The sequence below is a fragment of the Podarcis liolepis genome, assembly GCF_965112155.1.
Source record: "Podarcis liolepis genome assembly, chromosome: 1".
Lineage (NCBI taxonomy): Eukaryota > Metazoa > Chordata > Lepidosauria > Squamata > Lacertidae > Podarcis > Podarcis liolepis.
In genome coordinates, this window is record NC_139554.1 from 62,712,550 (window position 1) to 62,856,728 (window position 144,179).

At 41.2% G+C, this 144,179-nt stretch overlaps 3 protein-coding genes across 13 annotated transcripts in view; all 3 read right to left on the bottom strand.

Moving 5' to 3' along the window:
* The window catches only part of CCDC34 (coiled-coil domain containing 34), a 17,199-nt gene extending 3,082 nt beyond the window's left edge, over nt 1–14,117 (bottom strand). The window contains exons 1-7 of one of the 11 annotated variants that reach the window (XM_083465294.1): nt 13,975–14,115; nt 13,487–13,719; nt 9,650–9,779; nt 8,983–9,099; nt 4,857–5,015; nt 3,166–3,307; nt 298–388 (exon numbers count right to left, since the gene is read on the bottom strand). In XM_083465294.1, coding sequence (XP_083321420.1) covers nt 298–388; nt 3,166–3,307; nt 4,857–5,015; nt 8,983–9,099; nt 9,650–9,779; nt 13,487–13,701 — 854 coding nt within the window. In that variant the 5' untranslated portion in view covers nt 13,702–13,719; nt 13,975–14,115. The other 10 variants (XM_083465287.1, XM_083465288.1, XM_083465295.1 and 7 more) reach the window with 10 other exon arrangements.
* Nucleotides 14,118–17,937: 3,820 nt separating this feature from the next.
* On the bottom strand, nt 17,938–102,743 carry LGR4 (leucine rich repeat containing G protein-coupled receptor 4). The gene is made up of 18 exons (XM_083463492.1): nt 100,882–102,743; nt 63,036–63,107; nt 45,802–45,873; nt 44,814–44,885; nt 36,866–37,081; nt 35,709–35,780; nt 34,901–34,969; nt 34,342–34,413; nt 34,160–34,231; nt 30,955–31,023; nt 30,117–30,188; nt 29,246–29,311; nt 28,022–28,093; nt 26,541–26,612; nt 24,688–24,813; nt 22,973–23,085; nt 22,383–22,463; nt 17,938–21,287 (listed from the first exon to the last, which is right to left on the bottom strand). Exons 1-18 carry the CDS (start codon nt 101,064–101,066, stop codon nt 20,011–20,013), a joined length of 2,850 nt encoding a protein of 949 aa, XP_083319618.1. The 5' UTR covers nt 101,067–102,743; the 3' UTR covers nt 17,938–20,010.
* Nucleotides 102,744–115,997: 13,254 nt separating this feature from the next.
* On the bottom strand, nt 115,998–130,452 carry LIN7C (lin-7 homolog C, crumbs cell polarity complex component). Its single transcript, XM_083465853.1, has 5 exons — nt 130,230–130,452; nt 124,600–124,718; nt 123,993–124,064; nt 121,688–121,897; nt 115,998–120,090 (listed from the first exon to the last, which is right to left on the bottom strand). Exons 1-5 carry the CDS (start codon nt 130,264–130,266, stop codon nt 119,935–119,937), a joined length of 594 nt encoding a protein of 197 aa, XP_083321979.1. The 5' UTR covers nt 130,267–130,452; the 3' UTR covers nt 115,998–119,934.
* Nucleotides 130,453–144,179: the final 13,727 nt, after the last annotated feature.

The window sequence follows — 144,179 nt, forward strand, 5'->3', positions numbered from 1 at the left end:
ATGCATCACACATAATACATTAAAATGACACTGATTTTGTCCTGCGTGCCTTATTTTAACAAGAAAATCGAAAACATTTGCCTACAATTAAGGATAGCTGTTTACAAAATGTTGTCAGTAATACATCATAAATTACACTATAAGGCCAAGTTAAAATAAAAATAATGAGCCCTGAACTATCTCTGGATTCTGCACAATGACCCAATATAAAGACTGCTTTTGGATTTATGAAAAGGCATAGAAGGTCTATATGTGTGACTGGATTTAGGCCTCTTATTTTTCTTCACTGAAACATACTTTTCTTCCTTGGGAGGAGGCACATGAACTGGTTTCCAAGGGACTGGATTGTAAAAGGCTGGAGCTGGATATGTACTTCCTTCTGGATAGCCTGGAATGTTTAAAGAAGCACAATGTTTCAATCTAAACTATTAGCAATAACATTGTTTCTTAGGGTGCAATCCTACACACTTACCTATGAACAAAACCCATTGAACAAAGAAAGGCTCGCCTCTGAGTCGACAACACTGCGGGGTTAGTCATTCTAAGTTAAGATTCAGGGATCATTCTATGCTTCATGGGAGGGCAGCCGAGGGGCTGGAAGATGCTGTAGATCCACCTCTCTACAGGCAAAGAGGGAGTTGTGCAGGCAGAGCTTTGCTATGTGCAGGAGTGGAAAGCTCGGCTACTGCTTTACTGAAAGTGGTTCGCCAAGCACAGCAGAACCAGACACAGGGAGAGATGTCAGCATTGTATCAGGGAGACCTTGGAGCTGTCTAAAGTTCCATTGTCTCCTGACACCTCCACCCAAAGTGAGAAAGAACGCTATCTGCAGAGTTGGCTTATTTCTTCTTTCATTAGTGTCACTGAAATGCAAAACAGATATAAATAAATAAGCCATATCTCTCCCCCCCCCCCCCCGTGGCTTGCAGAAGTTGCCAGCACTTCGGAAGTAGAGATTTCTCTCTCTGCACAGCATCCCCCATCACCAGCTTATGATTGTTCTGCCCAAGAACTCTGCCACTTTAATGAAATTTTACACACAAGTTTTTGGGGTTTTTAAAATGTACCATCTACCTAAGACTACAAATCCTTCCAGCAGTTATAGTCTGCATAGTTCCTTTCCTACATTCAATGAACCAGGATTTATTTTCACTTTCAGAGCTTATACTTTATATACAATTTTATAGTCTGTAACAAATAAGGGATCAGCTGGCCTATATTGTATCCTATTTAACTTTCTTCACCTGAAAGATCAACTGAGATCTCACGATACCTTACAATGGCCTTTAAGGATGTCTTTAACACATCCCTGGGCAATTTACAGGACAATAAATATACAAATATCCTTCCACTCTGTAGATCTCAGCAGTATAATGAACAGTCTCTCGGATCCTGATATCCCATGAATTTAAGAAAGTTCATGGAAGGGAACTTTGCTGTCATCACTCCCTGGAGGGTAAGGAAAATTTCCTAAACAGAGTGGCATGAGGCACAGGAGGCTGCCAGTGGGAGCAGGGGGGAGTCACACAAAACTGGGTGGAGGCATCACGTGTGAGTAGAGCTTGGTTTGAGCAAGGTGCATTGCCCAATTTTAGGTGACCTCCCTCCCCAAGCGATCTATGTCATGCTCCAACCCTCCAGAGACAATTTCAGGGGCACAGGAAGAGACACAAAACTCCTCTTCTGTCAATTTCCTTCCATTCACCAGTGTGAGAGTACTGAATTTGCTACCCAAAATGCCAATGTTAAAGGTCAGTTTATTTTCATCATTGCTTCATTTTTATCACTGTTTATCAGAGAAGGAGAGTGTGTTGCATGGGCTATACCTAAATTATGGCAGCAGGAATGTGGTGCCTTTGCCATAACAATCCTATTTGTCTGGAAAGAAATGTAAATACATTTCATTGGAGTGGTCAAAACAAAGTCTGGAATATGTTCTCTACTGTGAACAAAACTGGGAAGAATATTTTTAATAAATTACTTAGACAAGTGACAGCAGCTGTCTGCAAGTACTGTAACAATGTCCCAAGACACAGCATGAAAGAAGTATGCACCACTATCTATGATCAAACCAAAGCAAAACAGCAACTGGTTTTGTGTCTGGTGTGCTGTTTAGTGTTCAAAAGGAACAGCAGCCTCTCCCAGCAAATAGTTTAGGTTAACATTTTTATAAGTGCAACACATTTGGCAAATAACTATGAAAGAAATGTCATTTAAATGACAAGTATGCTTATTTTTTTCTAGAAAAAAAATAAGGCCAGAAACAACAAATATGCTTTTCTGGCTGTAACAGGATGTGTTTTATTGAAAATAGGATCAAGGGTGGGTAGGCAGGCTGGAGTCATGCACATGGTGTCAGGCCAACTGATTTCAACAGGGCATAAGCCTGCACAACTTGACTCAGGATATCTACCCAAAGACAACTTCTACACTGCACAAAAATTAGATCTGGGCCGATATGAGAGAGGCCAATTTTCTTCATTGGTAAAACCTTCAATAGGCCTATCATGAACTGAGGTCCAAACTTATGAATCTGTCTCAAAGGTGGTGGCTACATTTGCCTTGAAAGGTTTGACGATAAGGCCCAATGTTTTAGGTGCAGGCAGAAACCATAATCTTTAGCCCCCTTCAGTCATTACTCATGTGAAGAGAAAAAGTGAGTGCAAAGAAACTATGGAACTGCTTTTTGCTCCCGTCAGCACTGCATGGCTTAAACTTCTGCAGCAAGGAGTCTTCTCTAATTGAGGAGGCTGCCATCAACTCTGGAAGATGTTAATCAGTATAAAGGCAGATTAAACATTTAATAAATGTATGAATAGAAGAGCATTCTTGGAAGAATAGGCACTGCAAAGAACAAGAATGTATGTGCCAGTATCTTTTACTGAACTCTACTGACCAAAATGAATGCTTTCAAAAGTAGAAGATTTCCAATGATATAATCTTGAGTTATTTGGGGTGTGGAATGGGACCAAATATACACATTCCTTAATGTGAGGCAACATCTACTGTTTGTGGCCTGTCTGTATCCACATCTATGGCTACGGAGTTCTAGCAGATGAACATTTAAAACAAAATATTCAAAAATAAATAGTAAAAGTATCAGAAAACTGCTCCTGCTACACAAGTTATGAAGACTGTATTAGTCTGTCTAGTACAGATACAAACCAGTATCTTTCCCATCTGCAAAGGCACAGCCAGCTGATGCTTGGCGGGGCTTAGTTTTGGAATTTTGCAGCCATTCTTTGAACATCTGCTCTGATTTTTCTTTTTTCTCCTGTAGTTCAGCTTCCCGTTGTTTTTCCTTCTCCTACAAAAGGAAAAGAGCCAAGAATGCCAAAATGTCTTAATACAACTGTCTTCTTCCAGATGTATTACTTCACCACTGTAACCAATTACTCTGGGTACAATCCAATTATAGTTAAGCACCTGTAAGTCCTACTGATTTGAATTTGAAAGATTTAAACTCATGTTCTAATTCCAACACTGACATAAACAAGATTTTAAAGTCTCTCATTTTGGCTGGTTTATACATTTGGTGCTTCAAAAGTTTCATGTATGTTTTCATGATTTACAAAACAAGGCCACCAATGTACTATCAGGACACAGTGTAGTGAAGCATCCTCTCCCTAATTCAAATGTAATCTCAGCAACGAATTCACCAGGTGAACACTATTATTGAAGTTCTACAATTTGTAATATGGAGATGTTACTGACCTACCTTAAAGAAGAGTTTATTTACAGTAGTTAGAGGACACCCTATAACAAAGTTCTCAGGGAGGCATAAATCGAGAAAGAAATCAATTTAAAATTCAGTAATAAGATACTAGAAGTATAAATACAGCTTAAAGAAATGAGTTGTAGAGTTAAAACACCTTAATGCCAAAAGAGATTAAAAGGCTTGGGAAAATAAAAAAAGATTTTCACCTGGTGCCAAAATGAGAATAAACCAGGTGCCAGGTGAGCCTCTCTGGGTATAACATCCCACATCTAGGGTGCTACCACCAAGTAGGTTCCCTCTCCCATAGCCACCTGCCACACCTCACTCAGTGGGCGCACTTGGAGAAGGATGTTTGAAGATCTCAGGGTCCAGGTAGGTACATGTGGAAAATGGCAGTCCTTCAGCTAGCCTGGTCCCAAGCTGTGAAGGACCTTAAAGGTCAAAACCAACCCCTTGCATTGCGTCCAGATTACTGACATGATACATGGGTGGAAGGCTGTGAACAATCAAAAAACACTATATGAATTTTGTTATTACTATTGTTATGGAGTAACATGTTTCAGTTGCATCATAATATCAGTCCAACAAGATATGTTGTTGGTTTAAAAATACAACTTTCAGAGAATGGTATATCCGTATATCTGCAAAATCTACAAACTGTTTGGCGCCAGTTGAACAAAAACACAATTCTTTTAGAAATCCTGTGATTCTTATGTAGCTGTGAATAACAGTTATACCATGAAGGGGAGCTAGAAAATGAAGTGTGCATTTAATAAACTTCGATAACACTGCAACGTTCACAAGCTTCATTGTACCCCAGTCCCTTTTCTGAAACAAAAATGGATTACTCCTCACATTAGCATACATCTTCATCACCCATTAATCCCTCTGAAAGACATCTCGATTACAATATTGCACATGCAGTATGCTATAAATTTCTCTATGATTCCAAGGCTAACTTAATCAACAAAGCTATACAAATAAATTCATCAAGTAAGCCAAGCTGCAAAGTAGAGGATAAGAAAAATCCTCAAAACGGGAACTCATTCCAGATGAGAACTATGTGTGGGTTACACCTCTAAGTGCAAGCAAAACCAGATCAGCATCTCTTCAAATGAAAAAATGGGATAAAAGTTACCTTCTCTTCCTTCTTCTTCTGACCTTCTTCCATTTTCTTTTTCTTTAGCCATTCCTGATACATCTCTCGCGACTTTTCCTTTGATTGTGCTCTCTCAAGTTCTTTGGCTGCTTTTTCTGCCATCTCTTTGCTGAGCTTAAGTTCCCTTTCCCGTTTTTCCTGTAGATAATAATAGAAAACATTTAAGAGAGAGCAGTAATAACAACTACTACAAAAAGTTGACTAGACTAGAACCCTTTCCCCTCATATCCTTGTTCTCTATTTGCAGATTTTTTTTCTTGTACGCTAAGTATTTATGGGCATCCTGACCTACTGAAGTGGTAAAACCCAGATAAAGGTAATTCACTGGTCCAGATAGGTGCCTTCTGTCATTCTTCTTGCAGCATTCAGCTCAAATGTGAATAGCTCCTGGTATCTGGAAACACTGTACTTTCCCATTGTACTGACACTACTGATTCACATGAATGTTGCACAGGTGGTATGAAAGTCTTGATATGATTATTCAAGTTGGTGGTTTCTTTGCGTGTGTGTTGTTGTTGTTGTTGTTTGTGTTGTTTTTTTACAGTGAAAGAGATATGACCAGTTTGTAGATGGTTATCCAGATGAAGAGATGAGTTACCTGCAGCTAGGACAAGCATGGACAACTACAGATAACTCCATGCAGCAACCTCTGGACACTATAAACAAAAGAACCAGTTAAATAATGGAAAGCTCTAGCTGCCTTTGACAATCTTCAATAAAAGTGTAAGTATTTTTTTTATGCTGTGAGTTTTTATGTTCCCTGTAAATTAATAAACTGGTTTGTGAAATAAGCATTTGCCAATGTACTTGTGCTTCATGAAAGAGACCGCCTAGATTGCTTGGCTTCACCTTTTCTTGGAAAAGCGCCTTATGCCCAGATTAGCCAAGGGGAACCCAGAACACAGGCTGGAACATAAAAGGGTGTGTCAGGCCCTAAATCAAGTTCTTCCCACTGCTCAGGCTTGTTTCAGAGTGATTGGCATGGAGACCCTGGTTCAATTCTGCCTATTTATTTCTATGATTAATATCATATTAAATGTTGTTTAAAGTTTTATTTGTTCCACAATTTATTCATTAAGAGAAAAATACGACTTGCATAGACAGCCCATTACCTCAGTGAGTTTTTGGTCCTGATAAAAAGAACTAGAAAGCTACATATTTGTCATGTCTACACTTCAAAATACATATGTGTTTTCAGTCTGCTTCTCAGAAAAAATGCTTTGATCTTGTCTTCATTAGTGATACGATCTATTTTTAAAATTACTGATGAGTTTATTTACCCTTTAATGCCATTGACAATCACAGAGTTCTGTCAAATTAATTTATTCTAAAAATACCAGTTATCCTTAGGATGAAAGACTTCAGTTCCCACTACTCCACCCAAGAACATTATTAGAGATAATACAAACAAATGAAGCTTGCAGGCATACCCCTTTTCAACTTTATTTCAATCAAAAACTTAAAAGGAATAGGGGGATAATGCAATACCTTTACAATACCTTCTACCCTTTACAAACATTCATTACTGCAAACAGTGGCACTTGCAAACAGCAGCAATGCATACATATACCAGGCTAGTTTGTTATTATTGTATGTATTTTTATATTGTAAACACCCTGTGCTCCTTGAAGGGTGGTATAGAAAGTTAATAAATAAGGAAAGAAAAAAAAGATCAGATTAATAAAACAGTAATGATTCCACTGACTTACACATTACTGTTTTAAAGAATTTCAACACTGCCCTAAGAACGCTTTCATTTATTATCCTGTGCCTACTAGTTTCCTTTATACAAAATGTAAAGAAGAGTAAGTTTGGTGTAGTGGCTGGAGTGTTGGGACTTCAACTGCTAAGTCACAGGTTCAGCCTTGAACCTCCCCAAGATACATTGAGTCAACAGCTGTCAACCTAGCCAATTGATGCACAAGCAATGCTGGAAAGGGATGACACCATGTACACTACTCCGAGTTCTCAGAGAGGTGGTTATATTATAAATGATGAAAGTAGTTTGGGCCAAGATATTCAAGGGTGAGCAGACCGTATTAAGATTCTTCTCTTAAGAAAAACCTTTACAAAACTTACCCCACCCTCTAATGTGATTTGAAGCAATGCATAAACCAAATACCTTTGTCATTATCCCTTTTCTATAATCCTGCTAACCATTTTGCTTGGCATTTATTCAGATGCCATTCTATGTCATGAGGAAATTCTAATTCATTCAACTGTCCTTCCCTGTTTGAACATGCACTGTACACCTCATCTGCTAGTATCAGCTTCTCCAACTTGACAATAATTAAATCAGGGCTTGAAGTGTTTATACTACTATGGTTTAAACAGATGTCACTGTTCTATGATACTAGTAAGTACATGTAAGAACGTATGAAGAGTCTGTGGGAAAAAATATCTAGTGCAGTATCCTGTTCTCACAGTGGCCAACCAGATGCCCATGGGAAGCCCACAAACAGGACCAGAGCACAAGAGCAACCTCCCCTCCTGTGGTTTCCAACAACTGGTATGCCGATCTGCTGGGATCTGCTGTAGCATGGTCCAATCACATGCCCCTAGTGAATCATTGTAAAGGAGTACCACATGCAACCCTGAAGGAGCAGTGGTTACTTGCCACATCACTGTCAACCTCCTCTGTGAGCTGGTGACAGCAGCTTAGGAAGCAATAAAATTGGTGCACCTATTCATAAGGTGCTTCTTTACAAACATTTCTGTACTTGTGCTGCTGTAGGTATTATTACTGATTTATTATTTAAATGTATATCCCACATTTCCACACAATGTTGCCTGAAATGGCTAGCCACCAAGATAAAATACAACATGCAAAGAGTATATTAACCTAAGCTCATCTACTTTCAAACTGAACTAACTTTTTACCCTGTAAGAGTTAACATTTTTCACTTGGTCAGTCTAATTGATTCTAGTCTCAAACTACCACACTTTGATTCAAAGGGCAAGCTTATAATTTATTTAAATAATGTTGTGCCAAAACCTTTTTGTTCTTGCATATGGTGAGGAAGTGGTGGACTGAAAGGACAAACGTTCCTTTAGCTCTGCATATCTGTAGAATAAAGTATGCACTAAAATAAGGTTTGTGACCTGGTGACTATTTACTATTAGCATACATATTCTCAAAACCAGTATGCTTTTCATCTGTTTTGAATATCTACAGTAAGACTACTCTGAATCTCAACCAGACACAATACCAGTCTAATATAACTTTTCATTATTCAAAAGGAGGTATGGAGTAGAACTGACAAACTGGTTTTAAGCAGACTCACCTGATGTGAACCACCTGGATCAATAAGCAGACTGGATTTGGAGTCCACTTTGGAATCAACATTCCTACAGGTTCCACAACAAGATGTGTTTGAGGGTTGCTTCCGAGTCCATTTTCATTTTTTAATGGTAATTCCAGCCACCTGAATAGCATCTGGAACATGAGCATCCTCTCCTGCTGTTGTGCATTGCAAATAGCAAAACTGGGAGTCATCAGAATTTATGACATGCCATCACTCACAGGGAGACTGTATAAATAATGGTTTCCCTACGTGGAATTACCTTTAAAATTGAAAACAGACTCAGAGGTAGCCCCTGGACCACCCTATGAGTAGTTTTGTTTTCCGTATAGAAACAGGATGGAGTAGACTTAAGTCTGCTTCCATGCTGAAAGTGGACAGAATGGAATAGGACTGATGTGCCTACTGATATTAAAAATAGCTAGAAGAATACTAAGGCTACAGTCCTCAACCCAGTCTTGGGAATTAGCGTCATTTAATGGAACTTTCTTTTGAATAGACATTTGTAGGATTGCTCAGATACTCTGCCATTTAATAAACTCATATTAATTACTGCCACTGACATTATAGGTGTCAAGCTTTAAGCACAGACCCCTGGAGACTAAGTATGCGATTCATTCCTGTTGAACTATGAAAAAAATGTGGAAAAAAATATCTGTATTAGCATGAAATCCAACAGTGTTTATGTTAGCTTGGTAATTTATGTTATTCCTAGACCAGGCCAAGTACACATAAAAAGGAAATAACTGGCTATGTGAAAAATGTAAGACATTATTTAAGAAAAATGCTATGAAATTCTTCACCCTTTTCACCTCTTCATTTTTTTTCTGGACCCACTCTTTGTGCTTCTCTTCAGCCAGCTTTTTTTTTATTTCGCGTTCCTGTTTTTCCCTCCTTTTCTCCTTTTCCTGATTCACCTCCTATAATAACAACAACAAAACATTACTACTACTACTACTTTTTTTTTCCCACCCATCTGACTGGTTTGCCTCAGCCACTCTGGGCAGCTTCCAATAAATTAAAATATCAAGCACAGTAAAACATCAAACAGCCCTTCTCCATACAGGGCTGCCTTCAGGTGTCTTTTAAAAGTCAAATAGTTTTTTATTTCCTTGACATCTGATGGGAGGGCATTCCACAGGGGGAACGATGGGGCTGGAGACACTTCTTCATGTATAAAGGGCTGAAGTTGTCTTTAACAGCAGTATCTCTGGTGAGGGACATGTTGTGCTTTTTCTGAGTAGTTTGTCTATCATTGGTCCTCATCCACCCCACCCCGCAATCAGTTCTCAGCTGTTGCTCCTAGAAGCTGTCAGCATATGACAGTGGCAACACCCAGTGAATGGCTTCTGTTAGCAATATATGAAGCAATATAAATCATCCAAATCTGTTTTTCCCAAATAATATGGGAAATGTACATTTTGGTGCCTGGCAATCTGCTGTCAAATGTAAATTATATTAAGTATTCACCTTCATAGCTCGTTCTTGTAGTCGAGCACGTAACTCTTTCTCTTTGGAAAGGAACCACTCTTCCCATGGCGAGAGATTTTCTTCCACAATTGGCCGATTTTTCCTTTTTGTATCTTTAAAATGGTCTGCACTGTGAAGTGACAGGTACAAAATTAGACAGTGTTTTATGGGAATGCCATTTACTAGTTAATGGTATCAAAGATGTCTTATTATGTACATCTTCCTCTTTTGTACAGTATGGTTGGAAGCAATTCCTAAAACTGGCAAACTACTTTTAAAATTCATTGAAGTACAAGGACCAAAGTATAATATTTAAGATACTTTTATAATGTCCTTCAATAAAAATGTCTGAAAGTTTATATGTAAAAACACAAAAACAGTTAACCTACAAAGTATTCCAGCAGTGGAAAAACAGTAGAATTAAAAGGTACCAAGTAAAAAACATCTGAAGGACTATGGTTTTGACTAGAAGATTTAGAAAAATAAAAGGACTTTGGCCTCATGCTGAAACAACAAAGAAGTAGGCACTAGGTGAGCTTCTTTGAGGAGACCATTAGATTATGGACCCACTACAAAGAAGGCCATCTCCTGATAGCCATCACTATGCCTCAGACAGCTGGACACTGACATAATACCATCTACTGAAGATCTTAAAGCACAAGTAAACAGTCCACATGGAGACAATATAATTTTCAATCAGTCTGATCCTGATCCTAAGTTGTGAAGAGCTTCAAAAGTCAAAACCTGTACCAAAAACTGGGCCCAGATATGGACCAGTAAACAATACAACCTGATTAATACTTGCCTACAAGTATCATAACACAAAGTCTCAGTTAAGAATGTAAATACCACATTCCGAACTTGTACTAACTACAGTTTCCAAACCATTATCAAAGGCAGCACCATCTAGAGTGTACAGTTTAACTATTTTAACAACTGTATCAATATTATTCTTAGTTAAAAGCATGTTTATGATGCACAACAGCAAAGCTCTCTAAATGACATACAATAATATTAAAGTACAAAATAAAACCATAAAACCAAAGTAAAATACAGTATGGAAATGCAACTGGTCTCTTGACTTTTATATTAAAGGCCACAATTAGAGGCTGGGGAGGAGCAAAATGGGAAGGTGGGAAGAAAGACACTGATTAATCCTCTCTGCTGTGTTTCTGTTTAAAATCCTCTCCCCAAGGGGAGAAAAGCAGCTGGAGAACAACTTGAGCAGTAAGAAGGGAAATATATTCCTCTGTTGAAACTTGTAATCACAGAGCCTCATTTCACTTATACAAAGAGACTGAAATTGACTTGCATAGTTGTTAAGATGTAGCTTGAACCTAAGAAGCTATTTGACACTGGTAGGTAGTAGCGTAGCGTGGGTTGTCAGCACCCAGGGCAAGGCAAGTAATTTGTGCCCCCTAATCCGTGGATTTTAGCACTTGAGTCTCTTCCGCGCCCCCCCCAGATGTTGCGCCCGGTGCAGCTGGGCCCCCTGCACCCCCCACGCTACGCCACTGCTGGTAGGCACAGTGAGGAAAGCCTATCAAAAGCAGCACAGAAAAATGCATTTCAGGACTGCAACCTGTTCACTAAACCAGATAATTAACCATTAAGGGCTGGGGATAGGGGGGAATCAGATATCATTAAATAATTACATTTATGGTATAATCTCAAATATAAATACTTTCAATTTATGAATATAGTTCTTAAATAACTAAATTCAGTTTTATGTGACAAGCTACACACACATACAATACTCAGGATTATCTGAGCTATAACGTACTAACTGGGGGCTTTGTGACATAGCAAGGTGGGCTATGTCTACATAATGTAGCATTGCTTGGCAAGGTTTCAACATCAAAATGTTACTGAAAGTCACTGGGCTCTTTTTGAAATAGCCAGTGTATTCATATTCCTGTGTTTTCTAAAAGAGTCACAATTTATGAATTTATTTTTCAAATCTAATATATTTAATAATTAGTCAACTAGACAAACTACTCAATGAGGTCTACAAATCAGCAACATATTGTATTACCCATTTAACATACACTGTACACTGAACTAATATTTCAGAAGTATGAGAAAGTATGTTCAAGATCAAAGCTATTCTGTGTCGAAGATCAAAGCTTTGATATAAACATGCCATAGAAAATACAATACTCTCACTAATGCCCGGACAAAGATTCATTTTGACAGACTTTCTAATACCAATATACTAGAAGAGTTAAATAAATATTTACTATTTTAGCTTAGTTTTTAAATAGAAAAAAATGAGGCACTGGTGTCTCATAGCATTTTTAAATTTTAAAAGATCTTAGTCCATCTTTCCCTGAGATTACTTCTGAGCAAATGTGCTTAGGGGTATGGTGTTAATATGTAATGGAACTTAGACCAGGAACACTCAAATATCTTTAGCAATATTTCCTACAGGGTTTTTTGGAGGGAGGATAAGAGAAAGAATTACTAAATATTACTATTTGCAGGTAACATACTAGCTGGGTGTTTTAATCTGGTTTTATCTTATTGTTGATTTTAATCATTCTTTGAATATTTTAAATACTTTTTTTACTGATACTTTTACTGTTTTTGTCAACTCAAGTTTCATTACAATCAAGTGGTAAATAAATGTTGGGAAATAAATTAAAATAAGATGGCAAGTTCACTATTTCTTCATGCCAGCCTTGAATGGAGGTCTTGTTGCTTTCTATTATTTTAATACCCAGGCTTTCTGTGGCTTAATAAGAGCCCAAAGAGGAATACAGTGGTACCTTGGGTTACATACGCTTCAGGTTACATACATTTCAGGTTACAGACTCCACTAACCCATAAATAGTATCTTGGGGTAAGAACTTTCCTTCAGGATGAGAACAGAAATCCAAATCTATTTCTACTCACACATGCTTTCTCACAGCCCACATCTGTTTCAGGCTGCTTTCCTTATATGAATAACAACAAGGGAGGTCTGCACTAACACTAAAAGAACAATTTCAAGCACAACTATCATATACATAATGCATTTTTATGTAGAATGTAGTATGCAAAATCTATGTAAATCCACAGTGATCAGTTTTTTGACCAGTATGCTATAAGCCAAGGCAAAGCACAATATAATACTAGTCTAAAATGAATTAAGGTACACAGAAGGCCCCAGTGCCTTGTCTGATTTTGCCTGTAGTCTATTGACTACCCAGACAGGAAGGTGACACCTGGCTACATCATAGCCAGCTCCACAGATCCTCCAGCTCCTGTTGTGCCACAAATCCCTAGTTGTGCAACCCATGTGTCAAGTCTGCCAACCACAATCCAGGGGAATTATGCATGCGGAACACTTTTCATGTCGGTATGATATACAGTTCGAAAGGTGTTGCTATTCCAGTGGGTTCAAGGCAGATATATTTTTTAAAGGCTTGTATTGCTTTATTGCACAGTACTGTAGTTTTATGTGATATTGCACTGTATTATACTGTAGTATCTCAGTTTCACTGCTGCACAGATTGCATTTGCTGTTTAGTAAACACGCAGGGACGGTCTTCGGTATTAGGTAATAAGTACAGCAGACCCGTGCCTTACTTGGGGGTTATGTTTTGACAATCGTGCATAATGCCAAAATCAATATAGTGAAAACACATTGGGTGCAATAGCAGGTGGGACTGCCAAATTTCCCCTGGGCAGCTGCCCCCTTTATAATTTTTTCCTCAAGCGCCTACAGCTGAAAGTGCACAAGCGAAACGTGTGTAAGTTGCAGGTCTACTGTATGTAAACATACTGAGCAACAAAATAATCCAAGGCCACTTGAGCAGGGCCTAAGAGCTGCAGCACGGGTGGGCGACACGTTACCTATGCTGTTTAATCCTTTGAGGGATGCCTGATCCCCTGCTAGCTGATGTTGCCTCTTCCTCCTGCCTCGCTCGGTGGAAACTTCCGTGGAAACTCGGAGAGATCAGGGAGAAAGAGGAAGACTTGCCGGCCCCCTCGTCGTCGGAGCTAGCAGGGGAGGGTGGGGTGGAATAGGCTGCCCCCCGCCTGCTACTTGGGGGCACGGAGGTGGGCATGGCGCTGACACCGACCTGCTAGGAAGGAACGTGAGAATGAGCGGCGGGCATTTCTCAAAGACCGCCTTCCGCACCTGAGGGAGCTCCGGACTCAACCTCTTTGTTCCCACCTCCTCAGCTCCCCAGGTACCAACTACTAGGCCCTCCATCCCTCCGAGGCCCCCCGGTCTTGGGCCGCACCTCCCTCCCCCAAGGCCGCTCCGCCGCCGCCGCTGCCGCGCTCCCTCCCCAACCGCCCCGAGGACAGCGACGCCGAGAGAGCAGCCGTTCTACCTGAGGCCGCCGCTTTGAAACCCGCAGCGCCTGCTCTGCTCCCAGCGGTCCCCGCGGCCCGGCCCGCTCCGCCAACCACTACGCGCAATGGGCGCCATGGCAACGGCGACGCCGGCAGCCCGCTTGCCCGCCTTGAGGGCCTCTTTCACCGCTCTGTTGTCCTCAGAGAGAGAGGGGAGTCGGGCCCGGCTACTCCTCCCGCGTCTCCTCTTCCCTTTTCGCTTTCCCGAAATTAGTAAAACAAAACGAAACACTAAAACGGCCTCCCTTCCACAGCCCCGCCCCACGTCGCTTGGTTGAATTACCTCAACAATGCCCGCTGCCTCCGTCACTATAGTTTGTTCCTTCAGAAACGCCCCCGCCCTCAGCCACGCGCGGGCCTGGAGTCGGCGAGGGCTCGGCAGAGCCGCTCTTTTTAGTAGGAGGAGGGCTGAGCACTCAGAATATGCGCAACCATAAGGAGCGCGTGTCGGGCTGCCTCTTGTCCCGGTGGACAAGCCACCAGCAGCGCAATAAAATGACTATGCTTATTTACGTAGAAGCTAAACAAGCTATAGCTTAGGGCCCCACTCTCTTGGGGGCCCTCAAAAAAAATTAAAGGAAAAAACCAAACTCTGTACATTTCCAAGATGTAAGATAAAAAATAAATAGAATAAAACCTACATACAGCAACAGTGTTTTGTGTTGTGTAGGCTCCTATTTGTTATCTGCAAATGACTTTAGATACCTATTAGGTCCATAAATTACCATATAGCATATATTGCTGACAAAGGACAGCTGGACATATAAAGGGCCCCATTACCTTCAGTAGCTTAGGGCCTCATCAAACCTAAATCCGGCCTGATTAAGAGAGATGGAAATCTGCATATGCTGAGCCAAGATACCCATCCATAAAAAACAGGGGCATTTATTTTTTTAAAAAACCATTCAGTGGAAAATACTAGTGAGGAATAAAACCGAGTAACGCTGGATTTTTAAATAGATCTTTCTCAAAGCTTGGCCACTGTTTGCACTTACCCAGGGGATGTGGAGGGGTGGGACCCTCAGCACTGGCAGCTATGCTGGGTGGGTTTTACTGCAGTTGGGAAACTTAAATTAAGAAGATCATCTTCCAGGGCAACAGGTGTCACTTTCCAGCTCCACCACCTATTATTGTTTAAATTTGTATGTTGCCTTTTATCCATAAATAAAAACACAGGCTCAGAATTCCTTTCAGCACTATCTCAGGGCATAACTGGTACAATGGATTCTGGAACCGACAATATGATACAGCAAAAAGCCTGGAGTGGCTGTGGAAACCCAGTCAAATGGGTGGTGTAAATAATAATAATAATAAAAAATAAATAATAATAATAATAATAATAATAATAATAATAATAATAATAATAATAATAATAATGGGATGTCCCTATTTTCATCAGAGAAATGTTGGAGGCTATGATGTTGTATAGAAAATTATAGTGAGCATTGAGAAATCAGCAGCCATCATGCAATGCCAGTAGTGCCCACCAATAGCTGTGGGAACAAGTACAACTGCTTCACAATCTCTGCTTATAATAGAAATCAATAGGTATGTTCAGTTCAGGAATAAGTAACTAATGCATGGAGTCCCCAATTTGGGAACCCATCAGTATTTGATTTTATGTTTGCCTAAGCAGAAATCACCCTTAGTCCAGCTTTAATTGTAGCAACAGCAAGAGACTTCCTTAGACAGCATCTGGTTAAGCTAGGTCTTCAGCAGGCAGGGGTATGACTTAACCCACCATCATGCCACCGGCCTAGGCCATCATCCTCTGCAGTAATAATGACGTATACCTATTGGAAGAGAACTCCTTTGAACAAGTCAGTAGCTGAGTAGAAGGCTGCATGGGTAAGTTTTATTACACAGTCCGTGTCACATGTAAAATGAGCTTTAAATGCTAGAGATAAAGCAGGCAAATGGAAAAGGATGCAATTTGGGAACTAGCTATTCTGCCAGTGTTGTGGCCCTCGTCTGACAATTTACTAGGACAAAGGAAGTCATACTGCTAGGCAGCTACTATGCCCTCTCCAAGCATATTCAGACCCCATTCAAGACTACACAAGTGCAGTGATAGAGGGAGGCAGATCTCTTATCTATGGCAGTGTAGTACAAAACTATTACTAAAAAAAACCCCCACCCATGGTGGCACACAGAAGTCAAAGTATATTTCTAGGTGGGCAAGTTGTGTCCCACATGTTAAGTTATCCAAAAGAAAAAGAGCCAGTGTATTTAGAATCAGATTTGTAAGAGGTGAAAGGGGCCACGAGGGTCATCCTAGTCCAACCCCCTGCAACGCAGGAATCTTTGGCCCAACATGGGGTTCAAACCCAAGACCCTGAGACTGAGTCACAGCTCTACCAACTGAGCTATCCCAACATGTTAATGACATGAGTCTAAACATGGGAGAGGCAAGCTTCTTGTTTGCAGGGTGCTTGCCCCCTGCCCCCACCCACGCAACGTGCCCTGCAAATCCTCCCTTCATTTTGTCATATGCACTAGTTTGATCATAAGCATCATATTTTATATTAAAATCTGACAAGTGGATAAACTCTTGTGTTATACACAAATTCCCCATATGATTATCCTATTATTCCACAATGATTTCACTTCATTTACTTATTAAAATGGAGCTCAATTGATTGCAACTTTTGTTTGGAGTGGATTGTGGTTTTAACATTATGCACTGCCTTGTTATGGGAATCATGAAAAGCCTGCTCTTTTAAGCAGTGCAACCTGTAGTGTATCAATATACAAGCAGAAACATTTTAAAGTGCTGTTGAGAAGATTGTTGTTAAGGATTTCATTCACAGAACATCTAGCCACCATTATGCAACAATGTGTTTACAACCCAGGAAAAAAGTTTTTCTACACACATAGGAGAGAATATGACAAGATCCTGGTGAACCATTTTTTAAACATTTAAAGTCCTTGAGGAGTTACTTGTGATCTCAGCTATTTTCAGTGACAACAACTAAAGCCTTCAATATCAGAGTATACAAGATAATTTTGTTTTTAAAATGTTTTGAATATAAAATGTGAGAACGTGAAAATGTCATTTTAACATTTTCTCTGTGTAACAACAGCTACCTAAAGCAATTTTTTCAGTAATGGTTGAGGGAACTCTATTTTGAAACAAGTTTTATGCAGTAGCCTATTAATGTAGGCACATTTATAAAAAGAAACACCTTTGTAAAACAGGGCTATGTATTTTGTGAAATTTAGAGTTTCCTTTGAAATGCAGAATGTCTAATACCTATAAACCAAAATATGCAATTTATCAAATACTGACGAAGAAACAGATTTCTTTTCACACGAACATCACTGGCATAAATAGTTGTATAAAAGTTGTAACTCATGAATTCCACAAAAATACTTTTCAGCAACATATTCAGTGTATATGTGTGTATGTTTAATATAACACCTTTTAAAAGATTCCAACATTCATAACATCCTATTATAAACTAAGAATTTAAACTTAAAATTGATTTGGTAGTTACACAACTGAGCCTCATTTCAGTTGGCAATATCATTTTCAAATGCTACTTTTTGTAGCAGAAACTAATCCTTGCAGATAGAAGAGATTTCAACACACATGTAGAGCTATTGCACAAAACAGGCTTCCCCAGTCACTCTAATAGAGATAGCAGTTCTACATGCACCAAATATATCTGTAGTAATGGCCAGGAAAGCAAACATTACAATTCTATGCATCTTAGCACAGACAGCACTCTGGGTTAGGGTGAATATTTATCACACTGGTTGATTTTGGCATCTGTGGGCAAGTTTTGTTTGTTTCCTAACCAATAGCAACATTACAAAGTTAGCACTACTCATGCACACCATAAATTAAGTATTTCCAGCAGGAATTTTCATTTTAAACCTGTAAGTTGAATTTAAGAGGTATAAAGTATAAACACACAAAACTCTAGGATACTTCTCTCTTGCTTTTTGATTTTCTTTGATTTTACTATGAATGATTTAGGCTTACAAAAATTACAGTATACGAGATTGATAGCATCCCATATTTTGTACAAGCTAAATAATTTCGATATACAAAGCTTCTGGTTTTATTACAACAACAATGTACAACCAATGTTTATTTACAATGCAAAAAAGTATATAAACCACAATTTAAACATTCTGCTACTGGCAGCTGTTATATTTCAGGAGGTAGCCTTAATTAACAAAATGCACTGAAGCCATGTTTCCCATCATGTGTTCTATCAAATAATTTACAATACAAAGAAAAGACTTTTTATGCACATTATGTACAGTTTAATTTTCCTAACTGCAATCTAGTTTTAATCATTTAGTAAAAATTATGCCAGAATTACTGGTATGGCAGTGGAATTGCGATCAACTTAACATTTTCTTCCAAAATATGTAAGATTTAGTTTGATTATGCATTCATACTATGCTGCTCAGACTTCAGTTTAAGGGCATATATCAAGGATCGCTCCTTATAATTATGAAACGATCAGGGTCTCACATCTAAAGATGCAATTATTCAACCTGCCATGCCCTTCCCCCACTTTAATGCAAGATAATCCATTTCCACATAACTGTAAAATAGCATCAAAGCAGAAATTCCTAGCGTTGTGGGACTCCTTACATGCCTTGTTTCGAAGTTTGTGAACATCCCAATCTTTTACTCCAAATAACCTTATTATTATTATTGCAAAGTACTATGTACTATGATTTCACCTCAAACATTTCCCTTCCTGAAGAGCATGTTCATTTCTACCTCTCAGTGGCTGTTCATGTCACACATTTTTTGCTCTCTCGAGACACATGGCACAATCCCAAAACTGAGGTTCTCTCAGGTGATAGTGGTTATCCTGTTGTCTTCTATGTCAAAAATGCTCTGGGTGTGCATTAGGCAACCCCCAATTATGTATGTAGATATTCCGCAACTTTTGATAAGTGCTATATTCACCGTAGAGTTTGTAGGGTCAGAGCAATGGCAAAAGCAACCTCTGAACAGAGTTATGCTCAGGGGATTCTCCTGACAGCATTTGGGGCAAGGGGTGTATGGAAGGGGTGACTTTTGCCAATTCCCTCCATCCCCCCGCAATACATTCCACAGTATTGCCAAGGGTTAGGGGATCCTTCAGAATAGTGTGGAAGCTGGCACTGGGGGCTGCAGGTAGAGGGGAGAAATCTGCAAACTCTGCCGTTACTAGTGGAACACTTGGATAAAAAACTGCCTGTGTATGCAAGCAGCCTTTCTATCTGTGGACAGTGAAGTCTGGATCTAGCCCTTTGAGACCACACAGCACAAATCTGGCAAAACACATGTTGAAGTTTGTCCAGCAAGCAAAAGCCCAAAGTTCTCATTTGCTATCAAGCAGTATCTGATCTGAAAGGCTATTCAACCAAACTGTTCAGATTCTATTAAGAGGGGTTTAAAGTATTTTACTGAAATAAACGTTTTCATTCCAGGCAAAGTTAGCTACAGGTTAAATTATGAAAACATAGCATGCTTTTCCCGTATTTGTCTCACAGTTGCATTTGGGAAGAGTACTCTCTTCTTTTGGCCCTGCAGTAAAATGTCCTGAGATTCAGTCAGAAATGCTATACAAAAGTTAGCAACATTTTTTCCCTTGTTATAATAAAGTCACATTTAAAAATATTTGTGTGTGTGTGTGTTAACTGCTTTCTGTTGTATTGTGCTTAACTAGAAAAGTTGGCAGAATTCACATCACAACAGGAGCAGTAAGTTACAATTGGATAACAACATGGAAAAATAGCCTAAGAATGTAATACATAATTGCTTGGAAAAAAGAGTAAAAAACAATGGGATTATAAATTTTGGTTTTCCAATTATTTACATTAAGAGCAACAGCTCTTATTTAAAATACATTGTTCAAGACATTCACTGCCTACATCCCTTGTTTTTAACTAACATCAGGTGATGGTTATAAAAGTGCTTCCAGGTAAAAGGTCAGAACAGCCATGGTCTTTGAAGCATCACACTTCCTCCTCTTTAATCACATGCTTTGCAGTAAAGTCTTTCAGTCTTTAATCCTTGGGATGTTGTAGGCATAGCGAACCAATGGGAAACCTCTGCTTTGATAAAAACAGGCACGTCCACAGGCCTGTACTTGATCTGAACTGTCAGACACAAAAGAGTCCTCTTCATCAGCGTAATCAGAATGAGCAGACTGGGTACCACAATCTGACCAATAGCCATCTGGCCTTTGGCAAGGCACTACTGTCAGAGCTGGACAACTGTGGGATTTTATTAAGTGTTTACATGGCACAGGCTTTGATATAAGTAGTGATTCACAACATTCACACATGGTAAGGTTGCCCTGCAGATGTGTGTACATGCCACAGTCATAGTAAAAATCCTGCGCCCCACAGCCACCTTGAGTATTGACAGCAACTGTTCCAGTCCCACTTTTCTTGGTGATGTGCCATCTCAGTAATTTCCAATCTTCTTTAAATTTGGGATTGAAGAAGATGTACAAAACTGGATTCAAACAAGCAGGCAATGGGAAAAATATTAGAGTGACAGACTTCATGATTTCAGGGCTAATAGAAATTGCAGTGATGAGCGGAGCAAAGGAGAAAAATGCAACCGGGCAAAAAAAGATGCAGTTGGTGAAGATCAGCCAAGCAACATGTTTAATCATGCTAGCCTGTGAGTTCTCAGAGAGGTCTTCCTTTTCCAAGTTGCAGTAAAGTTTGATATAAATAATAGCCATGAGCAAAAAGGCTAATGAGTTTAGGAGCACTAATGTAACGGTGAACCCTAGGGAAGGAGTTTCTCCAGTGGGAAAGGGCAGGCAGAGAGGTGATGCAGAATACTCTCCCTTATGGAAAAGTGGTAAGCATCCTGCTACAAGTGCACACAGGAAAGCAAAAATAGCTGCAATTCGAAATTGTTTCTGATTATTGCTTTTACCCTTTTTAATTATTTCCTTTGCAGATAAGCTCCGCTCAATGGCTGCTAGCATCAGGAAAAAAATGGCACTTTCTGAAGAGAAGATGGCCAGAAACCCAGCAACTTTACAGCCACTGCCAGTTTCCCACCAGATACCAAATTCAGCAAACCTTCCCCAAGAAACTGCATCCAGGAAAGTTAATATGCCAGTGTAGACCCCCATAAATAAGTTAGAGACAGAAATCAAGCCTATGAATAGTTTAGAGGAAGGCAGTGAAGTACAGGGAGCAAATATAGTTAACATGACAAGCATGTTGAAGAACAAGGCAACCAAAAAAATAAACCAGACTGTAAGACGGATCATCCAGCTTCCTAGTAAGTATTCACAGGGCTTGAAAGCACCTAAAAAAAAGCAAAGAAAAAATCATGGTGAGAAATACCAGATTGTCAGTGCTAACCTATTTCAACACTATTGTAAGATAGGCATTAGTTAGAATCATACAATCATAGATGTGTTGAGTTTGAAGGGACGCCAAGGGTCATGTAGTCCAACCCCCCACAATGCAGAAATCTCAACTAAAGGCCATCCATGACAGATGGCCACCCAACCTCTGCTTAAAAACCTCCAAGGAACAGTCCACTACATATCATGGGAGTCTGTTCCACTGTCAAACAGCTCATACTGCCAAAAAGTCTTATCATGATATTTAGTCGGAATCTATTTTCTTGTAACTTGAATCCATTGGTTTGAGTCCTACTCTCCAGAGCAGGAGAAAACAAGCTAGGCTCCACCCTCCATGTGACAGCCCTTTAGATATTTGAAGATGGTGATATTTGAAGATACGTCTCCTCTTATCCTGCTTAAACATACCCAATTCCCCCAACTTTTCCTCATAAGGCCTGGTTTCCAGACCCCTGATCATCTTGGTTGCTCTCCACTGTACACGTTCCAGCTTATCAATAGCCTCCTTAAATTGTGATGCCCACACCTGGACACAGTACTCTAGGTGTGGTCTGACCAAGGCAGAATATTTCTTCCCTTGATCAGGACACAATACGAATCAGGACACAGATGCCAATAGGTAGAAAACAAAGGGAATCAAGCTGAGTGATGCAGACATGTTTAAGGAATAGTAAGCTTAGAAAAGAGCTTTCAATAATAACCTTTTCCAACACCCTGCAAAAGTGTCATGGTGGATTTGTTATTCCAAATCCCCAATGTTATTTATTGTACTTATAACCCTACCCTTCACCCAAAGGTCCTAGGGTGGGCTACAAAAGTGCCTCAATTTAAACAAGCATGATTGGCGCTAAAATCATAAGATAAAACCACAAAATAATAAATAATAACACAGCAGTACACAACACAAGAGGAGGAAGATCTTTTCTGAATTATTTCACCACAATTAGTAGATTGTTTACCAGACTGGTGAATTCTATCTACCTTTAATGCAAACATTCAGATGATAAATTTAAGGTAGGGAACAGTCCAGTTACCTGTTGTGGGGGTACAGTGAATTATTGTCTGACCAAGTTCCTCATTCTTATCGCTGCTTAAGTAATCTGCTTCCGGTGCACCTTGATTAAAGAGGCAGATGATTAGGCCTAGAGAAATACTAAAATAGGAAACCACTGGGTGGTTCTTAGACTCTTAAAAATACATTCCTGTAATTGACACTTTTGCTTCATATTAAATTAAAATATCTTAAGTCTACTTGAGGGTGGGGAGAAAGCCTGCAAAGTCCTCTTAGATGGTACTCCAAATTCTCATTAAGTTATGTAATGGATGCTTCCCCATAGTTTGAAGCACAGAAGATCATGGCATGATTGAGCAGTTTTGTGTTTGTGCTTTGGTGCTGGGAGTGGAGGGAGGAAGTATCACACTCATACACACCCAAATCGTGGCAGGCAAGATGTGATGATTGGATAAACCATGCTGATCCCCATCAGCCTTGAAGACTGGAGCAGGCTGAAAGCTCCCTGTGAGAATTGTGCAAACCGAAATACTACATATTCCCCTTAGCAACATTAAATCCCACTAAAATTTGAACCATTTTCACACACTGTTACTATATTGGAGGACTCACCTCGCTCATGTGCAACTGAATCTTGGTGACTGGAATCTTCTGTGTTAGCATTTAAATAAGAGTCACAGCCCCAGAAAGCACAGCATTGGTAAGCATATGGAACAGAAAGAGATCTGAAAATACAAGCAGGAATTCTTAATTGACATTTGTTTTTCTTTATAAAACAACATCTCTCAGAGCTGGAGACTGCTTTCCTTTTCAAAATACCTTCTAAGGAAGACAAGCTTCAGATTAAAGCTAATTATAAGATTTCCTGAAGAATACGTTTTATATTAGAGAGAGAGAGATTATGAAAGTTCCAGCTACCCTTCTGTAGAATTCATTTTCTATATGAGCTCTGATCTAAGAAGTTTCTCTGGTTGTAGTCCAACATTATGTTAAAATGTTGTCATCTTAAGGCAAGCAAGATGTTACAAGCAATCGTGCTATTACCTGTGCATGCTGAAATGAACATTCATCAAGCTGCCTGGAGAGCAACACTGTTGCGCAAGTGAATTCCCAGGCAAACACAGCACTAAGCACACGCCTGTCATCCTCACTGTTAATTTTGTTTATATGAAATCCTTCTGGCTTGCCTGTCTGGATTTCCTGCATTGCCCCTGTCTCTCATCCAACTTAAGGATGTGCCAGAAAGAATCATGTATCTAGATGAAGGGTCCTGACATATTTTAAAAAGTTGCTTGCAACTATAAAGTTAATGCCAAATAAAAATGCAAACTAATTAAAATATTTAAAATATTGCCACTATACCACCATAAAAACTATAAAACTGCTATTGATGGGGTGCTGGGGAGATACTAGATCAGCTTAAGAGCATGTGCTTTACTCTCAGAATGCCTGCTAGCATTCAGTAATTTTCAGAAGATGTGGAAAAACCAAGCATGGTAGACTTCTCTGATAAGGGATTTCTAAAATGAGGGTATAACTACCAAGAATTCTGCTCCTCATCTCTACCAACCTAACTTCAGTCAAGGAAGAACTAAGAACAATATCTATTCTGATTATAGAAGCGTGCATGCACACGAAAGCTTATACCCTGAACAAACTTAGTTGGTCTCTAAGGTGCTACTGGACAATTTTTTAATTTATTTATTTATTCTGATTATCTTCATGTATAGTAGGCTGGTACACAGGCTGCTTGCCATAGTACACCAAGCAGAAACAACGGACTTTGAAACTACTTCTTTTATTTGACAAATATAATGTAACCTCACCACATCCAATAATTGTGCTTACATCCAAAAATCTATGGTGTGCAAATGTCAATGTTCAATATTTACAGCCAGCCATTCTTCTAAAATACTAGAACAAAAAGTGTTTTTTTTTAAAAAAACAGAGGGATGAAAAAGGGTGTAAAGGAATAAAGAGCAGCTGAAGAGATTTTTTAAAAAACAGTATTTTTTTCTGTAAAGCAATGATGGGCAATTCGTTTTGATGAAAGTCTGAAGAGGTGGGTAAGCCCAGTGTAGATTTGTTCTATTGTAGCTTGCGGTAGAGCTTCCTATAATGGCAGATTGGACAAAGATCTTTGCTCCAGGTGAGCACTGGATTTAGTCATCATATAGAAGCCATAGTTTTCTATGTGGAAGTTAAATGTATTTGGTTTACCGCACAGCCCTACTAATGAGAAATGCAAGAGCAACTGCCAGCTGGATTGACTTTATTTTGGGGCAGTAAGATAAATCCAGGGTGTATTGACCCAGTTACTGACTTACCTGAGTTTTACAAAGTCCTTTGCCACCAAAGCTTCTTTCAGTTCTGTATTGCCTACAAGTTTAAGCTGGTTTAACCCAGCCAGGCCTCCAGTTGGAAATGAAGTCAATGCATTGAAACTTAAATCTCTAAAAGGATGACAGAAAAACCAAGTGTGAGGGGAAAATAGACCACATAAATTTTAAATACTTGAATATGCAAATCTAAAATTAAAAAGATATCTAGCCATTTTGCTTGCTGGATGAGTGGAACACTCTGCTGCTGGATCTCTAAGCAGTATTGTACAATCAATATTCCCTTCCTCCAAAAATAACCTTAGGGTATCATAAGTGATGATAGCCCATAACAGTCCTGAGAAGCAAGTTCAACTGAGAGATGATGAGAGGAGCAGAGGCAATGTGATATAGTGCTTAAAGTGTTGGACTATGACCTGGGAGACTAGGGTTCAAAATCCTACAGTCTCCTAAGCCTACTCTACCCTTCGTGGGTGTTGTGAAGATAGACAGAGGAGGAGAAAAGTACAGCACCTTGAGGTCCTTGGAGGAAAGGTTGGATATAAATGTTCTAGTAATAAAAAAAATGGAGATCTGCCCAAGGTCACCCAGTAAGCTTCATGTCTGAGCAGGAAATTGAACCTGGGTCTCCTCCTTTGAGATACAATGCTCTTCCCTTTGTTGCACCTTTTTCTAGATTTTCCAAATGTCAACAGAAATGTTAACCCAGCCATCACCATCTTCAGACGAATCTGGAAGCTGGCTTTTAAATATCTATTATCTTCCTATGCAGCTATTTCAAAAGGGAATGGCTGTTACAGGCCAAGCCAAGTTGCCAGCTTAGCAAAGCACAGCTGCCCGATGCAGGTATTCGTCTAGATGCAGTAGTCACTAAACAGAAGACAGAAAGACTAGGAGTAGCAGCATAAGGGGAGGGGCACGACAGAAGTAAATTAAGCATGATGTGGAGGCAGACATTTTTCTCCCTTCTCACCCATTGGGTCACCCAATGAAGAATATCATCCTGAAACTCCCACCAGACAAAACGAAGTATTTCTCATAGCAAATAATTTATGGAATTTGCTGCCAGAAGATGTTGTGATGGCCACCAGCTTCAATTGCTTGAAAAGGCGATTAGACAAATTCATAGAAAGGTCTATCAGTGGCTATTATTCAAGATGGTATGTACAGCTTCTTGTTTCAACAACTTTGTGGCCCTGAAAACCAGCTGATGGGAGAAAGCAGCAACAGGGGAGGGATATTGCCTTCATGCTCGGATTGTCAGCTTCCCAGAGGCATCTGGGAAGCAACATTAGGAAAGAGGGTGCAGGACTAGTTGGACCTTTTAGTCTGATCCAGCAGGGCTCTCCTTCCAGTCTTATGCACGCAACAGTCACAGAAATGCTCTTCATTTCTCCAGGTTGCTAAAAATGTGAATGCATACTAATATTTGTATAAAACTCCACTACAAATCGTATTCGGCTTGGTTGTTCCATATGCAAAGTCAAGATATTGAATGACTTTGGAAGTTCCCTGGAAATGACTCACTCACTGTTTCTGTTTTTGGTTGTTTTTTGTGTATTTTTTTTGCAAATACGGGAGCTGCATACAAAGGGGATCAAGAAGCGAGAGAAGACCAAAATCACTCTATGTTTCACAGGCTGAGTGGCATTCTTTTTACACCAACACACATCAAGCTGTGATGTGAGTAGCTGGTTTTCTTGTATGCTGCAGGAACATGGTACTTTTTGCTCTTTCAGGATGCCAGCTGAATAAGGGTTTAAGGCATTATGGGAAATAGAAGTGGATATTTTCGAGAAGGAGAAATGGTACTTGCACTGTTCTAAAAATGGTCTACTTACAGGTTGGTAATAGCACCCAGCATAGTAAATGCTTCCTTGTCAATTCGGTGGATCAAATTTCTGCTGAGATCACTGCAATTTAAAGAGGTGCTATTGTGTTAGTGATTTATACTGACATGCCTAAATGGCTATTGTTTGCACTTCAGTGATTACTTTGTGTTTCAGGTCATACTAAATTTCTAACAAACATAAATAACTTGCAACTTAACTGTATTTTACAATGTCATAATGACCAATTTTCTTGACACTGTTCTCTTAAGGGCATTTTATTCACTGGAAAACTGAGAAACAAGGCTTGGTGGACCATGGCCTTCCAGTATGGCACTATAAAGGTCTACTTGCTCTCTTTTCTCCAGGTGCCAGCCCCAGCTACCTAAATTTGATTTCAGATGACTCCATGTCATTACCTCTCTTCCCTGAGACAAATCCTTGACCCTGATAAGGAATAACCTTACATTCAGTACTGAAATTCATTTTGCTACGGCCCAGTTTTCCAATCAGTTAAGGTCATATTGAATCCTAATTCTGTCTTCTGAGATATTAGCTCCCCCTCCCAGTTTGGCATGACCTATTGGATTAAGATCTTTCACAGAGGCTCCCCTCCCACTTTCAGGATCTATACTTTATATGAAGATGTGGGAGAGGGCCCTTTGCAACTCTGAGGGCCCTTTGCAATTCATTTTGCTGCCTAATACTGTGATTACCTTATTGTTTTAAGATTAGTATTGCTTGTTTATTGTTTTAGGTTTGTTATTCTGTGTAATGAATGGGGCAGATCCACTCTGCAATACAGCATCTGTTGTTCCCAAACAGTGATCCACTTCTGTGTTCTCTCATCAAAAACTTGCAGTATCTTACCTAAGCAAGCTCTCACCCCAGTGATCTTTGCAAGTCCTACAGCACCCACTTCCTGGCCACTGTCCTGCCATCAATACTGCAGCCTCCTTCTCCCCCCAATTTTCTAGGGTGAATTTAAACCAATACACCCATGCAACAATTAACATAAATTTTATAAAGTTTGTTTTGGTATGTAACTGCCACATACGCAACATGCATTCAAAGTGGCTTACAATATAACGGATGAAATACTAATCTCATTCTAATTTATTTTTAAGGGGAAATAAACTATGGCACTTATGTGAGCTCAGAACTAGAAGTGGATAAAACCCATCTGAAGGCTGCCTCCTGTCTATGGTGACATTTCAGCAAACCATATGGCTTTACTGATTTGTGGATGTGGTTTTAAATTGGAGGAGAAAGGAGTGCATATGTGTGGGAGATGCCTAAATTAAGCATTGGGACAGGAGGGACAAAATAAAATGAAACATTTTGAGGAGTGCTGGATCGGTTGGGCTGAGAGCTATTTTACAAATGATTGCCTTGCTGTGGTTAACTGTACGTTGACTAGCAACATTGAATGCAACTGTTAGTTTCCAACATTTCACTTAAAATAAAAGCATTTGTAAAGAGAATAGACTCACAGGGTACGTAGAGAAGTCAGCCCCTGGAATATATCATCTTTGATTTCTTCAATTTGATTATGCTGCAAAGATCTGAAATATGGAAATTAGTTACACAGAGGAGGATTTTCACCAAAAGGCAGCACCGTCATGACACTGCATTCTATCCTGACAGGAACAACCCCCACTTTTAACTTATTAACATCATATTATTAATGAATGATTAAGTGAAAGACACTGTGGAAGACCAAAAGAAAGGCAGGAGGGGAAGAAAGAAACAGAAGGAGTTCAAGGAAGAGAGCATAAAGCAAGATATGAGGCGAAAGTCTGATTTAGCAACACAGTAATAGCATGAAGTGGACTTGGAGCTTATTGCAAAACCACACTAGTTAGATCTCAACTGGAGTACTGTCTCCTGCTCAGAGCAGCAGACTTGAAGAAGTAGGTAGACAAATTGAATGGGTTCAGAGGAAATCAATGAAGACAGGTAACAAGTTCTGTGAAGCTGGGTTGTGGGTTTTTTTAAGCACCCTCCATAAAGGGCAAAGATTTATTCTCTGCTTCTGCAGAGGGCAGAGCTACATCCAACAGCTTAAGTTTCAAGAGGACAGATTTGGTGGTAAGAGTAGTTTGACAATGGAAACAATTTTACATAGAGGGGTGGTGGGCTCTCTGTTACTGGAGACCTTCAAACAGAGCTTGGACATTTGTTGGGGATCATTGAGCTCTGGATTTTGTGCATCAGGTAGGGCATTTATATTATATGTCCTAAAAGGTTCCCCCCAACTCTTATGATACCACAACATCAGCAAATGTAGCAAGAAGCACAAGATAAAGGGGCCTCAACAGTTGCTTCACACACACACACACACACACACACACACACACACACACACCACCCAGACACAAGTTGAAAATTGAATAAAGGCCAAGGTCTAGAAGCCACTGGGGCAAATAGAGAGCGAGGAGGAAGCAAGAATGACAAAAGAGAAGTAGAAATGCAGCAAAAGGCAATGAAGTAATGAGAGGACTTAACATCTATCACCACTTTGTACACTTCCCACTCTGGTCACAAAACATTAACTTAGGGCAAAAACAAGGAATGCCTGTTTTGAAATACTGTCCTCTTGCTATCAGTTGTAGACAAACTATAGAGTTTCATTTCTGGTGGCACAGATTCAGGCGCGGGGGTGGGGGTGGGGGCGGGGAGGGAATCAGATTAGACTGGCAGTGCTCTATACTCACATTTCTTCCAGGGAACTGCAACCTTTAAAACTTGGAAGTTGTTTTATGTTGTTATAAGATAAATCCCTTGTAAAGGAAACAAAAGGAAAAGGTTACTTTTATCATTTTGTATGAAGGTATACTGCTTCTAATTCAGGGTCACAAATATATGGTCAATCTTCCTCTCCCAACATTCTTATAACAATCTATTTCCCCACTAGCTGTTTTCCAAAGAAAGTGGACTGCCTTCTCTGAAGTTTTTCGAACAACTTCAGCTTAAAAGATAGTATAGATGTGGGATGTGATCAGGAAGTTTACAAAAGCAATTGAAACTAAAGTCTCAAATTCATAAGGTCTGCAGTCACCACTAGTCAACTCTCCAGGAGCTGTGTATCAGTAGTGGGTTTAGCCACTCCACACTCTTGCATTCACACACACCATATACACATGCACAGGCCACCTATCCTGAGCTGATGTCTGCAGATCAGCAGTGAAGGATTATTGTTCCCTCCTTTTTTAACAGAGGCTCAAACTGATGAGCAGGAGGGGGGCATTTGCATCCCTAAGAGGATGCAGCAGCACACAGACCAGGGAGTTAGCAAGTCTCTACAAGAGCCTGCCCATTCATGCGGTCCCAGTAAGCTCCAGTTTGGCTTAGAGTGATGTGAAAACAAGGCAACCGAAACAAATGACTCATAGCAGGGATGTCTGATCTGCGTGGTTTTAAACTGACATGCTCAATTCTGACTTTTTGGGTTATTATGCTCCATTTCCCTCAAATAAAATCTGTAGCACATGCTGCTCTTTATAAGGGATGTGCTAACAAACATTGATATAAATTGTATATTCTACTTTTGTGGTTTTATAGTAGGACCAAGAGGTTTCTACTTACAAAGTCCGAAGCAGTTTTTGTTCTTGGCATAGATCAATGGGAATGCTGCTTATTTTGGTGCCTGTAAAAGTCCTGTTTAATAAAACAGAAGCATGTGAATGAACTTTGATTCATAATAATTGCCAGAATTATTAAAATGAAGACGCAACTATCCTAGAACGTTAGGACTCAATCACTTATTTCTGAACATAGTAAAGGACATTTTTTTAAATACATGTGCCTTTGACTAATGCCCTAGCAGTGTTGATTCAACAAAACTGAAACAGATTAAAAATAGGGCAATAGTTAAAGAAACAGTGATAGCATTTTTTCATTTGCTCTTTCAGAAAAGTATTTTAAAAACAACGATGTTAGGCTTAACCATGTGCATATCCTACATCATTAGGAAGAATTACATATGCTTTGCTTTCTCTCCAACTAACTGGATACCCTAAGCTTAGATAAAGTTTAGACTTCTTCAGGTTTCCAAGCTTCATCCAATGAGGAGAGTGAGAATGAACTCACTGGCCCCGTCCACCTCCATCATGTTCCTGGCTTCATGTGATTTTCATGTGCTGGGAAAGGAACTTCTGCAGCAGGGAACCTTTTCTGTACAGGAAAGCTCCCCACATGAGGGGAGGAAGCAAATGGATTAATTCCCACTCTCCCTTGCACATAATGCTAACTGCATGGGAGGTAGTATGCCTGAAATGGGCTCATGTGACATAAACATATGAATAAGGATGTCCAATCTCCAAAACTCAGCAATAAAACTAATTTTAAATGTTCTCCTTAAAAGAGAATCTAACCATTAGAATTAGTTATTGTTCCTTAATAGAGTTTGATAGAAGATACTTACAGGCTTTCCAGATTGGTGGTTCCTGTTAAGTTAGGAAACCACTGTACCATGCTGGCGCCACGAATGACCCTGAAGAAGAAGAAGAAATACAATGACACACACTGTTGCTTTAGTGGATAGAAGGAACACAAGAAGAGCCCTGCTGGGTCAGGCCAAAGGCCCATCAAGTCCAGTATCTGGTTCTCAAAGTGGCCTTCCAGATGCTGCTGGGAAGCCTGAAATTAGGTCTTGAGTACAATAGTACATACTCTCCTCATTTGTGATTCCCACCAACTGGTATTCAGAGGCCTACTGAGGCACAGCATTGGAGGTCATACATAGCCAATGATATGTGCTATGTGAATAGAGGTTTTCATTAAAGGTTCATACCAATCTAATCTCATTTCCACTTACATTTATCCGTGCTAGATTTAATGACATTTGCATCACATCTCAATGTACAAATCTCTAAGCACAGCTTAGAAATGTTTGAAATATTAAATGGTTTACAAAGGCTTTTATTTTTTTTTTGGGGGGGGGGAACAACCCACACAAAATATTGAAAAATGTGTTTGTCATCTACTCAGAATTATGTTCAAAATCTGAACTCTTGCCAATGGACTGCTCTGTCGCTGATACTATGATTGGTTGCCAAGACAGCTTCCTAGCTCACAGTCAAGACACTGACGTACATGTTAAATTCACATGTGTGGATTTGTGAGAGAGCAGAAAGAGAAAGTGGTAAGTAAGTAATGCAGAGGGGGGGGATGAATGCTATGTGTAAACATTCTATGTCTGCAGCCACCAGCAGTGTGCAGACCCCAAGGATTCCTCCCACCCCTGTCAAGGGAAAGTGGGCCTCTGTGACAAAAGGTTCCCCACCTCTACTCTGCCTTTTCCTCTGGTGTAGGCCCTACTACATCCTTTCTGAGAATTTAATACCGGAATGAGGAAGATGAGCTTTTCTTTTATTCAAAAATATTTAGCAAACACAAGAAACCTACAAACAGAGCACAGCACTTCTAAAGAATGACCACATTTGCGCCATGGTCACTGCCAAGTAATACAACCAAGACACATTAGGTCTCAGATTAAGTGAAGCTGTGAGACTCATCTAAGCCAAATCCCATTTTTACTCTAAATTGGAAGTCACCCTGAGGTGGCAGTACAAAAAGCACACTGTGATTGAAATGCATTTCTCAGTTTAGCAAAGACTTGCAAGGGTTTGTTTGATCAAATCTCCAAGGCTTATGTTTTCAAAGGGTGTGTGCACCAAGATGAGCTTATGGAAACATACCAAAATATATGACCGATTTACAACCGTGGGGTTTTGCAAGGGAAAGAACAATAAGGAAAAGCGAAGAGGAGAAAACAGACTGCTCACAAGCAAGCACAGGAAAACAACAATGAAGGCATCACCCTCAATTAATCATCAGGATAACCAATGGCCAATAAAATCCAGTTCACAGAAGAGACAGAATAGTGTAGCAGCAATGGAGTTGTGGATGTAAGAGTCAAGTACAGTTAAACCAAGTCACGCAGAAGAACGGCATAATGTAACATACAGGAACAGCAGTTGCACAATATTTCCCCCCCAGTTACTACAGATTGATTGCATGGATTAAGGAAAGGGATCCAATACTTCAATTCCACTTGCAAAAAAGGATTTTGATCCAGCAAGTGCCTCTGCTAATGGAACAAGGGAAGAGAGGACTTTCTCAGATTCCCCTTCCTTCCTGCTTCCATGCTGTTCTAGGGATCCCCCAGGAACAATTTTTCAGGGAAGTGGGGCACAGAGGCTGCAGCAAGGAGGGAGGAATCACCTCCTCTTCTCTTACATTAGCAGAGGTGGCTGCCGGATCAAAAGCCACTACTTAAATGGAATGGCAGCATCGGCTTCCACCATTAGTCATGAACATAAACAGTGTCTGAAAGGGTTCTGGTGTACAGAATACATAATGAGTTGACATTACTCTATAACAGGCACAGGCAACCTAAGGCCTGTGGGCTGGATCCAGCCCAATCACCTTCTCAATCTGGCCCGCGGACGGTCCCGGAATCAACATGTTTTTACATGAGTAGAATGTGTCCTTTTATTTAAAATGCATCTCTGGGTTATTTGTGGGGCCTGCCTGGTATTTTTACATAAGTAGAATGCGTGCTTTTATTTAAAATGCATCTCTGGGTTATTTGTGAGGCATAGGAATTCGTTCATATTTTTTTCTTCAAAATATAGTCCAGCCCACCACCTGGTCTGAGGGACGGTGGACTGGCCCATGGCTAAAAAAGGTTGCTGACCCCTGCTCTATAAGGTCTTAGCACTAGGTCTGCAGCTGCTGGAGATTGTTAAATACTGCCTGCCTACAGCATTTGGTATCAACCATTTAAAGCAATAATTTAGCAGGGAAATCAATGGCTTTTGTATAAAATATATACATTAGGGTGCTGTCAAACAATTTATGTGATTAAGTATTTGCCAAACTTCTATTAAGCCATGCACTATAGCAGTTAAACTACAGAACTTATAGATCTTTTAGATCATACATGTTTCTCCAATGTTTCATACATCATACATCATACATGTTTCTTCATGCTGCAAACATACTCTCCCTGTATCTTAGCTGATGGTGCTTTCCCCAGTGGTCTTTACTGCACAACTTTAGTCTTGCAACTCCATTGCTAATTCATCATCATTCTTGTGTAACAGATATTATCAGCACTGTTGATGTTAATTATAAATTTGGGAGTGCTCTTGTTGTTGTTTTCTGGTTTTGCACTGTAAGCAAAACCATTACCAGCTTTCCCGTAATAGCCTCCCTAAGACTACTAAACAAACCAACAAAACTGGAACATACTATAATGATTTAAAGTGTGCTTATTTTAGTCTTGCTCCAGGCTTTTTCTCTTCCAAGAGATAACATAGTTACAGGAACACGCCAAGAGCAGAAAAAGAGTTGATGGGGCTGCCCACTATGAACCCCCTCCCCCAGTCAGTTGAGGGGAAAGGCACCTATATTTTTTGTGGGGTGTGTGTGTTTCTGTTTGTTCTTTGTTGTTATGTTATATAATTTGTGTTTTTATGTTGTAAACCGCCTTGTGGCCTTTGGATGAAGGGCAGTATATAAGTCTAATAATAATAATAATAATACAATTAAAAGATTTTTATAGTTACTTTTTAATGGAGCTGACAAAGGATACAATCATACTATAGCGCAAGGGTACTTACAGGGAATGCAAATCTGACAAGTTTTGAAAAGCTGAGTTCCCAACAAAGGATAATGGGTTATCAAACAGATGTCTAGAGTGAAAACATTTAAGAAGACAAATTGTCAGTTCATATAATCACTTCTTGATCCGTTAAACAAAAAAAGGTAATCACTGGTTTTTTAAAAAACAAAAAAAACTTACATAGTACGAAGAAGTGGGTTTCCTACAAAGGCATTGTCAGGGATCACGGAAATGTAATTACTGTGAAATCCCCTAAAAACAAAAATTAGGGAAAGAACGATAACACTTTAATGGTCAGAGTCTTATGAAGAGTGGCAAAGTGTGACTGCAATCACAGGAATTGAGGTGGCTGTTACAGGCTATCCATGTGAAGATGCTAATTCACATGAAGGACAACTTCCATGCAAGCTTGGTGGCACCCTGTGGACTCCCACCACATGGAAACTCTCATTAGACCAAACACTGGCCAAGATGCTGCAAGCCAGGATTAGGCTTACATCTAACTGCAAAGAAAACTGCATGCACATTGTTTCATTCTATCTTCATGAGTAAGAAGACAAGAGGCTTTCATTAAAACATGTAGCTTTCAGGGAAAGTACCTGGAAGATCCCCAAACAAGCTGTTCCCCGTTTTAGATTGCCAGAAAGTGAGAGAGACAACATCTTTAAACCTGGAGTTTTGCTTTGTGTTTTTATGTTAGAAAAAACAAAATACGTAAGGAAGCCACAATAATACTCACAGCTCTTTTAGGCTTGGAAGTGCTTTTACTGCTTCAGGGAACTCTGCCATGTTGTTATAATTCAAGTCTCTGAAAAGAACAGCATCTTTAATATATGAAGTGCTTGATATTAATCTATTTCCTCAAAGTAAAACAAAAATAAACCAGTTTTTTGGCACAATTTTTTTCAAGCAGAACTAGAGAAATCACAGAGCTTCTTCATAATCAGACATTTATAAAAACATAACTGTCAATTTGAAAGCAATCTAAAACAGACACATTGTATTTTATAAATTACTTAATGTAACACAAATAGAAATCATCAAAATTGCAGCTGCTCTATAAAGAATTACAATTTTAACTGGAACATAACTGAAATTAATAAGATTTTGGAACACAGGAAAAAAAATTAGGAAGCCATCAAATCTAGCACATGGGAGCTACTTTAATTAAAATGTATAATCTGGTATTTGATCAATTTGTACTAAGAATTGTATTAATTGGATATGAATTGGCATTGTTATAATGGGGCTATTATTGGAATAATATTGGAAAACTTTTTTTTTTTAAAGATAATTTCCCCCAGGTCTGCTGCCAAAAGTTCTGCCCACACTGGAAACCTTGGGAAATAAAGGCAAGTTGTGATGTGACCAGCTCAGGGTTGTGCAACAAAGCATTAAGCATATTTGTATATGTAAGTAAATACAACTAATAACCATAACATCATAATTATAAAGCCTTAACAAATCTTAATCTCAATATTCAATGCCATCAAGTCTTTTGTACTGTGCTTTATTCAATCACAGAGCCCCAAAGGGAGGATACTTACAAGGTTTCTAGGTTGTTTAATCCATCAAAACAATGATGTCCCAGTGTTTTTATTTTATTGTTATGGAGATGCCTGGAAAAAAAGCAGAAGGGGTAATCTATTAACCACAGGAATCACTATGTATGAGCTAAGGTTCCAGAAATAGCTTTACTTGATAGCAAAAAATGTGTTGCACTCACAAGGAACATCCAGGCTGATAGGTTGCTAATACACAAACCCCCTTTTGTTGTTGAGCAAGGTAGCAGAACTGGCAAGCTAATGATTTTGAACCCCACCCTGCATTCCCCATCTTAAGAATGCAGTTCCTAGGTGATAGAGGTTACCTTCAGATTCTGAAATTGACAATAGAAGAGTTCTGTTTTTTTGCGCACACCTTACTCTTACCAGGGGACTGTATAGAAAGTGACCAGATTTTGTCTTTTCTCCTTGAATAGCAGGGGTGCTATCTCCCACACCCATCCCACTTAAATCATCTGAGTTTTGTAGTGGGACCCATGGAAGCCAAGCAGATTGTAACACATGAACAAGATCCTGCACAACCCAAGCAAACATCACAGTTCTACAAGAATTCATTCACGTCTGCTTCTTGCTACCCATCACTGAAACGGATTGATCATGTGAACCATAAACAGCCAATGAGATTCCTTTTCCTTGTCTTTTGCATTGGCGCTTGAACCAAAGGGCTTCTGAGAATTCGCTCTCTCAAAAACGCTAAATAAATAAAGCTTGACAGAGAGCCCAATAGCAAACTCATGTGGAATTTTGGTTGTCCTTTTGGATGCACAACCCAGTGCAAACATGCTTCAAAAAGGCACACACCCAAGAGCTGGGAAATGTGCACAATGCATTTCTGTACCATATATGTGCCAAATTGTCAGTGTTGATCACTAAGGAAGGGATGGGGAGACCAACATTTAAAGACAATGTCCCCTCATACTGAATAAAAGAAAAGGGAGTTGTACTATCAAAGTCAGTTCAAGCAACAAGATCCTATGTACAGCACATGTGTATACTACCACTGCTATAGATGAGCACAATGATACATGCTAATGTTTTCCAGCAGCCATTTTTCTACTATATGAATGGCAATAAAGTACTTAATACAGCACAACAAAATCTGTAGGTATTCAGCAAAATAACAAGCTGCAAATACTTACAGGACAACGAGGCTTGAGAGATTTGTAAAAGCAAAATCAGGGATGCTGGTTATTTTGTTGAGAGCCAAGGTTAAGGCCTGCAGGGATGGAAGATTGCTGAGAGGAACAACAGGGACTTCAGTCAAACTGTTATCATCCAGCCACAGGTGTCGCAGTTGAACGAGGCCCTCAAAACTGTCTTCTGGGACAGCAGTAATGTGGTTAGCATCTAAGCGCCTGAAGATAAAAGAATATGAATATTTAACACCTTGCAAAATATATAGAGTATACACATCAACGTATTTTAAAAGTTTTAAGGGGGGAGCATGAAAGTTGTGGGAGCATCAGCTAAAACTGAATATAGATCATCATGAGCCAAATGAGCATGCAAATCAGCACAACCCAGAAAAAAAGGGAATAAGTTATGCACACTGTGCATGTTATCTATCAGCTGACGCCTTTGCTCAGTAGAAACAGCTGAACAGCATACACCTAGAATTTACAAATGGGTAGTTGCACGACTATTCACTGATTCACTGGGCACTACGTTTAAGTCTATGCAGCAGCAAGGCCACCTTCAGTAATAATTTCACTTCTTCCTCACTGTAAACAGAAGCTGATCTGAGCTCTGTGTCTCCAGTCTCTCAACATAATTTGAAAACAGATTCCGTTACTAATGAATAGAAGAACAAGGTAGCTCTAGGTTCAAGAACATGAGGTAGTCGTTATAGTGTCTTCACATAAATTTTAAAGTGATTTTCTATATTAGAACTTTGTCATATAATACTCTGCTAATAACAACTTGAACTGGTAGCAGAAAATAATTTCAGCGAGAAAGCTCTATCTTTGCATTGTATAGGTTTCATTATGCTAATTTATATTTATTGTTACAGAAGTACCATAAAAATATCTTTACTATACATCTTTTATGCAGTTTTAGTCCTTGTGGCAGGTACAAGTCATCTTGGTGAGAAAGACCATCTCATAATTCCAGAAATTATGGAAACACACAATAAAGTAAAAAGAGAGCTAAGAAATTCACAACACCGAGGAAAGGCTATAGCTCAGTGATAAAGCATGTCCTTTGCAAGCAAAAGATGCCAGGTTCATTCACTAGCATCTCTAGGTAGGGATGGATAAGACTTCTATGTGAAACCCTGTTGAGTTTGTCAGCAAAATTACTGCTCATCTGTGTGGATAATATAGAGCTAGATGGACCAAGGGCTTAACTGAGTATAAGGCAGCTCTCCATGGCTAAATTGTAGGCACTCAATCCTTTAGCAAAGTACCATTTCCAGGATTGTTCATGGAAGCCATGATAGTAAGCTGTTGTGAAACCAGTATTAGTCTAGTAGCATGGATGAGGTCTGTAATGACTGCTTCTCAAGGATCAAGGACTTTATTCCCAAAACAGGTCAATTTTAGCAACGACACATGAATTCTTCATTTTGAAGGCAGTAGCCATTGTGAGCAAAAAAAAAAAAAAAGAGTATGTTATTATGGAATGGTTCCTTAAAGCCCAATGCATTGTGCTACACAAGAGCTGCTTCCCTTATGTACTTAGCAAGAGCTAATATGGATGAGCTTATATTACAGCTGACTGAAAAGCATCTTAGCATTTATTCTATTTTTGAGGAAGGAGTGGATGGTGCTTCACTTCTTCTCTCTCATTCCTTCTTTCCAGTGTCAGCAGGCAAAAGTCCACACTGACTTTAGGAGAATTCTATTTTTAAATTTTCTCAGCACACAAGAGACGCATAATGCCAAAGAACAACAAAAAAATCTTACAAAACTAATGTATTTAGCATGCTTCTTTGCTGAAGTAGTTTAGGACATCTCCAGAGCTAGTAGTACAGGTTCTATATTTTGATTAAATCTGCTCTGATAAACTGAAGAAAAATAAAGATGTGAAGGAGAAAGAAAAACAAAAACCACCGCAGCTCACATTAAGGATGCAGTAATCATTACATCCATCTTAAATTAAACACGCAAGTTGTTAAGAGTCACCCAGATATCCAAATAAGTATTCATATAGTATTATAGAATCAGAGAATTATAGCTGGAACGAATCCCGAAGGTCATCTAGCACAGCCCCCTGAAATGCAGGAATCTCAACTAAAGCATCTATGACAGATGGCCATCCACCTTAAAAAAATGGCATCTATGACAGATGGCCATCCACCTTAAAAAAAAACCAATGGAGAGCCACCACCTCCCAAGAGAGTCTGTTCCACAGTTGAACAGCTCTTACTGTCAGAAGGTTCTTTCTCATGTTTTGAGTCCTACCCTCCAGAGAAGGGGGGGGGGAGTTTGCTCCATCTTCCAGTGACAGCCCTTTAGATATCTGAATATGGTTATCATATCTCCTCTCAATCTCTTCTTTTCCAGGTTAAACATGCCCAATTCCCTCAACCCTTCCTCATAAGGCTTGGTTTCCAGACCCTTTATAGGAAATGTGTTCCAATGTAGCAATGACAGTGAGTTCCTCATGTCATTACATAATAGATGGTGGGTGTTTATCCTTCCAGGCTCAAAGTATCTTAGCAACCATAATGGCTTGCTAAATCCACTTCTGCTGTCCTGTTGTAAATCTCAATACTATAGGGATATAGTTTAAAAGTACATGCACACCTGCAAATATGAAGGATTTTGCAAGTACAAAACTGATACAGGCAATAGCCCTCAAACAGTGCAACACTGGGCACACCTACATCATATACTTAAATGTTTCAGGAAGGGGCTTGCATAGACCTTCTAAGACGAAGGGTGGGGGACACAATTCGTTTTAGCAACAACATTGTCTTTGGGACTACAAAACATCTTGCAGCTGACATCATTGTGCTGTTAACTGATGGGTGGGGCCACCCACCTGACAAATTTGGACAGCAAGGGAGATCCTGATAAGGACTGAGCCCATCAAACCAAAAAGGGTTCCTCGTCCCTGTATATAGTGTTACCAAGCAAGTAATATTTCCTCATTGCTGTTGCAGCAGTTTTACAAATGTCTTCTTTAGTTATCCATTAAGGAGGAAACAGATTCCTCTTCTTTTCATAAGTGCTCCAGGCTCCAGCTTTCCCATTTGGACATTTGCTTATAAGAAATCTATTTTAAATTCTGGTCTATAAATTCATGCTTGCTGGGCACACACTCATATGAATTACTATTATTTTTACTTATCAGGTCTCAGTTCATGCTTTAGTTCAAACACATAAAATGGTCAGTGGAGCAAGAACAAAGTAAGCATCATATATTTCTTATAGAAGACAGAACATTAAAATTATTCCTGAATGTACTGAGAACATAAGAAGAATCCTGCTGGATCAGACCAAAGGCTACCTAGTCCAGCATTCTGTTCTCATGTTGGCCAACCACATGCCTATGGGAATCTTGTAGGCAAGACCTGAGGGTATCTGTGCTCTCCTCCACTTGTGATTCCCAACAGCTGTTATTCAGAGGCAAAGTGACTCAGACAATGGAGTTAGAACATAGTTATCATTGCTAGTAACCACCGATACTAAGATTTAGGAGCTTGCGGTAGTAGTCTGCTCCTCCCGCCCCAGAGCATGTGCAAGCAAGGAGAAAGCAGGGAATGACACATCAGGAAAGTTCACTGAAGGTTACAACAGCAAGATGTTTTTCTGAAGCAGGAAAGGAAGCAATAAAAGTAAAGGTAAAGGTACCCCTGCCCGTACGGGCCAGTCTTGACAGACTCTGGGGTTGTGCGCTCATCTCACTCTAGAGGCCGGGAGCCAGCGCTGTCCGCAGACACTTCCGGGTCACGTGGCCAGCATGACGAAGCTGCTCTGACGAGCCAGAGCCGCACACGGAAACGCCGTTTACCTTCCCGCTAGTAAGCGGTCCCTATTTATCTACTTGCACCCGGGGGTGCTTTCGAACTGCTAGGTTGGCAGGCGCTGGGACCGAACGACGGGAGCGCACCCCACCACGGGGATTCGAACCGCCGACCATGTGATCGGCAAGTCCTAGGTGCTGAGGTTTAACCCACAGCGCCACCCGCGTCCAAGGAAGCAATAGGAATATACTAATTTATGAGTGGCTTGTGGACTTGAGTATCCAAACTGGCATATAGGCATATAACAACAACAAATAATAGTATACTTAAATATTCAAGTATTATTGCTCAAAACCAAGTAGCAGCAAATATAAAGCAGCAGATAAAAATCAAGAGCTACTAAAACAACACAACAACTGAATGAGATTATGACGCACGCATAACACGTCACTTCACAATTTCCATTTGTGCAACACTACAGCCTGCCAGTTCTGTCTCAAAGGAATTAGGAGGATGTTGTAAATGATGTTATAGAGTACAATGGAGGGGAATGAGTACATTTAGATCACGTATGTGTTCTCGATTCTCAGTAGATTGTTCTGTTCACTCTTGCAGCCTGCGATTTAATCTCTCATTACTCTCTTCATTTGCTTTGCTGCTGTGGTACAGTATTTACATGGCTCAGGAAATCTAATAGCATTATTCCAGCAGTGAAACAGGAGATATTGACACAAGCCGTCATCTCAGTGTGTACATTTGAGATAAAACCGCTTCAGGACAACAGACGTCTGGAGTGAACTTTGTTCTTTTAAAGTGCTACTTCAAAAACCACAAGGAAATCACTCCAATGACTGCAAAGTAGTTATTAGATTTAAGAGGGGAGCACTGATAAGGCTGGATACAACAGAAATTGCATCATGGCAAGGACAACAAATCCACTCTTGAGTTAACAAGCACTTTCCCAGCCGTATTGCTTGTAGGTATGGCATGCCAGCTGTATTACTTGTAGGTATAGCAGACCTTGCCATAGCTCACTACAGCCTATTTAATAAATGCAAGCACTCCCACAGCTGGCAGTCGAGCAGTGACTTTATGAAGCAAACACATCAATTCTGTGGCCTTCTTGGAGTTACCAACTGTGTCACAAGAGACCAAGTGCATGTGTGCAAACACAGATTACACACGTTTAGTTTTACACTTTTAAAAGGGGCCACAAAACCTTTCTTGGCATTTGGGTGATGTATTAATCTTTTATTCACTTGTCACTGAAATTGGCAAGGCCAATATACCTAAAATATTGTCTCACCCCTTAGATACTCAATAGATCACTGCGCTCTGCATGAGAGGGCTTCCTGCAGATACCATTTTATCAGGGGGTCTATTCTGTATGATATAGGAAGCAGGCTGTTATTATGTCCCCTACCCTTCAGAACTCTCTCCCATTATAGATCTGAAAGAAGGAGATAGGAACAAGGAAAGAGGCAGTTCCGGTTTAAGTGGAAGAAGGTTGTTAATGGTTTTATATCCACTGGGATATACCCAGCGTTTTATATGCTGAACATACCTTGGCATGATAGACCAGTACAGCTATTGTGACAAAAGCTTAAATAGGATAGAAATGTTAACTGTCTTTTTCAGACAACCTGAACCTCAGTACATCAAGGGCTACCAAAATACAGTACATACACAAACCATAGTCATGAAATTCTGAGGTGGTGAAATACGTTTTGTCACGAAGAAAAAATCCCCCTAAAGCTTCCTTCCTATAAAGTTGGGAATACTGCCAGACAACCAGCTAAGTAACGTTTAAACTTGAAGATTTTGGACTGAGATGACAGCTACGTAAATCTTTTTCAAAGGAAAGGAGGGAGGGAGAACAGAGTGAAACCAGCAATTTTCTAGTGTTTTACATGTAAAAGAGTTATCTGCTTTAACATTGCACACCTCAAATACCTTCAAAACATTTCTATCTGGAACAAATCCTTACCCAAAAGGTCAGCTTCTAATAATGCTATAGTACTACTATATGCATCAAACCATTTAAAGTTCTTTTTAGGCAAGTCCTCCAGGGACATGGGTGGCACTGTGGGTTAAACCACAGAGCCTAGGACTTGCCAATCAGAAGGTCGGCGGTTCGAATCCCCACGACAGGGTGAGCTCCCGTTGCTTGGTCCCTGCTCCTGCCAACCTAGCAGTTTGAAAGCATGTCAAAGTGCAAGTAGATAAATAGGTACCTCTCCAGCAGGAAGGTAAACGGCATTTCAGTGCGCTGCTCTGATTCATCAGAAGTGGCTTAGGCATGCTGGCCACATGACCCGGAAGCTGTACGCCGGCTCCCTTGGCCAATAAAGCAAGATGAGTGCCGCAACCCCAGAGTCGGCCACAACTGGACCTAATGGTCAGGGGTCCCTTTAACTTTACCTTTACCTTTATAGGCTCCACAACTGACAGTATTTGAACACCCTCCAAGCACACAGTATACAGTAATCAAGTTGATGAGACATCTGTTGCCAAAATGAATCTCCTCTAGCCATCATTCATGCCTTTGTAAACTTGAGGCTAGACATTCTATGAGAAGCTCCCCTTGATGGCTGTTCAGTAGCTGCAGATAACAAGCCACCCTAACTGCAGACAGAGCAGAGCTACCAGGAGCACATTGACATGACTGCTCTATTGTTTGGACAGGCTGGTCCGTCATGGCAAAGCATGTTCAGCATACTTCCAATGGATATAAACAGCCTCCTTCCACCTTGACATAAACTTCCTCTTTCCTTGTTCCTTTTTCTTTCAGATCTACTGTATAGCAAGAGCCTTTGGTGTTTACCAGCTGTGCACCAAGATACAATTGCAATAGTATACAATAAGGTATTCTCAGTTTTTGCTTGAAAATGTTGAACACCCTTGTCTTGAAGGCAACTTCTTCCAATAACATATTCTGCTGTGTGGATGTTAACTAGTTGGTTTTAGGACAATTTCAATGCATTCTATAGTCAGAAATCAAAGACAAAAGTATGTTAGCCACAACAAATTGCATAAAATACTAAAGAACATATACACAGAAACTTGCCTTTGCAGCTGAAGCATAATTCTGTCAATAAAGAAAGCCCTAAACTATGGTAGCCATTCTGTTGGTGGCGGATGACTGGAGACATTTACAACGTTGAATACAAATGAATTCCTTTTGCAGAACAACTTGCAGACCTGAAAGCATTTCTGAACTTCCTTAGACCATTCTGAATCAGCAAATGTGCTAGAGGGCTTGAATTATAGGTCAAAAGGATTAACATGAATTATTTTTCTCTCTCAAGCCAAATCCATGCATTTTCAATGACATTTTTTGGTGTTTTTGTCCTGTGCTTCAATAATGACCCAGTAGGATCACAAAGGAATTGCACTTGAGAAAATTCCCCTTCCAAAGACTCAGAACTGGGCTGAGACTGAAGTACTATGGAAAAAATGTTTAATATCTTCACACCAGATCAAGGGTGGGGCCTATATCAGCCAGATGCAGGGAAATTTGTTTTATTGGTTTTTAAATCTGAATTTTAAAGTGTTGTAAACCGCCCTGGGATCTGATGGTCCAGGGCAGTAGTCGTAGTCGTAGTAGTAGTAGTACTGATAATAATTTGAACTTGGTCAGTCTCCTGACAGTCTGCATTCCAATGATGGGTGAAGCAAAAACTACACACATCACTGTCACAAACACATGCACCAGACACGCAGGCACACAACACTCTCTCCCTCACACAAACACAGTCACACACTCATATATCCATACACTCTCACACACCAGGAGTACACAAACACAACATTTTCAGCCGTTCTCCCCTCCAGGGCTGTAGTAGTTGTAAAGATATATTTGCCTGCTCATTAGAGAGAGAAAACCCCAATTGATTATGATCATGTATCCCCACATGAGCAAAAAGCACCTGTAACAATTCCATTTAAAAACCCCTTTCACTCACTGTGAAGTTTTTCTGATTGTTTTAGAAAGTTTTGCATTTGCAAACAGCATGAGCAATACCCTTCCAAATGCATTTAGAATAATTAAGAGTTATTCATGTACAGAGCTGTATGAGCTGCTTCCAGCTTCCAGAATGCAAGGTATGTTCAGAGAGAGATGAAAATAGGAAAGAAAACAGATGCAGGAGCAGAGAATTCTCAAGGAAACTTACAAGGACTGTAGTCCGCTGAGTCCCCTGATGGCCTCATTGGGAACCGTTTTCAACTGATTGTTCTGCAGAGTGCTGTAAAAAGAAAAGGTGGGGGGGGGGTAAGAACATGAACAGGATAAACAGATTGGACAAGTCTCTCAACTGACATTCACAAATTCAGTACAGTTTGTTCCAAATGTACTACTTGTCTATGTTCCCTCGCCTCATGCTGGAATTCTGAACGAAATGACAGTTCAATATAGCCTGAGCCCTGTGCCTAGTGAGGGGAAAAAATCCATATTCTCTTGAGATCATACAAGGGAGATAGACGAGAGAGACGAGGTCCAGTAAGCCACCTAAAAATGACTTCAGAAACACATCCTTTAGCCTACTGATTAGTGTTTCTTCACCTCAAAACATCTATGCCTGGAGTATAATCACAAGCTCTGAGACATGCAAACAGGATGTCACATGTTAAATTCTGAGGCTTCATTCATGGTGAACAACTGAGACAAAACCTATGGAGGCTGACCTATGCAAAAAGGACTTGGTGTATGAAGTCCCTACACAATTGTAGTGATGTTCAGCTTACCATTACAGTCGTGGTGGTGGGACTTGAAATTTTGGTTAAAAGGAAAAGATAGCAACTTCATTGCAAGCTGCTTTACCCAAACAACTTCATACAGGGCAGCTCCCACGTAGTTCTAATTCAAGCTAACACCATAGTGCTCTATGCATGTCTGCATGGCCCTCACACCCCCAATTAAATGAAGCAATAAACATTTAAACAAAGTTGCAACCAGCCACCCACAGTTTAATCCTCCACTGGAAATGTTTAAAAAGTGACAAGGCAATAGAACTTTTCCTGTTACTGCCTCTGCACTGTCCAAAAAACAATAATATCCTAGAACAAAATACACAATTCCGCTCATTCCGTCAGTGAATATGCTGACTGGACAAGAAAGAAGTAAAGAATTACCCCATGAAGCTCTGAAATTTGATTACTTACAGAACTTTGAGCTCCTTCAACCCAGACAAGGCCTTCGGATGAATAAAAGCGAGGTCATTGCCAGCCAGCCGTCTGGAAAAGATTGCAGTAATAATAATAGGCTACAAAAATACAGCATATTTCTAAGTGTCTAATGCATTAAATCATCAGGACATCAAAACATTCATCAAGCAACCGGCGTGCTCTGCATTCGATTGTACCACATTTCCATTCACTAGCACTCACTCAACTCGTGTGTTTTTAAGTAACCATCATGTGTGGAGTTCTCAGAGTCTGTTTTTATAAGTAACATTTAAACTACAAGTGTCAAGCCACAACTACCACATTATGAATTGTAGCCTACTACCACATTTCTATTCCACTCTAGATAGCGCAGCCTTCAATTATTGGGGCCAAGGATCCACTCTTAAAAGGGTTTTGAGCAGTAGGATAAAGGTGTCCAGCCAAGTTACTCATGTCAATTCTGCGTGGAGGTGGGAAATTTTGTGCCAAACAGGTGCTGCCTCTTAAAAAAAATAATGAAGGCGACTCTGCAAAAGTTAGATGTGTCAGTCTAATTCTAACAGAAAATTTCAAATCCCTTACTGCAATCTGTTTGTCTTTTTTCTGCATGTTTAGAAGCAACTGCTCTCTCCATACACAGCTCTCTGTTTATTTGAAGATTATGGGTTTTTTAAATCCCCGTTCTATAGACCAGCAATTCTAAACTTCGTAAATATCTACTATAGATCTAGATACTGTTTTAACCATTAAACAAACCAAAGTTCCTCAAGTCTGGACCTCACAATGAACTGTTGTTAGTTGAAAACCCAAAGTGGATCTCCTCCTGACAGGCATAACCAAGGAGGAGCCAAAGGTTCAGTGCAACTAGTATGTGAAAACCTTGGTTTTCCATTCTCTCTGAAAAGAGCTATTGTACATGTATGTATGTGTATTTATGCACAAGAAGACAAAAGGACTCTCCACCACACCCAAGTAACCATCACAGAAACAGCTTTGAGATGGAGTTATCCCATTTATCTTTCATGTGTTCTCTTCAAACATTTATTTAGTAGTAAGTCTGTTGTTATATGGTCCAATTCCTGTCAACTGCTGATGCTTGTAACACTAGATGTTTTATTTAGGAAAGCGATAAGAAAATGCCAAACACCTGGTTATTCCTGGCTGCCAACACGAACAACAGATTATTTTCGGCCAAATTGGTTGCTTCCTTGTTTGCTTTAATGCATCGGCTAAGATCTGAAGATGCTAGTGCAGATTAAATAATGCCACCGAGAAAAATACAATAGGGATGTTTGTACAAAATAAGTCTTATTGCACTTAGAAATTGAAAACGGTTTTTGTATATTATGTTCCATACCGGTTCCTTTTTTGTCTTTGTACGATGCCTATTGCATTTTTAGGCTGCTTTAACCTATAAACAGTGTGTAGAAAATTGTAGGTGCTTTTAAACTGGTAAACCATCACAATCAATGCAAGTTAACTTAGTGATGACTAACTTGTCCCATTTATTTCAATTTGATTAATGCAGAGAGGGCTGGATGAATGTATACAGAAACAAGCCTACCGCACCAAGCTAACATTTATTTTCATCACTTTATCCACCTTTTCCTCTGGTCCCCCTGACTACTGATATGCGGCCCCTGGAAACTGGCAGAGAAAAATGCAACCCTGAAGCTGAGATAGATTCCTCACCCTTGCCATTTAATTAATAAATCTGGTTAAACCATAAAGGTTGTTTTTCAATACATTTGCTTTAACTTTTCTTTTTAGTTGTTCTTATTATACTGCATACATTGCCTTGATACATGTGGGTGCAACCAACAGGGCAGAGCATACACTGAGCTAGTGATAGCGGCAGTCATTGCTAAATCTCTAGATCAGAGCTTTCCAAACTGCGTCTCACGACATGTTAGTGTGTGAGTTGCAGTGTGTAGGTGTGTTGTGTGAATGCTCCCCTGCATTCCTCCTGGGACTGGAAAGAGGTTAGTTTAACCTCCGGTTTGCCAGTAAAACTGAATTAAAGTAAAGGTAAAGGTAAAGGTACCCCTGCCAAAACTGAATTCCTGTGTCGTGAAATGATGCGTGTCTAAAAAGTGTGTCACCAACAGGAAAAATTTGGAAAGCTCTGTTCTAGATGTTTAGTCTTCTGGATATCTGAGAAGTGGATGCTGGAGTCTATGAATTTGAAGTGTATATTTTTCCAGTCAGAGGGGTACTTGCTTTATTTATGAATTTGGAATACAAAGTTTGTGATACTTTAGAATACTGACTTTTAGCCTAGATATGTGTTTTCTTGCAGAAAAGTTGTAACAAGCATGAAAACACAGATGGTGCACATGTCAATCAGGATGGAACAGGCTCACACATCATAAACCCTGTGAATGGTTCCAATCCACTGGATTTCTGGGGAGAAAAGGCCTGTCAACTATGCGGATGGGGGTGTTTCTCCTTCTTTCCTTTGATCGGGGATAACCAATGTGGTGTCCTCCTGGTGTTGTTGGACTACAACTCCCAGCATCCCTGGCGACTGCCCATGTTTGCTGGAACGGCTGTGAGTTACAGTTCTAAAGATCTCAGAAGGCTGCTCCACAGTAATTTGGAGCAGAGCTTTTTATGTGGCGGTCCCTGTACTGTGGGAAAGCATTCCTGTCAAGATATGACAGGTGCCCACATCCTGCATTTTCTGGAAACAATTTAAGGCATTTTTGTCCCAACAAGCTTTGTGAGCTGGATAAATAGGTATCTGCTATACGCGTCTATTTTGTATTGTTTTAAAGTTTATCTGTGTTGTCTTTAACTATTTTAAAAGTTGCTTTTATTTTATTTTGTACATCGCCTTGAGATGGGTGTGGAAAGCAATTAAAAACAATTCCAAGTACCGTATTTTTTGCTCTATAAGACTCACTTTTTCCCTCCTAAAAAGTAAAGGGAAATGTGTGTGCGTCTTATGGAGCGAATGCAGGCTGCGCCGCTATCCCAGAAGCCAGAACAGCAAGAGGGATTGCTGCTTTCACTGCGCAGCGATCCCCCTTGCTGTTCTGGCTTCCAAGATTCAGAATATTTTTTTTCTTGTTTTCCTCCTCCAAAAACTAGGTGCGTCTTGTGGTCTGGTGCGTCTTATAGAGCGAAAAATACGGTAGTTCCTTTACACTGGAACCTTGGGTTACAAACACTTTGGGTTACAGACTCCGCTAACCTGGAAGTAGTACCTCGGGTTAAGAACTTTGCTTCAGGATGATAACAGAAATCACATAGTGGTGGCACAGCAGCAGCGGGAGGCCCCATTAGCTAAAGTGGTACCTCAGGTTAAAAACAGTTTCAGGTTAAGAATGGACCTGCGGAACGAATTAAGTTTGTAACCAGAGGTACCACTATATTCGTCTTTTACCATGCACCATAGCTGGGTCCACACTTGAGATGAACAGACTACATGAAGCATATGCAAAAGTCAAGCAAGTATATGTTTGTAATACAATACTGTAACTTGTTTGTAATACAATACTGTACTATTACGAGGAAAGATGTGAAATGATGCTTGGGTAGTTATTTACTTTATGATATAACAGTTACTTTGAAGATAAGGCTGCTTACTTGCTCTAATTCTTTTTCCTAATCTAAACCAACAGGCATTTGCTCTTTTCCTTCTCCTTAACTCACAGGCTGCACAGACAACTTCACCTTAAGTCTTCATTTTGTCAGGATTCTCTTCACCCCAATTAATTTACATGCTTCATCTAGGTTCTATTTGAAGTTTTGTTTCTGATCAGGGACTCATTACTTTTGTGAAGACAACCACCACCAACTGACAATCCGGATTCAGCTGTCTTGGAAAACTGCAGGTAAACTTGGTTGTCTTTGCACCTTCCTGTTGAACAGCTGCCTGGTGCCAGAATACTCTCTCAGATCTCAGAAGCACACTTGCTACCTTTTCAGCCCCCAGCTGCAGACTCTTCTGAGCAGGGGCAGCCCATCTAGTTTCGCCACCGAAGGTGAAACAGCAGTGGCGGTGGGCAGATGCCCATGGAGGTGCTCCTTGGATTCTGCTGCCTATGGTGGCTGCCTCAGTCTGCCTCATGAATGGGCCGGCCCTGCTCATGTGCCTTGACAACACTGACCACACTGTTCAGAGTGCTGTGACTGCCGTATTATTCCATTCCCTCAGAACCATCTAATCTTAAGGAATTTCAGCATCTCACTGGACTCTATTGGAAGGCCAATGAGTTTAAATAGGAAGTCCCAATAAGGGACCTATGACAAATTGCTCTTTTTGGATTCTACTGATCCATACAAAACCTGAATTCTACTGAAAATGTCATAATGGTGGAAGTTGTACAGTTACCTCTTTAATAAATGTGTCAGCCTAGCTGCTTCCTGGAAGATGGCCAACTGAAGAACCCCCTATACACTGTAAATCACAGGCTTAGGTTAGAAGTAAACTGCCTGCCACACACACCAAACACTTTAAATAAAACATTTTCACATTTGAAATTCTCTCAGTGTTACAGTTTCCCTACAGAGGCACGCTGCCTCTGATACTAAAGCCATCATGGCTAGAAATCATCATCAGAAAGGTTATGGTTATTTTGCACATTCTGTGGCACAAATTCGACATTTCAGGGAATTTTAAAGGCTTTCTGCCCTCAGGTCCCACTTGAAAGGACAGAAAGTTACTGAGGCCCAGTATTCACAAAAGGGTGGTGTAAGGATGGAGCCAGACACAAAATGGAAAGCAATTAATGTCATCGTTTTAACCCCTCCTTAAAAAATGGCTGAATTCTACACCACAATTATTTCCTTGTGGTAAGGAGTGCCATAGTTCCTTAAGTTAAGTACAGACTTTGGCTCTCTGAGTGAGACTCAGCCTCCCCATTTTAGGCAGAATTTGCCACGTCCAGAGAGTCTAAGCAGAAGTAGAGAAGACTTTTTATTTCATATTCCCCTCTCCATGCTTCTTAGTTCTCACCTGTCATCTCTTATCTCCTACTGTATTTATTTGCACAGTGCCTAGATAAACACAAGAGGCAGTAATAGTCACCAACTTGGATGGCTTTAAAAGAGGACTAGACAAATGGAGATAGAGGCCCTGCTCCAACACCTTTGTAGCTTAGCTTAGTAGCACCAAGGTCCTGTCCTATTCCTCGTTCCCTCTGCTGCCGCCATCCACTCATGTGTTACCGAGGGCAATGGGCACAGGACTCCCACTGCCTTACACTGGTCTCCTTGGAAGTAGGGAAACAGCCAGCTAAATTCAAAGTCTCCTGCTTAGCAACTTCAACCCATCTCCTCTCCTTCCTCTCCCAGGCATCTCAACAACTAAGATGCTCTAGCAGTCTAAGCCACATGGGAGGACAACTAGCCCATGAGTGTGTTCAGAAAACAGTACAGCCCAGAGATTCAATTCAGCAGTGTATTCAAAAGAAATATATGTAATAAGGAAGAGGGGTAGAAATAGCAAGCTTCATTTGTTTCAGTATTATGACACGAGAGGGGAGGAAAGCAAACATATTTTTATCCACTTCCTCCACACCATGCCTGATTTTATAAACCTCTATCAAGCTCCCTTACGCGTTATTTTACAAAAAGGTCACTACATTTTATTCATTATGCTGACTGAATGAAAGAGTTGTCATACAAAGAAGCAATTTTAGCCTGCCTTCAAATAGCTGGCAGAATATGTAAACTGAATCCCTTACCTGCTCAGGTCTTTATTAACTGCTATAATGCTAGAACAGCAGACATCCTCTAAGCAAAGAAGTGCAGCCTGATCCTATACTTGTGTACTTGGGAATTAAATATCCCTGTGCTTAGCAGGGATTACTCCCAGGTGAGTGTGTATAGCATTATAACCTTATATTCTCTGCTGATTGGTTAGAATTCATATGAATAAAGCCCTCTTACTTTTCCCCATATGATTTTTATTTTATTTTTGTAATTTGGTGTGCATGATATTTTATTGGACATTCACTTCTGCATGTCTTAGGCATTCAACACTCAAACTAAGCACACCTGCCTTGTCTGGCTGATGATATCTATTAAGATATTAGTGTGTTGAATTACACTAATCATCACTGTAAAATTACATTACCACTATTTCCAGCATTTTAGAAAGAACTCAATGATCAAGCCCCCCCCCCCCATCTTAAAAATGTTCGTAATTCAACACACAAATAAACCTATTTGCCATCATTTTCTGGAAAATTAATTGGCACAAGTTGTTTTAATATTTGAATATGGAAACCACAACACATGAATCAAAACTGTCGCACACCACCATAACGAAGTAGATTTTGGCTAAAGTGTTGATATAGAATACTAACTGCATAAAATCAGAGTTTAAATGTATTTTTATTTAACAAAAGTTATTTTTATTATATTAATATATTATTAAAATGTATTCCTAAGGGGCTACAGACATTATTGCCAGAATAAAAAAGAACAAAGAATGCCAAATTCTGCACTCCAAATAGCATTGGGGGAGGAGGTAAATACCAGTATGGTTTTCTTAATTTGCATAATTATACAGAAGTAGGAGCAACTATATAGTTGAAGCAGCACTCTTTTCAGTCTTTAATTTGGGTTTTTCAAAACAGTAGTCTTCCATGCGACATAGCAAGCTAATTCTGAAACTGGGAGAACCTTCCAAAAGCAGCTTGTGATATAGCATGGTAGGCTGCTGTCTAAGTGAGAAAAAAGTAAAACATTCTACTATGCATTCCCTTGGACACACCTCAAATAATTCATTGGATACTATCTATAAATACCAAGGAATAACTATGTAATATGAATCACCAGAAGAAGATAGTTCTGCATCAACTAAACCAAGGAAAGACTACCTAAACACACACGAGAGAGAGAGAGAGAGAGAGAGAACATGAACGACAGGAGTGATTATAAAAAATGTGATTTCTTTCTCCTCTTACTTGCCCAAAAAGTTTCAATGTGAACATGAAGACCAGAGACAACTACTGGTAGCAGCACAAAACTGATTTCCCCTGCTAAGGGAAAGACAACTTTTTCCTGAAGCAGATCAACCAACATATTCACACCAAGCAGAAGACACATTTCATATTACACAATGTTACAAAGCATAACTTTGGTTGCACCATGTATATTCTCATCACTGTTGACTACCTAAACTCTTGCTAGGGTTGAGGACAGCAAGTAGAGTTTCATTTTATTCCTTACTTGTACTCCTTCATGTATTTATTCTTACTCTGTTGATTTCCTCCTGGGCCTCTACCAAAGATATTGACAGGTGTGCTCCAGACCTATGTGCCTCTCTCTAGTGAGTCAGTCAACAGCCTTAACCCAAGCTTGCAAGAACCTGTGTGACATCAGAAGGTCCAATACAACCTCAATATGTCTTATGGCTAGACATTTCTGATAAGACAGGGCTTGGAAATCTGGAGTATACAGTTGATTCTACCTAAGGAAACAGAATATGAACTGAGGCCCACAGCACTCCAACACATCACACCCCTTGCCTGATGAAAACTACCAAGTAAAGCCAAAGTTCAGAAGGAAGGGTAACCTTCACATTAACAAGCCTCTTTTTTATAAGTAGGGTTGTTTCAACTGTGGGAAGCATTTATACCTTCTACCTCCATTTCCAGTCAAAAGAGAAAAGAGCAGTTAGAATGACATCCACAAGACAAGCCAAACTTCCAAGCTCAGAAATACAACATGACTTCTTTTTTTTGTATGCTAGTCTATTTGCTTGTTTCTTCTGATCAGTTAGACACACACACAAGTGTCCTATTTACTCAACTGATTTGCAGTGCAGAACAATTCAAAACTGCTTCGTTCACAGCAGAAAATGAAAATGCCACACACAGGTGATATGTCTTTAGAGTCACACAAAGGGCTCCGTGCTTCATTTCCTTCTATTTCAACAGATTACCAACCTCCTGGGAGTCCATTTCTCTGCACCGGATAACATGGTGACCTCTTACTAGAACATATGGATGAAATGGCCCTCCTCCATAGCTATTATAAGCGCCCATGAGCTCTGCAGCTGTACAAATATCATGCCTGAAGTTCAAGGAAAGTTTGAAAACCACATTTACTACAGCTGACATTTAAGTGGATTGACTGTACATTTTTCCCATAGAGAAACAATTAATATTTTCTACCCGAAAGTAGAATGGCTGACCAATCTCCTCAAAGATTAAATGAAAGATTAAAGGGATAGTCTTGGCACTTTATTGACTTAGGCTATTTATAGGCCTATAGCAAAAGGTGCTCTGGGTGGCTTGCTTGACAACCATATTAGTGAAGCTCCAGCAGCAGAAGCAGAACCACTTCGTGACTTTTCTGACAGTTAGCAAAGCTCAAGTTCAGGGCAAATCTGCTCAACTATGTGAAACAAGCAGAAGACACATGCGAACTGAAAAAAGTATAATTGTGAATGGCTCAACACAACCCAAATATTATGACAACATGCTAAGAAGTGTTGAAATTGAGGCAAACCTAGATTGTTGAGCTAAAACCTACATAACTTGAACTATTCATAAGCCCATATGCTCTGAAAGGTCCACTGGAAAAATGAATTTATGTTCACTGCAACACATAAAAAGTGGTTATGAAATCAGTCTTAAGCAAGTTAACTAAAAACCTTAATGCTGATAGCGGAGACAAAGAGTGGAATTCAACATCCCATGGTGAACATCACATTAACACAAGCACTGTAGCTTCCAGATGGAACACTCCCTCTCTTCTCCCCTGCACAGTTCTGGAGGTTCTCCTGTGTTCCCCAAGACAATGTCAGGGGGTGCAAGGTAGGGGTACAGCCAAGGGGTGCAGCTGCCCCCTAAATCAATTTTAAAAGCACAAATCTGAGGTTCTGTCCCTCTCCTAACAAAAATCCTGAGCAAGTTCCATTGTACAAGCACAAGTCCTCAGGCACAAGTCCTCAGGGTGTGCATTGATTGGGACTGCCACTCAGCCAGGATTCAGCAGCTGGAAACAGTGTCTGGGCAGAAATCACTAGAATGCCCAGGAAAATCCAGATGTATGGCAACCCATGTCTGAAGTGTAGATTTTGGTGAATTTTCTTAAAAATAGCTCAAAAACTTCCTTTTTCTTTTCTTTTCTTTTTTGAGATTTTGCAAAAAAGAAAGCGCACAACAACTTCGGGCCAAACTGAAAAAAGCTCAGTAACTTCCAAAACACAGTAGCATAAAAATAAAGCAAGAAACAAGGCAAACACAATACTGTTCAACATCAACACATAATAACTTAAAAAACAACAACCAACTAATGAGAAGAGAGTACTAAATACCAGCCTAGTGTCAGCTGGCATAACCCCTCTGGGAAGGCACATTCCACCCATGACGCATCAACACAATTCTAGGGAGTAGCTTCTCATACAGTTTCAACCACAAAGGGGTTGGAGAGTCATTTTTTAAAAAGAGATAGGCATAAAGAGGTCTGGTTCAGACATAACTCTAAACCAAAGCTCGGTATTATGGAAACAACAATCACAGGTAGCAAGTAGGTACACACACCCCTACTGGTTTTTGTGAGCTGCTCTGTGCTTTTAGCTAAATGAATTTAGGACCAAGGGACACAGGTTTCCTGTTAATTTATTCCACAAATCTGTATTATTTTTTCAAATAAAACATCCAATAAAAAAAAATTAAGGGGGAAGATAGGACATGAAGACTTAAATCACATTGGAACCTAATATAGCCAATATTTGAGTGTTGTTAATGGAACACGGTGCTTTGGATGTGATGCTGTCATTTACTGTGCTAGCCTGTGAGTTACACAGAACTCAAAATCTTGGCAGCATAAATTATTTTATATGAAAAAGAAGGAATCTTGGAGCAAGACTGCATCACAGAAGCTGACTTGCCAGTTACACCACCACCCTACCTTTTGTATTTATTTATTTTAAAAATTTCCTCACCTCTTACACAGTTTGTATAGCATCTTACCTAAATAAGTAGTTCTGGAGAACTCAAAAGCTTGCAACACTTATGTGGCATAATAAAGGTACTGTCCAACTGGATTTCAGGGTGTTTTCCAATGGGCCAACAAAGCTACATTTGTTTTTAAAATACCTATTTTTAGTGAAACACAGCAACCTGTGCAGAAATATAAATTCCTTTGTAAGGAAGGCTGGTAAATTGGAGGCAAACACTCAAGAGAATTTTATTTTTTGTATCACATGCAGGGCTGTTGCATATTCATATTAAGGTACGTAGGTGCCACTGTGGTCTAAACCACTGAGCCTCTTGGGCTTGCTGATTGGAAGGTTGTCAGTTCAAATCAGTGCGGTGGTGCTGACCTCCTGCTGCTCTGTCCCAGCTTCTGCCAATCTAGCAGTTTGAAAGCATACCAGTGCAAGTAGATAAATAGGTACAGCTGCGGCAGGAAGGTAAATGGCATTTCTGTACGCTCTGGCACTTGTCACGGTCCTCCGTGCACTAGTAGTGGTTTAGTCATGCTGACCACATGACCCAGAAAGCTGTCTGTGGACAAACGCTGGCTCCCTCAGCCTGAAAAGTGAGATGAGCGCCACATACCACAGTCATCTTTGACTGGACTATACCATTCAGGGGTCCTTTACTTTTACCTTATATTCATATTATGTTTGTTTAAAGAGCACACCTCATTAAATGACCTGGCAAAGCCCTTGGTGATCAGCTGTTCTTTATAGACTGATCAATTCCATTTCAGTCATTTGTAAATTACCGTATTTTTCGCTCTATAACATGCACCTGACCATAACACGCACGTAGTTTTTAGAGGAGGAAAACAAGAAAAAAAAATTCTAAACGAAACAGTGGATGTATGATTTTTGTGGGTCATGCTGTGGCCACAGACATGTGATCTGACAGTGAGTTTGGAGTAGCACAATGCAAAAATCCTGAGGATCCATGTGGATCCATGCTTTGTAAGCACGTTTTTGCACCACTGCGGCCCCAGGCAATAGTGGGTGCGTGATTTTTTTGGTGCAAGATGTAGCCATGGACATGCTATGTGATCTGATGGTGAGTTTGGGGTGACCCAGTGCAAAAATCCTGAGGATCCATGTGGATCCATGCTTTGTAACCACGTTTTAAGTAGGGAGGAAAGGAAAAGCACTCAAGGGACAAGGAGCATGCGTGGGGTGGGTGGAGAAGGATGCTGCTAATAATGAAGAAGAGGGGTATAAGGGGAGAAGGCTCCTCTCCTCTCCCGCTTTGCTCCTTTAAAGCAAGCAGGCTCTGCTTTTCTCCCTCCTCCCCGCTCATCCCCAGCTTAGCGAGCTGAAAAACTTTGCTGCTATTTAGCGAGCTGAGTGGGGAGGAGAGAGGGACAGAGAGCCTGCTTGCTTTAAAAGAACCAACCGGACACTCATGTAAGCGGCTCCTCTCCTCTCCCGCTTTGCTCCTTTAAAGAAGCAGGCTCTCTGTCCCTCTCTCCTCCCCACTCAGCGGCTCTTCTCCCGCTTTGCTGTTTCAAAGTGAGCCACGGAGGAGGGAAGGAAGGGGAACCATGGATCCTCTGCTCACAACTGCAGCAGATTCCCCCCCCCCCCGCCACCCGTAGGCACTCCCTCCATAACACGCACAGACATTCCCCTTACTTTCTAGGAGGAAAAAAGTGAGTGTTATGGTGCAAAAAATACGGTACTTTCACACAAGTATCTGTTATAGAGAAAGACAAGAAAATTTCGACTATATTCCTAAGTACTGTAAGATGGCGTAGAAAATTAAAAGTTGTTAAGTGCAAAACAGAGCAGTGAATAATACAAATCCATGTCCTGCTTTTCATCTGTGTATAAACTGAGACACTCATATTTATGGCTGCCCTTGTGATAATTAGAAGTCACCATCATGTAAACAGCAAACTTTGCAAAAGGCCATGGGGGAGGAGGGGAGATTAAACAAGCTAATTATAGTAACCTGGCATGGAGAGGCCAAAATGAACCATAGAAAACAAAGACATATATATTAGAATGTGAAGCATGCCTGCTTTAGTTTGTGGCATACTAAAAGGCTCCTGTGTGACCCAACAGAAGCAAAATGATGCTTACCAAGTCAGGTAGCATGAAACACCTGGACACAATTTAATATAGATCCCTTCTGTCTCATCTATCATAATTCAGCTTTGGACATTAATTTTCTTTTTGGATGTTGGGTTTTTTAAATGAATGTGCATAACTTAAAATTGCCCTTTCCAATGAAGGTGCCAGTCCCCCACCCTTTTGTTTCTCCCCACCTTTTTTTTTTTAAAAAAAACCTTCTCCTCCTGCCTAGTTAAGAAATCCCTTTCTTGTAACAGACTCCAATCTCCTTCAGTGGAAAGTGAAGCAGGTAGGAATTTCATCTTAATTACCAATACAGTGGTACCTCAGGTTAAGTACTTAATATATATACCAATAGCCAAACTCATTCTCTATGTACAGTGGGACCTCTGGTTACGAACCTAATTCATTCCAGAGGTCTGTTCTTAACCTGAAACTGTTCTTAACCTGAAGCACCACTTTAGCTAATGGGGCCTCCTGCTGCCGCCGCACCACCAGAGCACAATTTCTGTTCTCATCCTGAAGCAAAGTTCTTAACCCGAGGTACTTTCTGGGTTAGTGGAGTCTGTAACCTGAAGCGTATGTAACCTGAAGCATATGTAACCCGAGGTGTACACACCTGAGAGGATTTTTTAAATTTTTTATGTATGATTTTCAATTTTATACACTTCAATAATTTTACAATCATTTTAACATTTCTAAACTTGACTTCATTCCCCTTTTCTGCAGTTCCTTGAATTTATTTTTTACATTTTCTGCATATTCCAAATTAACTTAATCATTTATTTATCTACCACCTGAAAGGTCTTAGCAGCCTTCTCCTGCAAACTCACACACTTCATTTTCTTCCTTCTGATTAGGATACTGAGTCCTCTGCCCCATCAACTCACTTCTCCTATAACTCATTTTTAAAGTAAGCAGTTTAGAGATGAGCTTTCTGTGTGCCATCTCTCTCCAGCTTTGACTGAAGCTGGTCAGGATCAGGCTCCATGATCCCTTTTTACCAATGGAGAACAATCCCCAGTTGGTAAGCAGCAGGGTGTAATGGAGCTGCCACCGTCAGCACCACCACCCTGTAATTCATGCAGGTCAAGACAGAGGCAGGCAAAAGCCTGCTCTGAGCTATACCTGTCTAAGAGTTGGCATCACAATGGGGCTGGCTCAGGGTCCATTGGATTGCAGATCAGATAATCCCTTCCCCTAGAACACCCAATTTGTGGGCTTTCTGCAGACTTCCCACCAGTAATACCTCTGTCCACTTTCAGTGGTAGAACAGAGATGTCTGTGCTGGTGTCACTCAACAGAGGAGGCTGGTGAATCTGTTCCAAGTTGGGTGAAAGGAAACCACTATACCACCCTAGCATGTAGGATTGGGTTTTTGGATTGCATCCCAAGTCTATTAACTGGGGGGGGGGGGGCACTGGCTTACATTCCTTTTATGAAAGTGTTCTCTACTTATTTTTAACACCATCAGGGAACTGAAAGGCCTACAGCCTTTGGAATTCAGTTGTAGTAAGATTTGCAATGCCTAGTAGCATTTGTTTTCATGCATTTTGTTTTGTGAATGAGACCTAAATTTATCCAGCAGTGTAAGCAAATGCCCTAAAATGACCATGCAGCCATTCCAATGTATCATAGGAGGACTGGATGTTGCAACTCAACAAATTGTAACTCTTTGTCGTAATAAATGCATCCTATTTTCATTACTGCGGGAGGCAGTGGAAGACAGGAGTGCCTGGCGTGCTCTGGTCCATGGGGTCACGAAGAGTCGGACACGACTAAACAACAAAATTTTCACTACAGCTAGCAGAGGGTGTTTCAGGTTTGCCTGCTAATCCAAGTCAGAAAACTAGAGTACACTGCATCAAAAAAAGGTCAACAAAATTTGTAGTTGAAGTATGTCTGCTATTTTGTGCTGCTTTCCTTGAGGCTCTTGTTCGTGGGTGGAACCTTTTTGTATCAGAGAGTTTGGACGAAGTAGGCTGGTGAGTTTTTTAGTTTCTGTGCTTCTGGGGATTTCAGATTCTTCCCTCCTAATTCCCACGCTGGAAAAATACTACTCACTGGGAAGAAAATAGCTGTTGTCACAGAAGACTTAAGAGGACCAGTGAAGAAGTCTGCTAAGAACTTCCTTGCTTTTTTTCTAAGAAGTAGAAAATATTAGCAGGAAATTCCTGACTCCACCCAGACCCAATTAAATGCAATGCCACCCACTGACTATTTACACATCTCCCCCACCACTCCTAAAAAAGAACCCAAATAAACATGCAGCAACAACACTTAAAGAAATCAGCACTGTTGAAACATCTGGTAGTTGAAGCAATGGCACTGTGGAGCCAAAACAGGAATGGGGAGCACAGAACTTTTTTTTCTGAGGAGAAATTATGACATGTGTCAAAGCACTAGGGTAACTAACTAACAGACACTCCTTGATCTGGCAAGTGACTGAGGTGATAATGACACTTTCAAGTTTTGCTATTGAGACAGGTTAGCAAATAGGAAGTCAGAGAAGGAGGAAATAACCAAGCAGAGGCTAGACACTTCTTCCTTTGATGGGTCTTCATCATGCTAGCAGTTTAAATGGCAACATTTCTTTGAAATGTTTTTAAAGGCTAAAGGATGCATTTCAGCTACCTGAAAACCTTTTGCTAAAGGTCACATTGTGTTTTACTAATTGAACCTGCAGTCAGAAGAAAGGATCGCCAAATGCAATAAGAGTTTGCACCTAGGAAACTATGCTTAAGACTGCAGTCATAGCAAGACAAACCATGAGCTATAAACTCAAGGAACAAACCTTGGATACACCCATTGCTTGTTTGTAGCAAGACAATTCACAAGCCTGGATTTGGACAGCACACTAAGCCAGGGTCACTCTTATACCACTTTGACTGTCATGGCTTTCCCCAAAGAACCCTGGGAACCTATTAGGGTGCTGAGTGTTGTTAAGAGCCCTCATAGAACTATAATTCCTAGCCCCCTTAACAAACTACTGTTTACAATATTTTTGGTGGGAGCCATGAGTGCTACAGTAGTACAAGAGCGATTTAAATGTATGATGTGGCTATGACCCATGTATTAGCTCACAGCAGTACAACAAACAGAGAGGACTGCAGCAACCATTATCTCCTCTCCAGGAACCCACACATTTGCGCTAAGCCGTAGTTTAGCTTCGCTTTATGTGTGAACCAGGTCACGGTGACATTATTCACACATTTGTATACTTGGATACAGAGTATGAGTATGTTTCTTTTCTCTTGTATAGCTTTTCGAGCTTGATAATGTGCATGATGAAAAAGACACACCTTAAATTCTTCTCATTTTTGTAGCAAGGGAACAGAAATATGTTAAAATGTTGCAACAGAAAGGCAAGTAATAAATTAAATCAGGATTTCTCAGTCCCATAATAAAATGGAAAACTTTTCTATGCTTTTTCTTCTTCTTCTTCCTAAGCACTATCATTACAGTTTGCAATAAAGATACTTTGGGTATTGTGCAATGGAGTTCCAAGTATATAGTGGCTAAAGGTTCTGCCTTTCGGCTCCTCATCTCAAGACACACCCCAAGTTTACAGAAGTTACATAAAGACTGAAACACCCACATAGTTTGGTTTTATTGCTTTGTACTTATAGACAGAGTTGGGGGTGGGGAGAGATGAATGCAAATCATTCAAAGAGTTGCTTATTTATTTTAAACATATAGAAACACCTGAGGAGATGGACACCAACATACTATACAGCAAATATTTATATAGAAATATTTATATATAAAATAAAACAGGCAACACAGATTTCAATCTATTATATAAAGCACCTGGTATAACTTGCCTCCTTTAATATTAATAAATGTCTATTATTTATTAACTTAGCAATTATATAGTGCTGTTAGGATGTTTGAAGTGTTCTACATATTATTAATTTTTTTCACAGTATGTTGCAACACTCTGCAAGGAGTATCATCTCCTCTATATTATGGGACAGGGACTAGGACTGAAGACAATGGCTTGTCTATGGCCACCCACCTTGCGAATCATTGCCAAAGCAATGTTTGCATCAAGGATCTCCCTGCTCACATTCTCACGTAGCCAATTACCACCCTTGTGCATTTTATTTTGAGGCTGTTTACAATTAAACAGTAGCAGCTACGACCAATATTTAAGATTTTTGCATTAAATGGCATTATTCTGAATCAAGTTGTAGTGCTATTAATATTCTATAAACTTGCATGCAACTGTTCTACTGGGTCATATTTGAGCAATCGTTTAAAACAGGGTAGGTAACCTTTGGACCTCCAGATGGAGAACTCGAGAAGTTGCTGGACTCCATCTCCCATCAGCCCCAGCCAGCAAGCCCAACAATGACTGAAGGGGCACAAGCTAACCACATCTGCCTGAAAAAGAATATAGGCACTACCCTAATCCCTGAGAGATTCCCAAGCTATTCGTTGAGGCTTTTGAACTTAAATTTGTCTTTAAAAAGGAAAAGAAAAAAACACTCTCAGTATGCTTTGAGTGTGCCACACCACTGTTGAGGAATTATTAAAAAGGGAGCTGTATTTTAATGGAGTGAAAGAAGATACAATATGTCACAGGGTTTTCTACTTTAAGCATTTTTTTCTTGCTACTTCATTGCCTGTTCTGTCCACGTTCATGTCCACGTTCTCAAACCCTTTCTCATTTATGTTCGGTTGGGGCCATGAGTGAAGAATACACTTTCACATGAAACATTTAAGGAAATGGGATGCATTTAATGAACACATCTGGTTGTTTCTCACAAAGTCTCACTTTCTCAACACTTCCCAACCTTTACACACCACACACACACACACACACACACACACACACACACACAACTTGTCCCAACCTAGGCTGATGGGAACCACAGTAACTATAGCACATTTTATAAAAGCTATGCAATCAGTCTAGCATAGCTCCATTTAAAACAGTGGTAATTGCACAGTCCCTGTGTTATCTTTGGATAGCACTGTAATTAAGCCTATGTCATCACTGCAATCACAATTAAAATAATTACTATAAAAAAGGTTCCATGTAAATAGCATCCTGGCTTTGAAGCACATATAGGATTTTTTAAAACTATTAAGTACAATGCCTTCTTTGTTCCCAGTTGATTCACATATCACTATTTACTTTTACATGCATTTCTCAGGCAGCATTTACTCACTCCCCATGCCACAAAAGCAAGTCAGATTCAATACTCACAACTCTTCAAGGTAAGGAAAATTCTTGAATGCATCTTCTGGTAACGTTGTTATATTGTTCATACTGATATCCCTAGAAAAAACAGGAGAAGAAAAAGCATTGCTGTGTGAACAAAATGTGCCAATTAAGTAGCGTTTCTAGAACACAAATCGAATTAAGTCTACTGTGAGAATAAAAAGGTCACATGGGGAAAAGAAATGAAAGCTAAATGTTTCAAAACTTGATAGTGTGAAAATTGTTTCAAGAGAGAAACTAGTATATTACACAAAATCAATTTTTTCCTATTAAATATTTAAACCTGTATTAAAGGTCATGCCTGTATTAAAATTAATGCTGCAGATATATATACCAATAGCCAAACTCATTCTCCATGTACAGTGGTACCTCTGGTTACGAACCTAATTCATTCCGGAGGTTTGTTCTTAACCTGAAACCATTCTTAACCTGAGGTACCACTTCAGCTAATGGGGCCTCCCGCTGCCACTGCGCCGCCAGAACACGATTTCTGTTGTCATCCTGAAGTAAAGTTCTTAACCCGAGGTACTACTTCCGGGTTAGCGGAGTCTGTAACCCAAAGTGTTTGTAACCCGAGGTACCACTGTACCAGTGTTTATAAAGATAAGACAGCAGCAGGAATGTATCAGCAGGCTTGGGGGAGCCCGAAAACACCAAACAGAACCACCTAATAAGAACTGAGCATGCTCAGTGGGCATGGAATATTGGGGAGGTGGGGGAAAACTGAGGGGTAACCGAATGGAGTATCCTGAAAAAGGGCATGGCATAGCTGACACAATGAAAAGGTGCTTTCAAACCTCAGCACTCAGCACACCCGTAACAGAAAACAAGCTGGTTCCCACTATCATATGGGAACTGGCTAGAGTCAGTGTGGTGTGGAAAGACAAGTGTGGTTCAAATGCTGGAGTAGGACCTGTGAGACCAGGGTTCAAATCCTCACTTAGCCAATAAGCTCATTGGATGACCTTGGGCCAGTCACCATCTCTTACAGATCACAGGTGGATTTGAGAGGGGAAAATACGAAGAGAACCATGTACCCGAGCTCCTCCGAGGAAAGGTAGATATAAATGTAGTATATAAATACATGGAGAAGATACTTGGAGCCCAAATATTTCACTCATCCTTGGGTAACTTGTTTGTCTGTATCTTCCTGCCAAGTGGCAAACATCATCAGATGCAGAAGTGGGGTAAAAATGTGTGGTTAAATGCATCCTTTATTTCTTAAATGGGTACCCAAGATGGTTGCCTATATGGACTCTCTGTCCCTTCACAGAACTACAACACCCTTTGTATTCTTTGGGCAGTAGTCACAACAAGTGTGCACATAAACTCTATGCATTCTATTAAAGCTACTCTTGTACTACTAGCAGTAGTAAAAAAGTAAAAAATTCAAATGTGACCACCCAGCATTCAAGCATACTGTCTGCTTGAGAGAGAGAAAAGCACAACTATCAATGAATGCATTCAGACCTGATAAAATAAAACCCCTCCGGCAAATGAGGCTTCTGGGACAGCTGACAAGAATAGCAGGAACATGCCTCAGCTCTACCACAGTCATACGTTCCTGCAAAACCTATAAAAAAAGTCCTCAAGGTAATAGTTTTAAGCAGATTTCAATTTCAGCCCATGAACAAATGCAGGCAAGTGCTTACATGATAGGTATGCTGAGCAATTTGTTTGTTTCCTCTTACAGCTTGCTGAAAGCACAACTCTGCAGAGTATTTTTCTTTATACAGAACCATTACCTGCTCTATCAGAGGTCTGGTTAGAGCAGCTGAAGTGGAGAAGACAAAGGAAAAATGATGATGACCCAGAGCATTTCAAAAATATTTACTTTTGGGTGTGAAATGTTTCTCAAAAACCATGCACTTGCTTTGCTTCAATCTTAAAAAAGAGAACATGCTAAGTTTGGCTAGAATCAAATCCACTTAAAGTTATTTCTATTTTATTTTTTAAAATTCTTATCTACTCTCATCTGCTCACTTCTTAACCTATACCTCTATTGCACTTTCTCCTTTTGCATTACTATGGTGGATGTGTATATTGTACAAGAGTTATTCCCATGTTTTTATAGGGTGGTACAAAACAAAATTATTGTTGTGAAGAATGGAGTTTGAATTGGCCATGGCAGTGTCATCTTTACTACCAGAATTCAGTTTTCTTACTTTAGGACGGTTTTGTTTTAACAAGTTGTCACAGAAGCAGTGGTATTTATTATAAAATCCAAAGGAATAAACAAGTTTCCCCCCAAAAAATCTCTAGTTACATACACGGAATCAAATTATCTAGCTGCCTGGTTCAAACAAACACATACCATCTGCCATATTACTGCCAGTTTCATACTTTAGATATAAAGGTATTAAAGTTGCCTGATAGAATTTGACATATCAGCAAACAGAATAAGTTGTCTGGTGCTCATCAGCCAGAAGAGACATTTATTTTGGCTTTTGTAACACTATGTTTAGAGTGCATCTAGAGTTCCAAAGGAGTTTATTCAGAAAAGAATGGAAGATACTTTGCCAAATATTGCAAATAACTTCTGAACAGCAAACAAGAAAGTATCTGAAGTGGCAGGTTTGGCCCTGATTTTCAACAAATAAATGAGCAGCTGGAGAGCTCACTGGGTTTACAAATTGGATTGTTTGGGCTAACTTTGATTGGGACTGGCTGGACACCAAGATTCTAGCGTGGGTGCAGAACGAGAAAGGCAACCGAAAGAAACGACAGAGAAAGGAGAGAGGAGGAAGACACATTACCTTACTTGCCTTACCTATCCTTATAACGTTTGGGAATTTTATGTCACAGCCATAAAGCCAGAGTCATATTTTACTTTTGAAAATTTGGTACAAAAAGCACCAGAGCCTCAAAGGCAAAACACATGCAGGGCATCATCAGTTGTGAGGGATGCACAATTTTTAATGTAGGGATGCCTAACCTCATATAAAGCAGTGCCAAAATCCGCCCTGATCACCACAGTCCGCCTTGCACACATGACTTTTATACTTCTATTATAGGAGCCGCAATCCTCTGTAATGTTATATAAACTGATCCTTCCTCATGTCAGAATGACCAATTAATAAGCTTATAGCAACTTCATCGTTTACTTAATGGTCTCAGGCAACAACCAGTTTCAATCAATTTTTTTAAAAGGTAACCAGTTCCTTGACAAACTGTACTCTTAGCATATTTACGACACACTTAACCCATTAAGTAAAGGCCCATGAGGGATAGCTCAGTTGGTAGAGCATGAGACTCTAAATCTCAGGGTTGTGGGTTTGAGCCCCACTGTGGGCAAAGGATTCCTGCATTGCAGGGGGTTGCACTGGACGATCCTTGTTGTCTCATTCACCTCTACAATTCTATGGTTCTAAGTGCAACTAAAGCCACAACTCAGCTCTTCCCTCCAAGTGCCATGAACACGCAATTTCACTCACCAGGCTTCATTGCTTCCTCAAGTAGATGGTTCCATAAACCCTTTGTAGTCTATGTCTAACTCACACAGGAGACTGGAATGCAGTCCCAGTTTGAGTGGAACAGAAACAGCTTGCTCACAGAAACAGTACAAAACTGCTTAGCAGAATAATTGTAAAAAGGCACTCTATAATTCCACAGAGCAGCAGAAAAAAGTCAAAATTTTAGTGTAATTGAGGGGAACCAACATTTGAAAGTGACATGGTGGAGCTAGTCCATTGGTAAATGGTTGGTGGGCCATACTCGCCATTGAGCAAGTAGTTTGAAATACCATTTTATCACATGGTTCAAGAAAAGCTACTTTGAAAGCATTGGTTTGTGAGATTTAAGGTTCAAATTAATAGGCGACAGTTCACACAACATTGAGTCATGGTAGCAGTTTTAATAGGAATACCTCAGAGGCACGAGAGAAGCTAATACTATTCACTGACCTGATTCTAGGTACCTTGCCTAATGAAATATTCTTCACTCACTCATCTTATAAATCTATTCCCTTAAACACAGACCATAAAAAATCCTAACAATTTTAAATAAATTTCTTGATTGAACAAAATACATTGTTGGCAATAAAAAAGGTAATCAGGAGAGTCTTATCTTTTAAATTACTTGTTTCTTTTATTAAACCAAGTACAATTAACTATATAATCAACCACCTAGAGCAAATGTTAGAACACAGCCTCAAAATTAATTCAGGCTTCCATTAAAGGGTTCCCCAGGGCAACAGTAGAGAGAACAAGAAGCTCTTTTATCAGCATCTGAAAATGGCAGCTGCCTTACTGTGGGAATAAACTAGAATTGATGTGCATATACAGAGGTTCAAGGCAAGCAACATCATGTGCCTAACATGCTGTTATTCATGTGATGGTCCAACATCAATGAGCCTGAATTGAAACAAAGGCACATCCTGGATCGACCAATGAACAAAATGTCTTCTGGGTTTCTGGGGGTTTTCCTGTTGTTATTCTGTCTCTCACAGCTACCATAAACCTACCATTAAAATTATGGACTGGTCATTTCTTCGTCAGAGGGCAAACAGGCAAATTTAGCAGGGATTCAAATACCGCCCCCCCCCCCCACTTTAGCTTACATCAGCCCTGAGGACCCTCTAGTATGGTTCTGAGGATATTCTGCCTTCTCTGTGCTATTTCAAGAAAGAAAGTGAAGCAGGCAGCAGCACCTCCATTTTGTAAGTGGGAGGTGGAGATATGTGTGAATCCTATCTTTGGTCTTGACAGCTAAAGCTGGAACTAACAGTATAGCTGACACTGGTTGGCCTGCCTTACTGCTGAAAGTGCCAGCTGTTACCTTCTGGCTTATACTGAACATGGGAGGGGAAAACTTATCCACAAGTGGGTTGGTGAATCTAACGACAACTGACACTTTGGAAGCAAAATGTCAGAGACACGTTTTCTTTCTAGGGTTCACAAACCAAATACTGGTAGCAACTGCCATCAAATGCAACAAGCACACCATCAACTGTATCAGGTACAACTTGTTCACACCCTTTTGAGAAGTGCTGTTGCCTGACTTTCTCTAGCTTCCCATCCTACATATTCTCCAACTATAAAGCAGTAGCTGGAGCAAGAGGGTTTATGGGTTGCATTCAAGTGGGAAATAATTTAAATTATCTTGGGATGGTATGAGGTGCAGCAGTGCTGATGCACCCACATCTCATACAACCAAACTCGACACAACAGAAGAACAACCGCAGGAACAGCTATCTTGATCCGACAAATTAAGAGTGCACTTTGGTGGACACTCCCTGAAACTATATGGTTTGGCAAATTATTTGCCTTGCTCCTGATTCTAGGAATGCTGGAAGACTACTTTCTTTTAAGTAACAAGAACTCAGGATATTTCTCACATCTTTCATCCAATAATTTTTGTGGGGGGTTTATCACTGTGTTGTTTAAGAATGCACAAAGGAAGGGGTGGGTAAACTTCAAGTTTAAGGGATCTACTTGTCTTTTCCCTAGAAAACCAAGGGTCCACCAGCTGTATCCAAGTGGCATAGGAAGGGGCTGGGTGGGTGTGTACTAAGAATTAAGGAACAGGACACCTCTTGTGTGTATCTCAGCCCGGGAATTTGTTCTCAGTTCCAGATGTGAGCTCACAGTCCTTTCACACAAAAAAACCATTCTTCACTTCCTCTCAAGCTTGCTTAGTTTCAGCAGCCTTATGGAGACGGGGGGGGGGGGTGATTTGCTATCATTAAAGTAGGAGTCAGAAATCCTCAGTGATCTACTGCAAATCAGCCAGAGATCTACCACTATATCCTGACCTCTCTTTTGACTGCACTGAACATCCCACCAAGGAGACTGAAATTAAAGCCAGTCAACCACCCTGGGCAATCACAGATAAGCCTGGTATCAAGGGGTCTTCATTTTTACTTAAAAAACCAGCGTATTTGAGATTAGCAGCTGTATTTAATCTGGTACTTTATGCCTTACTGGTATTATGTCTCTGCATTATTTTAACACCACCTGTCTCTAAACGTTAACTTTAAAACAAAACCAGAAACCTAAAACAGCTACTATTTTGCAATGGGATAGGAACAGTTGAAAAAGCACAAACATTTATCTGTCTCCTTTATTATGACTGTTCAAAGGGGTTCTATGTTTTCAGCTGTCGTCTTGCAAATGGGAGGTTTAAGTTTCATACTGGAATTCTTTTTCCTAAAATGCAGAAGAGAGCATACAAGATGCCACCAGTTCACATTGTAAACCCGGAAAATCTCCATGAAGGACAACATTTCATAAAGATGTGCAATTAATTATATAACATTGAAAGGAGAAGCTCTGCACAAGCTGAAGTGTTTGCTCACTCTCTCCAGATTGTGTTAAATACGATCTGGCTCTTACTTGCACCCTTTTTTGTTGTTGTTGTTGTTGTTTTTTTGTTTCAACGTTTCATAATAAAATCTAACCACCACATAAGATCAGTAGTAAAGCTTGAACAAAGGTCAGTAAGTCCAGGACAACATCACCATAATTTGTAGAGCTTTAAAGATGTTTAAAATCACATGAAGTTCAACATATGTTAAAACATACGTTAAAACTCTATGTGAAATATGTAAAAAATTAAGTCTATGTGTAAGCCTATGTAGGAAACAAATTCTAAACAAGACAGCAAAACCAGTGTTATTTTCCACAGAATTAATTGAGGGGCAGATCATCTCAACACTTTAGTTCATGTATAACATTCTCTGCTTTCAAGATATGATGTTAGTTTATCAAGGTCGCTGGTATAGCCTATTAATGGATCCCAGGTAAGTAAGGGGCCTGGTTTAAAAAGCAACCCCCCAATCAATAGCATTAGTCCTTTTTAATGAGAAGTTTAAAAACATGGCAAATAATTTCATGGGCTGAAAAGACCAAGGAATGAATGAGGAGTGGAGGCATACTTTCTCTAAACAATAAGTGATAATTTACTTAGATAAGATCAAAAAGCAATGCTAACAAATAAGATCATTACAACTGAAAAATAAATGGTCCTGTCCTACATTCACAAGTAATATGGGATTTGTTATATTGCTCATAAGTGAGCAAGCTTAGCAACACTGAGTTGCAGTTCATTATTTAAAAATATCTAGATCTAGCTTAGAATGTTCAGCAATTACATTTAATTACATGGTGCCAGTATACAACACATGAGCTATGCATGAACACCTGTGGGCTTTTAATCTTTCATAAGAATCATTCTACATGGTACAACACAAGCACCTGTCATTACTTAAGAGTGCTTAAGCAACTGAGCAGTAATAATTACCCACAGTAGGTAGGGAACAGAAACTGAATGTCCACAGAAGGGCATTAGCTGTTCTTCAGGATAATTTCAAAGGTGGGAGTGGGGGGTATGTTGCATGTGTTGGGAGAGAATGGATGATGGCATATTTTCCTTCTATCTCTTCTTTAAGCACTGGTGCTTAGTTTTAAAGGATAACTGGAACATTACTGCCAACTTGTCCACCTGGTTTGGTAGCTTGGTGATGGGTGTCCTCCATTGCTGGAAACAGATATGGCATCTCAGTTCAGCATTTGGCATTGGATTGGCCCATGAACCTACCTAGGTAAGGTAAGGTTACAGTAGGCAAGAATGGCAAATGTTGGCCCTCTAAATTTTTTGATGAATTCCAAATCCCATCAGCCCAGCTAATGGTGAAGGATGACAGGAGTTGTGGTTCAATGAGATCTGGAAGGCCACAGGTTCTCCACCCCTGAGGTGAGGGAAAGAAGACACAGCCATAGACATACAACAATAATATGATCAGAAAAGTACATGAAAATATTTATTGCAGCCGGCCTAAGCTTAAATTCCTCGTTACAACTCTGTGACGCTCTCCAACAGAACATGTGCATGTTGAGATACTCTTCAAACAGAACTCTGCTTCCCTCCCACTCACAATTATAGCCATCAGGAGACTATGCAAATGCCACAGAGGAAAAAGGGAGCATAGGCAGGAGATGGACAATATTTGTGATTAGGACAAATAATGGCTGGCCAATCAAAATTTGTTGAATCCTGACTAGCATTTAAAATTTTGTCTAACCTCCTCTATTTGAGAAAATCAGCATTTAAAGCCCCCCAAAATGTTCCAGTCCTGCCAAAAATGCTAATCAAAAAGAACAGAATTTCTCTATCAATTTGCTTGTTCTTTCACCCACACCTACAGTTTCTAAAACTCAGTATGAGAATTAGAAACACCTGGCTGATCTCGCTTGTAGACTGGCTAGGGATTCCACAGCCCTGAAATGATCCTAGTAAAACAGTTGAAGCAGTGGCCAAGACTGACTTCATTTTATAGACTGAGCACATGCCAAGGATGCTTAATGGAGTTTACCATCCAGAACATGAAGCTGCAGTGGGAAAACTGCTGGAAATGCAAGACTACACAGGGAAATATGAATTACTCCCACTGCATATGGAGGGAGGGACAAAGATTCCACACTCTGGCTGGAGAACAAGCTGACTCCTGGAATGGGAAATACTGGTGGGGCCACAGTGTGGAACCTTTTTACACATTGTGGAAGGGAAGGATGCATTCCCTTCTTGGAAATCTTCCAGGGGCCACATACTAGTGAAGGGAAGGGCCAGAGGTAGAAGTGGATGGAAAAAGAAACAACAATGTTACCTTTATACAGTAGGCTATAGCTAGTACATATGCTCACCACACCCCTTCTCGATCGCCCATCCATGCAAGTAAGAGGCATTAACAAAGTTCAAGGACACCTTACAGTCAGGCAATAGCACTGAAGGTTACAAAACAAGGCTGGTAAGGAGTGTGGCATGGAGAGACTTACAAGGACCAGGGCCACATTCAGTCCCTGGGCCTGAGGTTCCCCATCGTGTGTGTGTGTGTGTGTGTGTGTGTGTGAGAGTGAGAGAGAGAGAGAGAGAGAGCAAGCAATCCAATATTCATAATTTAGATGGTTCAAATAAAAAGGCTACATGATTAAGTGTGCCCCAGTTTCTGCTCAAGTGCCCAGATGCATTGATAACAACATCTTCAGTAAAATAATGGAACTTTGATAGCCTTCAGTGGAGCTAGCATGAGATAGCCAATTTTTTTACATACTACCATGAACCAATGTCTTCCTGCTAAAACGTGCCATAAGCAGGAGACTGGAACTGTAAAAAGCACAGAAGTGTCTGTGTAAGTGTGGAAAAAGAAGCCCAAAGCAGCTTCTGTCAGATTTCAGAAAGAATTAAAAAACCCACATAACTTTAAACTTTTTTTAAAAAAAACTCTTCAAATTTTAGAAAGTGTCCAAATATTGTGTTCCCCACTTAATCATCTAAATTTATTTCCTGTATGTGTGATCGTTTAAAGAGAAAAAAGGTTTTGCTGATGTTCATCATGTTTCAACAAAGCACCTTTAAACCTCTGCACAGAATTTTCTAAGCAAGCTTAACCTGTTTGCTGCCTGAACACAGAAATTAATACTGCAAGTTTCATTCAGCCATTTTCAAGATCTGGGCCCTCTGCCACAGATTTATTTAATTATAACATTTACAAAATGAATTAGGCAGTTGTCTGCATTTGAATAAAATCCTCTAGTAGGGGGGGAAAAATTGGACTAACACAGTACCTTGCATATGGAAGTCAGGTCTGGACACAAGCTCCTATCTCTGTTATGATGCTAACAAAACTTTACAAAACTTAATGGAGCAAATCTATCTAAGGTGCTTTCCATTTGGGATGAAATTAGGTCAAATATGCCCGTCACACATTAATACAGTTAACAGTTCTGTACAGAATCTATCCCATGTAAAATTAATGATTTGCACACGGCATCAAATTAATCATTCTAATAACAGGAAACAGCAAACTATGGCAATTTCTTAAAGAAATGGGAGTGCCTGATCATCTCATCTGTCTCCTGAGAAATCTCTAAGTGGGACAAGAAGCTACATTTAGAACTGGATATGGAATAACTGATTGGTTCAAATTTGGGAAAGGAGTACGACAAGGTTGTATATTGTGTCCCTATCTAACTTATATGCAGACTTCATCATGCGAAAGGCTGGACTGGGTGAATCCCAAGCCGGAATTAATATTGCCGGAAGAAATATCAACAGCCTCAGGTATGCAGATGACACAACCTTGATGGCAGAAAGTGAGGAGGAATTAAAGAACCTTTTAATGAGGGTGAAAGAGGAGGGCACAAAATCTTGTCTGAAGCTCAACATGAAAAAAACTAAGATCATGGCCACTGGCCCCATCACCTCCTGGCAAATAGAAGGGGAAGAAATGGAGGCAGTGAGAGATTTTACTTTCTTGGGCTCCATGATCACTGTAGATGGTGACAGCAGTCATGAAACTAAAAGATGCCCACTTCTTGGGAAAAAAGTAATGACAAACCTAGACATCATCTTAAAAAGTAGAGACATTACCTTGCCGACAAAGGTCTGTATAGTTAAAGCTATGGTTTTTCCAGTAGTGATGTATGGAAGTGAGAGCTGGACCATAAAGAAGGCTGATCACCAAAGAATTGATGCTTTTGAATTATGGTGCTGGAGGAGACTCTTGAGAGTCCCATGGACTGCAAGAAAATCAAACCTATCCATTCTTAAGGAAATTAGCCCTGAGTGCTCACTGGAAGGACAAGTCCTGAAAGCTGAGGCTCCAATACTTTGGCCACATCATGAGAAGAGAAAACTCCCTGGAAAAGACCCTGATGTTGGGAAAGATTGAGGGCACAAGGAGAAGGGGACGACAGAGGATGAGATGGTTGGACAGTGTTCTTGAAGCTATGAACATGAGTTTGACCAAACTGCGGGAGGCAGTGGAAGACAGGAGTGCCTGGTGTGCTCTGGTCCATGGGGTCACGAAGAGTCGGACAAGACTAAACGACTAAACGACAACAATAACAGGAAGTGACACATATCACCAACTGTTGAGGTCCTATTTGTACAGCCATAAGGTCACTTACAGCGCAAACTTGATCTTTATAGTGGGTTAACTTAAGTTGATCAGTACCAACTGTGGACTAAATCAACAATTGCAGACACCATGCAAAGAAATCAGATGTTGATTAAGCATTGCCTGTACAGAAAATTTATTTGAGAAAGTTCTTCTCATCCGACAACAAATAAGACCTCTGTGGTGGTGCCTGGTCAGTGGAACTCCCTACCCTCAAAGGTATATGACTAGCACCAATGATATTAACCTCTTAACGCTGACAAAAATATACCTCTCCACCTATTAATGCAGGGGTGTGGAACATCTGAGCTGCAGGCCATTTCCCGCAAACCACAGCCACCTGCTTCACAGCTGATTCGTATGTGATCAGTTACGCAACCTGGTTCCTTGTGCACCTGATTTGTACAGAAACGCAGGGCTGAAGTGTAAACTTGATGGATCAACTGTGATACCAAGATCCCCATGGGAGGACAGAAGAAGGCTGCTTTGCCAACCCTATGCTTGGTAGTTGGAAAACACAGGGCTGGCAAAGCCCCTTGTAATTTGGTTCCCAAGTGCGTGACATCCAGCTGGTTTGTCAGACACTTTAAAAGTGCTGGGCAAGAAACTTTCACAAGCAACTGGGACAGCCCACACGTCAATCACCTGACATCAAGATGGGTTGTCTTGCTGACCTGTCAAAGTTAGCCCACAGTGATGAAAACAGATACAGATCTTGCCCATCAGGCCAAAAAGGTTTCCTACCCAATGAACACCAGCAATACTGAAGATAGTTCATTGGCTATATCACATTGTATTTAATATATAGTTTAAAATTTTAGTATGTATTTTTATTGCTTTAATCATGGGGGCGGGGGGTGAACTGTCCAGGGATTAGAATGATGGGCAAATTGGAACAGAATAAATTAATAAACATGACATACACACAAACATTTTGGTGCCACCTCAAAGACAATCTTTTCCCATACATCTTCCATCTGGATAAGGCAACTTCAATAAAGGTAACACAGGGAGTATTTGGTGCCCATTTCAACCAAGGCCTCCAAACTTCTCACTTGTAATATTTTCTTGCAAGATATACTGACAAAGTTTTCAGCCAAGCAACTTAAAAACAAAACAAAAAAAAACCCAGATGCAGACAAGTATTACATTCTGGATAGTAAGAGGTCAGCAATTATCTTTTAAAAGACACATTACTTCACTTCCAAAGCTACTGTTTTATGCCATAATTGCCTTGGCTGTGAAGCAAGTTATATAGCAAAAATGAGAGGGTGTGTTCCAGCACAAGGACGCCAACCCTGGGGTGGAATTATAAACAAGAATGAGGGACAAATCCAAAGAAGAAGAAAACCCATGACATTTATTTTTAAATACTGCAATATCACTTTAAAGGGTTTTGTTTTTTTTACACAAACAGCATTGAATAGCATTTGTTTTGCTCTCTGCAGCCTGCTTTTTTCCGATTATGTTCTGGGTTTCTTGTTTTATGCAGTTCAGGCTTTGTAATTCAAATTTTAATGTTTCATTGTTTTAATAATCATATTGTTAACGACCTTTGATTATTCTTTAGGAAAAGTGGGTTATAAATATTTTAAATAAATCTGCTTTCCAATTCACCTACCACTCACTCCAGGAAAAAAAACCCAAAAACCTTTTACGTATCACTGTGTTGGGTCCAATGGTGTCTCTCCATTGAGGAAAGGCCCTTTTATTCTTAGGATCCCACCTGACCAAGACCCTGGGAAGAACTATTCTAAGAGGCTTGGGCTCCCACAATGCAACTGAGGACTCAGAGGAACTTAGAGCATCAAGGCACCCTGACATGCCCCCTTTCATGAATCTCTCACCTTCCACCCTGTCCAGTAACCCATTACATCACATTCTGAGTCAATGTAGTGCCCTCCAGAAGTTGCTCAGATCCCTCCAGTCCTTGCTAGCACTACCAATGGTCAGGGATAACGGGAGCTGTAGTCCACCAACATTTTGAGGGAACCGCTCTCCAAAACCAATGCATTGTCAATGATAATAAATGCCTTTGTATATTCAAATATTGCACCACCAGTCCTGCAAAGTCTTCCTTTTCATAGTCTACTGAATCACATCTTTAAGACAGCATTGGGAATGTTTGCAGGGTGTGTGCTTCTTTAGAAAAACAGTTCAGGTCTGTTCATGCGAAAGGAAGTAAGTTTCTTGGTACATGTCAGCTTCCCCTCACTCACATGCCATGCCATTCTTCTTTATTATCTACCATGATGTCTTAGCTTGCATTTGGACACAGTAACCAGCTCTAATGTACCCTATTCATGTGTCAGTCAAGCCGTCAACAAGATCACAGAGCAACACTGTTATGAAAGGACTTATTAGTATTTGTGTTACTGCATGCCAGCCATTAAGCAATCGCCTATGTGCTCAACGTTCCACTGATGCAGAGTATAGCATGGCATAAGAAACAGTAGACTGTGGAGGGGGAAGAGGAGACATCAGTTGCATGACCTTAGGAATCAGTGCACAAAAGATATACTGCAAGTTTATAAGGGTTTTCAGAGCAATAACTATGGAAGTAATTTACAACAGGGCTCTGAAAGGTCTTTGAAAACATAAAAGCCTGGAATTCGGTAAACAAACTTTCCACAAATCCACAACACAGAATTAGATAAAGGTTAAGAATCCTACCTATTTCTCTCATCTGAACAATGGGATCATGTTTTTCATCCTCTACATCTCCAGTAAATGAACTGGAACTCTAACTACACAGTATATTGACCACCAAATGATGCCTTCTTTGTATAAGCAGCTTGAGGAAGAGGATGCACTTACTGTCAGAAAGCTTTTTCCGAATGTTTAGTTAAAATCTCCTTTCTTGCAACTTGAAGCCATTGGTTTGAATCCTACCCTCCAGAGCAGGCGAAAGCAAACATGCTGCCTCCTTCATGTGACAGCCCTTAAAATATTTGAAGATGCCTATCATATCTCCTCTCAGCCACCTCTTTTCCAGGCTAAACAAACCCAACTCCTTCAGGTACTTCTCATAAGGCTTAGTTTCCAGACCCTTGATCACCTTGGTTGCCCTGCTCTGTACACATTCCAGCTTGTCAACATCCTTCTTAAATTGTGGTGGCCAGAATTGGACACAGGATTCCAAGTGCGGTCTGACTAAAGCAGAATAGAGTGGTGCTATTACTTCCCTTGATCTGGACACTATACTTCTGTTGATGCAGCCTAGAATAACACTAGCTTTTTTTTGATGCTACATCACTCCGTTGATGCATGTTAAGCTTGTGGTCCACCAAGACCCCGAGATCCTTTTCACATGTACTGCTAGTAAGACAGGAGTCCCCCATCCTATATTTGTTCATCTGGTTCTTTCCACCTAAGTGCAAACATTACAGGTGTCCCTACTGAAATTCATTTTGTTAGCTTGTGCCCAGTTCTCCAATTTGTTAAGGCCATTTTGAATGCTGATTCTGTTTTCTACCCCTCAGAGTTTGGTGTCATTTGCAAATTTGATGAGAATCCCCTCAATTCCTTCATCCAAGTCATTTATAAAGACACTGAACAACATTGGGCCCAGGACAGAACCCTGCGGCATCTCACTTGTCACTTTTTTCCAGGGTGACAATGAACCATTAATGAGTACTCCATGTCTCCACGTAGCAAGTACATTATCAGCATACTCATCCATGGTCAGAAGCCTTGGATCTCATGGGGTTACATAAAGAATGGAAAAAGACCCCTCCAAATCCATCTCCTCCTGTCTCTTTCTCCTTGGGGGGGGGGGAGTGTGTGTGGCAATAATCATTCTGTGCACTGTACCTTTCACAGCCACCTTCATCTCTTCTGAGGTTGGCAACTGCTGTCTTAGCTTCTCTGGCCCAGAATCAGTGTCCAAAGTGAGAGCATGGAAGCGATTTTGCAACTCTAATGACAAAGTGTGGTTTGTGACTACTTCTATGTGTCACATTCCTCCAGGGGTTAGACTCTTGCAGTGCACAATATTACTCCACCCTGGAGGCACCCCATCTATCTTGGTGCTCAATCTCAGTCTATCAGCTAACTCTGTCCTGTTGGCTTGAGGTGTGGCTAGGTGGGCCTCAAGTTGCTGCACCTTCTCTTCCAGTAAGACAACCAGCTTGCACTTGCTACAAGTGTACTGTTGCTTGTTCTCTGGCAGAATGATAAACATGGTACAGGTGTTACAGGTCACTGCAGCAGCTCCCTCACCCTCCATGTCTCCGGTCCTATGCACACCAAGAGACAGAACTCTGGGACTCCCTCTTGAACTCCCTCGCAAACGCCCCTGCTTGCGATATCTGTTCGCGAGCTCCCAGGTTCTGCACTGAGCTAAGTTTGACTGCTGCTGGTTGCTAACTCCTCCCTCAGCCTGGTTTCCTCTCAGCTGTAACTCCTCCCCCTCAGATCCTGTGTTCCCACAGAGCAATCAGCCACACTCTCCCTCAGGTCTTCAATGAAAGAAAAGTAATCAGGAAAAGTAACTAAGCCTCTAACAGAGCACTCAGCCAGTCCCTGAGGCCTGCTATCAATCTATCAAACTTTTAAGAAGCTCAGAAAAGCAAGCAGCCTGACTCCAAAAGACACAAGCTCACTATCTTCCGTCTCCTCCAGCAATCCTTGTCCCTGTTTGCGAGGTTTGTTCACAAGTTCCCCGGAGCTGCACTGAGCTGTAGTCTTGTTGTTTTATAAGAATACTTCAAACTCTCCAATATTTCAAAAAGATCTTGTTAAAAAACAAAAACAAAAAAAAACCAATAGCACACAAATTGCCAAAATCAGGTTAATGTAATTTTTGTGTGTATTTGGACAGCCTAAACATGAAGAATCATTCATAAGAATTCCAATAAAGCAAGAAAGAAATCATTGTTACAATCCTGTACCAAGTTTAGCTCAATGGGACTTACTGGTACTTCTAAGCCAGCCTTTCTCAACCTTGGGTCCCCAGATGTTGTTGAACTACAACTCCCATCATCCCTAGCTAGCAAGGCCAGAGCTCAGGGATGATGGGAGTTGTAGTCCAACAACATCTGAGGACCCAAGGTTGAGAAACACTGTTGGGCATGTATAGAGGAATGTGTGGTGAAAGCACCAGAAGGGGAAAGTAGCAAAGGGGTTTTCTGACCCTTTTTCTCACAACTCCTGAAACAACTTCTCTTTTCTCCCAGTAGGAGATACAAAAGCCTGACAAGATGTGGCACCATTAATGGAATTGGTATTTTCATGATTTATTTTTTAAAAGTAGTTATCAGGCCCATGAGCCTCAAACCAAGTTTGCAAGCAGGGGGGAAAGTGTTAAAAGCTTGACCAAGTTCCCAGTTTGGGCCCTGCTTTCTGTGCCTTGTTGACATCCATCTGTCTCATTTAATATCACATCTCATTTGACCCTAAGGTTACTACATAGCATGTAGCTGTAATTGCAAAGGGGGGGGGGTGAAACCAAAGGAAGAAATTTGCATATGTCACAAAATTTGATTCCTAATTAAATCATCTTATTTAATCTGGATATTCACCATGCCCCACCTCAACAACTCCCACTGGATTACAATGTATTTCAGTCATAACATTCAAAATCTGCATCCCACAAACCCACGGAGACATTTTGGTTTGTGCAAAATGCCATAATCTGTTTCCTGCAATCATCCCAACTGCTGCAACTGGAGAGCACTGCAGGAAAACTGAAAGAGGCACTCCCGTCTGCGCCATAATTCATCTAAGACCATCTAAGAAACAGCCTCTGTGGCTTCAAAGTTTGTTCTATGCAAAGGGAGAAGTAATCTGAACACTATGACTGAACGCACATCAAAATCCCCAGGAACCTCTAGTATGTATGAAGATTTGGGATGCTTCAAAGGAACTTGTTGCACTTTTGAGGATTTGTGATTTCTTACTACTAGGCATTGAGCATGATGACCTAAGGGTTGGAATGTGTTTGGTATTTCACAGGGATTTCTCCCCCCGCCCCCATTTATGCTGAAGAAGTTAACAATGTGAATATTATATTAATACAGTGGTACCTCGGGTTACATACACTTCAGGTTGCATACACTTCAGGTTACAGACTCTGCTAACCCAGAAATAGTACCTCAGGTTAAGAACTTTGCTTCAGGATGAGAACAGAAATCATGCTCCGGCGGCGCAGCAGCAGCGGGAGGCCCCATTAGCTAAAGTGGTTTTCAGGTTAAGAACAGACCTCCGGAACGAATTAAGTACTTAACCCAAGGTTTGGTTGAACACAGGCTCTATATATATATATATATATATATATATATATATATATATATAAAAATATAAATGGTGCTGGGCTGTTTGTGCTGTAAGGATTTTTATGGTTCTAATATGTTTAATATGTTTTATAAATATGTTTTATAAATATATACAGTTTTACTTCTAACAAAGTTTAATTGTTCTTAATGACTGCTTTTTCTATGTTTTTAGCAGTTCTTATTTTTATAAGCCACCTTGAATCCCATCAGGGAAAAAGGCGGGTATAAATAAATATATAATAGTAATAACAATAATAGTAACAATATATTTACACAGTAGTTTTCTGGTTGTCTGCCTACATTTTATACCATGAGCAGCCCATGAACCATCAGCCTAGCTCATATAACTGACTAGCATTTTCCCCTTTTTTGAAACAGACATATGAAACACCAATATGTTTAAAGAAATCTCTGGAATAACAACTATCTTGCAACTCACTCTTGTTGGGAAAGTATATTGTTAGAATTCTTGCCAATTTCACCGTTAGATTTAAATGCGCATTGAGAACCATGAGTTTTACAGATGGGAACAAGCAGCACACTTAAATGGAAGAGGGGTTTTTATGTCCCAATTGCAACTGTATTAATAATTAAACAGTGTGTATTCATGCACATGTTTCTTTTACACTAATGCCTACTTGCCAACAGGACTAAAATATTGGCTGGGATATCGGCTCCTTAGGACAAGTGCTGAAAAACAGAACACACTGCAAGCCAAGTTTGGAGTGTCAAGCAAACAGGTGTACTAGGTTATCTGTAACATTTGTATGAAGACTTGAGCTCATTTGGAGAGAGAGAGAGAGAGAGAGAGAAAGGTGCCAAAACAAAGTGGAAAATCTCTCTTTCCATTGATTATGCATGGAAAAACCTTGAAATTAAGCCAGATCATTAGGGAAGGGAAACAACATGGGCATTATACATTCGAGGTTTGGGGCTGATGCCAATGTTCCTGAGAAAATTCAGTGGCATATGCAGCTTTTCTTCCCATGCTAAGTTTGAAACTTGGAGCCAAGTTCTTGAATATACACACACAGTCCTACAGAAGACTTGGGCCATGACCTTCTAGTGAAACAAAAAGGGGGGGGGGAGGAAAAAACAGGCCATGGGCCAATGACTATTCAGCGCTCACAGTTATGTAAGCCCGAATGAAAGCCAGCCATGCACAAGAAGGTTTACAGAAGTACAAACAAAAAAAAAAATATTTAGGAAAGAATCCTGAACAGGATAAAATACCCACCTACCCACTCAATAAGTTCTGAATATCCTCAGTGGACAGAGAACATGCATGGGGATGGCAGAAAACCATGTCATGGTGGAATGGAAAGAAGGGAACAAAAAGTGGGGGTGGAAGAAGACACACATAGCTATAAAGAGGGTAGAGAGAAACATCAAATTGCCAGGACAGGTCACTTCTTGGTTCATATCGAAGAACTATTTTCAACCATTCCCAGGGACAGAAATGAAAGATGTCCAAGGAATTAATGAATGGTAGTACAGTATCCACAATTTAAAAAAATAACACAATATGCATAAAACACTGAACAGGAGCAGCCCACAGTGCCCCTTTTAGTTGCAGGTTCCACTTGCTTAGTACTAGTAGAAAAATATATACTACTAGGCAGTTTTACATTTTAAAACTAGCATTCCTTCAAAACACCAAAGTTTGAGCCTAAGAAATGTGCAATACAGTAAGTGGGGGACTGTCGTGGTATTATATTTCTGTGCAAAGCAGTGCTTCCTAGAACATCTGAGCCTAGAAACCTGGTTTACTGATCCCTCAAAAGCCATGTTTCATAAACCAATAACAAAACTATGGTTTACAGCTGGCTAATGAGACCTGCTTCTTATGAAGCAAAAAGCCAGGATCCTGAATTCAGATGTCACAAGCAGCCAAGCTTAACTGTGGTGTCGTGGTTTGTTTATGCCAGAGGAAAATGAAGCAAGAACAATTGGGCAGCACGCATTATTATAAACTATGGTAAGCCAGCAACACACAAGAAGTGTGAGCATGTTCAGTGTATTGCATTTTATCACCCTATGACAGGAAGTCATCCATTGTCTGAATAAGTCTTAAATAAACAGTAACTATGGTATCTATTGATGAATATGTGTGTGCTTTAGGTGGGCTGTTAACAGGCATGGGCATACTATCTCCACACCCTGGAATGCTTTTTTGGAGCTCCACTAGAGCCCATATACAACCCTAAGATTTAAATCATGAAAGGACAACAGTACTGGGTTGCCAAAACATACAGAAAAATGCAAATGTATGGTTGGAACAAAGACTGAGTCCTTTACAGAGTCGTCAAGTACAAAAAGTGAAGAAAGGCAAAAGCAACTCATCTTTTGTACCCTAGAACTGGTATTGTACCAATAGAATCCTATAGGGACTTGTAACCTAGGAGCCAGCCCATACTGGAGGTGGGACAATGAAATAGCACTCAGTTATGAAGATGAACACAATTCTCTGAGTTAGCGTATTTTTCGCTCTATAAGACGCACCAGACCAGAAGACGCACCTAGTTTTTGGAGGAGGAAAACAAGAAAAAAAATATTCTGAATCTCAGAAGCCAGAACAGCAAGAGGGATCGCTGCGCAGTGAAAGCAGCAATCACTCTTGCTGTTTTGGCTTCTGGGATACCTGCGCAGCCTGCATTCGCTCCATAAGACGCACACACATTTCCCCTTACTTTTTAGGAGGGAAAAAGTGAGTCTTATAGAGCAAAAAATATGGTATGTGTTGCTAACCTAGGACCCTCTAGCTGTTGCTGAACTACAGTTCTCATTATCCCCAGCCATACGTCAGGATGGCTCAGGGCTGACTAGAGTTGGAGAGCTGTAGCTTCTCCACCCCTGTCATAAGTAAATAACCTTCTTCACAGATAGAAACTCTGAAGCCACTGAGAATGTGTTCATTCCCTAAAGAAAAACTATATATTTACATGCCTAACAGTATATTCCTTATGCATGTCTACTCAGAAGCAAGCTGACTAAATTTGATGGAGTTTACTCATCAGTAAGTATGACAAGGAATGCAACCTAAAGGCACAGCATTTTCGCGCGCACACACACACACACACACACAAAATAAAGTCACCATCTTCACTCTGTTAAGTAACTCCTCCACAGGGGGTTTTCAACAGCTACACTTCAGTTTCAAATGCCTAGTTTAGAAACACTAAGTATTTTAGATTTCCTTCAGTTTTCATCCAGTTTATTTTGGATCTCTTGTTGGCCACACCCAATATTTAGAAAGCAATATGAGCCTTAAAAGTTGAAGTAAGCCTAACATTTCGAAAGCTAATATTTAAAAAGTGCAATAAAACCAAAGCAAAATTGGACTATAAATATAGCCTTAGCTGTAACTAAGCCAACAAGAATAGCATGTTCAAAACTGTCTAATTCTACATAAAAATAGTTTCAAGTATTACTGCACATTTTATACCAAAGTATTTTTTTAAACTTACTAAACAGTTTCTAACAAGGACAAAATGTTGTTCTTGCAGCAACAATTGAAAAATAATTACATAGTTGGGTGCAAGCTTGAAAACATGCAACCACATGCCAAGAAGTAAATAGATCCCATTGAAGCACTTGATGGGCCTCCAAAGATTAGAATATAATCTCAATGTACCTCAAAACTAACAATTTTACACTGATTATTTTGAGGTACATTACTAACAAACAACAACAACATATTAATCACCTTCTGCCTAATTGTATCAAGGCCAAGTGCAATAAAATCAGCCAAAGACAGTTAAAAATACAAAAAACAACCAATACATTGCAAACCAAACCAAACCAAACCAAAACACAGAGAGATAAAGTACAGCAAGCTAAAATTAAGTATATGGCCAACATTGAATGCTGCTCTTAAACACAAACCAATAATCCAGTCATGTTTGAAGCAGCTGCAGCAATATCTCATCTTGAAAAGTTGCACTCAGAAATGCCCATTCAGTAGATGCCTAATAAACTAAGGAGATACCTGGATCCATGAGAGAAGCAGGGGTATGGAAGCTGTTATTGGATCTGCTGGATCAGGTCCAATTGCTATGCCAGTGGCAGGCTGGTGTAGCATGGAACAGAGTTTTGCCCACCTGCCGCCCCAGCTGGTTTGAGCAGCAAGGCTTGGGAGGCTGTGCCATTCAACCATACCCCGCTGCTGCCCATCTGAGGTTAGGACTGTTCTGATAGGCTTTGGTCCCTTCCACCTATTGCCCCTTGACCCCGATAAACACACTGGCGCTCCAATGCAAGATGGGGTGAGGGGACCTAGTGAGTAGTGAAACCATACTGGATGCATCTCATCAAAGTCTGAAGACAGAATGTGGAAGGAGGCAGAGCATTCAAATGAGGCCCTGTCATGTGCTATGCAAGTTTCAGGTTAGGAAGCAGGAACATGCCATGGTTGCAACCATCTATGGGAATATAAAGACCAGCTGATGCCCAGGATCTGTCTTCAGTCTTAGGCAAAAAGCACAAGTCTCTTAGTAGGTAGAAAACAAGAATAAATACAAAAACTGCCTAGTATTTCTTAAAGCTGGAGATTAATTATGGTTGATTTAAGTTGCTCCTAAACTGGAGGCATAGGATCTTATATCAATGAAGATGGAACTTTATTCTTTGAGGGATTCAAATTGTTAAGTAATGCTACCCAATTTGGCTTCAGTTGACCTTCCTTTCTTCCTAGTACACTACCTAGAATGGTGTGGTGACATTCTGTGCCCTTTGAAGCTATTGGACCATTTTCAAGGCGGTACATATACAATGCATTCCAGTAATTCAATCTGGAGGTTATCATGGCATAAATGACAATACCATGGATAACTTCCACTAGTCGGTACTGCTGGTGAAGCAACAGAGCAGAGAGAAGACACTCCAGGCTGCAGCTGCCACCAAAGATATAGCATCAATGCTGTGCGGCCAAGAGGACCCTGAGTCTACAAATCTACTATAGTGGGTAGGGAAATATATGAGATCCCAGCCAACATGGCATTTCAGCAACTAGCTGATCCACAAAGTCCCCCATTAGCATTAAACTCAACTGGGTCTAAAGGTAGCATCTTCAACAGAGACCACATGATCACTTCCCCAAACCATGACCCCCAAAATGGCATTGACATTCCTGCTGATAAAAGTCTGTTAGTCTCTTGTGACTAGCTGTTACGAGCCGGGAGGGGCAAAGATTAGGGTAAGTGGAATGTATCGTGTGACTCCTATGGTAAAACCAACTGCGTTCATCTAAGCACCTGCAGTAAGTGGAAAACAAGCAGTTTCTATTTGAACAAAAAGTGGTACCTGAAATACTGAAATGGTTTTACCCAGCTATAGCTGCATGTAAGTTGAGGGAAAGCTCCCATTTCATCCAGTGCCAAAGAAAGACAAACAGCCTGGTTTGTGGAAAAGTGCATACTTGCCTTTGGTTAAATCAGTCTGCAGCTTCCCTGTGGAAAAGACTGCCAATAATTGGCTTCTTTCACCTCTGTTAACCATGAACAAAAGTGCCATTCGGTTTCAAAATGGACAAAATGCACCAATGGGTAGTCAGCTAGCCGAGCCAATGGGGTGGAATAACAATAACCTGCAGCATTTTCTTTTTCCTTTTGTTGGAACTTTCAAAGCCCTTAATTAAGACCTACACAAAGCACCCCCCACTGGCATCTTTCAATGAGGCATTACATGCCTGTTTTCTTGTATTTAAAAGGGGGAAAGAAGCCTACATTTCTGAAACTGGCACACACTATTTTTGTGTACGTATTTGCAACTGGAATACTGTTACATTTTAGCTCTTGAAAATCATCATCAGAGTGAGTGTAGAGCTATTCCAAGTACACTGCATCTTATATTAAGTGCAGTGCTGAGAAGAAAAATCGCACACAGTCACAGGAAACGGAAAATAATCAGAATGCCTGCTCACCTCAAAGCTGAAAGCAAGAGGAACATGCACTGCAAGTTATATTTTATATATATATATATATATATATATATATATATATATATATATATATATATGAGAATGAGACACACACACAAGAGAGAGAGAGAGAGAGAGAGAGAATGAGAGAGAGAGAAGAATCTTGTTATGGTCTCCTGAGGAGAAAGCTTATTTGGCACACAAACACACACATTAGTGGTGCAGACACTAAGGAATTTTTATAACATAAAATATGACAAATTCTAGCTGAAAAGTGCAAAATGCCAGGTCTTAAAAGATTGCTAACAGTAATATGTCTGGAGTTTAGATTTTAGTACATGAATAGATAGCCTTTTACTAAGAGGAGGGTCAGGCTTCAAAATTTGTTTTAAACATATTGCTGGGATTCCAAGTGCTGCTTTAAAGGGGGACTTCTGCCATCTCAACATTTTTGTTTTCTTTGAATTCCGATGACATATCACAAACTGGCTCTTGAAACTCCGCTGTTTCAATATTGGTTTGCCATGACAATGGGGGAGTGAGTAGTTGAACACAAACCAAGTTAATGCACTTTCAGGCTCATTGAATTAGGTTCCCTGTCCTTCCAATTCCTAACCTATGTTTATACATTTTGTTGTTTCAATGGCAGGTAAACTGCATGTTCAGTGGTTACAAGGGCAACACTGAATACAGTATCACAAATAAATGCATGTGCAACATTAAAACAAGAAGAGGACCGTTATCAAGACTCACAAGAGAAAAATAACCCAAACATGCAGATAACAGAAACACTGAAATGATGTATCCCTAACAAATGTTCAAATAACCACAAAGACCATTTTATGTTTTTACAGTGAGAGTGAATGAATATTTGCCTATTTCCTTACTGCCACCACATCCGAATGAACTCCATCAGATTTCCTGATTTTTTCTAAGTGCTTCAATTCCTTCTCATAAGCACTCTTCTCCAATAAAGGACATGGAATCTGATCAGAAGAGAATTCTCACACTCACATTAACATATATTTATTCATCTGATTAAGAATTGAAGGGTCCAGCAGCTTATTTCCAACAGTGCCCCAACAATATGCCTCTCCACAAGCTGTGCATGAGTGCCACCAACCATCTTCCACTATTTTCTACTCCCCACTGCTGCTAACTGAAAATCTGAAGTTCACTGCCTCTTAATAGGGAGGCTCTCTCTATTTACTCTCACAGCTGTTAAGAGCTATCCTCCATGAATTTGTCCTAATGTTCTTTAAAATCACCTAATGTAAGCAGCAATCTCATACTGCAGCATCTAATTTAATACCTGAGTTGTGTGTTGTGTGAAGTGCTTTGATGGCCCTCAGTCTACTGCCAATCAGTTTCACTGAGTGACCTCAAGTTACAACTCACTGGGAGAGGCAGCTCACTCCACACTAATTTTCTAAACCCCTGGACTCATCTTTTTTTCCCCTAAACAAAAAGAGCCTAGATCCTTTAGCTTTTTGTTTATAAGGAAGGAGCAACAGCACCTTCACCATTTTAATCTGCTTTTCACAGCTCTAACACATCCTTTTTGAGACAGGTTGACATTTTATCCAGAGCAGCTCCTTCATAGGTCTGTCCAAAGCCACTGTGAGGCTGGCTGTTTTATTTTCAGTTCACTCCCTTGCCTCCTCCACCACTGTCAAACACAGAGATGACAATTCCTACTTCGTCACTGCTAGTTTAGATCCTCCTCCACCACCGGATTAATTTCAGGGGCAGTAATTCATATTTTATAGTTGAACTTGTAAAATATTAGGTCTATAAGAAGGTCTTCTGCTAGTAACATTATAGTTAATAATTTAACCCCTTCACCCATTTTATTCTTTCAGTTATTAGTATTCATTGTCTTTAGTTGATGGAGCTTAATTTGTCATTAAAGTCAAAGGAAAGCTTTCAACAAAAAGTGGACAGATGCAACAGATGCAAAGCTAGAATTTTAAAAGGTACAGTATATTGAGCAATGATCACGCATTAGTTCTGTGTCAGATACCATTCAAAAAGAATCTTGAGATGACCCAAGTTTATCTTCTGGTTTCTGCTCAAAAAACAGGCCTATGCACTGTAAAAAGTAAAACAATTTATCTACTTGCACTTTGACGTGCTTTCGAACTGCTAGGTTGGCAGGAGCAGGGCAACACTGAACATTGCTGAATTACAACTTATTACTAAACTGAAAAGTATGGAGAGACCTGGTTTTAATAGAGATACTGAATACTTGTCTCACTACACGTGCTAAACCTGTGTTTGGTCATCTGCATACTATCCCTTGCTTTTTCCTGTAGGACTAATTGCAGTCGTTAACAGTCACAGGTTTACCATACCCATTGAGTCAATCACCCATCTCCTACTACCCTTCTGAGAAAAACCCCACCCCACCCTCCCACTATATATAAGTGTCTGGTGACTTCTGTTTCAGTGTATCTGAACAAGTGTGCATGCACACGAAAGCTTATACCCAGAACAAACTTAGTTGGTCTCTAAGGTGCTACTGGACATTTATTATTATTATTTCGACTGCGTCAGACCAACACGGCTACCTACCTGAATCTAGAACCAATGTTCAACACTGTTACATCAGCAGATTAGTACAAACATAACTCTCTCATAATGCTAGTTCTGTAAAATATTAACAGTTTAGTCAACATTAGCACAAGCTTAATAAAAAAATAAATCAAACTTTTTAACACCAACAGGAGTGAGACCAAATAAAGGGAGATAGGAAACACATCCAAGTTGCCAGCTGCTGCATTCTTCAGTTAGAATAGTGTCCTCACTTCACGTCATAATACCCAAGCATGAGATTATGATCTCAACAGGCAAGATTCTCCATAGAGGTCATAGGAATTTGAAATTAATTCAAAGAACACAAGTCTTAAATGCCCAGAACTGTACTGTGCCATTCCAACTCCCACTGAGTATGTTCTGGTTATAATGGAGAACATATTAACTATATGAACATGCAATCTTTTCACAGCATTTTCTAAAAGGAACCACATGCGAATACATTGCAGGTTTCTATCACCTGCTGTATTTGCTGTCTTTATTTTTATTCAATATCATTTTATTTGTGTGTGTGTGTGTGTGTGCGTGCGCGTGTGTGTGCGCATGCTCATGCTTATATTCCAAAATGCAAAAGGCAAAGTTAAGAGCTGTTCTGCCTTGAACAAAAGTCGTATTTATTACGTTGTCATATACTCTTCTACCAAGGAGCTTAGTAAGTTGTCTTAGTCCCTCACACGCATGGATAAACTGGAAGACTTTCCATCCACCATACAATGAGTTTCACTGCTGAATGAAGGGAGATTTGAATCTGGTATCTCACAAAGAAATCTAACATAGGAGCCAATGCACCACACTGGCTCTTTATAGATTTTTCTTTCCCATAAGTTCACCTTATTCATTAAAATATGTGAAGGGAACCCATGCACATGGTCCACCTACATGATTGCATGGCTCTCAGTCACCTTTTTGCATGCATGCATTGAGTGTGGATGTCTAAGCCAGGGAAGCATATACACAGAAGCTTCACAATTGGCATCCCAATTGTGCATGGTTCCAGCTCCCATACAGGGCTGTTGCAGTCTTCCCCAGCTCAAAGCATCCATACCTTAACATGTAGACATCCTGGGGGGCACAGGGAGGTGGTGTCTTTCAACATGTGGACGCATTTTCTACAATTAATGCAGAAATCTCACTCTGGTACCAAACATCTGGCCTTCAGAGTTCCAGGTTTATATGCACTTAAATCTACCGGTATATCAGCAAGGTACATGCATACATTTCAGATCCTATACCATATGTTTACATTGCTAAACTTTAATAAGTATACATATATCCTAAACATAATTAAATACCATTTATACCTGTTAAAATTCTGGCTTTATGATGCTCGTGTTTTGGCCTACTTCATGAGTTTGTTAAACAACAAAACAAAACCTATGCAAGAAACAACAAGGATCTTGACAGCTCAAATATTTTGTTAAGGGTTTATGGTAGCAATGCCATTTTGTTGCATTAGCAAGAAGGAAGCATGTTAGCAAGGAGGAGGTATTGCACTTTCCACTTTCTTTTGTGCAATACCTACTTAGCCCCTTTGTGTGTGTTAATGGAAAGGCAATATAAATTAATTCCCCAATAACAATATTGCTTGGCTTCCTTTCTGTAGCCCCCATGGAGACACAAGACCATAAGTTTTCACACTATGAAATCTTTCTCTAGACACAGAATGCAACAAAAAAACCCAACCCCTAAGTCAACTGTAGTCCTTTAAAACAAACTATTTCAGAAGTAAATGAAAAACTTCAGCTCATCCATTGTCTTTAAATCCAAACTGCAGATCAGCATTACTGATAAAATGTACAGAGCATTAAATACTGAGCTCCTCAAAACAGTTGTAGAAATTGCATCATTCAAATAATAATATGCTACAGCAAGAGTAGAGGCCTATGGCCATCGTTTAGGCTAATTATCTCACCCCAGTGCCAACTCTTATCCTCTTACGGAGCTCCTAAATAATGTATATATCACCACTCCATCCATCCACTTCTCCAGTCCTTTGCCCATTCTCAAGACTCCTTTTTAATTCATTCCCCTCATTCCTGGGTGTGTATCCATCTTGGGAGTCTTTGTCCAAGTATTCCTTCCGAAAACCATTCATTCCCAATACTGAATCATAATTTAAAAGATGCCATGTTGATGTATTAGCCTGAAGAAAGATATGGAAGATCTTTTATACAAGCCACAATGGAGCAGCTCAGCCAGTGGCCTTTCTGCTTGCCCTGTCCCTCTGTGAAGAGAAGTTCAGCCAAATACTTATTTTAGCACATTTCAAAATAGTTAATTTCCAGATTTATAATTATACATACAAGGATATTTGGGTTACCATGCAACCAGCGTGCATAATTTCACTGAGTTCAGTAAAATCAATTTGCCATTAACGTCAAGTCCGCAACCTCAAAAATCAATTTTTAAAGTGGCATATATAATTCCTTGCACAAATCTACACAGACTCAACATAAAAAATACTCTGATGTGCTTAACAAGCTTAAAGCGTTTTCACTTCCAAATGCAGCCATGTCTATAAATCAAAAAATGCCCACAACATTTTAGGTGTCATGTTTAACAGTTCAGCTAGAATTTCAGCTGCTGAAATGTATTAAACAATATTGCTCCGCGGTAGCCCATTAATGTTCATGAATAACTTGAGTTTGCTTAAGTACCAGAATGCAGAATAACCAAAGACATGCCAACTGTGACACAACTAAAAACAAACTGGTATTGATCTATAATCCACAGCAGACAAACACAGACACCAAATGGAGATTTCCAAAAAGGGATCAACTTTTTTAAAAATTAAAATAAAAACACAAGTTCATCTTTCACAGATGCCTTGCTCAGATCAATGGGAGAAATATGCTGACACTATCACCTGTTCAAAAACAGATCCTTTCTTTTTGTTTCCTTAAACATATGTCAAAGCAAAGTTATGTGCCTCACAGATATGCATCTGTAGTCTGTACTATATATTGCAATGTTACCATGACACCATAACAATTTAAAGCTATGTTCTTTTTAAAATATGGGGTTTTGATGTTGTTCTAAATAAGAAGTGGTTTTGAATTCTGGAATACCATGCATCTTTCCTATTATTTTCCTCAGGTTTTTAAAATATCATTATTTCAAAGGCAACTAAAAGTAGAGGGAAAGCTTATCGTCAAAAGGATCTGTCTGAGTGTGCACGCATCAACACAGCGAGAACTGAATGTGAGCCAATTGTCAGATGAGATCGCATAACTGTCTAAATACTATAACCAAACTGTACATACCATCACAGAAGGCCTGATGTTCAAAAGTGTTGAGTTATATGTAACTTCCACATAAATTAATATTTGTTGTAGGATCCAAGCACATATGAAACCTCACATCAGCTGATTTACCATGTACACCACAGGCCATCTCAGCATGTTTTAATTATTCCAGTCAGATGTTAATATACTTAATGAACCGTAACTTAAGCCACATAAGGATGATTCAGAAGTGTGGTCAATGACCCAACAAGAGCTGCATCAGGCTCTCCTAACAGGCAGTTTCACACATTTTCATAACGAGAACAACATTAGTAAACAAGCCATGTCATGGGTCATTAACCTCTGGCCTTTATTAATTACTAAATTCACATAGCTGCTTAATGAAACATCCCTAGCGCTTGCATAGTTCACAAGATAGCACCTACTTTTAATCAGTCTGGACTTCACGGACTTTTGCCAACTACTTTCACATTAACTTTTGTCAAGTCACACTGTACATGTCACTGAATTAATGCAAACTAGTGTGCAATTCATACCTCCAACAACATGACAAACCAAACTATGTTCAAATGCAAAATGCCAAGGCAACCAATCAGAAACACTTCCTTGATCAGTAACCAGTTTCATCTGCATGCATGAATGAAATGAACTGAAATGTTTTAGCTGAACTATATAATATAACCTAAAGACAGAGCTGGCGTACCTGGCGTGCTCTGGTACATGGGGTCACGAAAAGTCGGACACGACTAAACGACTAAACAACAAAGACAGAACTAGGCACATATGCTGCTTATATGTTAAATGGCTTATCACCGAATAAACTACCTCTTCTTTATGTACATGTAAGCATTAAAAAATGTAAGAATCTCCATTTCACCTACGCATATACTGACTAGAAACCACTTGGACCTCATCTCACCCCTCCACTTCTTACACCAAACCCAACATTTCAGGAACTTTTGCCATTTAAAAGATGTACTGGGGATATGTTTTTCCATTCTTTTCCATCCAAGCACTTTTTCTCCAGGTCGCAACCACATGTTTACCACCGCACACAAGGCTATTTTTCCTGCAGTGAAATAAAGACACCCTCATATCCAGACTAGACATAATTTTCTTACTTTTGAATAGGAATTCACAGGCAACCCAGCAAAAGTAAGGTGACTGAAGTGCACTTTATTGCCTGGATGAACAGACTAAGGAATAATTAATCCTCACCTGTTTGGCTCAGCATTGGGCATAGTGGGAGGCAAGGAAGCAGAATATTATCTATCATTCTGCCACTTCAGATAGTAAAGTCTTTCCAAAACAAAAACAAAAAGGTAGCAAAGCCATCCTAAAAAGACCAAGACAGTGCCTCACTATAACAGAAGTGTGGTGACTAAACTGACTCTCCAGATGTTGTTGCTGTTGGACTAACTCCCACCAGCCCCAGCCAGCATGGTAAATGCTCAAGGATGATGTGAGTTGTAGTCCAACAAAACCTGGAGGCCCACACGCTACCCCTCCCTACACTATAGCAAGACTTACTTATACCACAAATCAATTCACCCCAACCAAGTATCCTCCAAATGTTTTGGACTCTGATGTTAGCAATGCAGGATGCAGTTAACTGAGTCCCACAACATCTGAAGGGCAACATGTTGGGGAAGGCTGCCATGAATATATCTGATCAGAAGTGGCACAACTCTCTTAGGAAAACATTTATCTAATATCCTGTAACAATGTAGAAGTGGCATGGTTTTACAGAGTTCTATTTAGCTACAGAGAAACTAACAAGAATGTTGCTGAATATCTGCAACAAGAGTTTTCTTGCAGCAAATGCCACAGCGGTGACCAAGTTGGGCGAGGAGCACAAAACACTGGCAGACTGTCATTGGACTAGTGAACTTGTCAAACATATTTCATGGGCTTTCCCCCTGAAAACTAAAGCCATCAACCACAATCTCTGAAGTACAGACCAATGCCCTCTCCTAACTTTGTCAGCACACACTTTTATTCTTCTGAAAGGATCCCTATTCTATTATACAAAACAGTCACGAAGCCCCAAGTTAGATATGCTAAACCTGATTATTTTACAACAGGTACTTCCTAGAAGACTGATGAATGCTAGATGGAATGATTTACTTTCATGCACGACCACTCCACATTGCAAACCAGTCTCAGTACACCCTCCGCATAGCAAACAAAAAGAAAACTTTCCTGCAAAAATGAGCTCTGAAAGAAAGCAAAACTAAGTGTCAAATCCATTCTAAATTAAGGGTTCTGTTTGTTCATTTAATTTGCTCACTGATCTGCAATCGTCAAACCACACCCACAGGTTTTCTGCAACTGCAAATCACTTGAAAATTCTTACCGTTTTCTTAAAAAAGATCCGAGACCCACATGAACTAAAGCAGTTGGTTAAAGCATGCTGCTGATAACACCATGGTCACAGGTTTGATCCCCATATGGGACAGCTGCATATTCTTGCATTGCAGGGGGTTGGACTAGATGATCCTCAGGACCCCTCCAACTTTATTCTATGTTGGAAATACACTGAATATTTATTAAAGATAGAGTGCCTTGCATGTTACTGAAAAACACCTTTCAAACATAAACAATGCTCAGAATCAATATAAACATTTATGGTCATATTAAAAAGTGCAGCTAATGAGTCTTTTCTAAAGCTTAACTACTGAAAATAAAGGCTGTAATGCCACCCTTTTCACAAACCAAGACTAGAGCGAGGCAGTTTCAGTCTCCAGTCTTCCCTTATTGAAAAAATATTGCACTGTACCTAGAAGGCTTTTTAATTCTGTTCTTGTGCAACATCATGAAACAGATGTCATTCTCTTTTGCACACTCCTTTTCATTTAAGTGGGCATCTACAAAAATGCTTGATGAAAGACATTCCACAAAGAAGATACTCCACTAAGATTCCCTCTAGAACAAATACACGCAAAACTTGTACAAACAGGTCTCATTGGTGGAAGAATTTTTCCACTGTATTTCAGATAATGTTTAAATGGAAGCCTAATTAATTTCAGGTGAACTTTTGCCCAAAGTTAGTGTCTCTTCTATTATTAGAAACCAAGCGTGAAGACTTCACTTATTTTCTATTAAGCAGTAGCCAACATTTCTAATTGCTATTTAACCTATTTTAACTGAGCATAGCACTCTGGATTTCCATGTTCTGAAAGATAAACCTCTTGTACAATTTTCGGAAAGAAAATTATGGAGGCTAGAGTGAGGGAAGCTAAATGAAGACAACTGGTATGAAAGAAGCAAACCAAATGGAACACAGCAATTGTGGTTTTACTATACATAGGATGAGGAGAGAGAAAATATAAACCAATGTAAATAAACATGGCCAGGCCCTGTACAGCTGCACTAGAAGCACCACACAGGACATCTTGTTTGACAGGAATCCTAAAAACTAAAGAAAGCAAGAACAATGTTAAAGAACTGCAGCCTACTATAATGATTATCAAGGAAAAATGTATACTAGAACTGGATTATTTTATTCCTTGCTTCCAGATGAGGCTACTCACGCATGTTGTTTTTTATTATTATTCAAAGGGTAACTAATGTATCTAGATGCTAGGTCAGTCAATCATCCTGAATTGGATCAATTCCATTAAGGCTCTAGAACGCTTGTTGGATGATGCTCTCTCGCTATGGTGTCTCCTATGTACGTATTTGACTCTCTTTAGGTGGACTTCAAGCAATGGCATGGTGAATACACACCAATAAACACTAAGTGCCTGCAGTGAAGCACATCAGATTGTTGGCAACCTCCTTTCTATATCAACTGAGCATCAAAGAACCGTGATATTTTAAGCCATTACTCTGGCCTTTCACCTGAATAAAAAGGAAAACATGGTCAAGGCAAAGCATGGAGAAAATAAACAAATACTGTAAGAAAAGCTTTCCTTGCCTTAGGTAATAGTTATGATCAATTCAACTGAGTTATAATAGAATCATAGAATCTAAGAGTTGGAAGGGACCCAAGGCTCATCTAGTCAACCCCTTGCGATGCAGAAATCTCAGCTACAGCATCCACGACAGACGGCTATCCAACCTCTGCTTAAGAACCTCCAAAGAAGGAGAGTCCACCACCTCTCGTGGGAGTCTGTTCGACTGCCAAACAGCTCTGACTGTCAGAAAGTTTTTTTGAATGTTTAGCTGGAATCTCCTTTCTTGTAACTTGAAGCCTTTGCCTCGAGTCCTACCCTCAAGAGCAAGAGAAAACAAGCATGCTCATTAGTATAAGCTAGCGAAATTGTGGCAAAAGACACAATTGACTGTGTTAGCATAGTCAATGTGCTGGACATCACCTATCTTGCAACAATGCAATGTCATAATCTCAACAAACTTTGGGTAATGAAACCAGGTTTCCTGCGACCAAGCAATCCAAGAGATTCTTCAGTACATACAGTATTTTTAGTAACTGCTATAACTGCCAGTCATGCATCTTCATGTCCCATTAAACTGTTCTCTTTCCTACCACACCAGTGCCAGCCAGCCTGTAAGACTTGTATCTATCTTAACTATTATACTTCCCTTCTTTATACTTATTTTCAAATATTAATTTATATTATCACAAAATAACTTCATTTACAATAAGATATTAAGATAATTCAGTTTATAAACAGCCATTTGCCTGGTTATTTGTGGCCAGTAAGGAACACCTCAAGGCCTTTTGTAAATTGGGAGATAAGCAATTGCAGTATCAGAGTTGTTATTCTAGGTCACTGATATGCTACAAATGATTAATGTATGTGTGTGGGCAGATGGGCTGGTAAAATTGTTGCTGGTAGCAATTTTGTGACCTTATTTCCAAGGCTAATTTAAATATGTAAAGGTTTTCAATTCCTCAACTTGCTCAGAATAACCTTAACATGCAATTCACTTTCCATCATTTCCCCTTGCAGCCATTTAAGTTATTCCTATAACTAGAGAGAAAAAGAAAACCATGTGTGTCCATATTTGTTCAAAGTCCAGCATACATTCTGAACACAACATAAATGTTTGGCCCAGTTCAGATGTCATAAACACAATGCAACCTTCCCCTCCAACCCATATTTTAAAGGCTCTGGCATGTTCTGCAGGATCTCACACTCTCTCCTAAGGATCGCCTTCTCCACTTCTTGGTTTTCCATGGCTATAGTTTGTACTACCTATAGTTAGTTTGGCAAACAATATGCTGGTGGGGGAAAGGGGATTAAATAGGAGGGTGTCAAGGAGGAACTGGAGTTCACAAAAGAAAGTAGGAGAGTAAACAACACAAACTTGTGACACACTCATGAATCTCCAAATCATGGTTTGGATATAGTCTGTTGCATCACACCTGGCCTAGTGAAACTTCTAAAAGTGAATGTCAAAGTTCTAACACTGCAAAAGGGTTATACAGTGGTACCTCGGGTTAAGTACTTAATTCGATCCAGGGGTCTGTTCTTAACCTGAAGCACCACTTTAGCTAATGGGGCCTCCTGCTGCTGCCGCGCCACCGGAAAACAATTTTTTTTCTCATCCTGAAGCAAAGTTCTTAACTCGAGGTACTATTTCTGGGTTAGCGGAGTCTGTAACTTGAAGCGTCTGTAACCTGAAGCTTATGTAACCCGAGATACCACTGTAATAGTAATAATCTGTGGCAGTGGGCTAGAACAGAAATTAATCCAGAAACTGATAAGGATATACTGCTAAGAAAATTAGTATTTTAAAATTCCCATGGGGCAGCGACATTTATGCTGCCTGCTTGGTGCAGACAACATCTAAATGTATACCACAATATTCTTTGGGGGAAAAGCAGTGAAATTTCAGTAATATGAGACCTGACTGCAGCTCAAAGCAAGTGTTCATTATAGCTTTTCACTGTTAACCCCTCATGGAAAGGTGAGGCACACCCAACATGCCCTATTATGAGATTTGTGGGAAGCCTTGCTTAGCATTGCAACTTTCTAAGCCAGACATTTCAAGATACTATCACTCTGAAACCATCAAATTGTGAGACCCTTGCATGCTGCAAGTACTTCAGTGTCAAACTGCACAAGAACCTACAACAAAATGCAACAGTGTGGAGTGCTCCTCTGCAGCATGCCACCCACCCAGACATGTCCATTCTCGGGACTTTGTCCTCCTGTCCAAGTTTTATGTTTTTATTCAATAGACAAAAAATATTCCATAGTAACTGAGAATGCTGAGTCCCCACTGAGCTGCTCTGCCATCCCAACACCCTTTTAGGGTTTTTCCCCTCCCCCAACTTTTTGTGTACATTTTTGCAAACCTGGGGGTTCCCCTATGGGTAGCACTGTTGGGTCTGCATAACCCAAATCACCTGGCACTCACAGAATGAGTTTTGCCTTAGTATATAGGATTGCAGATCCAAGCTCTCTCTAACATCTCAAATGCACAAGCCAAACTAAGCAAGCATATACATATCCTTTAATATTTCACCAATATCCAGTTGAAAAAGCGTTTATGCTTGAAGCATACCTGCCTACATTTCCTATCTGAAGAGCAATCTGTACTATTTTGTGGAAATAACAGTCAGTGACTAAGTGAAAAACCGTAATAATTATAATGAAAAAAGGAGAGTATCTGCACAAGTACCTGTACCCTCTCTCCATGTTTAAAGTACACAGTACTCCTGATTTTTTTTAAAATGACACAGCCCTGCGCTAGCTACCTCATCTTACTCCAAACCTGTTCTCATATTCATAATCCTTATTTTATGCACTCCTACCTAATCCTCTTTGGTTTCATATACACAGCTATTTTTAATGTTAATCCCCACCACCTTCTCTTGGCCTTTAAACAATGCAACTCTGCTACATAATCCATTTCAAAATTAATTATTGATTCTTCTTGTCTGCCTCAAATCTTCTCAGCTGACAAATTCAGCATATAGCTTCCAACTATCTTTGAAACCAAACAGGACTTTGTTTCAGTGCTCCCTGAATATCTTATAATTTTATTTAAAGCACTGGATATTTGAATGCTCAAGCAAGCTTTAGGACCAAAAGCATAAAAATTTTAGGACATTCCTCAGAGCTTTTAAGACAAGTCTGCATACACAGCACCAGGTGTGATTAACCACACACCTTCGAACACCACACCCTTGAAATCCTAGATGCAGTACACACCTAGCATTGTTTTCTGAGGTATTTAGTTTTTCTTATAATGGCATTGTTAGATAGAAAGGCTGGGATTATTTGTACTGGAATCTCAGTTTTACTGCATCTGTTTTCAAATCCAAGCCCCAGTAACATGTCAGGATCAACTGATTTATAAAGAAAGGCAGGTGTCATTAGTCAACATGCCTGAATATTGCAGCACCAAAATATTTGTATGTTGGCTCTGCCTTAACCAAACCAGGTCTGCTTGGGAACATACCTGTAAATTTAGCAGACTGCTTTAGTTCATGCAACACAGACACTAACAGGTGCTTAAGCTCTACTTTTACCTCTCCATAAATCTCTTGGTATTTCCTTTCTCCAAGAGATATGTGGGTGAGAAAGTTAGCAGCTAGGAGCTATTGTCCCCCCCCCCTTTTATATTCAGGACATAGATCTTAACCAGAAGATCAACAAGGACTGCTGCAAGGGCCATCCCTCTTTTCCACAAGAGCCACAGCACAGTGGTACAGCATCTGCTTTGCATGAAGGCCCCAGGTCAAATCCCTGGTGTCTCCAGGTAAGGCTGAGAGAATTGTCTGAAATCCCAGAGAGCTGCTGCCTGTCAGTGTAGAGAATACTAAACTCAATGGACCAATGGTCAGAGTCTGTACAAGGCTACTTCCTATGTTCTGCTAGAAAAACTAAAAGGATGAGAATTGGAGAATGCGGCTAAGGCTGTGGTTACACTCCTGCTCATTCTGCATCCACAGTGTGCTCCCACCCGACTCGTTCTCCATGATCCGTATCTATCCAGTATCAGTCTTATGGTTCTTTATGAAATACTGTGTTTTGATGCGTTCCCCCCCCCCCAAGCGACAGATTCCATTTGAATAGAGGGGAAAAATGACCCACCTGCACTTTAAGTCAGTATTGTGTACGCAGCCTCAAAAAAGGGGGAGTGGCAAATCAGTAGCTAGGCTCAATTCAATTAAAACTTCCCTACTGGTTTGTAAAACAGGGCTTGGAATTTACAGCCCAGTCATATCTATGTTTACTTGGAAGTTCAATAAGAGAGGATGCCTAGGATTGACACCACACATACACACACATTTGAGTTACGGTAGGTGTGTGTTACGACATCCTTGTAGCCTATGTTCATGAATGCAAAATTAGTGAACTACCAACCGTTTCCCTCTAGCACTCAGAAACGTTCCCACCTGAATACCCACGGATGTGGTAGGAAAAGTTCGACCTTTTTTTAATAGACCTTTAGCCATCCTGAAAACGACACCCCGATTTTAAGTCTCGAGGTGTTCAGGGAGGCTGCCTGACACCAAGTTAAGTGGACATCGGAATCCGGATTACAATTTAAGCACTGGCATCCTAAGTACACTTACTTGCGAGGATGCCCCACTTAATTTACTTTGAAGGAGCACCCACAGGAAAAGGGCTGTGCAAAAAAAGAAAAAGAAAAAAGGAAGAAACCCGTATCTAATCTGCACGACCCCACGCGCGCTTCCGCGAAAGCAAGTCCCGTTGAATTCAATGGGACTCGCTTCCCAGGTAGGCGAAGGGTACGCGCAGCAGCTCTCGATTCGCCGCAGCGGGGCCGATCTGCACGCAGGTAAAGCTTCGCAGTCAGGCCTGGGGCAAAGAAGAAAGGAAAGAAAGAGGCTCCTTCCCGCCTCCGCCCCCCCCCCCCTCTCAGGCCAGGCTGCGAAAGCGCACACAACCTGTTTGGCAAGGTGAAGGCAAGCGCAACCACCAACTCCCCCCCCCTCCTTCGTCTTCCCTGCCCGACTTACAAGGTGTGGGTGAAGGCGCTGAGTCTCTCGGGCACGGCGGCGAGCCCTTTCCCGGAGCAGTCCACCCCGCCGTCCCCATCGCAGCTGCAGGAAAGCGGGCAGGGAGGAGGGGAAGCTCCTCGGCTGGGCCCAGGCAAGCTCGCGAAGCCCCAGGCGAAGAAGCCGAGCAGCGGCAGGCAGCGCATCGCGAGAGCCGCCCTCGGCGCCAAGACCTGCCCGCGGGCAACCCAGGGAGCCGCCGAGATGGGGTCTCCCCGTCGAGGGCGAAAGGGCCAAGTCCAGTCAGTCGCTCGCTCGCTCGCTTCCTTCTCCGCGGGCCCTTCTTCGCCTGAGCCGAGTCCTTGCTAACGCGGCCGGCTGGCTGCCTGGCTGCCCACCTCAGCGCTCCGCGTCAGCAGCAGCCGAGTCCTCTTTCCTTTCCCCTTCCTCCTCCCCTCAGCAAAATCCCCCCGACGCTTCAGCGGCTCCCCTTCCTTTCCGCTCCATGGAAAGGCGGCAGCTCGTCGTCAATCATTTCTCAAGCGAGCAGGTAAGGACGCGCCCCGCTGGGCTCTGCCATAGCAGCCTCGCCGAGCTCCCCTCCTGACGCCGCCGCCGCCGCGTGTAGCGCAGCCTCCCTGCTAGGAAGTGGACCTTGCAGCCATTCCAGCGCTCGCCCGCTGCGCTGCGCTTCGCCTGGCCAGCAGCCTGCCTGCCTTCTTTCGCCTTCTAGGGTTGCACACAATGCGGACGGCTACTGCGTGCGCTCCTCGCCAACCCCGGCGCCGGCGCCTGCCGCTGCTTGCTGCTGCGCTATGCAGAACGACGAGGTGTGTATGCTAATGAGGAGGACGCTGCCGCTCGCCCGCATTGGTGCAGAGAGAACCTCGGCCTGATAAATATGCAAATATTTCCACGCACGTTTCCAAAAAAAAATCTCGGCAACGTCCTCCGGGAGGGGGAAAAGCGGGCCTTCATTGGCAAGCGGAGCAGTGAGTGGGCGGGGAAAGAGGCGCTGAGTGACAAGGAGGGCGGGGCGGAGGGCGGCTTCGGGAAGAGAGCGGGGCTGCCCCGGCTAGCGGGTGGGGGGAGGCTAGGTTTCTTCGATCCACGGTAGAGCCGTGCGTTGCGTGCGCATTGCGTGACGCACGGCTGCTCGCGGAAGCTTCCGGCTCGCCCGGGATTCCGCCGTGAGAGGCGCGAGGGGAAGAGGTTTGCTCGTGCGCCCGGGCCTGGGCTGCAGGCTCCGGGTGAGCAGAGCGGCGTCTCCACGTACATCGAGGAGGCAGGGGGAGTTAAAAGGGCGCGCCAGTGGCCGAGTGCAAGCTGGAGGGGCTGGAAGCTGCAGTCGTCGGAATGGCCCCAATCCCGATAAAGACAGGCATTGCCCATTGCAAAGGCCTCCTGAGGAGTGGGGTGCCCAAGTTAGCTGCAGCTGCTGTCCGGTTCATTGGAAATGGGCTTGTGCTGCATGGGCTGCCTTCTCCGGACTATTGTGTATCTGATTAAAAGTACAACGCAGGATAAAACAATGTTTGCAGACACTTATGGAAGGAAGCTTATTGTGGAATAGGTGTTTCCCCGCCGATGTTTTATTTTCTTTCTGCAGCACCAACCCTGCCTTTTAATTTTTTTCTGTTGAATCCAGCTTTTCCATATTGTGAAATACTCCGGGAAGTAAAAGCAGCACACTGAACACTTGCAGTGGCTGCTAATGTGGAAGGTCATTAGTGCTGGGGGTGGGGGAGGTTGTGGTGTGTGGATATGTTTCCGTGGGCTCGCCTTGACTTTCATATGCTCAGTCTGTCCCTTTTGTTTCCAGCAGCTCCCAGTATTAAAGGAAAGAATCCTATTTCCACATATTGCCACATGCCCAGCAAAAAAAAAAGGGGGGAGACCCTGTTCTTTCAAAATCTCCACATGATATATGTGGGACATTTCCAGGGAGATCAAACTCACAGTACCTACACCAGGCTTTTAAAACAAGATGGTGGTGGTGCTAATGATGAAGGTCTTGCAGGAAACCTCTTACAAAACAAAGTGAAGATGAATATTGCCCACCCACTCCCCCTCAAAAAACACAAGCCTCCATTTTGCAACAGGTTAACTGGCTGGATCAAGCTGGTAACCTTTGCTCTTGCATACTTCCTGGAAGTGTGTGTGCACAGGTACAAAATGTGTGCAGAACTGGCAAAGTTTAATGGCGAACTTGAGAGGAGTGATCAAGGTGAGGACAGAAGAGCACAGTCCTGATGCTTTCTGCCCAGCTCCACCCACTGATGTGGAGAGCAAAGGAACAAATGGCAATGAATATTATGACTGAAAAAGAGAGCATGTGTAGAAGTTAACTTGCCACACAGGAATAAATGGATCTTCAAGACCTGTTCGAGATACAAGATTCCCCATCTGGAATAACCCTGAAACCCTACTTAAACAAAAAGGTTGTGAGGAAACTTCTAGAAACAGTGTGGGCCTCTGGGAGGACTCTCTAGTGTGAGAATCCCACGCTAGGTACATCATAACACTAACATAGTGGCTATTGGTACTTCAGGCAGTCCTCAGTTGAACCTGCCATGACTTCTTTCTTGGCCTCATTTCTCCATCTGCAACAGAGAGGATAATAATACAGACTTAACTTACAGCAGGGGTGGGGAACCTCTGACCCATGGACCTCATTTGGTCTGCCACAGATCCCAATTTATCCTGCAAGTTCATTTCCCACAGACTAAGAGCCAAGCAAGGCCCTTTGCAAGACTCTTGCTCCTTGCAAAAAGCCCTGCTCAGTGCTTTGAAGTGCCAGTGACCAAGTGATCAGCAATGTCTCCAAGCAGCATGCAGGGCGGCCGAGCCCACCTGTCAAATTTGGCCTGGTGTAAGGGATAAAAGGAGCTTGTCTGCAAGCCAGATCCAGTTCCCCTCTCCTGCCTTACACAGTTGTTGTAAGGATTACCTCTAGTAATGCGTGCGACATGCTTTGGACAGTTGAAAGGGCTATACAAATGTTAAATATTTGTTTTATCAAGGCTGTGTGCTGCTCCAGCTAATCGTTTGCATTGGAAATTGGATGTGGCTTTAACCTGGGTAGTTATTAAAGAGTTAACTCAGTCCTTACTGTAGTCCTGCTTACTATTGTAAAAATTGTATGGAAATTGCTAACCTGGATTCCTGGAAGCAGAATGATTCAGGAAAGTATTTTACTCAGAGAGACTAGATCCATATTTTTGCCTTGGCTATTGGATGTTCACAAAATGCATCACCCTCAAGAATATTATTTTTCTACCATGGTGACCTTCAGACCTTTGAGCTTTATTTCAAGAAAGGCAGTGGCTCTCCAAATGGAAGTAGCTGAACCCTACTACTTTGGGTAGTAACATCACTTTGTGAAGGTATGGCTGGAACATTCTGGGCAGATTCAAGACATGCCAAACCAGCCGGCTACAAAATAGCAACAAAGGTGAGTTCTGAAACCTGTCTGGGAGCATTGTGGTGGGACACCCAAACATTTTCAATTCCCTCAGAAGCATGTTCTGTGCTGTGGATCTTTTCCATGAAGTGTGCGCTACAGAGGTTTTTTATAAGCTTCACCACCAAGTGGTTTGTTGCAATCATCCCAAAGGTTCTTTTGTTTGGCTTCTAGAGCTCACTTTCATGCAAAGCATAGATGATCTCTAGCCATTTAACAAACAAAAAACAGTGAGTATAATGTCATCACAGGATTGACTCCTCACCTCCCAAAGTCAACAGTCTGCCAAAATATAAGTGGCTATTCCTTTTGCCCTTTTGAACATTTAATTGATACACAGCTAATTTTGTATATCCCTTAGTGTTAGATAATGTAGATAGGCTTTGGGCCTATAGATTAACACTCAGGGAAAGGAATTCCATACCTGGAAACTACAACAGAGCAAAACATTTTAAATTTAATTGTTCTTTTAGAATCACATATTGTGAGGTATGGAAAACTTTCACTGCTGAATAAGCGCTCACTTACTATCCTGAGCTAAGCAGAATGTTTTAAATAATATAGGCTAATGGCACTTGCAATTTTATAATTGTGCTCACATACTATTTCCTGCTTTGTCTTATATTGTGCATATTGCAAAAAAGATAATTAAAAAGAAAATGATGCTAATGAGGAATGCAGTTGACATGGCTGTGCAGATAGTAATGGGTGTGGTTGTGAGTTGGTTGCATTGTAACAAAACGAAAAGGTTTTTGTGAGTGATAAAACGTAACTGATCTAAGCACATGCTTATTCTGCTGAAATCAAATTGGATTTTAAAGTGCCTATGTTTAGCTGGATTTTGCACTTCAGCTGTGTACACACTCTCACCACTGGTTCGGGAAGTGGTGTAACCACAATTCATATCTATTCTCCATCCATCCTGTTGTTCCTTATGAAATACTGCGTTTTGATGCATCCCCACAAAACTAGCTTCCATCTTATTTGAGAAAAGGAATGGCCTAGCTGTGTTTCAAGTTAGTAATGTGTTGTAGCCATAGGTTGTGACTGCCTCTAAATAGTTTTGTTTTCATAGCTTTCAATTCTGGAAACCCTCATTTTATTACATCTAAGGAAATACAAATGAGGATCAGATTGCACTTTATTAAATTTAAGATCACATATTGCAAAACTTATGTTAAGGTAGTTCCCTAAATGAGTGGTAGTGTTTCTCTTAAGTGAGTGGCTTAGAATAAGCAGTAACTGCTTTTCATAAATTATAAGAAGAAATATCCACATATTTTATTTTTCAACACATATGAGCCATTCACTATTAAATTATCACCATATTTCCTGCACATGTTTACTCAGAAGTAGGGATGGAAGGAACTGCCAATTTTGGTTCTCCCAATGTCTCGTTTTCCCAGTTTTAAGATCCTCATGGAGAGTCATCATTTTAGTATTCATCATTTTTATATGCAGCTCTGGCTAATGCAAACATTTTTTGCAAGCAGTTTCCCCTAACATAATGCACCTTTGCATGCTACTTTCACTAATACCTTCATTCTTAAATACACTCTCCCCTAATATATGTATTTTTGTAAGCATTGTTTGAATGGAGAACTGCATCACACATTTCAGATAATTGCAAATTTTGGAAGTTAGTAGTGTTTTGGATTGCATATTGTTTCAGAAGTGGGAATTTGACAGATTTGGCTTTAAATGCACCCTGAATTGAACGTCTCCTCCAATGCTACTCAGAAATGACTCCTACTGTGTTCAGTGGGTCTCATTCCTTAACAAGTGTGGTTAAGATCGCAGCCTAAAACATGGAACTAAAGCAACTTCATAAAATACATAATTCCTTGTAGTTCCTTTTGTCAGACAGAAACCTGCAATAGCTTTGTCTCCCCAAAGGTCTACTAACTTGGGATGCAAACTGAGAGTGAGGAAGCCACCTAACAGTTTCTCTTTCACCAAATCTGATGCCAGAAGAAGGAAATCATAACACCTGTAAGACCTCAATTGCAAGTCCTTGAAGAAGCCTAAAATCCAGCATCAATTCTATGAAATAATTAGATAAGCAAATTTAAATGTTCGAATAAAAGCTTTAAATTGATATGGTGCATCTGTTAATTGCAGCCTAACAAACACACACACACACAGAGAGAGAGAGAGAGAGAGAGAGAGAGCGCACAGGATGTGATCTAGCCATTCACATCAAGGAAAGGGTTAAACACATGCTTAACTTTCTTCCACTGAAATAAAGCTGCTTAAGTTTGACTGGATTGTGCCTACAAAGTAATAATGGGATAGCAGGCTCAGGTGTTATTTTCTCTGTCGCTTCCTCCTAGAAGAACCTTGACTAAATCTGTTAAAATTGCACACATACATAAATTCCGTATGTGCACACATACATAAACACCGTAGGGATGCAGGTGGCGCTGTGGGTTAAATCACAGAGCCTAGGACTTGCCGATCAGAAGGTCGGTGGTTCGAATCCCCGTGACGGGGTGAGCTCCCGTTGCTCTGTCCCTGTTCCTGCCAACCTAGCAGTTGGAAAGCACGTCAAAGTGCAAGTAGATAAATAGGTACCGCTCCAGTGGGAAGGTAAATGGTGTTTCCGTGCGCTGCTCTGGTTCACTTAGTCTGCAGACAACCTTGGCCAATAAAGCGAGATGAGCGCTGCAACCCCAGAGTTAGCCATGACTGGACCTGATGGTCAGGGGTCCCTTTACCTATAAATTCTGTAACAAGTGTCCACAGTGCAGTTCTGGCTACCTATACTCAGAAGCAAGTTCCATTGTGTTGAATGAAACTTGTCCCAGGTAAGTGTGTATAGGATTGCAGTCTTCATTACCTTAATGCTTGGGATGAGCTAGATAATTGGCACTGAAAGAAACATTATTGCATACAGTGCACCCTAAAAGATTGCTGCATCAAACAAGGAAACAAAAGTGATAAGCTAGGAGGAGAAAAAAAAGCCTGCTATGGTATTTTTATTTGTAAGTGGGAAAGTGTCTGGGCAAGTTTCAACATTACTTTTCTGACATCCCCTAATAACATTCTCAAAGACTGGAAAATAACTTATGCAGAGAGCAACAGTGCTATATCTTATATTTGGAAAACAGCATGTAAAGTATTTCAAAGGGACTTTTTGTATGTGTGGAAGAGAAGGCCAAAAAGCACCGCTGAGTTTGGAAGCCATGGGAAGGGAAAATACCAAGGAAAAAATTACAAAAATCTGCAAATGAGGAGTCGTCTTCCCCTACCCACAAGCTCTGTAGCAACAAACCCCTTCCTAGACCAAATCGAAGCTTAACTTGAAATGTTCGTTCATTTGGAGCTGGTGGCAGTGTAAATGTCACCCTGTAAACAGTTTATAGGCCTGCAAGGTAAGGAGCAAAAATAAAAATGCAATCAAATTTCTGAGAGTTTGTTGATAGAAGCAGAAGAGATTAATTCTTATGATGGATTTCCAGAATGGGAAAAAAAATCTGTACAATTCAAAGAATTAACTTCAAAACTAAAATTTAAAAAAAGAATTGTTTATATAGTATGCTTTACTAGCCAGATATTTTGAACTACAACTCCCATCAGCCCCAGCCAGCACAGTACTTAGAGGGTGCCAAGTTTGTGAATCATGCTTTAGAGGTATTACCAATTATCCCACTAATAGTAACAAATGCTAACAGATGATCATATGAAAACTGAAGGTTTTTCAGAGGCCCACAAGGTTGTAAGAGGCCTTCATCATCTCTAATCCTTGGATTGCCCTGATGTGATCAACACATTTGCAAGTATGTTTTGCGTTATGGCTGTTGAGGTTTTGAGAAAGGGTCAGGAAACGTAGAATTCTGAGATCTCTCAGGACATTCAGCAAGCCAAGGGTAACCTAGACAGGGGAAACTGAATAGTGTACAAGGCTTGGCTCCAGAGACATGGACAATAGGTGGCACGTGGAAGGAAGCACAGGGTTGATGGGCATATTACAGCTGAACCTGCTTGAAATTTTATGGAAATACTCCTGAATGGTGGGCAGTTTTTGTAATCAAGTAGGAAGTTCAATTTTCTGAGAGTTGTGCCTCATGTAGCCAAAATGGTGCCATCCACATACAAGAGTGAGTTCTTAGCAGGCTTGGAGGAACCCCAAAGTTTGCAGTAGTACGACACACCCACTCACATTTGGGGGGGATCCTAAGAGGATAGGGTGAATCAAAATGATTTAGTAAGGACTGAGCATACTCAGCGGCTGGTTAACTGTAATGTGTGAGGATGGAAAATCAAAACTGAGTAGCTTGGGAGGCTATGACTGGCTGGCTGGAATCTTTGCACAGGAGTAGTGATGTTAAATTCTTGAGAATAATCTTTTGGAGAATATTCTTGAGAATATTCTTGCAGAGAGCCAGTGTGGTGTAGTGGTTAAGAGCGATAGACTCGTAATCTGGGGAACCGGGTTCGTGTCTCTGCTCCTCCACATGCAGCTGCTGGGTGACCTTGGGCCAGTCACACTTCTTTGCAGTCTCTCAGCCCCACTCACCTCACAGAGTGTTTGTTGTGGGGGAGGAAGGGAAAGGAGAATGTCAGCTGCTTTGAGATTCCTTTGGTTAGTGATAAAGCAGGATATCAAATCCAAACTCTTCTTCTTCTAATGAGGTGTGTACATTTAAAGCAGGTGTAGATGACACAGAATTTACAGTTTGTGGAGAATATTATCTGGAGAATTTTCTAGCAGAGAATATTCTCACCTCACATCACTACACAGGAGCATTTCAAATTGCAGCCTCATGCTGCAGACCCCACTTGTCACATTGGGAAATTATTTCCCCTGGTGGAGCCATTCGTCTCTTGTTAAATATCTCCCACAGCAGTAGCTGGCACAGAAGCGCTCAAAAGGGGTTCTCCATGTGGTAAAGCATTTTTTGCACCTTCTGGCTACTACCAGTGCCACAAAAAGCATTTCTATTGGTTTCCATATACCTGCTTTAATGTGAAAATCTTCCTGAGGCATTCTTTCTTGCAAAGTATAAATGTGTCATCTGAGATCAACTATTCAGCATTTTGTTTAACTATCAACTTTTGACAACCCAGAAGAGGGAGATGGTGAGGCTACCCTCCCTCTCACCTTGGAAAACCCCACAACCTGCCCCAATTCCTTGGCTCAAAAGTATTATCAAAAAGCCCTAGGAGTCATGTTCAGCATAGGTCTTTCAGCAAGCTTAGTTTTAATACTGGCCAGGGCAAGTGCCCAACATCTATTAAAAGAGCACTTCATTCTGAGAGCACAGAAAGACGCATTTGCAGTTTTAGATATCCGAAAGAAACCTATTAACTTTAGACACTAGCAATGCTAATACTGAATCCAGACAATACGTAGAGGGAGAAATATTTTTTCTTTGCAGAAAATGATGAAAAAGCAACTTTATTGGAAGCATAAACATCACCAAAGAGGTAAGCGCAAAGAGACTTCTGCTAAAAGCATATTATGTTACAGAGGTTTAAAAATAAGGAAGGGCTTCAACTGGGTCTGCAGCCAAAGTTGGGGTGAAGCCAATGAAGTAAACAGGAGATCAGGCTCAGCACAGGAGCAAAGGGCAGGCTTGTAAACAGTGTCCAAGAGCCACAGCACACTGAAAGTTAGGAAAGCATCGTGAATTGAAAGCGGAGCGGAGCCAGTAATTAGGTCAGGAAGTCATGTCAACAGCCAGAAGGCCTGAGCCAGACAGAAAGGTAATGTCTGCAGCATGAACAAGGCAGGAAGAGAGGAGGTAAGCTAGAACACCCTTCACCACGGACTGGAAACACATTCTTCCTAGGGCACTATTAAACTAACCAGACACGTCCTGCTTCCTGCCAGAACTTCATCTAGATGGCAGGAGGGGATGCTGAGAACCAGCAAACAAATGAACCAGAAAGTCCACTGGTTAGAAAGCTGGCAGTCCCGTGGGCTACGATAGTTTGTGACCGTTACACCAATGAGCTCCTCAACAGCAGCATAGAATAATTCTGTCCAGGCTGTGGAAATACTGAACTCACCCATATGTTTTATGGCATGTTTTTACAAGTGGGCCCTTACATTGCTGTTTCTGTGAGTGAAATGAAAGATCAGTTTGACTAAAGAAGGGGTGGGGAGACATCACCTGGAGGTCTAAAGAACAGAGGAAATGATGCAGTGCAGACACAGAGGCTCCACTCTGGGAAGTGGAAGGGAAACAGTAACCAGCATCATGGTAGCCGACAAAAAGAGAAGCGGGATTTTACTTCAGTGCCAACACTTTATTACATTTCTGGAAATTAACAATTGCTCTTCTAATAAGCTAAACAATGCTGAAAATGCACAGGGTTGGTACTGCTTAATTTATTTAAAAATTGGTATCACTTCAGGCGCCTCTCCACATAAGCCTAGAGAGGTCTCTTTGGGAAAGGACCATTTAGAAGAGCCAGTGGGACAGTTGCTTTTGCCCTCTCTCTCCCTACTCCTGTTGTATTTCTATTTCTCCCTACACCCTACACCCTACACCCCACCCCCCAAACTCCATCTCTTCTGTTAATCTTTAAGGTGCCACAAAAGATTTCTGGGTTTTCTAACAGTGCTCTTTTTCTAGAAAAAGAGGTGCCGGAACTTACCATGAACACCTTCCTCATTCTCTTAGAATGGCGGTGGTGCTCACCTGAGAGGTGTCGGAACTGAGTTCCACCAAGTTCTGGCTGGAAAAAAAGCCCTGGTTATCCCTCTGTTCTTTACCCTTGAGAATATTCCCTCCCTAACAGCCTCCTTCTATCTGAACAAGCCCCCTGTGGGCTCTCCCTCACCTGACATTACCCCACAGGACTTCTCTTGCCCAGCTAAAAACCTTTCCCAGGCATTCCATCCATCAAGGAAGCTCTGCCTCCCCAGCATTCCAGGACAACTCCCTCCATCCCATCATTAAGCCTGGCAGACGGGGCGGGGGGGGGGGGGAGAGAGAGAGTTGGTTTCAATGGAGACAAACAAACCCTAATTATTGGAATGATGGGAAATTTCAACCATGCAAATTATTGTGTACAGAGGCACTCTGGGCTCCAAGCTCTATGCCAAACTGCAGATGACAACGATGATGATGATTAAACCACACGTCACCCTAAGGTCACCACTTCTTGTTTTAGTTTGTACCTTATGTGTTCTATCTGGTCAATAACTTCAAGCCGTGAGGTGGCTCATAAATCTGTAAAATAAACACACCCACAATTTCTCAGAACTATAGGTCATAATGTGCATTTGTGTGGTTTCTCATGCATCTGGGTTTTAATTGTTTTATATCCAGCTGTTGCTATGAGCTACCTTGGGTGATTTGCTTGGGAAAAGTGGAGTATACATTCTTAAATGACTGTTTATTCATTACGTCACATCATGGAAATTTCACATAGAATCCCCCCCATCGTGGAAGTGCTTTTTCACATCTGAACTATCTGGCATGGAAAGGACCTTTAGCTGCACACGTTTTCAAAACGAAAGACTCTTACTTCAGAACACCTGGAAGGGCTGTAGCTCAGGTGGAAAGAGCTAGGTCTACAAAATGTCCCAGGTTCAGTCGCCCCCATTTCAGGTTGGGCTGGAAAGAATCCTATATGAAATCCTACCAGTCAGTAGATACAGTACAGAACTAGACGGACCAGTCATCTGATGATATGTTCCTAGAAGCAGTCCTCAGAGGTGGAGGAAGGAAACCCAATACAGCCAGGCTAGGCAAAGGGGAGGATTTGGTGCTGCTTAGTGCATTTCAGTGGAGGCAACTGGGAATTCATTCCACATGAAAATGAATGGGGGTAGCCTTTGTGTACATTAGAGCTGTTGCTCCTGTAAGAAACTATTCTGTATGAAACAGAAGCACTTTAACACCACCTAGTGGTATATGATACTGATGTGTACCAGCAGCTTGATCTGTTTTGGAGCTGCTCTGTGTTTCACTATAATGGGAGAGCCTTAAAATGTTTATAAATTCCCCTGCTCTTTCCACAGAGGTAGGTGAAATTTGCAGGCATAGCAGCTCCTCCTGCCAAATTGTAGGCAGATACATCCAGGGGTTTCCCTGCAATTCACCTTTTAAGTTTGGTGGTTGGTTTGTATACTATTTTCTGCAAACCATTTGATGTAATTTCCAGGCATGGTGATTCCTTCTGAACAGACAAAACCTGTAAAATTTCTGAATGATAGTTGGCAGTGGTTCACAGAGTTTTACTGTTTTGTGGTGGGTACAATAGGGATAATAAGTTGGGGGTGGGGGTGGAAAGAAGACAATGGATCCCCAGGAAAGGCTGATGTGGGTAATATATCGTCATCCCAGCAAGGGCTCTGTTGTGCTAACTATAGCTGCTAGGGGGTGGGCTTTTGTAGAATAATGTCCTGTTCCTCCTAAGAACAACTTCAAGCAGACACAGGAGCCCTAGAATTAGCATAGGTACAAATATACCAATTCCATCACTTATTGAAGGGCCCTGACATTAAAATGTATGCATGTATGCCTTTCACACGGTATGAAGAAATGGTATGATCAACTGGCCCCAGTTGCAAAATAATGATTTAACAAAGTAATGGAGAACTAGTGGGAAATTTGTCAGGACTGAAGCAAACATGGAAGAGTGAACTGTTCTACAATGTACGTGAGCAAGATTGGGAAACTGTCTTGTGAACCAAACTTGCCAGATCTATCTATCCATATATTGGAAAATACAATCAAAATCATATATTAGGGAAAATACAATCAAAATCATATATTAGGGAAAATACAATCAAAATCATATATTAGGGAAAATACAATCATAATCATATATTAGGGAAAATACAATCAAAATCATAAGACACCATTCCAGTTTTCCCATGTGGCATCTGATATCTCCAGAACTGTTTACCTGGAAAGATTACAATCCTAGTGGGACATGCCATCATTTATGGTGGGGTTGCTCAGTAGCACAGACCTTCTGGGGAGATAAACACTTGCAATAGTAAAAATAAATATACATGCACCAATAGATTTCACACCTCAGTTGTCTTTTCTATCAGTCACTAAAGGGATAAACAGATGAAGACAACCCCCCCCCCCCATTTTCCTATTAGTGGCAACAAGATTCTCCAATGTCCAAATGTGGAGGGAATTGCATTGTTTAAAACTTAGATGTATGTTTTAAAAATGGCTTGAGACTAGCTGTAGCGGGGGCGGGATACACATGATGTTAAGGTATTGAAAGGCAGTGAAGAAAGCAGTCACATTTTATGCAGTATTGTGGCAAATTAAGTACTAACAAAATTGGGCTGAAGAACAAGCTGCCCATGGCATCACTAAAAATCTGGATGTTATGATTCTCAGACATAGTAGGTCTCGTTCTCTGTGAGGCAGAAGCCATTATCTGGATTATAACGCAATTATCAGCCAGTTTATCAGGTTTAAAATCCTCTCAGGAAAAGGATTTAAATATTTGTATAGAGGAGGACATGGACTGAAAAGCACTTTGGACCTCTAAGCTGTGCAAATCATTATCTGCACATGTGAGAATGTTCCTTAAAAATTCAACACTGATGGCATTGTACTGCATACTCATTCAGCTATCTCATATTACTTCCAATGCAGTCCAGAACTGTTGGAGAGGTTGTAGGAATAAAGGGGCTTTCCCCCATCCATAGTGTGAATGTTCACAGGTTGCTTTATTCTGGAATGAAATTTATCAGCAGATATCAAAGATTATTCAAATTCCTCCCCAGTTATCCCTACTAAATGTGTGGGCAGATACTAATAAGACGTTTTGCCAAAAGGAACATATGACATGATCTCTATAGTACAACAGTGGAAATCTTTTTTTCTTTTTCTTTTTTATCTGACTATATCCTTATGGCATAAAAATATCTGGAATTTAGTTACTTTTTTCAGCAAAAACACACAAGTGATGAGTCACTAAGGGACAGAGGAAGATCCTGATCATTTCTATTCAGTATGGTGGGATTTTATTTCATATACCGTAGTTTAGTTTCAGGTTTACAGGCATCTCTCCCCACACCATCAGGAGAAATATGGTTGCCATGGTTTTAGAACAGATGCTATTTAATGTTTTTAGGTTTTGTATGCCCTGCTTTTAGCTGGATATGTGGTTGAATTTTTGCTCTTGTTTATTTATCTCTGTGGTGCCACAATGATTTGAAAATAAAGGTAAATCTTTAAGAAAAATATCAGCCAGATGATGTGTTCAGTGTATACTCTTTTCCTGTGACGAACAAGGAAGACAGTTATGGATACTATATCCCACCACTGGCAGGGTCATAGGGACTTTTGTATCATTGTTACTCTCCATATTTCTCTTTTATAGCCAATTAAAAACTTTTTAAAAAAGTAGTCACTTGCAGTTCTTAATGTTTTCCTTCCTAGAAGTACTTTCCTGTACCTGCCCTGCTTAGCCAGCAGCAATCAGTCAGAAGTTTAGCTTCAGAAGAGAAGGGGCTTAACTCGGTGGCAGAATGAGTTGCCTGCAGAAGATCAACAGTTCAACTCCAGGCAGAGTCAAGACTCTTGTCCATAACCTTGGAAAGCTGCCTCCAGTCAACACAGGTAACAGTCAATTAGATGGACCAATGATCTGATTCATTTCTTACCGCTGGTCATGCCAGCTGGGAATGATGGGAATTGGGAGTCAAACACCATTTGGAGGGTCACAGGTTAGCCACACTTGCTATGAAAAACCATTCTGGAGACTTATAAAATCTCTGTAAAAGATGTAGGTTGACTTAATCCCATTGTATGCCTTTACAAATTTCTTTCTTTCACACTTTACTCGCCTCCACTGTGCAAAGAAAGGCCACACTAGGCACATCTACACAATATTATTGGTACCATTTTAATTGTTGGGCTGTTATTTGTTTTTATGGGGAGGAGACCTTGAGTACTGTGTGGCATGTATTCCCAGGTACACTTCAATCAAAAGAGAAAAGCTTGCTTAGGACAAACATACCCCGTTTCTCACATAACAGTATCTGGTACTTTCACTGAATAATAAACCTGAAAAAATAATGGCTTGAAAATATAATAAACCTGAAAAAATAATGGCTGCCAATCATGTCATTACCACAGCAGCATTATATGATCTCAGTAGAAAACCACTGTAATTTGAAGCCCTAATACTTTCTTAGGTATTAGTAAGGTAAAGGGTAAAGGGACGCGGACGACTCTGGGGTTGTGGCGCTCATCTCCTCGTGGCTGAGGGAGCTGGCGTACAGCTTCTGGGTCATGTGGCCAGCATGACTAAGCCACTTCTGGCAAACCAGAGCAGCACACGGAAACACCATTTACCTTCCCGCTGGAGCGGTACCTATTTATCTACTTGCTTTGATGTACTTTCAAACTGTTAGGTTGGCAGGAGCAGGGACCGAGCAACGGGAGCTCACCCCTTTGTGGGGATTCGAACTGCCGACCTTCTGATCAGCAAGCCCTAGGCTCTGTGGTTTAGACCACAGCACCACCCATGTCCTCTAGGTATTAGTAGTACCATACTAATACTGAACTTGCAAGGATAAACCCTGAAGTATATTTTGTGGGGGGAAGTGTTGAAAAGAGTCTCCCAAATAAATATACTCTAATATGGTGGCTGTCTTATAAGCATAGTATGAACTTTGTTTCATTTGTATCAGTAAGACAATAAGGAAATAGAGAGAGTACTCACACAGCAAGAAATATGAAATTTCAATTCTTTATTTTCATGTTCCTAAAAAATGTACAGGGCCCTCAAGCAGCAATTAAGTACATAAAGACTACACACACAGTATTGTCTATGTTTTAATTTTTGCTGGCTATTAAATTATTGCATATGTGCACACACCAATACAATGTAGTCATTGCACCTGTTCAGTAGTATCTTATATGTTCATTTCTTGATTCTCCAACGAATCTAACTTTACTTTAAAAACTGGCTTTCAACCTGGGCTCAGGATCCCATTTGTATTGCAGCGACTAAGAAAAAGAGAGACCAGTTTTAAGTAGACACACACATCTATCTGGCTTTGTGCCTCTTTCACAGTTTCTACTGATCCAAATTTTGGATATGAGATGGGTTTAGCAGCACATCTTTTACACAGTGCTTTTGATTCCAATAAAGACAAGAGGCAAATATATATTTTGCCACTGTCTGGCCTCCATTTGCTACACACCAGACTTTAATCCAAAAGGTCTGGAGCCTACTGAATCCATATGCCAGACTTGATAATGAAACCCCCTAGCAATGCGACCATACACATGTCTACTTAGAAGCAAGTCCCATCAAATTCAATGGTGATCAATCCCAGGCAAGCGGGCAAAAGGATTATAGCCATAAGCACTTTTCAACAGCAGCCCAGGCTACCCCAAGCTAACCCTTTCTAGAGTAACAAAACACATGTCTATATTCAGTAAAAGTAGATTAAACTATTTTTATTATAGTATTTGTTTGACCCTATTCTTTTTACTATAGAAACCTCCAACACAAATCTAGTATTATATATAATTAAAATAAAATACTTCCTGATTGGCCCAACTACTTCTTTTGGTCTCATTATTTTAAATATTAATTGCTCCATAAAAAATATACAGTCCACCAACATGGTACAGCTGGTTGCCTTCTGCAGCTGGCTACATATTTAAACCGTGCAATTCAGTGCTCACTTATCTAAAGGCTCACCCACACTTACCTTTTGCCCTGCAGTTTCCAGGCACAGATCCGTGCTTATAAAAGCTCTGTGTCCAAATGTTTATTTGTTTTACTCCAGAGCTTTCCCCGCAAAAACCTGCTCTTTAGTGCTCAATTGGATTAAACGGCAGTTCGTGTTTCCTGCAGATTGCTGTTTGTGCCAATTGAGCTTTAAAGAACAGGTTTTCACAGGAAAAGCTCTGGGGCAAAAAGGAAAAAAGGTGCTCATACATGGAGCTTTAAAGTGCGGACCGTGCCTGCAAAGAGCAGAGGAAAGGTAAGTGTGGATAAGCCCAAAGTGACAAAAAAGACAAAAGAATAATAATAATACATGCTTCATGGCTTCAGTCACTAAATCTTCAATTTACTGTAGGCTTATGCTGTCTAAAAGCTCAAAGGATTTAAGGTTACTTGAATCAATTTTGCTAGATTACCCCCCCCCCCCGGTCTTCCAAACAAATGTAAGATTTACGCTGTCGTTAGAATGAAAAATCTACTCTCCTGACATCTTATATTGGCACTCTAGTTATATCTGACTGCATGTAGTTCATGCAGAGGAGACATGTTGCAGAACACTTACTCCTATCCACTTGGATGCGTTTACAGCTGAACACTGACATCCAGTGGATAACCAGGCTAATGCTAGATATACCAAGCCAGGAATGTTCAAGTTTCATCAAGGTAACCCCCTTTTTAGTTCGTTATTAAGGGAGGAGATTGAACCTCTGGCTATTTTCATCTCAGGCAGAGTAGGGAATAGTGGCAGGAGATTAGTGAGAAAAAGGTGGAAGCAGGGCTCCATGCATCTCTTGTACAACTGCAGCTTTCAAGACAGGGGTTCTAAGAAAAGCAGAATAACTCTGTTACATACACCCCTCACAAAAATGATTTTCCTGCAACATTGTTAGGCTGAAGATGTCAACATAATGGCTTGAAGCTCAATCAAAGCGATTGAGGGAAGGCAACACACTGAAATTCAGCAAGAAAAGGTTTGCCATCCTGGGCACGCTTACTCAGAAATAAATCCCAATAAAATCCATATTCCTGAAGCAACACTGTTCAGTGTAGTTCCCATTGTCCATCGATTAAACTACTTTCTCTCTCTGGATAAGCATTAGCAAGATAGTTTCTTGGCTCAAAAAAATTAACTTGAGAATTAGAGACTGGTCCTTTGTGTCATCTTTCTGAACAGCTGAAAGTGGTGCAAATGCTTCCAGGATTAAACTATACAGTCTATAAGCAAGTTTAAGTAGCGCTCTGTTTAAATAAAGTTGGAAGGTTTAACCTAGTACAGTAACATGAGCAGCAATGAAAGCATCTATGATGCAAGTCAGTAATGCCTGCAGGAACTCATTCTCCACTGCCACTAGTTATCATGCAAGTCTAGCAAGCTAAGTGACCACATTACTACCAACGAGAAGATAAAAAAACAACATTTGCAAAAGCAAAGAGTCTCTTTGCTAACTGATCTTCTAAACCCCAGAAAGATGAACTTGTACAGTTGTGGGGCTCGGCTGAAAATAACGTGTCTCTAGCTGCTGCAAGTTCTTTGTTTTGGCTTGGCAGCTTATGCTAAAAGAGTGAGGCAACTTTAAACTTAAACAGAGCTTCAAGGATTTGCAGTTTTGAGGTAGAGCATCTGGATGAAGGAACTATGTTGGTCAGGCATTTTCATCCACAGTAGTAAGTAAGGGATAAACAGGAATCTTTAGTTGCAAAGCACAGCCCACCACAGTATAACTTTCACAGACCACCAGCCAAATGAATCTCTTTATAGACTCTAGAAAAGGATTTCTTTGCACGCCAGGTGGATATTTTCTAAGCACCCCAGACATACTAGCTCTGTCTTAGCACAAGCCATCTGCTGAAACTTCAGTTGTGGATTTGTACTTACTTCATAGACAACTGGGGAGGGGGGAACTATATGTGATGTACCAAAATGCTATCCACTTTGGGTTAGAAGCAAGCCCAATGGATTTACACAAGCCAGGAATGCCTTTTCTGATAGAGAGTAGTGTCTGCTGCCTGAGTGTTTTTACAAAAGAATTTGCGTTATCTGTTAGCTTTTCTGTGTCACTATGACAACTGCAAACAGCATACTGAAAGAACTCTGATGCTCTAGGAAGGAAGAGCACACCACCCACTTAGGTACCTGATGTGGGTTACATCCATCACTGTTAAGAGAACAAGTAGACACAGTTGCAGAAGTAACTTACAATAGAAGAAAGTCTTGAGTACATATACAATCTTTTCTGCACTGCATGCAATTTTACCTTACTGAATATAAATACACAACTACAGTCAGGTATGCTTTCCACTTTCTCCAAGTATTCAGAAATTAGTACAAAAGTATCTAAATTATAGGAATGATTGCTGCTAGTGATGTCAATCACTGAAACATTAAATATAAGAGACTGCCTGTTACAAATTATTCACAAAAGAGGTAAGAAAGTGTCCAAGATGTCATTAACCATATAAAGTTATGATTGAGAACATGCATAGAAACTTGTTCATCAAAAGCACTAATTGTACTTGACCACATAATTATGACTACCTGTATGTAGAAGACTAAATTTAGTGCCAAAAAGAGTAAGACTTGTTTTATATCTGTATCCAAAATAAAGATTTCCAGTTTTAAGTAATGCCAAATGGGAAAAAAGTACTAGAAAACAGATGTTACAAATGCTGAAAAAAGCTTATTAAAATGTATTTTAAAAACACTTTACAAATTTGTTCTGATGGTTACAGGTTTGAATTTTAAAGAAAGGATCTGTAAAACCACATAGCTACAAATGCCCATGTAAACTTTTCTTCTCAGAAGCATTAAGATGTTCAAGAGTTATTTGTAAAAGACAAAGCATTAACAAAATTAACATCCTTTTCTAACGTTGCTTGTCTGATGTTTCCAGACAAGCAAAGTTCATGCTTTTCCTTAAGTGACATGTAATACATTAATTCTGTTGCCTGCGTTTTGCCGATCTCATTTTCTCAAATCGTGACTCCATCTCTTCCAGGACTTTGGGTGTGTATCGTACAACCAGCTTAACTTTTCCTTGAGCAGCTTTTAGCAGTTCCACAGCTTTCTCGTGGTGCTCCCCTTCAACACTCTGAAACAAGTATTTCAAAAATTAACCATTCTGTTAGTAAATATATATAAAAAAGCACTCTAATATTTCAACATTGTTATTTATAAGGCTAGCTGAATGACCTCACATAGAAGAGCTAGATTGTATGTTGGCTGTATCATAACGTTATCTGTTCTAGGTAATTTGTGGCTTTCAAAATTAAGCACATATTTAAGGGTGGGAGAAAGAAAAGGGCAGTTGCTCTAGGTTTCACTTACAACAGTGCTTCTCAACATGTCAGTCATGATGTGTAAATGGGTCCTGATATGTTCCTAGGTAGATTGCCAGACTCCCAAGATTTCCCCACCTTATCAGAGCACAGCCAGATTGCCTGGCAAAGTTAGTTCCCCCAACTGAAGTTACCAGGACAAATGAATGAGTCTATAGAAAGGTAAGGATTTTCTCAGTGCCACCCACCAGCTGGAAGGCTGTGTGGGGACTGGTCAGCTGAGTGTCAATGACTCCTTTAGTCAGCCGCCAAAACAGTTCATTGTGGGAGGACTTGAGTTGCTGTGAGCTATTCCAGTGGCTACCTATTAGGAAAATGGAACAAGGAGCTGCTGGCCGTTGCTACATTTTAACCGCATTTAGGAAAAAAGTAAATGTGCATGCAAAGTAGCGTTGTATGGGGAGAACTGCTTTACCTCAGGTGTTCTGAGGTAGCTTGACAGAGAAAACTCAAGGAGTCACAACTAGGAAGGGATGAATCTCTAGTTCCAGTCTGTGTCGTTTTTACATGGGTTCACTCAATCCATGCTTATCATGCTGTTCCCTCCAAAAACAGATTATTTTAAAATGCATTTTGATACATTTTTGGCACATTTGGGAAGTGTGGAAACTGGGAGGTGAAGTCCACTCAGCACAGTGGATTAGGTCCTTTCCTATCCAAATTCTCTCTCTCTCTCTCTCTCTCTCTCTCTCTCTCTCTCTCTCTCACACACACACACACACACACACACAATCAAATTTCTGAAGAACAGCCTCATCCTTTCAGGATTTTGTCCCTATACCTTCAGCCTTCATTATTTATTTTGTATCTTGCCTAGACTGGAGCTCAAAGTGGTATGCATGAGGCTATCTCATTTTATCCTCACAAATCCTGTGAGGTACGTTAAGCCAAAATATAGCTGACAGGTCTCAAGAGTAGAAAGTATTTTTTCATTTAAAGTTGCATAGTATGTAAAATAGTCATTGATGAGAAACTGCATATGGGTAGTTTCTCATCAATGACAATTTTACTAACAGACTATTAGTAATAAACTATTTTACTAACATCTTGCTAATGTTATTTCAACAAACTTGGGATCCAATTCTAAAATATGTGTATCCACCTGCTTTATTAATTAAAAATGTTTCCTCACGTAACAGCAGGCTTCTATCAGTGCTAGTGAACTTAGAATTGCAAATCTAAAACACGCTCCATAATATTTTACTCTCCATTATGATTTGCAAAAGGAAAATATAAACATTTTTTTTTCATACTGCATAATACACACAAGACCAAGCAATCAACATCCCCTCAATGCCCTCAAGCGGTCACAGGTAGCTACTACAAGTGGAAGTTAAATTCCATCCCTACCACTCCGTTTACAGAAAGAAGCTGGTCTCCACGCTTCAATCCCCCGTGTCTATCAGCAATACCACCTGGGATAATTCGGGATATATAGATTGGAGAATTTTGCTCTTTGCCGCCCATGATGTTGAATCCGAGCCCTTCTTCTGTTTTTGGTAGTTCAACGACTCTGGGATGGGAATGACCCTCACTGGCAGCAAAGGCAGCAACAGTGGCCTGCAAAACATGGAAATCTCATTTTCCTCCCCATAGTTCACATAGTCTGGAATCTTATTCACTGTCTTATCTCAAAGGCAAATATTTCAAAGCATCTAGCTAAATACTGCTAATACAAGTGCAAACCCTGCAAATGTACTTCAGAGTATTTTCAATCTCTGGGCTGCTGTTCTGAAGACGGTTTGTACTCCAAACCATGGGAAAACAAAAGGCAAACAAACCAAACATATGCACTGTTTCACTTATAACTGCATTTTCTTTGATGATACATGGACAAAGGTAATAATAATAATAATAATAATAATAATAATAATAATAATTTTTTATTTATATCCCACCCTCCCCAGATGAAGCCAGGCTCAGAGCGGATAACAACAGTAAAAATACCACAGTTTACATAAAATCACAATCAATTAATTGAAATACATTCTAAAATCAATTCAGAGTCAAATTAATGGCAACCATTGGGCTAGAGTTCTATGAGGATTACAGAAGGAGGGGGTCAGACTGTGCCTTGGCCAAAGGCCTGGTGGGACAGCTCCATCTTGCAGGCCCTGCGGAAATATGTCAAGTCCCGCAGGGCTCTAGTCTCTTGGGACAGAGCGTTCCACCAGATTGGGGCCACGGCTGAAAAAGCCCTGGCTCTGGTTGAGGCCAGCCTAACCTCCCTGTGGCCCAGGATCTCCAAGGTGTCTTTATTTGAAGACCGTAAGGTCCTCCATGGGACATACCAGGTCCCATAGGTACAAGGGTCCTAGGCCGTATAGGACTTTAAAGGTTAAAACCAGCATCTTAAACCTGATCCTGTACTCCACCGGGAGCCAGTGCAGCTGGTATAGCACCGGGGGAATGTGATCTCGCAGCGAGGACCCCATAAGGAGTCTTGCCGTGGCATTCTGCACCTGCTGGAGTTTCTGGGTCAGTCTCAAGGGCAGCCCCACGTAGAGTGAGTTACAATAATCAAGTCTGGAGGTGACCGTCGCGTGGATCACAGTGGCTAGGTCAGGGCGAGAGAGGTAAGGAGCCAACTGCTTAGCTTGGTGGAGATGAAAAAACGCCACCTTTGTTATAGCTGCTATCTGCGCCTCCATGGAAAGGGAGGTGTTGAAGATTGCACCCTTAACGGATGGTGCTGGCACTAATTGCATCCCCGCAAGAGATGGGAGTTGCCCCCCCAATCCCATATCATCCCGACCCAGCCAAAGGACCTCCGTTCCCCTTGCATGTGTTTTGAAAACACACACGAGTTCCTCAAAACAGATGCACTACTATGCATTTTTAACTTGGGCACTGGAATCAAGTAAACAAATGTACAAATGAGAGTCATTTTACACAGCAGAATGCTCTCTAAGCAGAGGCCGTATACATCACCCTGTCCTGAACCCCCTTCAACATCCTCATAGTAACAGGTGCTGACAAGAAGAAGAAGAAGAAGAAGAGTTTGGATTTGATATCCCGCCTTTCACTCCCCTTCAGGAGTCTCAAAGCGGCTCACATTCTCCTTTCCCTTCCTCCCCCACAACAAACACTCTGTGAGGTGAGTGGGGCTGAGAGACTTCATAGAAGTGTGACTGGCCCAAGGTCATCCAGCAGCTGCATGTGGAGGAGCGGAGACGCGAACCCGGTTCCCCAGATTATGAGACTACCGCTCTGAACCACTACACCACACTGGCTCTGACAATCCCAACCCTCCACATTCTTGTACTGTACCAGGCATTTATCCAATGCACTGACTGTTCAGCAAGAATGCTATTTTAGCATCCCATGCATTGGGGTAGGAAGGCAGTCAATAAACATGTAAAAAGCATCCGCATGAGAGTGCATTAGTGAACTGCTTCAGTGCATTAACAGAAAACAACAACTTTAAAATAGGGAACTGCTATAGGAAAACTTTGTCTTTGGTAAGGAGCCCTTTCATTCTTCCCAGTTTATCTTAAGCCTACAATTGTTTAAAGTGTTTGTTTCACGGATATTCCCATTGAGCTCAAAAGCACAGCTCACTGCAATATTTTCATAGCCTAATACTTCAGCTTTTATAGATTGAAGCTGCCAGTTGAGCTTTAACATATTAACTCTTCCTAAATAGGAGTCTTACCTTGGCTGTGGCATTAGCTCTCACTTCTGGGCTACTGCTGATGTCCACAGTCTCATACACGTGCTCATATACCTTTAGAAAGAAAGAAAAATCAGGTATGTGATTTATTGGATAGGGGATGACTAAATCAAACCACATTAATAATATTTCCAAATGAACTGTGCGGATTAACTATAATTTTGCATGCATGCATTGAGTTGTGAATCAGGAAACTTGGTTTGTCATTCACTACAGTCATACCTCATGTTATGTTTGCTTCATGTTATGTTTTCTCAGGTTGTGTCCCGCAGCGACCTGGAAGTACCGGAAAGGGTTAGTTCCGGGTTTCACCGCTCGCGCATGTGCAGTAGCGCTAAATCATGCTTTGCGCATTCGCACAAGTGGCAAATCGCACTGTGCACCTGTGCAGATACGGTGCTTCAGGTTGCGGGCTTTTCACATTGCGAATGGGCCTCCAGAACAGATCCCGTTCGCAACCAGAGATACCACTGTATTATCTTTTTGCTTGGAACTGCACTTCAACAGAAGGCAATTCCCAGTGTAGCTCTCAAATATTAATGAGAAGACACTGATCTATACATTCTCCACACACTCCTCAAAAACATACCTCCCGCACAGCATTACAGAATTCACTTTGAAGGACCCTTTGCAAAGCCTGTAGTTTTTGTGGGGGCACTTCTCCGCTCCTTTGCAACTTTTCCAACAACTCAATAGCCCGACAGATGTCTGTAAAAAGAAAGGCAAGGAAAGAACATGAACTACTAAAATCTACTCAGAGGGTAATGATACTGGTTCTGACCATTGAATTGGGCTAGTGAATCAGACCATGTGATCAGCCTATATACCTCAACTGTGTGGGAGCCACTCATAAAAATGTGGCTCCCACACAGCTAGAGTAACATTCGAAAGCACTCCTTCCCATTCATCTGGAGCAGGAAAAACCCAGTACAGATCTTGTACCAACTTGCTCTTCAATGTTTGTTCCATGACTAATGAGCATCAGACCAATATACTTGTCAACAAAATCCCAAGGACAGAATCCCGATGATCATCAGCTCTCCTGTTTCAGGCAAACCTTGTTCCTTGCAATGTATACCTATTAGGGATTCTTTATTACAAATATTTCAGTGGCAGACAAACATTCATGAAAAACAATCTGGACTCCCTCTACCATTCTTCCTTTGTAATATGCAGATGGAGAATTAAATGCCGTCCCAAAGCAGCAGAATAAATATTGTTCTAGGCTCTGTTCAATCTTCACATGCTTAGATGACAAGGTCTAATACATGAACCGTCTATGCTCCAGATTAGAACATACTCCTGAAGTCACTAACAGACAATGCACATGGTTCCCAAAGCAGACAGCTCTGTGCAACTGCTGTAACAAGCTTGGGGCCCCTCTCCTGAGAGCAAAACATACCGTATTTTTCGCCCTATAAGACACACTTTTTCCCCTCCAAAAATGAAGGGGAAATGTGTGTGCGTCCTATGGGGCGAATGCAGGCTTTCGCTGAAGCCTGGAGAGCGAGGGGGGTCGGTGCGCACCGACACCTCTCGCTCTCCAGGCTTCAGGAAGCTATCCGCTAGCTGTGGGAGACCCAGCTCTCCCAGGGCTAGCGGAGAGCTTGCCTGCACCCAGAAGCTTGGGGCGCGCTGAACTCCGCACGCCCCAAGCTTCAGGGTTAGTGCAGCGGTCTGCTAGCCCTGGGAGAGCCGCGCGGCTCTCCCAAGGCTAGCGGACTGCTTGCCAGCACCCAGAGGCTTGGGGCGCGCTGAACTCCACACGCCCCAAGCTTCAGGATTAGCGCAGCACTCCGCTAGCCCTGGGAGAGCCGCACGGCTCTCCCATGGCTAGCGGAGACCTTGCTGGCACCCAGAAGCTTGGGGCGCGCTGAGCTCCGCACGCCCCAAGCTTCAGGGTTAGCGCAGCGGTCCACTAGCCCTGGGAGAGCCGCACGGCTCTCCCACGGCTAGCGGACTGCTTGCCGGCACCCAGAAGCTTGGGGCGCGCTGAGCTCCGCACACCCCAAGCTTCGGGATTAGCACAGCACACCTGGGGGGGAAATAATTTTTTCCCCTTTATTTCCCCCCCAAAAAACTAGGTGCGTCCTATGGGCCGGTGCATCCTATGGGGCGAAAAATGCGGTACTTGAAACTGCTTGAGTACAGGGAAAGACTACAGAGAACATTTTACCCAAATGATTAAGTTAAAAGGTGGTTCAAGGGGCAGAGGACACTGATATTTGCATTTGAATAGAAACCAGAGCCTCTGAAAGAGTACATTTCCATAGGATGATCATTGGAACACTGAGAGTCAGGCATTGACGATTATGCAATGAGCTGTTGACAGGAAGCTAAGTACAAATGTTATTGCTGCCGGATACACCTGCCATCTCAACTTCATGGAAACACATGGCATTTTAACTTTTTCTCCACTATCAATTCTAACATCTTCCTTAAATATTTGCTTCCACAACCAAGCACTCGCTCACTACGGAGCATGGAAAAAATTATGTCATCTGTTGTTGCCTCTGTTACCCATCAAAACAACAACTTAGCAAAAAAATTGTACTTTTCAAAGCTTAGTCTTTGAAGATTAGAAATAAAAACACAGCCTTTGTATGACAAAGAGCAGAGCCAGCAGCTGAGTCCAAGCATCCGATTTTTATTTTTATTTGCAAATATTACTTAATTTTCCTTGAATGACTGAGGAGCAAAGGATAAAATGTTGTTCAAAACAAATTTGAGGTTACAATAAGCCACTACTGTATAATGAATGTTAGAAGTTTCAAAAACAAACAAACCTAGCCATATTTGGAAAACTAAAACATGACAACTGATTGTCAATTATATGGGTTACACAACATCCATTCATGGGAGAATATCATCATGACTTTAACTGGCTCAGTTACACCCTCCCTTCTACTGTATTTCTGAGAATTCCTGGGTTGTTAGACCCAAAAGGTCAACTGTTACTTAAGAGTTCCTATTGAATTTTGCCTAGCATGGACGTTTTGAAAACAGTACTCTCCAAGATAGTAAAAGAATTTCAATTAGGCAAGAAGAATTTCCCAGAGGTGTTTGCACATTCCCTATCCTTTCTTCAGTGTGAGCTGGTGACCCAGTTCTGTTTGGAATCATGCATGTACAAAGGGGGGAAATGTTTCTGGGAGTGGCAAGAGATTCAAAGGCTGAACATCAGATGTCGAACACTACTTTTGGGGTGGGCTTGAGCAGCAAAGTTATGCAGGGTGCAGTGCTTAAAGTTGCACATACAGCAAGCTGCATGGGTGATGCTGTTTGACTTCATCCCATAACTAATGAGGTCAGTCATCAGTGATACTAAATCTTGTCCTCTGTCATAGCTTTACACAGACACTACATTTTAACCTGCTATTTCCTTTTTCTTTATCTGAACTGTTCCCTCATAAAACACAGGATTCCCCCAGGAGCTTGAGACATCAATACTTTGACAATTGACTCAAAAATAGCCTACTTGGTCATTATTTGCTAAGCTTAGTTTCTATTGAAATACTGTTAAGATACAATGTACATTTCTTCAACAGCAAAGTAACAATCATTCTGTTTTCTTAAAAATGTCATCATTTGTATCAGCAATTCTATGAAAACTTTGTATCAGCAGTTCTACGAACCTGCCCAAACCCTGTGATCAACAACTGAGGCCCTTCTTCATGAGCAGTGCTAGAAATTCGCCAAGCGCCAATTTTGCAGCTCCAATTGTGACCATATGGAGATCTCTGAATGCCAGGTTGGTGAATGACATCTCCATCTGGCTACCCCCTCCAGCTTTCTTAAGCAGGTAGGCAGAAAAACTTAATTGCATTTATATCCCACCTTTCTCTCTAAGGAGTACATGGTTCACCCCCTCAGTTAATCCCCGCAACAATCCTGGGAGGTGTGTTAAGAGCCTGTGACCGGCCCAGGGTCACCCAGTGAGCTTCATGACTGAGAGGGGATTTGAACCCTGATCTCCCAGTCTGACTAACCACTACACTACACTGGCTTCCTACAGTACTTCTGCTATGGGGCAGCTATACAAATTAAGTGGGTAAATAAATACAGGAAAAGCAAAATGTCATTTGGAGAAGGATTTGAATATTTTCCTTGAAGCCTGAATTTGCTTTATTCTGGATTGTTTTATTTGATGTTTTAATGCGTTGTAATGTGCTTTGAGATTTTTTCTTTAAAATATAAAGTGATATAGAAATAACTAATGCTAATGATGATAATAATAATAATAATAAAAATCATTGTAAACAAAAAAAAGGGCACCTAGGTATTCTGTTTTGGTGGCCATAACTAGGTTTAAGGCGTCATTTAGTGATTAACTTATATATCTGAATTTCTAAGGCAAACAAGGCCAACAGTGATTTCATGCCTAATGAGATATTTGAACCCTCATCTACCAGGTGTAAGAACCACACAAGCTCTGAGGAATACACACACACACACACACACACACACACACACAAATACCATATATGTGTAACATATGTGCATTACAGTTCAGGATAACTCAGAGCGTAAAGCCTAAATCCTGTTTAATCACACGAGTTCACCTAAAAGTTTGGGGACATGCAGCAGTTCTTAAGATTCAGTACCTAGCCTTTCCTGTAAAACTCAGCTCAATGAGGACTGAGCATATTCAGTGACCACAGAATGTTGACCAAATGGGGGCAGGGTGTGTGTGTGTGTGTGTGTGTGTAGGAGCACCCTGGAAAAAGAGTATAGCTGGTTGGTTCCTAGAACATTTTGCTATGAGCACTCAATGTGACAACATTTTGCTGCAGCACTGTAAAAAACTTAACCCACTAAATTTGATTCTGTGCCTAGGAATCCGTTATTTCAGTCTGCATTAGCATTTTGCTGTCACAGAGAACCCTCTCCCCCTCACAGAGCAACAGTTCCCCGAGTTCCCAGGGAAGACATACTGACTGTTAAACCACTCTGAAAACTGCCCATCCCTCAGGGGAAGAGGAGTATCCGAAAAGCACTCAGCACTCTTAGCCCACGACACTTCCCAGTCCCGGGATTCTTTGGGGGAAACCATGATAGTTTAAGGGACGCGGGTGACGCTGTGGGCAAAACCTCAGTGCCTAGGACTTGCCGATTGCATGGTCGGCGGTTCAAATCCCCGCGGCGGGGTGCGCTCCCGTTGCTCGGTCCCAGCGCCTGCCAACCTAGCAGTTCGAAAGCACTCCCAGATGCAAGTAGATAAATAGGGACCGCTTACCAGCGGGAAGGTAAACGGCGTTCCGTGTGCTGCGCTGGCTCGCCAGATGCAGCTTGTCACGCTGGCCACGTGACCCGGAAGTGTCTGCGGACAGCGCTGGCTCCCGGCCTGTAGAGTGAGATGAGCGCACAACCCTAGAGTCTGGCAAGACTGGCCCGAACAGGCAGGGGTACCTTTACCTTTATGATAGTTTAAAGCAGTATGATGCTCTTTAAATGTACAGTGCAGATGGGGGGCCTAGATGCTTCTAGGCTAATAAATTAGACCCTCCCACCTAACTATATCTAGTAGCAGCTCACAGTGCATTTTCCACCGAGGCCTAAGAACTCCAATTTAAAACTTCCATAACTTTACACTTAATATTGGCAGCCAGAGAACCGGCTGGCTCCCCAGGGGCCTTGTGTTGTCCATTAACCTCCTCGCGCACCCCGACCCACAGGGGAGCGCACAAGCCACGGTCCTAGCTCAGCACCAGCTGACTCGGACCAGGCAGAGAAAGAAGAAGCCGAGGCTGCTTTGACAGACGGGCGGAGGGAGGGAGCCAAGAACCGAAGAAGATCCCCGCCGGGCCGGACGCCACGCCCCCATCTAGGTCTCTCTCGGCAGCCGCGCGCTCCTCACTTGCGACGGCCATCCCAGCTAGTAAGCCTGGCACTTCTCTAATCCTCTTCTTAAGCCGCCTAAGCTGGAGCACTGCTGCGGAGGATCTCTGGGTGTGGGAGCGGCGGGGGGGGGGAGGGGAGAGGCAAGGGCACCCCCTCTCCCCACTCTTAGCGGAGGCTTGCGGGGCTGCTGTTGCTGCGGGCAAGTAGTTGCGCCTACCCTGACCAGCCTCAGGACATAATAACGCTTTGGGGCTTAGCCTGCCCGCTCCCCAAGGCGAAGACACACGTCGCCCCTGCAGGGCATTGCTCAGTAGATCTGGCTGTCCCGTTGCTGCAGCCGAGGCCAGCCGTTCCCCGCCCGCCCGCCTTTGCTCTCACCTCTCTCCAGCCGCACCGGCTCCCCCAGCGCCGCCATCTTCTCCTTCTCCAGCTGCTCTCGGGGAAGTGACGCCGGGCAAGAGGCGGTGCTGCTTCTAGGACGCGGCGAGGCGAAGGAGGGGCGAAGGCCGCGGCTTTTCCCGGCTCTCGCCGGAACTAGCGAGGTGCGCGAGGGGATGGCGCGTCGGGTGCTCTAGTTCTGCCTCTTAGGTAGGCGGGCGGGATTCCGGAGCCCGTTCGCCCAGGTGGGCGGAATGGTAGCTGCGAGAGAGAGAGAGAGAGAGAGAGAGAGAGAGAGAGAGAGAGAGAGAGAGAGATGGAGAGAGAGAGAAGTAAATGGGCCGCGTGTGTTAATGGTTACCAAGTGGGGTCCAAAGGCCGAGAAAGTGCGAGCAAGAGGTTTGCCCAGCACGGATGGAAACGGAGGTGCCCTCCGAAGAGCGGAGAGGTCCTCCCAGGGCGGGTGCGACGCGCTTGCCGGGTGAGATAGGCAGGCGACGCAGAGAGAATTCGGCTCCCGCAGTTTCGAGCCAGATGCCTTTAGGGCATGAGTGCAAGACTGGTACGCTGAGGGCGACGCTTTGCATGGCGAGTCCCAAGACCAGAGGAGCCAACTCCTAGGGGTTTAGGTCCCTTTGCCCCCCCCGGTAAAATATTTGAGGGCCCCCAAAGTTGATGGACATTGCCATTCAACTAGTGTGATCGATGATGCAGGGCGGACCTTACCAGGGCCCATGGGCATAGCCAGTATTTATGTTGGGGGAGCAGAACAGAACTATCAGCAATGCAGCTGGTCAGTTGGTTAAGTATTTTTATTTATTTACTTGATTTAGGGGGGCATCTGCCCCCCTGGATGCCCCCCATATTTTATTCGAGTTGGTACCCCTGCCCAAAATGATGGTGTGGAACTTGACCGTGAAGTCCAACCCAGCAACTCTGTTCCACAGCCTCGCTTTGAAATCTTTGGTAACTTTGAACTCTTTGTTTCCTGGAAAACTGAAATACTGGTTTCAAAAGGTCTTTGGACTCCCTAGGTGTGTGCCCTTTCAGCATGTCTGTCTCAGTGTGGAGGTAAAGTAAAAGGTAAAGGACCCCTGGACAGTTAAGTCCAGTCAAAGGCGACTATGGGGTGTGGCACTCATCTTGCTTCAGGCCGAGGGAGCTGGTGATTGTCCACAGACAGCTTTCCGGGTCATGTGGCCAGCATGACTAAACTGCTTCTGGTGCAACTGAACACCGTGGCAGAAGCCAGAGTGCACGGAAGCGCCGTTTCTAGGTTGGCCGAAGCTGGAACAGATCACCTTGTCGCACGGATTCAAACTGCTGACCTTCCGATCAGCAAGCCCAAGAGGCTCAGTGGTTTAGACTACAGTGCCATCCTCTCCCTGTGAAAACAAAGTAGTGGAATCATCATCCTAGAGATAATAGTCCTGTTCAGAGGGTCACATCCATGTGTACAGTAAATTTGTGGAATGGAGAGGGGAACCTCATTTGCTGGCCCCACCCTTAAGTGGCCATGTGTTCTATTTGCCCCCAACATCTGTGTGATGTGTGAAAAGGGAGCCTTATTTCTTATCCAAAAAATCAACATAAATGGCATCTATAAAACTACAGATGCACTAGCTTTTGGAACATGCAAATGTCATGCCCCTAATATAATGGTGGCACAGGTAACCTTCAATACGGATTATGGTGCCAAGCCCTAACACACAACGCAAGGATGTTGTGAGGGCAGCCCAGATAACATTTGCAAAGTGCAGCCTATCCTAAAAATGTGATCAGTGTGCTCTTGTGGGTGGAGAATTAGTTAAACTTTGAGTAATCTGAGTTCATATTCCACAATATGCCCCATGCTTTTCAACTATTTTTCTTCAGGATTAAAAATCACCATACTATTGAAAAATACTGAATGTTTAAAGTGGCAATCCTATGTATACTTCCTGAAGCTGGGTAGCCAATTGTGGTGCCTGGCTCCACTGACCGATGTTGCTGGACTCAAGCTCACATCAGCCTCTGCCAGCCTGGCCAATGGTTGGGCATGATGGGAAGTAGAGTCCCAACAACATCTGGAGGTCACCATATTAGCCTTCCAAGTCCTTGGAAATGAGTTCTATTGGACTAAGTTCTGAGTAAATGTGCATAAGATTGGCTACACATCTGCTGCCTGTACAAGGGATGCTTTTTGCTAATACTGAATCAATCCCTCCTTGATGCACATGGCTATGTCCTCAGTACTATGCCTGCTGGCTGTATGTGTGTTGCACTTTTTCCTGAGTGCTTCATCTGTCGTCAATTTAATCTTAGTGTGTGGGGCGAGTTTCTTCTGTGTTGTTAAAGTGATCAAAGCATCGGGTGCAAGAAGGACAAACCCATTGCATGCCAAAGCTTTTTTTTTTTTTTTTTTTACAGAAATGGGTGTGGACTAGGGTCTGCCTGGAGGGCATGTGCTTATGTGTTGTTAATTTCATCCCAAAGTATTTGAACTCTTGTTTGAAAGCACATGCTTTGGCTTAATAAATGACACGACCAAGATGCCCACTACTAGCCCTTATACACCCAGAGGGATTCCCAGCTTCTGGGATTCATTTTAAGGTTGTCAATCCTTCAGTTGTGTGATGGAGCATTCTGCTATGTGTCTTTCAATGAGACATTCAAATGTGAAGGAATTTATGTCAATGAACAAAGTCAAATCACAAACACGTTTTCAGCCAGGGACAAGCTGGGGCTGAAAACACTATAAAATGTTTCTTTAATATAATCCAGATGTTTGCACTTTATGGTGTTCCATGAGCTAACTGCCCATTTGCTTTGGCAATGGTGTCCTTTTTAGGAACCTGCAGCTGATGTGTGGACATACAAAATTAGCTGGTAGTATAAAATCCAGATATGTACATCCTCCACACCATACATTTCATAAAGTCATAGAATTGTAGAGTTGGAAGGGACCAGGAGGGCCATTTAGTCTATCCACCTGCAATGCAGGAATCTTTTCCCAATCTGGGGCTCGAACCCACGCCCCTGAGATTAAGAGACTCATGCTCTACCAACTGAGCCATCTCATTTAAAGCGCTTCCAATGTATACTTAAAGCACATGGTTCCCCACCCTCCCCCCAAATCCTAGGCACTGTAGTTTGGCTCTGTGAGGGGCAAATTACAGTCCCCAGGATTCTGTGCAGGAATCATGAGATTTTAATGTCCATTTGATGTGCTTTAAATGTATGGTGTGGATTGTGATCCACAAACCACCAAAGCCAGAGTAGCTTCCCACAGATCACAGTACAAGCTACAACAGGACCAATTTATGACCAAGGAATTTATTCTCATGAACACTTTAGTATTCTCCCTACCTCTGCATCACATAGTAGCAAGGCAGGTGTTCTCCTATGCCATCCTGGGCTGAATTCAGCACAGGTTCAATCTCTGACATCTTCAGGTAGGACTGAGGACTTCTGCCTGAAACTCTGGAAAGCTGCTATGAGTTAGTGTTAACAACGCCCAGCTAGATGGACAAATGGTCTGAGTCAGTAGAAGGCAGTTTCCTGTGTTCTAAGGTGATCTACATCAGGCATAGGCAAACTCGGCCCTCCAGATGTTTTGGGACTACAACTCCCATCATCCCTGACCACTGGTCCTGTTAGCTAGGGATGATGGGAGTTGTAGTCCCAAAACATCTGGAGGGCCGAGTTTGCCTGTGCCTGATCTACATGATCTCTCTGTGCTGACGTGGCTGAGATTAATCAGGTGCTTGATTCTCTGCCTCTTTCCTGTGGGCCCCCATGACCTATACTGGTACTGTATGATAAAAATATATATATTGACTTGACTCATGTAGAACTAACTGTATAATACAGCCATGGGGGTGGCACTGTGGTCTAAACCGATCAGAAGGTCAGCGGTTTGAATCCCCACGACGGGGTGAGCTACCGTCGCTCAGTCCCAGCTTCTGCCAACCTAGCAGTTCGAAAGCACGCCAAAGTGCAAGTAGATAAATAGGTACCACGACAGCGGGAAGGTAAGTGGCGTTTCCATGCACTGCTCTAGTTTTGCCAGAAGTGGCTTAGTCATGCTGGCCACTTGACCCAGAAAAACTGTCGGGACAAACGTCGGCTCCCTCAGCCAGTAAAGTGAGATGAGCGCCGCAACCCCAGAGTCGTTCGCGACTGGACTCAACTGTCAGGGGTCCTTTACCTTTACCTTACTGTTATTGTGTCTTCATTTAGTCATCTTGCAACAGAACCCATACTTAACATTGCAATAAATACTGAATGTTTATTCAGTATGTTTATTCAAAAGTAAATCCCACTGAGTTCAAAGGGACTCCTTAGTAAGTGTGTTTAGGATTGTAGCCTTAATGTGCTACCTCTTGAGCAACTTGGGGCAGCTCTGAGACAACAGAAGCAATGCAGTTTGAGCTGAAAACAAAACATATTGTTCGTTAAGAGGCACATGGGCACATGCTTGGCTGCAGCTAAATCTGTTAAGAACTCTTCCGAAGTTACAACTTGCTTGCGTCATGCCAAGAAGAAATGTTGAGCCTCTTCTCACTAGATTGAAACACATTTAATTGATCTTGAAAGGTCATCCTGTGCCTCCAGAAATGTTAATCAAGAGTTTTGTGGGATTGCCCTCAGTACAGAGGGAGTCTTCCATATGCCCCAGCAGAATACACTGATCTGAGTAAAAGAACGTAGAATAAATGTTGGCATTGTACTCAAGTTTGGCAGAATGCTCATTCAAGCAGGTGAAAATAGTTGGGAACTGGATGGGATATCTCGGGGTAGGGTTGTTGTTTTTTAATAACCATCTTGGGTATGTGGATATGAATGCTATTTTTTTAAAATAAAAAACCTGCCTAAATTGCAACTCATTTTTGTCCCGGCTTAGCCCACTTTTTGATTATTTTTAGCTGTCTTACAATTACTACAGCATAGTCAAATTCAGGCTTCTGAGAATTTGGCCCCAGTATTTGTTTACAACCTTACTTATTGGCAGAACCCAGAACAAGTTTCAGCGCTCGCTTTGCTTGCACAGTCTCATAGATGAATTGATGACACCGCATAGGAGAGGCCACCGTTTTGTGCATGCTTTGGGAAGTGTTCAAGGATTTGTCATGCATATGTTCATGTGGACACCTGGCCTTACGTCACATAGCAGATTTCTGCACTGGTACACACCAGAGAAAATGCCTTATGATTAATCTGAAGTGCCGACTGATTTGCATGTAAGAAGAACCCAGCATTTTGTTATATGCCACAGAATGCTTCTCTTGATTAATTTTGCACAGAGATTGACTGGCACAAGCTCATTTAGAGAGTTTTCACATTCACTTCTGGCAAGCGTGGGAGTGCACAGCGGACATATGGAAGGACCTTTTTGTGCATCAGCTGTTGGAATTTATGTCATTATGATGCTTTTCTCCCTTCTGTGCACATGAAAACTCTGATTGATATGATAAATGTGACTGGTATGATAATACTGACACAGAAGAACTTGCTGATTCCTTGGAGAAGGTTCTAAAAGACTTTGGATGGGAATGTTAATTAACTTTCGCTTTCAAGCATGTAGTTTGTTAACTCTTTATTTATAGGATCATAGAGTTGTAAGGCTGTCAGTGGATAATCAAAGCCAATGTCCCTCCAGATTCACTCTGAAGCAGGGTATCTTAAACCTGAATCGTCACTTATAGGCCCTACCTTTCCTTGAAATGTCCCTGGAAGGAAAAATCTGGTATCAAAATTTCACCATAAACCAGGAGCATCAATAAAAGATAAACATGAACATAGCAACAGCATAAAACTAAGCATTTCTGAATGCCTGTGCATTCAGCTGCGACCAGGAAGTGCAAGATGTGCCTCTAGGGCTAGATTATTCCAGAGATGAGTTGTCACCATGGATAATTTTCTCTCCCTTGTACCTCAACTGGGGCCTTGACCAGTAAGAGAACCCCTCCTGAGCAGCATGATATGGGGTGAGGCATTCCTTCAGCCCCAAGTCATTTAGGGCTTTATAAGTCAAATTAACACTGTGACTTGGCCTCCAAAGCATATAGTCTGCCAACGCAGTTCCCTCAATACCTGTGTTATGTAGGCTCATCTAGAAGTACCAGTTAATATCCAAGCAGCTGCATTTTGCACTAGTTGCAGCTTCTGAACTGTCTTCAAGGGTAGCCCTACAGGAAGCATATTACAATAATCTAATCTGAAGGATAGGTAACTGTGGCCAGACTATGACCAGCCAAGGCCCTTGCTGATGTTCACCTTGATTGGCCTTTTCCCCTCTCCTACCTTTCCTGATGTCATGCAAGTGGCTTACCCTGCACATCAGGACTTAATTGGGATGGGCACAGGATATCGGGCATAAAATTCAACTTGAACCATGGGAAAGATTATTAAAGATTGATATCAGATTTACAACATCCAATGCAATTAAAGAGAATATTATGACAATGTTTCATAGATGGCATGTAATGCCAGTAAAACTTGCCAAGGTATATAAATCAAACTCCAGTCGCTGTTGGACATGTAAAGATGCTGAGGGCACACTAATTCATATGTGGTGAGAGTGAAAGTGTTTTGGAATAGTGTGCATGAGGAGTTGAAAAAAATGTTAAAAATTCCTTTGGGAAAAAACCCATAGATTCGAATTGGAATATATGCAATGTAGAACGCAGTTTATGGGATAAGGTACGGATGAGAACTGGTGGAGGGAAGACACATGGGATGGGGAAGCTGGGTATAACTTTATTATAACTTTTGATTGTTATTATTGGTAGTGGCATTTGTAGTGTCATCTCATTTTTTTCTTTTTCTTTTTGTATATGTATGTTGACTCTTTTTTTAAAAAAAAAAAGCAGAAAAAAATGACTTAATTGGGTTAGTGACACTTCAGCTGATATTGGGAGTCAAGACAGGCTCCTGCCATTACTACAACACTATCTACTTTGATATTGTTGTGCACTTCCTTGATTGGTGAGATCAGGCTTCCTCAAACTCAGCCCTCCAGCTGTTTTTGGTCTACAACTCCCATGATCCCTAGCTAGCAGGACCAGTGGTCAGGGATTATGGGAATTGTAGACTTAAAACATCTGGAGGGCCAAATTTGAGGAAGCCTGGGTAAGATGCTTTAGGGACCACACTTCTGAGTTTAGTTTCCTGTGAATGAAAACTTATTGAAGACATGGCTGCTTTGTCATATTTTATTGATTGACAATTATTAAAGCAGAGTGGAAGTAGAAGTAAATAGGAAATCCTATAATGCAGCTCCCCAGATACTGTCTCTACTTTGCCAGTCCCTAGGCTTCAACCCAAATTTCAGTGTGTCCATGTGCTCATTTTCTCTCTCTCTCTCTCTCTCTCTCTCTCTCAAACATACCTGTTACTGTAATCAGCTGGAGGGTGTCACATTGTGTAAATACTTTATATACATTTATGACATTTGTAATCTAATCTTAAATTTGTACTCCATTTTAAATTGCCTATTCTTACTGGTGGGTCTGTTAGTGCAAGAAAGCCTGTTGAGCAGACACACGCTCACTAACAGTCACTTTTGCAGCAATCAGTAGCTCCAGTGAAAGTACCAGTATATGAAACTTGGCCACTGGGGGAGTCTGTAATACCTCTAAAAAAAACAAGCAGTGTATTTGATCAATTGCGATAACAATCAGTTTGCAAAATACGTTTCTGTTGGATCTCTAGGGGTATTTATGTATTTTCTCTCAGTGTTTGTGCCAGAGTCTTCTTTTTGCTAGTTTATAAGTTTTATTTTTCATTGAATGTTGTTTTACTGTTGGGACCTTTACTAGTAAAATATTTTGTGTCTTTTTAGGAAGAGAGATTTTGTATTGCACAGATTATTGAAACTGACTGTTTTGTGATTTCTTTGATCATTTTTCTTTATTATTTATATTTTGCAGTGGATTGCTATTGATAGAAGTGTTGTTGCTAATGTAGCTATTATTAGTTGTAAACTGCTTTGGATTACACTCATGCAGAAATGGGTATATAAATAAATCTGTCTTTACTTTGTTGTACCTTGATGATTGAAGTTTCCAGGCCTTTAAAGTGAACCAACAAGTACCAAAATTCTACTGTTTGACTGTAGACTATCAGGGCTGGGTAACTGTTTGTTGGAGACCCCAGAATAGCAGGACTGAGATCTAGTGAATAATCCATCTTCCAGTTAAATTCTGGACACCACGTAGGTGCCGATAGCAGATTCTGAAATTTTATCCTAATTATCTGGCTGTGGAATTTGGCATCAACATGTAAGCAGATAAAAGAGAGGGTTACCGTTGCTTGCAATGTGAAGTGATGTAAGCAAAGCCACATCCACAGATTTTCCAGACTATCTCTGGCACACAGCTCAGTCCTGCAAACTATTATTTGATCTAATGCAGGGGTAGTCAACGTTTTTATACCTACCGCCCACTAATGCATCTTGATGGTCAAATTTCCTTACCACCCACCAGTGCTCTATGGAAGGAGGATTCAGCTTGTGCCGTTGAACCCCCTACCACCCACCTAGAATCCTGAAACGCCTACTAGTGGGCGATAGGGACCAGGTTGACAACCCCTGATCTAATGGGATGGGAATATTTTTAAATATTGAGCAACTCGCAGGTCAATAGTTCCATGATTCCTGAACTTAAAACAAACCTGTCTGTTGTAACTATCATTTTACCATTCTGGGATAAAGTGGTCCAGTAATTATTTCGCTCATTTATAATCAGATCACTAGATTGGATTGTCCCAGATTTTCCCAGCCATCTAAAGCTGTAGTCCTAAACCTACTCACCCAAAGAAATCAAGGAGACCTTCTTCTGAGTGAATATGGTTGGGTTCAGGCTGTAAGTAGGCTATAGATGCTTTCAGACCTGTTTAGGTTGGCCATCTTATGGACTGATGGATGAATTTAAAGTGATAGTAGCAGGCAGCTTTTAACTGACATGCTTAATTCTGAATGGCAAAATGACAGACAGCTTACATCAGGTAGGCAAGAGAAGATGCTCTAAGACGTCATCAGCCTTTGGGCCTAATTAGGTCCAACAGGTGTGGGGCAGATAAAGACATTGCAACACTCTGAAATTTCTGGGCTACACTGAAAAGAAAAAATGAGCCATAGAATCATAGAGTTGGAAGAGACCACAAGGGCCATCGAGTCCAACCCCCTGCCAAGCAGGAAACACCATCAGAGCACTCCTGACATATGGTTGTCAAGCCTCTGCTTAAAGACCTCCAAAGTAGGAGACTCCACCACACTCCTTGGCAGCAAATTCCACTGTCAAACAGCTCTTACTGTCAGGAAGTTCTTCCTAACGTTTAGGTGGAATCTTCTTTCTTGTAGTTTGGATCCATTGCTCCGTGTCCGCTTCTCTGGAGCAGCAGATAACAACCTTTCTCCCTCCTCTATATGACATCCTTTTATATATTTGAACATGGCTATCATATCACCCCTTAACCTCCTCTTCTCCAGGCTAAACATGCCCAGCTCCCTTAGCCGTTCCTCATAAGGCATTGTTTCCAGGCCTTTGACCATTTTGGTTGCCCTCCTCTGGACATGTTCCAGTTTGTCAGTGTCCTTGAACTGTGGTGCCCAGAACTGGACACAGTACTCCAGGTGAGGTCTGACCAGAGCAGAATACAGTGGCACTATTACTTCCCTTGATCTAGATGCTATACTCCTATTGATGCAGCCCAGAATTGCATTGGCTTTTTTAGCTGCCGCGTCACACTGTTGGCTCATGTCAAGTTTGTGGTCAACCAAGACTCCTAGATCCTTTTCACATGTACTGCTCTCAAGCCAGGTGTCCCCCATCTTGTATTTGTGCCTCTCATTTTTTTTGCCCAAGTGCAATAATTTACATTTCTCCCTGTTAAAGTTCATCTTGTTTGTTTTGGTCAGTTTTCTAATCTGTCAAGGTTGTTTTGAAGTGTGATCCTGTCCTCTGGGGTGTTAGCCACCCCTCCCCATTTGGTGTCATCTGCAAATTTGATCAGGATGCCCTTGAGTCCATCATCCAAGTCATTGATAAAGATGTTGAATAAGACTGGGCCCAAGACAGAACCCTGTGGCACCCCACTAGTCACTCTTCTCCAGGATGAAGAGGAACCATTGATGAGCACCCTTTGGGTTCGGTCAGTCAGCCAGTTACAAATCCACTGAGTGGTAGCATAGTCAAGACCGCCTGAGTCACCTGATGTCATGATCATGCCAGGTGACTGATAGGTGGGTAGCTCCACCTACTTGTCAAAGTGGGTTGTCAGGAGTTTAGGAATTGGCCTGCTGGGCTGAAAAGGGTTCTCCCAGACTTAAGTGGCAATTTAACCTATGGGCATGTGCTACAGACAGGTCTTCAAGTTCCTAACGTGGAACTTGGTTGGTTCACTATGACTAGTCAACTTGAAATCATACAGCTCAGAACAATTGAATCACAGTTATTTTTACGTAATGGAGTCCATATGTCTAATCAGAGGGAAACACACACATGGCTCAAGGTTCAGGATTTGCTCACATGTCACCTCCCCCCCCCCCAGCACCACAGGCAGTAAACACTTGCTGAGTCTTGGGCTGCAGATTATAGCAGTGAACTTAAAACTGAAATGTATTTAAGACTGCTTGAATACAGTCTATTGTACTACCTATGGAAAGCTGCTCAAACATACCACACTGGAGAGACCACTGAAAATATTTCCCTCATCACACTTACTAGGAGCTGTGCCTCCAAATGCAAAAGTGATCTTTTTCCTTGGGGGGTTTTAAACAGAGGTTGGACGGCCATCTGTCATGGTTGCTTTAGCTGAGATTCCTGCATTGCAGGGGGTTGGACTAGATGACCCTTGGGTCCCTTCCAACTCTTAAGATTCTACAGTATGATTCTGTGATCTTGCATCGTGTTCTGCCTTGCCTAACAACTCCATGGGGTGTGACGCTGCATCATAGAGCCCACTCACATGTGTTCTGGCTTATGCATTGTGAAACCTGCTCTGATTTGTATTCACTCCAAGATGCAGTGAAAATCCATGGTCTCAGTTTTGAGCAGAATATTAGAATTATTAACACAAGGGAGGTTTGACCTGACATTTTGGTGGCTGTTAATTTTTATTTTCCTTTCTTTTCTTTTCTCTTTTTAAAGAGAAAAGGTTATATTTCTGTAGCTCCATCTGCTCATATCTGCTTGATTTGTGAGTGATCTGCAGCATGTAGAATTTGTGTGTGTGTGTGTGTGTGTGTTTGAATAGCAAAAATGCAGCAATACAGAATAGTTAGTAGAAGCCACAATATTGCAAAGCACTTGGGTAAATGCTTCCAAATAAATTATAAATAAAATCACACATAGGAATAAATAAAGTAATGCTTGAGTCTCACAAGGAGCAAATAATGAGGAAATCAAAGAGAGTAAGCTTTATTTTAGTACACGCCAACGGTGCTTCCTGTTCTTTTCCCATAGCTCAAACGATTTACTGGTATTTATGCAAGACACAGATTTCATTTTCACCCATCAGAGATCATCTTAAAGGAGATCATTGATGCAGCATAATAAAAGCTTCTTAATGGACTTGTGTGCAGAAGCAACAAGCTGCTTCAAATAATGAACTTTCTGTGCTCAAAAATAATTTACAATAATGAATTAATGGATGTGCACAGTAAAAACTTCACGGGTGGGGGAAGAAGCTGTGTATTTCCCCCAACCCCCATCTATATATTATGGATTGGCTAGTGGCATATCCTGCTGAATTTGCGTGCATCCACAGGCTGCAACTTCACACACTCTTACTTGGGAGTAAGCCCCACTGCAAAAACGCCTCTAGCAAAAGTGAATCTTCTGTAGGTGGCTCTTCCACATTCTGTATATGTCCGAAGTTATTCATTATACAGCGGCACGTCTTCCCAACATGAACCTGAAACTCTTTTCAGAAGCGTGACCCAAGAAGAAGAGTACTGTATTGGGTTAAAAGCAGGGCTTTTTTCCAGGGAGAACTCAAAGGAACTCAGTTCCGGCACTTCTCACGTGGATTCCATCACCTCTATGATGGGCGTGTTTGTGAGGTACAGATTGTGTATCCTCCGTATATAAGACACAGGGCTGCCCCTCCTCCCCAGATACATTCTCTGGGGACAAGGCCTTATCCCAATAGTGCAGGGATGGGGAACATGTGGTGCTCCAGATGTCAATGGGCTTCAACTCCCACCCTGCAGCCCAAGCCAGCATGACTAAGGGTCAGTTTGAAAGTGTCATAAGGCAAAATGAGGGGGACACACGGAGAATTCAGTTTCAGCTGTGTATTTTGGGGTTGTTGGCTGCTTGTCCCTGGAGATCTGATGGGGAAACAGCAGAAAAGTTTTTAACTTGCACCACTACCAGTGCTCAACTTGCATCTCTCTAAATAAACTCCACTATTAGAAAATATCCTAAACCTTTTGTGACTTCCTTCCAAAGGATATTGTTATTGTTGTTGTTATTAATAATAAATTTATATGCAACTTATTTGTAAAAAAACAGGTAAATGCTGTCCCCCATCCCGCCACCCAGGCCTCCTCACTGTGTAGAGTAACAATACTCAATAAAAGGTAAAGGGACCCCGACTATTAAGTCCAGTTGCGGATGACTCTGGGGTTGCGGCGGTCATCTCACTTTACTGGTTGAGGGAGCTGGCGTTTGTCCGCAGACAGCTTCCGGGTCATGTGGCCAGCATGACTAAGCCGCTTCTGGTGAAACCAGAGCAGTGCATGGAAACGCCGTCTACCTTCCCGCCAGAGCAGTACCTATTTATCTACTTGCACTGTGTGCTTTCGAACTGCTAGGTTGGCAGGAGCTGGGACCGAACAACGGGAGCTCACCCTGTTGCGGGGAGTCAAACCACCGACCTTCTGATCAGCAAGCCCTAGGCTCAGTGGTTTAGACCACAGCACTACCCCCTTCCCTTAACAATACTCAATAAAATATTGCAATCTCTATGAACTTTCTGAAAGTAAGAGCTGTTCAACAGTGGAACAGTCTCCCTTGGGAGGTTGTGGACGCAAATGGTATTGAAAGCCTTCCCAATGGCATCATGAGTGCAAAGCATGCTGAAAGCACCATAAAAAGGACGTGTGGAGCACCCCCAGGTGGTGTGAGAGAAATAGTCCAAACATTGCTAAAAGACCACTCTTCTTTTTCTAAGTATTTCTCATGGTTGAAAACTAAGCACTGAGTGGTTTTATGGCTAAGTCCCTTGTCCATAGTTATGTCCTCTTTCTTTTCATTTTTCATGGCTGTTAGCCTTTTGAACCAAGGATTGGGAACTTGTAACCTATTTGTTCCCCCTTATTTCTTTTTCTGTTTTCTTTTGGCATGTATTTTTCAGCCTTTCTGATGGTAAGAGCTGTTTGACTGTGGAATCAACTCCCTCAGAAGGTGGTGGGCTCTCCTTCCTTGGAAGTTTTAAAGCAGAGGTTGGATGGCCATCTGCCATAGATGCTCTAGCTGAGATTCCTGCACTGCAGGAGGTTGTTCTAGATGACCCTTGGGGTCCCTTCCAACTCTACAATTCTATGATTCTGTGACTCTAAGAGTAATGCAAAAATACATCAGTACTGTATACTGAATTGGACTTGTGTGGTTAAAAAAAATGCAGAAACAGTCAATGTATAATTGTCTTTTAAGTGCAGTCCAGTTCTGCTTCCTAAGTCCACTCATGGTGCAAATTTTGGAGCTGTGTTTCCAAAGAGCAGTCCTGCATGTCTCATGGCAAAGTGCTTTTGAAGGTGACATGCTTTGAAAAATGGCTTGTGATCCAAGAGCAGGCTGCGTGTATGCAAGCGTGCAGGCGTGAGGTGTGCAAATGCACTGCTGTTCAAACAAAAAGATTCCTCTAGGCATGCACAAAGCTTTTGGCTCATGTAAAACAGCCCTATGGAACCTGGCCATACATGTGTTCTCTGCATATGAATGTCCACTCCTTTCTCTCCAG

Bases quoted from the DNA above. Each gene is read 5' to 3' on its own strand.
- LIN7C (XM_083465853.1), bottom strand. From the start codon at position 130,266: ATGGCGGCGCTGGGGGAGCCGGTGCGGCTGGAGAGAG. The intron at 124,065-124,599 runs GTATGTTTTTGA...TTCTTTCTAAAG, and splicing joins TCTGTAATGCTGTGCGGGAG to GTATATGAGCACGTGTATGA. The intron at 120,091-121,687 runs GTAGGGATGGAA...TACTTGTTTCAG, and splicing joins TTCTTTCTGTAAACGGAGTG to AGTGTTGAAGGGGAGCACCA.
- LGR4 (XM_083463492.1), bottom strand. From the start codon at position 101,066: ATGCGCTGCCTGCCGCTGCTCGGCTTCTTCGCCTGGGGCTTCGCGAGC. The intron at 37,082-44,813 runs GTAAGTTTCCTT...TTTTATCTTCAG, and splicing joins CTCAGCGGACTACAGTCCTT to GCGCTTAGATGCTAACCACA. The intron at 23,086-24,687 runs GTAAGTCAGTAA...TTGTATTTTCAG, and splicing joins AAGGACTTTGTAAAACTCAG to ATCTCTTTCTGTTCCATATG.